The sequence below is a fragment of the Delphinus delphis genome, chromosome 20 (genome assembly GCF_949987515.2).
Source record: "Delphinus delphis chromosome 20, mDelDel1.2, whole genome shotgun sequence".
Classification (NCBI taxonomy): Eukaryota; Metazoa; Chordata; class Mammalia; order Artiodactyla; family Delphinidae; genus Delphinus; species Delphinus delphis.
Window position 1 is genome coordinate 6493145 of NC_082702.1, and position 137742 is coordinate 6630886.

General features: G+C 52.7%; 5 protein-coding genes across 10 annotated transcripts; 2 read left to right on the forward strand and 3 right to left on the reverse strand.

The window, feature by feature from the left end:
* Positions 1–7919: 7919 nt before the first annotated feature.
* On the reverse strand, positions 7920–12476 carry GPR32 (G protein-coupled receptor 32). The gene is given in 5 exon segments (XM_060000626.1): positions 7920–7955; positions 7958–8355; positions 8358–8491; positions 8493–8842; positions 12444–12476. Coding segments are annotated over 5 exon segments (951 nt in total).
* Positions 12477–27591: 15115 nt separating this feature from the next.
* On the reverse strand, positions 27592–29900 carry CLEC11A (C-type lectin domain containing 11A). Its single transcript, XM_059999779.1, has 4 exons — positions 29580–29900; positions 29081–29270; positions 28570–28761; positions 27592–28188 (listed from the first exon to the last, which is right to left on the reverse strand). The coding sequence occupies exons 1-4, from the start codon at positions 29724–29726 to the stop codon at positions 27743–27745; spliced, it is 975 nt and encodes a 324-aa protein (XP_059855762.1). The 5' UTR covers positions 29727–29900; the 3' UTR covers positions 27592–27742.
* Positions 29901–33487: 3587 nt separating this feature from the next.
* On the forward strand, positions 33488–80860 carry SHANK1 (SH3 and multiple ankyrin repeat domains 1). Of its 5 annotated transcripts, XR_009517574.1 has the most exons (26): positions 33488–33833; positions 36405–36702; positions 36906–37109; positions 37599–37670; positions 38959–39067; positions 39163–39314; positions 40996–41163; positions 41615–41731; positions 46657–46734; positions 46977–47043; positions 47294–47624; positions 48504–48697; positions 52453–52566; positions 52745–52820; positions 53287–53313; positions 60824–60906; positions 61117–61241; positions 61824–61959; positions 62258–62338; positions 62879–62902; positions 63109–63177; positions 63614–63732; positions 71846–71942; positions 73613–76715; positions 78166–78373; positions 78682–78821. XR_009517574.1 is itself a non-coding variant. In XM_059999701.1 (25 exons), exons 2-25 carry the CDS (start codon positions 36445–36447, stop codon positions 79397–79399), a joined length of 6522 nt encoding a protein of 2173 aa, XP_059855684.1. In that variant the 5' UTR covers positions 33488–33833; positions 36405–36444; the 3' UTR covers positions 79400–80860. The 5 variants fall into 5 exon arrangements, 4 of the variants coding, with proteins under 4 accessions (XP_059855684.1, XP_059855685.1, XP_059855686.1 ...); XM_059999701.1 differs by lacking the exon at positions 78166–78373 and having other exon boundaries at positions 78682–80860; XM_059999702.1 differs by lacking the exons at positions 62879–62902; positions 78166–78373 and having other exon boundaries at positions 78682–80860.
* Positions 80861–81464: 604 nt separating this feature from the next.
* On the reverse strand, positions 81465–106726 carry C20H19orf81 (chromosome 20 C19orf81 homolog). Its single transcript, XM_059999815.1, has 6 exons — positions 106593–106726; positions 103710–103827; positions 84738–84810; positions 84514–84634; positions 83167–83306; positions 81465–82298 (listed from the first exon to the last, which is right to left on the reverse strand). The coding sequence occupies exons 2-6, from the start codon at positions 103774–103776 to the stop codon at positions 82103–82105; spliced, it is 597 nt and encodes a 198-aa protein (XP_059855798.1). The 5' UTR covers positions 103777–103827; positions 106593–106726; the 3' UTR covers positions 81465–82102.
* Positions 98609–113557, forward strand: SYT3 (synaptotagmin 3). Of its 2 annotated transcripts, none has more exons than XM_059999741.1 (10): positions 98609–98807; positions 100246–100416; positions 103731–104256; positions 106495–106882; positions 107304–107522; positions 109921–110041; positions 110303–110474; positions 110572–110704; positions 112830–112898; positions 113063–113557. In XM_059999741.1, the coding sequence occupies exons 2-9, from the start codon at positions 100266–100268 to the stop codon at positions 112893–112895; spliced, it is 1776 nt and encodes a 591-aa protein (XP_059855724.1). In that variant the 5' UTR covers positions 98609–98807; positions 100246–100265; the 3' UTR covers positions 112896–112898; positions 113063–113557. The 2 variants fall into 2 exon arrangements, with proteins under 2 accessions (XP_059855724.1, XP_059855725.1); XM_059999742.1 differs by having other exon boundaries at positions 100251–100416.
* Positions 113558–137742: the final 24185 nt, after the last annotated feature.

Here is a 137742-nt window from a genome sequence, read left to right on the forward strand (position 1 = left end):
ATCTTAGCTCCCCGACCAGGGATTGAACCTGCACCCCCTGCATTGGAAGGTGAAATCTTAACCACTGGACTGCCAAGGAAGTCCCAACAAAGACGTATTGAATGAATAAATGCATGAATCATCCTTGAACAACCAACCCACACAATGCTTCAGGACATGTTTGTAAAGTGAATGAATGTATTCCCATCTTTACCTGGCAAACTTTACTCATACATTAATTCCCAATGCAAATGCCCCCTCCTCCAGGAAGCCCTCCCTGACTTTTCCAGGCTTAGTCCTTCTACAGTCCCTCTTCCTCCCTCGGATCCCCTCCAGACTGGAACTGTCTGTGCCCTATTTATCTCCTATACCAGCCTGGGAGCCCCTGGAGGGCTGATTCATATCTGTGTCCCCAACATCTCCCAGCTCAGGACCAGGTCACATGAGACCTCAGGACGTATTTGCATGCACAGCTCATGGTCTGGTGACAGATCAGGAGGAAGAAGAGGCTAAAACCCAGTGATGAGGAAGACATGCAAAACCTCAGGGTGGTCCTCCAGAAAAGACATGGCTGGAGCTTCAGGACCTAGAGCAGACTGAGTGAGCACTATATCAGGAGTCCAGAGACAACCCACCTCCTCGTATGACCAGATCCCTCATGTCTGAGCTCCAGTTTTCTCAGCCGAGAACAAGGGTCCATGGACAAATTGGGTAGTGAATAATGAGCACATCGCAGACTGCCATATTGGATCCTCCCAAGGGCTCCCCATCACCCTCCCCACCCCCCATTCCTCCCACCTCTAGGCCTTTGCACCCGCTGTGCCCCTTGCCTGGAGCGCCCTTCCCCACACCTCTTCCTCACATCACTCAGGTCTCTGCTAACGGTTGCCTCTTTCAAGTGTCTAAACCCCTCAACACTCCCTCTCCCCTTAATCCTCCTGCTTTCCTCTCCATAGCACTGATGGTCATGCATTGGTTTTTAAAATTGTAATGGTTTAATTGTCTGTCTGCACCCCTCCCCGCACCCCACCCCAATGCTGTAACAAAGGAATTCCATAAGAGTAGGGATTTTCATCCTAAAACAGTGCCTGGCACATAGTAGGTGCTCAATAAATATTGTTGAATAAATGAATGAATAAATGTGAGTAGGGAACCCCACGCTCACTGTAGTAGGCAGATGAATGGCCCCAAAGATGTCCACGTCCTCCTTCCGGAACCCGTAGGTATGTTACCTTACATGGCAAAGGGGAATGAATGTCTCAGATGGAGTTAAGGCTTCTAGTCAGAGGACTCTAAAATAGGGAGAGGAGCCTGGATTCTCCAGGTGGGCCCAATATAGTCACAATATAGGGATTCTGATATGTGGAAAAGGGAGGCAGAGAGAGATTTGAAGATGCTACCTGCAGGGCAATTCCCTGGCAGTCCAGTGGTTAGGACTCCTTGCTTTCACTGCCATGGCCCGGGTTCAATCTCTGGTCAGGGAAGTAAGATCCCGCGAGCCACGTGGCGTGGCCAGAACGTAAGAATAAATATATAAATGAAGATGCTACCTTTGGCATTTGAAGATGGAGGCAAAAGCCATGAGCCGTGAAGCGGGGACAGCCTCTAGGAGCTGGGAAAGGAAAGGAAAAGGATTCTCCTCTAGAGCCTAGTGACACCCATCTAGGACCTCTGACCTCCAGAATCATGAGATAGATGTATGTTGTTTGAAGCCACTACGTTTGTGGGAATTTGTTCCGCCAACCATAGGAAAATAATACACCCATTTTATAGACCAGCCATTTGGAGGCTCTCTGAGGGCCAGGCACCCAATTGCTGAGTTTGCCCCCTCAGTAAGAGGCGGTAGGAAGTTGGGGACAGGCCTCAGAGAGAGGAGCATCTGGACCCAGAACGGCCAAAGGAGAGGCATGGAGGGAGGGGTCAGGCTGTGGTGGGAGGGATGGGGCTGGCTGTGGGGAAAGAGGGGATGCGAGTGCTCGGCTCTGCCAGGCTTTATCTTGCGGTTCCTGTGGGCTTCAAAGTACCCACGACTGGGAGGCGGAAGGAGTAGCAGGGGATCCCACATTAGAGCCCACTACCAGCCTCTCCCTCCCTCCACTCCCTCCAGCCCTGTCTGTCCCACTCTCTCTTCTCCATACCCACCGCCTGGTCCCTACTCAGGCCTCCTCCTCTTTCCCTGGACCCCTCCCCCCTCCCAGCCTTCTTCTGGTCTCTGTCCACCCCCACGGGGGCCCCAGAGGATTCTTTCTACACCCAGGGTTAACCCTATCCCTCCCCTGCTCACACACCTCCCATGGCTCCCCAGTGCCCCTGGACAAGGACCCAGCCCCGCAGCCTGGCGTTCCACGGTCACCCATCAGAGCCCTCTCTCTATTTCACCTCCCACGGCTTCACCCTAAAGCTCTGGGTGCCACACACCTGGTACCTGCTCTGTCACAGCCATGACCACCTTGGTTCTCACTGTCTGTGTCCGTCTCTGCCACCAGTCTGCAGCGTCTTTGAGATCAGGGTTCTGGTCTTACTCCTCCGGGGTCCCCGGCATCACCCACCACAGGGGAGGCACGTGGTGGGGGGTCCCCAGGCATGGAGGACCCAGAAACAACGACACAGACAAGGGTGTAAGGCTGTCACGTTGCCTTCCCTTCATTTTATTCCACACAAACAAGGATGGGGACCGGGAAATCCAAGCACAGCTCACCGTGACATCCAAGGTGCTGAGTTTGAATCCGGATCCCGACACCTTGACCCCGGCTGGGACCCTGGGTAAGTAAGTCTCTACCCCAGTAAGGCTGCGTGAGAATTTGAAAGCCTGCGGGTGCTCAGTCAACAGGAGTAGAACCTATGACTTTGCAGTCGCAGGGGGAGGGTTTCAGGTGTCAGGGGGTGAGGCGTCTCATGACAGCTATTTTCCGACATTTGATGACAGTCTGTCTGTCCCCCGCGGCTGGGAGCATCTCAAACCAGGCCAGGTTCGGGGCGCCGCCTTTCCTCTCTCCTTGCTGAGACAAACAGAGGTAGTGATTAAGAGCGCGTAATTGCCTCCCTCCTGCCTGGGAGGTAAATACCTTTCTGTAGGGTCCTACCGTTCAGGACTGTCTTTCCTAGGCTGTGAGCTGCGTGAGGGCAGAGGCTGTGTTCTTGTCAGGAACGCTTGAATCCCTACTATGTGCTCTGTCAGTACTATGTAGGGACAGAGTACGACGTGGAGGTGGAGGCTGTGGACCCTGAAGGCTAGAGAACGTCAGCCCCTCCCCCCGTAATGTTGGCCCCGTCCTCTGGAATGTCGGCCCCGCCCAAGGAATTTCTGTGCCTCCAAGGTGGGGGGGTCTTTGTCTCCTTCACCTTTTATCTTTAGTGACTAGAACCACGCCCTTCACCTGACAGGCACTCAATAAACGTAAATGGATGGATTAGTGCGGTCAGACCGCTCAAGTCTTGACTACCACTCACTCGCTGTGTGACCTTTGGTAAGTGACTTTACCTCTCTGAGCTTCAAGTTTCCTCATCAGTGGGCATAATCGTACTACCGCCCTCACAGGGTCGAGATGTGGAGTTCACACGTTTATAAAGCTCTGGACAGGACCTGGTGCCCAGGACACGATCAATACTTGTGAGCTGTCCTTATGGGATGAATGAAGGGGTGAATCGCCTTCTTAGATTCTCATAGAAGTCTTATTAGAGAAGGATTTTCAGTCCCTAGTTGGTAGAGTAAGAATCCGAGGTTTAGGGCATCGTCCACCTCCCGCCCCCCACCCCCTTCACAGAGGCTGATCAAGGAAATGCTGATTCCCGCGCTGGGCCACGCGGAGAGGCTGCTGTCCCTCTGGGTCTCAAAACCCACCTCACCAACCATGCGAGGCTCTCCCCAATCAAAGACTACGATCTCCCCAGGAGACTCCTGAAGCGGCTGTGAAAACCACAGAGTCTCCTTGAAAGACTGCTTAACCAAATTCATTAGAAAATCAATGCAAATTAAAAACCTCACCGGGATCCCACTAGTCACCTCTGAGAAGGCGGAGATCAAAGAGTCTGACATCGCGGTTGCGTTGCGTTGGCGAAGCTCTGGGAAACCGCCTTTCGGAGCTCCCTGTGGAGGAGTCTAGCAACATCTAACACGCCCTCTGACCCTGCCAGTCCCCGAGGAAAGAGCTATTCTAACTGATGACAAGACTGATAATAGCAAATACGTCACACCTCCGAGGTGCCAGGTACGAACTAAACGCTTTATCCACATCAATACACGTAATCATCCCAGTGACTCTTTGAGGGAGGTGCTGTTATATCTCATTTCACTTAGGTGGAAACTGAGGCATAGAGAGTGAAAGCAACTTGACAGGTGTCACCCAGCTATAAGCAGCTGTCATGCCATTCTGCCTTCTTGGAGTGTTCACCAAAGTACACAGGTACAAATGTAAAAGGATACTATTGTTGGAGAGGCAGAGAGAACAGCTTCTTTATACTATCCACTTTTTTTGTTGTTGTTAAATTCCTCATTAAAATCTGTCCATGTGGACTTCCCTGGTGGTGCAGTGGTTTAGAATCTGCCTGCCAATGCAGGGGACAGGGGTTCGATCCCTGGTCCGGGAAGATCCCACATGCCGTGGAGTAACTAAGCCTGTGCGCCACAACTACTGAGCCTGCATCCACAACTATGGAAGCCCATGTGCCTAGAGCTTGTGCTCCACAACAAGAGAAGCCATTGCATGAGAAGCCCGTGCATCGCAAGGCAAAGAGTACCTCCCGCTCGCCGCAGCTAAAGAAAATCTATGCGCAGCAACGAATACCCAATGCAGCCAAAAATAAATAAATTTTTAAAAAGTAAAAGTATTTTCCTTTAAAAAAATCTATCCATGCTTTCTTTCAAATTTTAGTGCGCTTACATTATTGTTCTTTTTCTAGCCTCTTGAATTGTTTTGCTCATCTCCTTTCATGTGAGCATTTTTCTGAATTAGCATCTGAAGCTACAGCTCTTCCTCAGAGTACAGCTTTGGCCCCACCTCACAACTTTTGTTGTGTAGTGTGCTCATTTCTAAATGAATGGCACTCCAGTTTTATTCTTCCATTTAACCCAAGAGTTACTTAGAGAGTTTTGAAATGTGCAAAACAAGCTGAGTGTCTGTGGTTATTCTTCGTTATTAATTTCTAATTTTGAATGTGGCCTGCATTATTTCTGCTTTTGGCAATCAACCTGTGCTGTGTTTCTGACCCATAGTCTATTCTTGGGAAGTGGGGAGAATATCATTGCAGGACTCTGATTTTTTTTTAATGCTATAAAGTTCATTATTGGCACAACTAGGAAATTTTGAATTTGGATTGTTTATTAGATAATATCAATGTTAAAGTTCTTGAGGGTGGTAATGATATTATGGTTGTGGCACAGAAATGGCCTTGTTCTCAGGAGACACAGATTAAAGAATTTACAGATGAAGTAGCATGAGGTCTGCACCTATTTTCAAAAGGTTCAAAAATTTCTAGAGGTGCTTCTGACCACTGGGTCCATCAAGGGACAGCGACTGTGCTGAGGGCTCCTTCCTTCAGCCTCCCAGAACTCACATCTCCCTATGGGTCTGTTCATCATGGTGGATGTACCATGGTATGTATGTTTGTGTATGGAGAGAATAGATAGATAGATAGGTGTATATTTAAACAGAAAAAGAGAGATACACAGATAAGTAGAGAAAGAGAGAGAGAGAGAGAATATATGGGGATGGGCAAATATTAACATTTGATAAATTTAGTTGAAAGGTGTATTTTATTATTCTGGTAACTGTAGGTTTGAGATGTTTCCGATGAAAAATTTTAGAGGAAAAAGGCAAGGCAAGGCAAAAAAAAAAAAAAAGATTTACAAGAAAAGTTAGGATAGAGGTTATCTCTGAAGGAGATGGAGGAGTCATTGGGAGGGGGAGGGAGAGGAGTGCTAGGGTGGCTGACAGTGCTCTATTCCATGACCTGCAAACTTGCATGGATATTCGCTTCATGATAAATCAATTCCTCCACTTCTGTTTTTGTATTGTTCAAAATGTGGGTTATATGGGATATCTTTAAGTTTCAAAAATAGCACTGAAGCATATTCAAAGAAATCTAAATGCTCATCAGTAGAGGGTTGATGAAATAACTTTGGGCACAGTACATCCAGACCAGGAAATACTTGACCACCAGCACTGAAAAATAATGTCATACCTCATGTATTTATATGCAACCATCTCCAAGACATAATTTTAATAAAACACATGCACACACACAATGTTAGATAATGTATACACATGTTCTGTTTGAAAATGCTTATGCATGCATACCTAGGATATCTGGAAGGATACACAAGAAACTGACAACAGTCTCTAGTGAAAAGAAGTTGGAACGGAGGAGCTGGAAGGAAGGGGAGAATCATCTTCTTTTTTACTCTGTGCCCACATTATCTTAAAGTTTTATTTTTTGATAAACTAATTTCCTAACTTATTTTTTAAGATGCTTCTATCCTTCCTGATGCTCAGTCATTGTATCATTTTGTCCTCTCCTTATCCATGAAAGATGAAGGCATTTGGTCTTATTTTACAGAGTCGGGAGAACTGAGGCTCCAGGTGGGAAGTTCTCAGGGCTAATCAGAGTAGGACCAGAGCGCCTTCTTCTGATTATGTACAAGTTGGATGAGAGCTTTTGATTAGGATGAAACAAATGTTTTCCTCTACCCAGAACCAAGGGAATGTTCCACTGTGACCAAGGACCACCAGGATTTCTGTTCCCAGAAAGGAGTATTTATTATCTGTATCAGTAGGGCTGCTGTTGGTTTCAAGTAACAGAAAACCTGACTCCAAATGGCTTCAACAATAAGGATATTTATTATGTTGCTCACACAAGTTCCGGAGGTTGGCAGCATAATAGTTAAGGTATTAATTCAGCTGCCATAACAGAGACACAAATAAACAACAGTTGCTTCAATGAGCTAGAAATTGAAATCTCTCTCTTCACAGCGTGGATGTAAGTATTCCAGCCCTAGTATGGGGACACAGTCACTTTCCACATAGTTCACCACCACAAATGCTGTGGCAGGTTGCAAAAATGGCCCCAGTTCTGCACACTTTCCTGTATCTATGCTCCTTTGCAATGTCACTTTGCAGATTTTCCCTTTGAGAGGTGGAATCTATTTCCCCACCCCTTGAAAATAGTCACGTTGTGCAAAGTGTCAAGTGTAGGTCTTACGCTTCCCCTGTTGCTCTTGGAACCCTCCCCAGCCACCATGTGAAAAAGCCCCAGTCAGCCTGCAGGACGATGAGAACTACATGGCTTGATCAATCCCATCATCCTAGCTGAATGTTAGCTGAGGTCAACAACCTAGTTGAGGTCAACAACCCCTCCCAGAAACAGAGTCACTTAGCTGACCCATAACTGACCACAAATGCCTGAGGAAGCCCAGCCAAAACAGAAAACTGCTCAGCTGAGCCCAGCCCAAGTTGATGACCCAAAGAAATCATGAAAGGTTATTATTTTAAGCCTCTAAGTTTGGAGATGTTTGTTACACTGCAAAGCTAACTGATACATCTGCATTCTAGACAATGGAAAGGGGGAAATGAAGGAATGGAGAGCAGGCATCTTCCATTAAGGGCACTTCAAGGAAATTACACTGATTACTTTCACTCACATACTACTGGCCAGAAAGTAGTCACATGGCCATATCTAGTTGCAAGGGACACTGGGAAATGTAGTCTTTTTTCCTTGGCTAACCACGTAAATAGTTTAAAACAAGTAGGAGTCTTACTATAAAGGAAGGATAGGATGGATACTGGGGGAAAACTAGATGTTTATAATTAAAAGATTTAGATAAGAGATTGCCGGGAAGACTTCCTGAAAGAAGAGGCAGGATTTGGCAGAGTCTTGGAAGTCAGCCTAGGGAAGGGGCTGCAAACTAAGCAGAAGGATTTCCAGCTTGTACGTGAAGGTTTCCATCATACCCTGGGGGCTTCACCTTGGGGACAGGCTGACTGAAAAACCCCTCCTCACCAAATGCTCTGGCCAAGGCAAAAGGCAAAGACTGGAAAAACTTTTCTTGGCAATCTCTGCCAATGAAGAGGAAAGGGTTGAGGCAGTTGTTGAAACAGCCCAGGGAGAAGGTAGCCCAGAGGATGAGCAGCGTCTTAGAGTCAGGTTCGTTCTGCGGTTGCTACAATTGGACCAAGAGCTCCATGTTAAACAGGAACCAGGAAATGAAAAAGGCGCTCACCAACACCAACAGCAACTTCTTTGGCTGGCTGGCATGGACCCAGCCCTCCTGCTGGAACTTGGCGCAGATGAGGTGGGCACAGGTACTGATGATCACCAAGGGCACCAAGAAACCCAGCAGGAAGTGAATGATGGTCACAGTCATTTTCCTCTTCAAAACCACTCACTTCCTATCCTGGGAGCTAGATTCTCCTTCCCCTTATTCTCTATGTCAATATTGAAGCAGCAGTAGACACATCCTTTCTGTTCTTCAGTGGTCTGGAAAATCAAGTATGGAGAGCAAGTGACAGCAGCCAGCCAGCCAGTTTGCTTGCTGCGCAGTGCAGTGGTTTCAGGACCATCCGGGGTAGAGGAAAGAGATGCAACGGTCCAGAGAGATGAGAACCAAGAGGCAGATGCTGGTAAAGAAGCTGAGGACCAAGAAGACCATGTAAAGTTTGCAGGCCACATCGTTGAGGAGCCACTGGCCAGTTGCTACACTCTATATGGTGATAAGCAGGGACAGTAAGACAGTGAAGTCAGCAAGGGCCAGGTTGAAGAACCAGATGGTAGTAAAAGTTCGCGGCATTCGGAGAACAGTCATCCAGAGCGCCAGCCCATTCGCCACTACACCAACCACAAAGGACACAGACATGATAACTGTGGTCAGCTGGTGGAGGGAGGCACTCCATCTCCTGAGGATGGCATTTGGGAGCAGAGGTAGAATTCATCTTTCTAGAAGAGGAAGGACCACATATCAGAGCTACAAGTTACCTTTCACTGCTATTCAGAGCCCATGGCCCCCTCTGAGACCCCTTCATTCATTTTTCCATTCAATATATTTTTATTGAATGCTTATTATGTCACTCTGATACTGCTCTAGGTACTGGAACTGAGTCATGTAACAAAACAGGCCCTCATAGGACTTGCACCCTAATGGGGGATGTCAGATGGGAAACACAGTGCATATAATAAATAAATCCATGATGTACAACTTTAGAAGATTACAAGTGCTGTGGGAGAAAAGTAATACAAAATAAAAAAGAGTGGCCTTTGACTTTTGATTATGTCAGAGTAGCTTTGTGAGACAGTCTGGCAGATTAAAAAAGTTATAAAATCTATACGAAACTTTAAAAATCAATCCACTGTTTGAAGACGTTGGAGAGTGATCAAAATCAAGCATAAACTGGAAGAGAGTCTACCCTTGATAGGGTAACTGCATGAGGTCACCGTTGTGAGTTTGCATCTTTTGGGTGTGAGCATTTTGCAATTGCTGCATCCTCATTGGCTTCAGGTGTGAGAGGAGAGAGTTATTGAGCTGGTACATCAGCCAGAAAAATAGTGAGAAGGGAGGGAATTGTGGAAGGAAGGGAGCCGCAGGGAGAGGGCTCCAAAATCTGCATATGAAATCTGTCCACATCCGTGACCGACTAAATTATTTATATTCAGGGGAGATCCCAGGATGCCTGGTGAAAAAGCAACAGCTGGAATTTGAAAGAACTAAGCAAAGATTTCAGTTGTTGCCCACCACAGAGATTAGAGTTTGGAGTTTGAGTCCAGCCAACTTAATTGCCTGCTGGGACAAGAATCACTCTTCAGAGGAACAAAACACAATGCAAAGTCTCTACGATATATCATGCATAATGCCAGTATCCAATTAAACACCACTACAGGGACCACCTGGTGGTCCAATGGTTAAAAATCCACCTTCCAATGCAGGGGATGCAGATTCGATCCCTGGTCGGGGGACTAAGATCACACATCCTGCAGGACAACTAAGCCTGCGTCCTGCAACTACTGAGCCCACGCACTCTGGAGCCTGTGCACCACAACTAGAGAGAAGCCACAATGAAGACCCAAAGCAGCCAAATAAATAAATAAATAAATATTAAAAACCACTACATGTGTGAAGTAACAGGAAAGCATGAGCCATATTCAATAAAGAAAGGAGTCAATAGAAAACAAATCTGACAGAGTTCCTTGGTGGCCTAGTGGTTAGAGTTCCAGGCTTTCACTGCCATAACCTGGGTTCAATCTCTGGTCAGGGAACTGAGATCCCACAAGCCATGCAGCATGGCAAAAAAGAAAGAAAGGAGGGAAGGAAGGAAGGAAGGAAGGAAGGAAGAAAGAAAGAAAGAAAAGAAAGAAAAAGAAGGAAAGAAAGAAAACAAATCTGAGATAACATGGATATTGCAATATGCAAAGACATTAAAGCACCTAATACAAATATTCAAAGACTTAAAGGAAAAGATATGCATAATTAATAACCAGTTGGGGAAACGTAGGAAAGAGAAACTGGGAAAAAAAAAGAGAGTCAAATGGAAATTCTAGAACTGAAAACTATAACAATTGAAATGAAAATTTTACTGACTGGACTTCACAAAAGATTGGAAATGACAGGACTTGCCTGGTGGTCCAGTGGTTAAGACTCTGCGCTCTCAATGCAAGGGGTTCAATCCTGGTCTGGGAACTAAGATCCAGCATGCCACATGGTGTGGCCAAAAAAAGAAAAAAAATTGGAAATGACATCAGTGAACTAGAAGATAGATTGATAGAAATTATCCAACCTGAAGGACAGAGAGAAAAAATATTAAAGAAAAGTAAATAGAACCTCAGACACCTGTAAAATAGTATCAGTCAGTCTGCCCTACAAATAAGTGGAGTTTCAGAAGGAGAACAAAAGAGAATGGGACGGAAACATATTTGCAGAAATGATGGCTGACAATTTACTAAATTTGCTGGAAGACATTAACTTACAGATCCAAGAATTTCAATAAACTCCAAGCAAAATAAATAAAAGAAAATCACTCCCAGGCACACCATAATCAAACTGTTGAAATCCAAAAACAGACAACCTTGAAAGCAGCCAGAGAAATATGACACATTACATGCAGAAGAACAATGCTGTGACATTTGAGCAAAGATTTGAAGGAGGTGAAGGAGAAAGTCATATGAATATCTGGAGGAAGAGTATTGCAGATAGCAGTAATAGCTGTGCAAAGACCCTAAGGTAGGCCCATGCCTACTATGTCCAAGGAACAGTGAGAAGGTCAGTGAGCAATGGGGAGAGGGGTTGGAGGTGAGATGAGACAGGGGGTGGGGTCCATTCATGCAGCATCTTGTGGGCCACAGTGAGGACTCCCCCAGATTTTACTCTGAATGAGGTAAGAGCCACAAGAGACTCTTGACAAGAGGAGGGACAGGTTCTCACTTAGATTTTAACAATCACAGCAGCTTCTGGGTTGAAACTAGGCTGAAGGGGGCTGGGATGGAAGCAGGAGGCCAGTTGAGGAGGCTTCTGCAAAAATCCAGGTGAACAATGATGGTGACTGGGATCATGGTAATAGATATCGGAGGAGGTAGTAAGAAACAGATCCTGGATGCATCTTGAAGGCAGAGCTGACCAGATTTGCTAACGGGCTGGATGTGCAGAGTGAGAGGAATAGCAGAGTAAGGGGTGACCACAGATGGTTGAACAGCTGGAAGTTGGAGCTCCATCAACTGATGGGGAAGACAGTGGCGGGGAGGACAGGTTTGGGGTAAGACCAGGAGTTGAGTGTTGGACACGTTGAGTTTGAGTTTGCCTGTTAGACATCTAAATAGGCAGTTAGATATTGGCAGTGAGATTACTGGAGAGATTTTCCAGCTAGAGACATGTGGGCATCGTTAGAATTTAAATGTTATTTACAGCCTTGAGCCTGAGTGTGAGCACCAAGGGTTAGTGTAAAGAGAGAAGAGACATCTAGTGTTGGAGAAAGCATGTGAGCTTAGACATGGGACAGTCACAGGTTGAAATTCTAGTTGAGATGCTGGCTGTGTGATCTTGGGCAAAGAAATTTCCTTCTCTGAGCCTCAGTTTGCTCACCTGAGATAGGGGTGTAGAATCCTTGAACACCTCTCTCTCTTCCCCCACCTCCAATTCATCACAAAGCCTAGTTGATTTTGCCTCCAAAAATCCTCTTGTGTTTGTGCACTTCTTCCTGTCTCCTCAGCCCCTCCGTCCAAGCGCCCAGCATCTCCCACCTACTACTCATCTTCCTGCTCCTATACTTTCACTCCCACAAGACATTTGTCACACTGAAGCCAGAATGATCCTTCAAAAGTCCAACTGAAAAACTGTTGTGGGTCCTCATCGCTCTTGGGATAAAGACCAGTGTCTTTGACACAGATTCTGAGGCATGTATGGTGGGGCCCCCGCCACCCGCTCCAGAATTCTCTCTCACTCACTACATTGCAGCTTCCCTGCTCTTGTTTCCCTTACTGAAACTCACCGTGTTCCTTTCCACCTCCGAGCCCTTGTACATACTGTTCCTTCTGTCTGGAACATCCTTCCTTTCCCTCTACTTTTTAAAAGTTTACTCTTTCTTTAGCTCTCAGCAAAAATTTCCCTCCCTCCCCCAAAGCCTTCCCTGACCACCTTGACTGAAGCAGACTCTCTTGCAGAAGCTTCTCATCTATTAAGAGAGAGCGATCAGTAGCAATTAGACCCGAGTTTGTTGGATTATCTGATTCTCATCTGTCTCCTCCACTAGACTCTGAGCTCCATAGAGGTGAATCAAGCCCCTAGCACATAGCAAGCACTCAATAAATAACTGACAAATGATTGGCTAATATGCATTAAGCCCATAGTGTATGTCACACACTCTAAGCACTGGGGGTGCAGCAGTGATGAAAATAGTCAACTAGCTCTTCCTTGGTGGAGCAGACGTGAGAGGCATGAGAAAGTTCTTCACCCGGAGGAAGTGTTCCAGAACCTTAACCTCTTTTGCCACATCCTCCTCTTCATACACCCCTGCTGCATGTCAACTGTCCTTGCTCTCAAACCCCCATCCTCTGCGCTCCCTGAGGCCCTTCCCTCCAAATCCCAGTCCCGTGTCACCGTTTGCTGTGTCCGAGGGCAGGGGTCAGGCTGAGAGAGCTCTGTCTGTCTCCTCTGTCTGTCCTGGGAAGTCACCAGCCTTGAGCCCATGTTAGAGTCAGGGGGCATATGGCCAGAATATGGCCAATGAGTTTGGAGCAGATAAGGTCCAGGAAGGAGTCTTGAGCAAGAGCCTTGGTGGCCCCAGAGATCAATATCAGAGCCCATGAAGGGTTATTAGATGTGGGTTCTGATAGACCCTGGGGGCTGGGAGCTTGGGGGGGGGGCTAAGGAAGAGAGGGGCTCCAGAGATATCATTTTGCTGTACTGTTCCAATTCCCCTCATCTGTCCTTTCTAGTATCCTAGCCCCCTGCCCCACCTCAGGAAGAGAACTCAGCCTACTCCTCCCTACGTTAGGGAGCTCCAACTGTCCTTTTCTTAGGAACTGATGGTGGATGTAATAGTGAGTAAGGTTTTTCCTTTTTATAAGCCAACATAAAAAATATGTGTCCTCGCCGCTAATTCTCCCAATGCATGTATGTATGTGTGTGGGGTTGGTGGCCCATAGAAACCCAAGCTCTAAGGTGTGAGTAGTTCCCCAGATGCCCAGGGTCAGTAGGGATTGTAGCAAAGCCCAGCCCAACCTTCAGAACTGCGCATAGAATCATGACAGAAGACATGGTTGTTGTGTTAAGCCTCTAAGTTTTGGGGTGGTTTGTTTGGCGGCAATGGCTGACTGATACACAGGGGAAACAGCCTCTTTGGTTCAACCTTCACCGACTATGTGTCAAACACCTGCTGTGTGCCAGACACTGGGCTGCATGTTCGGGAGAACAGGGTAAACACACATAAACTTGGTCCCTGCCTTCAGGAAACACTGAGTACTGAGAGAGACAGACATGAAACAAATACACTGACAACAAATGTGTTTATTTACAAACGGGGCTAAGTGTTCTGAAAAACACTTGCTGAGTATTGCAACAAAGGAAATGGTGTCATGGCTGGAGGTTTGCTGAGGAAGCGACACTCAGGATGAGATCTGAAGGCTGACAGGTGTTTTCAATAGGCAAAGAGGGAGGGAGCAATGTTCCAGAGGGTGGAAATGGCATCTGCAAAGGCCCTGGTGATCATACCCACTTTTCTATCGCTGTCAGAGATGACACAGCTTTTTCTCCTTCTTACCTTGCTGAGATTTCTTTTACCAGCAGTTTGGGACAGCTGAAATTTCCTAAACCAAGCATCAAAATTGCCTCATTTGAAAGTAAGAGAAAACAGCAGACCTATAAGGCTCAAAACACCAATATGGGAAAGAAATATATGAAAGGGATTCCCAGCAAATAGAATACGAAGCATGAGATGTTTTCATCTATGCAGAAGTCAAGAAGCCAGCTTTGGGAGGGTCCAATAGTCTAAAAAATCAATTGCGTTGAGGTTAAATTTACATATAATAAAATTTCCCATTCTCAGCATACATCCATTTGGTTTCTTCTAAATGTATACATCCATGGACCAGCACTATAATTAAGGTCCAGAGCAATTTTATTCCCCAAAGTTCTCTCTGGCCCCAAGTGGCCACTAATCTGTTTTCTGATATCATAGATTAGTTTCCCTTTTTCTAGGTTTCATGTAAATGAAATCAGACAATATGTACTCCTTTTAGGGTTTCCAGATTTAGCAAATGAAAATACAGGATGTCTAGTTACATTTGAATTTCAGGTAAACAAAAATAATTTATTTAACGATTTCATGGGGGACTTCCCTGGTGGTCCAGTGGTTAAGACTCTGTGCTCCCAATGCAGGGAGCCCAGGTTCAATCCCTGGTCAGGGATCTAGATCCCTTATGCTGCAACTAAGACCTGGCACAGCCAAATAAATAAATATTTTTAAAAAAAGACTTCATGGGACATACTTATGCTTAAAAAATGTTGTTTATTTGAAATTCAAATTTAGCTGGACATCTTGTATTTTATCTGGCAATGCTTATATCTTTAGTTTTATTGATCTTTTCTATTGTTTTCTTTGTTTCTATTTCATTTATTTCTGCTCTGATCTTTATGGTTTCTTTCCTTCTGCTAACTTTGGGTTTTGTTTATTCTTCTTTCTCTAGTTCCTTTAGGTATAAGTTTAGATTGTTTATTTGAGATTTTTCTTGTTTCTTGAGGTAGGCTTGTATAGCTATAAACTTCCCTCTTAGAACTGCTTTTGCTGCATCCCATAGGTTTTGGATCGTCGTGTTTTCATTGTCATTTGTCTCTGGGTATTTTTTGATTTCCTCTTTGATTTCTTCAGTGATCTCTTGGTTATTTAGTAATGTATTGTTTAGCCTCCATGTGTTTGTGTTTTTTACGTTTTTTCCCCTGTAATTCATTTCTAATCTCATAGTGTTATGGTCAGAAAAGATGCTTGATATGATTTAAATTTACTGAGGCTTGATTTGTGACCCAAGATGTCATCTATCCTGGAGAATGTTCCGTGCGCACTTGAGAAGAAAGTGTAACATGCTGGTTTTGGATGGAATGTCCTATAAATATTAGTTAAATCTATCTGGTCTATTGTGTCATTTAAAGCTTCTGTTTCCTTGTTTATTTTCATTTTGGATGATCTGTCCATTGGTGTAAGTGAGGTGTTAAAGTCCCCCACTATTATTGTGTTACTGTCCATTTCCTCTTTTAGAGCTGTTAGCAGTTGCCTTATGTATTGAGGTGCTCCTATGTTGGGTGCATATATATTTATAATTGTTATATCTTCTTCTTGGATTGATCCCTTGATCATTATGTAGTGTCCTTCCTTGTCTCTTGTAACAGTCTTTATTTTAAAGTCTATTTTATCTGATATGAGTATTGCTACTCCAGCTTTCTTTTGATTTCCATTTGCATGGAGTATCTTTTTCCATCCCCTCACTTTCAGTCTGTATGTGTCCCTAGGTCTGAAGTGGGTCTCTTGTAGACAGCATATATATGGGTCTTCTTTTTGTATCCATTCAGCAAGCCTGTGTCTTTTAGTTGGAGCATTTAATCCATTCACGTTTAAGGTAATTATCGATATGCATGTTCCTATGACCATTTTCTTAATTGTTTTGGGTTTGTTTTTGTAGGTCCTTTTCTTCTCTTGTGTTTCCCACTTAGAGAAGTTCCTTTAGCGTTTGTTGTAGAGCTGGTTTGGTGGTGCTGAATTCTCTTAGCTTTTGCTTGTCTGTAAAGGTTTTGATTTCTCCATCGAATCTGAATGAGATCCTTGCCGGGTAGAGTAACCTTGGTTGTAGGTTCTTCCCTTTCATCACTTTAAGTATATCATGCCACTCCCTTCTGGCTTGTAGAGTTTCTGCTGAGAAATCAGCTGTTAACCTTATGGCAGTTCCCTTGTATGTTATTTGTCGTTTTTCCCTTGCTGCTTTCAATAATTTTTCTTTGTCTTTAATTTTTGCCAGTTTGATTACTATGTGTCTCAGCATGTTTCTCCTTGTGTTTATCCTGTATGGGACTCACTGTGCTTCCTGGACTTGGGTGGCTATTTCCTTTCCCATGTTAGGGAAGTTTTCAACTATAATCTCTTCACATATTTTCTCTGGTCCTTTCTCTCTCTCTTGTCCTTCTGGGACCCCTATAATGCGAACGTTGTTGCGTTTAATATTGTCCCAGAGGTCTCTTAGGCTGTCTTCATTTCTTTTCATTCTTTATTCGATTCCACAGAAGTGAATTCCACCATTCTGTCTTCCGGGTCACTTATCTGTTCTTCTGCCTCAGTTATTCTGCTATTGATTCCTTCTAGTGTATTTTTCATTTCAGTTATTATATTGTTCATCTCTGTTTGTTCTTTAATTCTTCTAGGTCTTTGTTAAACATTTCTTGCATCTTCTCGACCTTTGCCTCCATTCTTTTTCCAAGGTCCTGGATCATCTTCACTATCATTATTCTGAATTCTTTTTCTGGAAAGTTGCCTATCTCCACTTCATTTAGTTGTTTTTCTGGGGTTTTATCTTGTTCCTTCATCTGGTACAAAGCCCTCTTCCTTTTCATCTTGTCTATATTTCTGTGAATGTGGTTTTGTTCCACAGACTGCAGGACTGTAGTTCTTGCTTCTGCTGTCTGCCCTCTCAATGCTTATATCTTTATGGCTGGTTTCTTTCACTCAGTACAATCACTCAGTACAATGTTTTTGAGATTCATCCATGTTGTGTGTATCAGGAGGTGCTTCATTTTTCAATTCTGAGTAGTACTTCACTGTATGGACGTACCACAGTATAGTTACCCATCCTCCTGTTAGTGGATGTTTGAATTCTTTTCAGTTTGGGGCTTTCAATGGACTGAATGTTTGTGTCCCCAAAAAATTCTTATGTTGAAATCCTAACCTCCAATATGATGGTATTAGGAAGTGAGAAGGTCATGAAGATGGCGCCCTCATGAATGGGATTAGTGCCATTATAATAGAGAATCCAGAGAGCCCCCTGGGCCCTTTCACCATGTGAGGACACAGGGAGAAGATGGCAGTCCATGAACCAAGAGGAGGTTCTCACCAGACACTGAATCTGCCGGTTCCTTGATCTTAGACTCCCCAGACTCAGGAATTGTGAAAAGTAAAATTCTATGGTTTATAAGCCCCCAGTCCATGGTATTGTGTTATAGCAAACCAAACAGACTAAGCTCTGAATTCAGCTCTGAATATCCAAGCTCAATATTTAACATCTTTCTTTCCCCAAAGACGATGCTGGTGCCCTTGGACTTGCGGTCACAACAGACACATGTCATGGAGGACCTGAGGAATTGCAAAGACAGTTTGTGGGAGGTGCACATATGACTGTGCTCCTAATCAGCCTGTCACTCACTTCTGGCAGGCAGAGCCCTCAGTCCTGTGTCCCCTCTCCCCTCTCTCTGTGCTTCCCAGGGCTGTCATGACAATGAAATTAATTAATACATGCAAAGTGCTAGAACAGTGTCTGGCACACAGTAGGTGCTCAAAACTTGTCAGCTGTCATGATTAACAGGAGTGTTTATTCCGCAGAATGTTTCACCTTCTGCATTTCACAGACTCTAAGACATACCATTTTTATAAGTGCCCCAAAGAAAGAAAAGACGCAGCCTACAAAATACAAACACAATGCTCCTTACCATTCAGAATATTATTTTATTTTATTTTATTTTATTTTTATTCTATTTATTTATTTATTTTGGCTGCATTGGGTCTTTGTTGCTGCACGCAAGCGGGGGCTACTCTTCATTGCGGTGCACAGGTTTCTCACTGGGGTGGCTTCTTTTTGTTGTGGAGCATGGGCTCTAGGCGCCCGAGCTTCAGTAGTTGTGGTGCTCAGGCTCAGTAGTTGTGGCTCATGGGCTCTAGAGCACAGGCTCAGTAGTTGTGGTGCATGGGCTTAGTTGCACTGCAGCATGTGGGATCTTCCCAGACCAGGGATCCACCCTGTGTTCCCTGAGTTGGCAGGCAGATTCTTAACCACTGCACCACCAGGGAAGTCCTGGAATGTTACTTTATATTTGTTGAAAGATCTCTTCTAGATGAATTTTGTTCGTGCATGTAAAGGAAAATGTAAGAGAAATGAAGTGTCTGTAAAATTTCTTCCTGATTGACTGCTTTTTTTATTGTTTAAAAAGTTTCAGACACATATAAAAGTAGTCAAAATAGTGTAATGACCCTCGCACGTGCCCGTCACTCAACCTCAGCCGTCTTGTTCCATCTGTATTCCTGTCCATTCTCCTTAAACCAGGTTATTTGGAAGCAAATTCCAGATACATCATCTTATTGCAAAAATTTCAACTTATGTCTCTCAAAGAAAGAGCTCCTTTAAAAATGTATAATAACATTGTCACGCCTAAAAAATAAGAATAACTCCTTAACACATACAAAATAAGTTGTCAGTGTTCACATTTCCAATTGTCTCCTAAATATTATGACATTTTTTGAGAGGACTCAACTCTTCTGGATCACTCAGAATCATTAATATCCATATATTATATAAAACACCATCCAGGCTTCCCTGGTGGCGCAGTGGTTGAGAGTTCGCCTGCCGATGCAGGGGACACGGGTTCGTGCCCCGGTCCGGGAGGATCCCACATGCCGCGGAGCGGCTGGGCCCGTGAGCCATGGCCGCTGAGCCTGCGCTTCCGGAGCCTGTGCTCCGCAACGGGAGAGGCCACAACAGTGAGAGGCCCGCGTACCGAAAAAAAAAAAATAAAACACCATCCTCTGTGCCACCTAGATCAGCGGTGGGCAAACTTTTTCGTGTAAAGTGGCAGAGAGTAAATATTTTTGGCTTTGTGGGCCACTTGAATTTTGTCAAAAGTACTCAACCCTGCCTTGTGGGAAGCATTTCCACAGATAACAGGTGAATGGCTGGGCGTGGCTGTGTGCTGGTAAAACTTTATTAGTGGACACTGAATTTTCAGTTTCATATGATTTTCATGTGTCATGAACATTATTCCTTTGATTTTGTGCGATCATATGAACATGTAAAAACCATGCTTAGCACATGAGCTGTACAAAAACAGGCAGTGGGCCACGGTTTGCCAACCTCAACCCCGGTCTAGATTTGGTGAGGCAGTGTTTCTTTAAAGGTGACAGGCGAAAACTAAAAACCACTGCTACTGGGTTCTTGAGGCAGCTTTGCAATTACACACAGTGGCCTGCTACTGATTTCTATTTCCAGGGCATTTCCAAGCACGACTTATTCACCCCTGCTCCCCCCCACCCCATGCACACCCAGTTGGTTCCCAGGGGCTCAGAGTGCCCTGCAGTGATCTGCAGGATTTTCTTCGAGGCTTCAGACACTCCTGCAGGAGTCCGTGCCTTGCCAGAAGCAATCAAACAGTGCCAGTCATTGGAAGATGCCTCCCTGTTTCGGATCAAGATGTGAGACAGTGTGATTCTTAGAATAGATCAAATGCGATATACCTTTTTGATGTTCTCCTTTATCAAAGCCAGTGCCTTTTTCCAAAGAGAACGCCAACACCGCGGGCAGCTGGTAAGATGATAATTGTTCTCACCAGGCTACTCGCTGCCTGAATTTGGGGACTGCTTCTTGTAACGGTGAAATCCTAAATAATATATTCAAGTAGGTGGCTTTGTTTTGCATAACTGATTTCTAGAAGCAAGTATTTCTCCCGCTGCTGTAGATGCTTCAACCTTTTAAAAATCATAGTATCCCATGCAGTGATTGTGACATTCTCACCCAATTCCATCTCAGCACAAATTTAAGTTATTCTCTCCATCCCCACCCCGACACCACGACCACCACCGTGTGTTCTTTGTTTTTGTTTTTGTTTTCCTTGGCCGTGCTGCAGGGCTTATAGGATCTTAGTTCCCCGGCCAGGGGTCGAACCCAGGCCCTCAGCAGTGAAAGCACGGAGTCCTAACCACTGGACCGCCAGGGAATTCCTGAACAAACATTTTTTTCCCACCACGTGTTTTGCTGTTATAAATAGTGCTGCAAATAACATCTTTGGGGATAAATCTTTTTTCCATGTTTAGGATTATTTCTTTGGATTCCCAGAAGTGGCCCCCAAAGAAGAAAAGATCTTGGCTTTTTTTTTCCAGAAGGATGTGAGGATGTACAACAGGGCAGGCCTCACCCACCACCTCTGGGTCTTCTAGTTTAAACATTTCCCCTGGTTATTGACTTACTGGAATTTTTTGATTTCTTGTGTGACGCGCTATCTTCTTGAAATGGTTGGTTACTCACTATATTTCCTGTTTTGGGAACTGTCTTTTCATGCGTTTTGCCCACTTGCCTTCAGGAATCCAACTGTTGTGTTCCCTCTTCTGTCACTTTATATGATAAGATTATTAACATTATTTCTGTCACATAAGGTACAATTTTTTTCAAGTCTATTTCTTCTCTTTTAATTTTAGTGTGAGTTGTTTTTTATACACAGAGGTTTTAAATTTAAGGTTGTCAAATCTGTATCTTTCATACGAGACAAAAAGGAAAAAAAATCTACTTTAAGTATTTTTAAAATGAAGGCATTGTTTGCATACAGTGCAATCCACACTTTTAGATGCAGTTCTAGGGTTTTCACAAACGCATACATTGTGTAACCACCACCCCAACCGAGACAGAGAATGGTTCCATCGCCCCCAAAATCCCTTGCACCCTTTTTATACTTTAAGTATTTTAAAATCCAAGAAAGCTGAAAGGATTGACATGATGAATAGGCAATTCTTTTCTCCTAACCATTCTATGCTGTTAAATATTGAACCCAAATATTGAAGGTCTCTAGCAGATGGTGTAACAACTATTGCTCTTATTGACACCATCACACAGGCCAACATAAGCATAATGGGAATACCAGAGGAGAAGAGAGACAGAGGAATAGAAAAATGTTTTCCGAATAAATAATGGCTGAAAACCTCCCAAATTTATTACACCAACCTACATATCTAGGAGACTCAATGAATTCAAATAGGATCAATGTGAAGAGACCCACAATCAGATACATACTAGTAAAAACGCTGAAACTTAAAGAAAAGGAGAAAATCTTAAAAGCAGAAAGAGAAAACTGACTTTACACATACAAAGAAACCCAATAAAATTAATAGCTGATTTTTCATCAGAAATGTTGGAGGCCAGAGTCAGTGGTGTAACATATTCAAAGTGCTCAAAGAATAAAACTATCAACCAGGAATCCTATACCCAGCAAAGCTATCTCTCAAAAGTGAAGGCAAGGGCTTCCCTGGTGGCGCAGTGGTTGGGAGTCCGCCTGCCGATGCAGGGGACACGGGTTCGTGCCGCGGTCCGGGAGGATCCCACATGCCGCGGAGCGGCTGGGCCCGTGAGCCATGGCCGCTGAGCCTGCGCGTCCGGAGCCTGTGCTCCGCAACGGGAGAGGCCACAACAGTGAGAGGCCCGCGTACCGCAAAAAAAAAAAAAAAAGAAGAATGAAGAACAGAGGGCTAGCACAGGAAAAACCTGAGGAAGCCAGGAAGGAGTCACGTTCATGGAGAACCACTGACAACAGAAAAGTAACTTAAAACAAAATAAGCCGGGGCTTCCCTGGTGGCGCAGTGGTTGAGAGTCCGCCTGCCGATGCAGGGGACACGGGTTCGTGCCCCGGTCCGGGAAGATCCTGGGCCCGTGAGCCATGGCTGCTGAGCCTGCGCGTCAGGAGCCTGTGCTCCGCAACGGGAGAGGCCCGCGTACCGCAAAAAAAATAAATAAATAAATAAACCATCCCATGCTTTGCACACTTCTCTCAACTGACCCTAAAATGGAAGGATACATTGACCTCATATATTCCGGTAGAGAACGAGTAACCTGAATCTAATCATCATAAGGAAACATCAGGCAAACTCAAGTGAAGCACTTCTATTTTTTTTAAAGGGAGAGAGTTGTTCTTCCAAATTGTCAATCTCATAAATACAGAAATGTTCCAGATTCAAGGAGACGCGACAACTAAAGGCTGGATCCTGGGGATGGGGAAAGTGTTAGGAAGGACAGCATTTGGGTCAATGGACAAAATTGGCAAATCACCAGTAGATTAGACAAGTATTATGTAAATGTTATATTTACTGAGGTTGATTACAGGTGGTTAGGTAAGAGAACATCTCTATTCTTAAGAAATACACGCTGAAGTATTTAAAGGTAAAGGGCGATGATGTGTAGAACTAACCCTTACATGCTTTAGAAAATATATGTATCTTGAGAAATGAAAACCAGCTGGAATTAAAACTCTGCCCCACCATCCATCTATGGACACAGATAAAGCCAACCGTAAAGTTAACAGGAAACATCCCCGCCCCCGGGGATATGCTGCAGCTGTAGTGTTCTAATAACTCCCTTTATGGGTGACTAGGGCTATTTTACTCACTGAGAAGCTTAGTTCTCAAAAATCACAGGCTTTTGGAAACTTTCTTATTTGAAATTATATCCATAAGAATTCAACAGGGAATTCCCTGGCGGTCCAGGGGTTAGGACTGGGCGCTTTCACTGCCATGGCCTGGGTTCAATCCCTGGTTGGGGAACTAAGATCCTGCAAGCCAGTGCCACGCGGCAAAAAAATAAATAAATAAACATCCTACTCTTGCCTGTAAGATGTAAGTCACTTTGACACAGACAAGAAGCCTCCATTTCCAGCCCTGATACAGAGATTTAGATAGAGTTTCTAGATACAACATGCCACATTTGTCTTAACTTTGTAGTTTCCAAGGAAACAGGACCCTGAGACCACTTTGCAGTCCAGACCTGATGTTGACTCATTTATACAAATCCCTGCTTTGCTCTCAAGCTATTAAAACACAGCTTCACTTAAATTTCATTCGAATTCCTCTCCTCCCCCAAATTCTATAGCTCGATCCAGCTCCTTTTTGGGGACGTGGTCTCTTTCATTGCAATGAGTCAATAAACCTGACTTTGGTTTGTCCCTGGTGATTGCGTTAGGATGGAGTGGTGGGTGATGAGTGGATGGATGGATGGTTGAATGGGTAGATAGATAGATAGAGTGAAAATAGAGGAAAACTTCATTTAAAATGAATTCAGAAAGCCCAGAAGAGAGAGCTGTCATGCATATACCACACACTGCAGCCTGCATAACCAGAAGGAAGAAGGGAGATAAAAATTATTTTAACAAGGTCTGCTCATATAGAATTCTTTGTACAAAATTCTCTTGGTCTTAACTTCTTATGCATGATGATAAGAATGTTACTTTTTTCCTTCTGGGACAGGAGAGTACATTTTTTCACATGAGAATTTCACTTCCTGGTTTTAAGAAAAGGGAGGAGGATTCCTCCTTGCCCCAGCAAGATCCACTAACCACTGCTTGCAGTCAACAAGAAACCACCACGGGGGCTTCCCTGGAAGTCCAGTGGTTAAGACTCTGTGCTTTCAATGGAGGGGACGTGGGTTCGATCCTGACTGGGAGACCAAGATCCCACATGCCCTGCGGCAGAGCCAAAAAAAGAAAAGAAAGAAACCACCACAATCTCAAAGTCTTGTTCTTCTCCAATAAACTTTTATTCAAAACAACCCTCCCCAATTCCCTCCTGAAACCTAATAAAAGCTGACCTGCTGTCCACCTCTTCGGACTTGCCTGTGGTTCACCGCAGCTTTCTCTGCTCGAACTGTAATTCTTCTGCTATTCCTGAATAAACTCATTTTGCTGGTAAAATAACTTGCCACTTTATTTTTTCAGGTTGACAATAGATTGAGGATGATAAAGCTAAAGCAATGGGGTGAACTGTTAACAGTAAATAAATCTGGGTAAAGGGCATATACAAAATATTATTTTTATTTGTGCAAGTTATTTGTAAGTTTGAAATTATTTCCAAATAAAAAGTTTTGGTTCTTTTAAAAGGGGCTGAATTGGTTTGGACTAGTTTTTAGCAAATCTTTTGCAGGCCAAGGAAGAATTTTTTTTAAAGTAATTTATTTATTTTATTTTTGGCTGCGTTGGGTCTTTGTTGCTGCACGCGGGCTTTCTCTAGTTGCGGCGAGCGAGGTCTGCTCTTCGTTGAGGTGCATGGGCTTCTCATTGCAATGGCTTCTCTTGTTGCAGAGCACGGGCTCTAGGCGCACAGGCGTCCTGGCGTGCGGGCTTTCAGTAGTTGTGGCTTGCGGGCTCTAGAGCGCAGGCTCAGTAGTTGTGGCACACGGGCTTAATTGTCTGCGGCATGTGGGATCTTCCTGGACCAGGGCTCAAACCTGTGTCCCCTGAGTTGGCAGGCGGACTCTTAACCACTGCGCCACCAGGGAATCCCCCAAAGGGAGAATTTTTATGTTGTGTTTTATATTGTAATTCAGTACATACTCAAGAACTCAAATTATGAGAACTATTTCTTTCCACTTTCTCTTCATTCTGATATTTTCTATGATTTCACTTTTTTAAAAATGGTTATGATACACCCGTGGATTTCACCCATATTTTGAAACACTCTCGTAGTAAGATCTGAGCACCCATTACACTCTAAGCCTAATGGAATGTTAGACTCCGCCGATTCATGTTTTCTCTCCGTTGACTCGGGACCGGACTACATTTCCCAAAGTACCTCGGGGTGAGACCAGGCGGGTGGGGAGCCAGGGTCTGAGCTCTGATTGGAGACTGGGTGTGGTCCTCCAACTTGCAGGGAAATGTGGGCGATCCTCACGTGGAGGAGAGGGCGGGGCTTGAGAGAGGATCTGCATGAAGCCCACGATGGCTGCTGGGAAATGTTGTTCTGGGCAGGAGGTAGAGGGCCTGCCGCTCAGCCTCCTGGGATTCGTAGTCCTGGCAGGCCGGTGGAGCCCTAGTTCTTTATCTTCCCGCTGGGTCATTTCAGGCTTTGCGCCCTTCCTCCATCACTTCCCTGGGATCCCTTAACTCACCGAACCCGACCAACTGCCGAGGCCTTCTCCGGTCCGCGGCTCGGAGCTCTCAAACGGCAGGTGCTCCACAGAGAGCCAAAGGAGGTGGCATTGGCAAACGCCCTTGAGAGGCCTGGGAGGGCTTCTTGGAGAAGGCAGCAGGGTTCCCATATGCAGACCGGAATCAGCCCAGAAAGCAGCGTACAGGCGAGCTGATCTGATGCGTTAACACTCCTTGCAAATGCCCTCTACTCCCCACCCCGGACGTCTCTGTGTCCACAACTCTTTCTCCCTGGGCTAGTATGACAGATACTGACCAAACAGTGGCACCTAGAGTGATGGAAGTCTTGATGAGGAAAGCCCCCGACCCAGTGGGAGCCCAGGTGAGTCACCCGACTGAGGCCTGGGGGACGCCAGGGAGGAAGAGAAGCAGTTAGAAATCCAGTTCATCTCAGGGTTCCCAACATGGCCCCACACAGGCATCTTCCTTCATTCAAAGAACTCCCACATGCCAGGGATGCTGGGGACGCAGAGCTGGTCATACCCAGCCCTGCCCCACAAGGGTGCCCAGTCTGGCTGATCAGGGTTAGCTAGGTCATGAGAGGAGTCGGGGTTCGGGAGCACCAAAGGCAGCAACTTACCCTGCTGTGGGAGCTAGGGGGTAGGCAGGTTGTTCAGGGTGACACATTAGCCAATTCTTGGACTTTTGCATATGCAAAGACAGTGTCTGGAGAGAGCAAGCAGAGGTGAAGGTGAGGTTAAAATAGCCGAGTAAGCATCAGAGCTGACGTTACAAAGGCCCCTCTGTGTCTGGCACTATTCTAGGAGGCAGATGATATCACCCCCATTATACAGATAGGGACACTGAGGAACAGCAAAGTCATGTCTCCCTCAGGTTGCACAGGTTAAGTGGCTGAGGTAGGATTAGAACCTGGGCCATCTGGCTCCAGAATCTAGGCAGGTAACCATTGAACTGCCCCCAACCACTCACTTCCCAGAATTTCAGGTCTGTGAGGGTGGACCTCTCCCAAGCAATAGCAGACATTCATCAATGTCTGCCTAATCTGCCCTTTGATTTTCTGTAAGACATCCTGCTACCCCACTGCAACCCCGGAAACAAGCTTAGAGGGGGGATGAATTTTGAGCAAAGTCTTCAGTCCCCTGATCGAAGCCTTCCTGACCAGAGGCCACCCCCCTTCTTCTGTACCTCCTATGGGGCCTGTGGGGCTGAGAAATGACTCCTAAAGGGAGTGGGTGGCTTGTGCTCCCCCCTTCTGGAGATGACGGAGTGGCTCATTCCTCCCACTGGAAGATCCAATGGTGACACTTTAGGTGGGTGGTACCATGGCTGACGAAGGGGAAGGGACAGAGATGTAAGGACAGACAGGGTCACACTCCGATTCCTGGGCTCTGTGAGGCTATCAGGGTCCCGACCCTGATGCCAGTATGTGGGGAGACACTGGGTGTTTCCAAAAGAGCTCTTCCTCCAAAGAGTGCTGTCCACAGTGCTGAGCCCAAGATGGGTCTGGGTGTCCTCACTGCCTCATGGGATTAATGGTGAGGAAGAAAATGTCGTGTGTGGCTTATGCTCCACCATTTCCCAAATGCTCACTTTCCTGGGCTCATGTGAACATCCCAAGAGCCATACAGGTAGGGATAATGTGCCCATGTTCAGAAGAGGAAACTGAGCCTCAGAGGGAGGGAGGGACTGGCTCATGGCCTCACAGGCAGGGAGTGGAGGACGGATCAGTTGGGAGGGAGCCTAAGCTTCCAGGCTAGGTAGGTCCTCATGCTTGTGTCTAAACACATGCTCTGGAGTTGGGGGAAGGGGAAGGGAGTAGTCAGGACCATAATGTCATGACTTTACATGACATGAGGGTACCATCTGGTGAAACAAGTTTGAGACACACTAAAAAAAATTAAATGAGGGTCTTTCCTGCAGGACTTGTCAGAGCCTTTAGCTCCTTTGTGCCTCCCAGATCTCTTTGATCAGGACCAAGGCCAAGGCCTGGGACGATGACTGACAGGCCCTGGGTCCCAAAGGCCTTGAGTGGGGCACGACGGGGGTGGAGGCGTCAGCAGCGTGTGCACTCGTGTAGTCCAAACATGTGTGTGCAGTAGCGGATGCCCGTGTGTACATATGTACGTGTTGTCCATCACTCTGATCTGGGGATCAAACAATACCTGTAAAAGGGGGATGGGACCTTGCCCTTCCTGCCTTGCCCCGCAGAGAGATAAAGGCCAAAAGTGCCTCCACTGCCTGCTCAAGTCAGATTCCACAAGGCTTTATTGGCGCCGGACCTAGCCTGGTGCCCACCGCTTCCAGGAAAGACAGGCAAGGAAGGGGTCCCGGCCCCGCAGGAGACCCCCAGGGATCGGCCACAAAGGGCGGATGGTGGGATGGAGTGGAGAGGCGGGGGACCGGGCCCGCTTAAAAGGGGAACTCGCAAACATAGTAGAGGCGCCGCTCGCAGTCATGGTCCCACCAGGAGCCGTCGTCCGAGGCCTGCGCCACGCAGTTCTCGAGCGCGCCGCCGTTAGGCTGGTTGGGGCTGAGCGGGTGCGGCGTGGCGCTGGGCCGGGCGCCGGGCTCGGGGCTGGGGGAGCGGTGCCAGGCGAAGAAGGACACGCGCTGGCCGTTCTCGAAGAGGTAGAGGCCCTCGGCGCGCCGGTCGTGCACACCCAGCCACACGGGCCAGTTGTAGGGGGCAAGCGCCGTGCGCAGATAGCGAGTAAGCACTTCCATCTGCTGACGATCCGCCGGCTGCGCCAGGCTTCCGCCCCGCGCCACGCACCGCGCCTGCGCCGCTGCCTGAGCCTCGAAGTCGCGCGAGAGCAGGAAGCACTTGTGGCCTAGACGCACCCCCTTCAGGCAGCCTGCGGGCGGGGCGGAGCGGAGGTGGGATTAGTGTCTCAAGGGCGGAGCGGAGGCGGGCTCAGAACCGCCAGGGGCTGGGCGATGGCGTCAGGGCCGCCAGGGGCGGGGCCAGACTGTTGGGGCGGGACTGTAGGGGGCGTGGTGCGGCCAGAGTAGTTTCGGCTCCACAGCACTGTGGGGAGCGTTCCTCCCCGCAAGCCCGTCTGCTCCCCGCATTCACCCTCCCCATCAACCAACACACCCCAAATCTGCAAGAACCCCCTCGCCCCTGACACCCAGGGTCCTCACGTCTCCTCAGACTTTTCCGGACCCCTTTTGCCACCAGTCCCCCATCTGACCCGGATCGTCCCTCTTTCCCCGCCCCGCACGGTGCGACTCACCCTCCAAGCGGCCATGCTCGCGTTCGGAGCGGCTCTGCGCCTCCTTCAGGGCTTGCAAGGCGTCGCGGGTGTCACCCGCCACCTCCCGCAGCTGCCGCAGCCCCCGGCTCAGCTCGGCCACGCGGGTGTCCAACGCGTGCAGACGGACGTGCACCTGGTGCAGGCCTGCGTCCAGGCCGGCCAGGCGACCCACTGCGTATGGACAGGGCGCACGCTGGACCGTGACCCTGGGGGCGGAGCCAGGGGACCAGAGGACCTGGGGGGACCGGGACCTAGGGCTTCTGGGGCGGAGTTGGGGTGGGGGTGGGGGTACTCAGGACTCCTGGAAGGTAGGGGCCGGTGGCTCCGGGCTCTTGGGAGGCAAGGCCGGGGATCCGGAGCTCCTGGGGGTATAGGGGCTCCGAGCTGGGCAGTGGGCAACTGAAAGACCCCGGGGCAGTGATAGGACGGTTCGTTTTTGTGAAAATGACCACGGAGGCCTGGGGGCAGGGCGGAGCTAATGATTACTCACGGACATAAGTGAAGGTGTCTTCAGAGGTGGGAGAGGGGCTGGGGCTGAAGTAGGGAGTTGTGGTTGGTTCCTCCTCGCCTTCCTCCCCCTGACCGTCCTTCTCAGTCGCCCAGGCCCTTTTGCCTCCAGGGTTTCCCTCAGGATTTTCGTCCCCCCTCCTAGCAGGCAGTCCCAGGGCTTCCCGTAAATGCTGAGGCAGGGGAGGGATGGTCAGGGCCAGCCTGGCAGCTGCATTCTGACCCCCCAGACACTCCAGCCACCCCTTTCCAGCTGTAAGCTGGCTCTCTGCCCCGAGCCCCTACTCTGAACCCGTCACCCTCATCCTCTGAGCCTAACCCATCCCTCCCGTTGCCCATTTCCCTGACCCTCAAATACGCCCCTCCCAAGCCCACAGTCACCCAGCCGGGTCCCCTTCCCTGACCCTCAAATACGCCCCTCCCAAGCCCACAGTCACCCAGCCGGGTCCCCCCACTAGAGTCCCAGCACTCCCCTAACTCACCTTCAGCATCAGGGCCTCCCTCTCCCGCTCCTCCTCCTGGGGGCTAGCGCATCCCCCCTCCCGCTCCCTCTGGGCTCCCCAAACTCCATGACTGAAGCCCAGGAGCTGGGGTACCACCAGAGCCCCGAGGAGCCAGGCTGCCTGCATCAGGCTGGGCTCGGAGCACCAAAGGCTGCAGAAGGATGTCTCTGAGGAGAGGGATGTTTCTGGGGACTGGAGTGTGTGCAGACCACCAGCCCCCTGGTCCGTTTCTCTCTGGTCCCTCTCCTCCCAACTCCCAGCTCCTGTCTCGTCCGTGGTCCGTTGGTCTCCGCTCCTCTGTGTGTGTCTCTCCCCGCCTCTCCTGGCTCCCCCGAGGCCCTGCCTCTGTGGCCGGAAACCTCCAACGTTCCAAAGCTTGGATCCCGCCTGCCTTGGGTCTCCGCACACACCCTCCTCTTCCCACTTTCCAGAGCTTGCTTCCGTCCTGTCCTGCTCTTTCCTTCTGCCACAGCCAAAGTTCCAGAAGGTCAGGAAGAGGATGGAGCCGGCTCCCCAAGGGATCCTGGGGCACAGCCTCTGCCCAGGAACCTCCTCAGGGAGTTGTCGGGGCTGGGCCCTGCTCCCCTCTCTTCCCCCTGGCCAGCGCTCAGGGCAGGGGAGACCTCAAGGTCTTGCTGAGGTTGTTATTATCCTGTGGCCACCGTGGCCCACACACCCTGCGGGAGGAGGCTTTCCCACCATTCGCAAGCTCTAGACCGCCTCCTGTCCCCAGATCTCCCGCCCTGCCCTCCAAGCCCTTGCCCCAGATGCAAATGAGTGTCTGTGCCTGTCTGTGGGGACACATGCGAAGAGCACGCGTGTGGCTGTGTGTGCAGCCCTAGAAGGTGGGGCTGTTGGATCCATCTGCCTTGCTTTCCTGGAAACCTCCTGCAGGCCGGGTCCTGGGTGGGGCGACGCTGGGGATTCCAGCTGTTCACAGCCCAGCAGACAGACCCACAGGGTGATGGGCTGGGGCAGAGGGGCGGGGAGAGGCTGGGTGGGTGGGGTCAGGAAAGCTTTTTCCGGGAGGTGGAGTAGACAGATGCCAGCTGGGTGCACAGAGAGCTCTGAGCATTCAGCAAGGTACCTCATCTCCCGCCTGGACCACTGCAGTCGCCTCTTCCTGCCTCTCCCCCTCCTTCCTCCCAAGCCCCTCCAATCCACACAGCTTGCCGCAGCCAGAGCAATGCTTCCAAACCACCATAAATCAGATCACATCACTCCCCACTCCCCTGCTCCCCCCAGCTTCCCATCATATGTGGGAGGGAAGCCAAGCCCTGTCCTCTGCACAGGCCTGGCCTGCCCAGCAGTGGGGGCTGGGAAGGATGGGTCCCTTGCACCTCCGCAAGCTCATCACCCCCATTCCCCTCGCGCCCTAACTCCCCCCATCCCACCCCCACCCTCCACAAGCTCCAGCCACACTGGCCTCTTCGCTACTTCCTGAATGCTAAGCTCCTTCCCACTTCAGAGCTTTTGCGCTAGCCTTTTCCTCCTTCTAGAAGACTCTTCCCCCAGCTCCTTCTCATCATTGAGGTCTCAGCTCAGGGAGGCCTTCCCCACGTTAGTTTATTCAAACACCTCATTTCATCTTTTCGGTTGAATCAAGACTGGCGTTGCCTTGTTTGTTTGTTTACTTGTTCAGTGTCTGTCTCCCGCCAATGCAGGCAGGCGGCTGTGTGCATTGCTGTATCCCCAGAGGTAGAACAGGGCCAGCTCCGCACGTAGTAGGTACTCAATCATTTGAGAGAGGACGGAAGTAGTCTTTCCTGCGGGGTAACAGCTCAGCCAGAAGACCGAACACTGGATGGTTGTGTTTAGGTGGCAACTCGAGTTCCCCGTGGCACTGGGGGTAGGGGTGGCAGCCGGGGTAGAGGTGGGGAAGGCAGTGGAAGAGAGGCTGCAGAGGTAAAGGAAGCAGGAGGGCAGGCCGTGCCCACTCTATGCCAGGCCCGTGCGTCATGTAGGGTTTTCCCAGCCTCAGCCCGGCTGGTTGTGCAAGAGAACATGGGAGCTCACGGGCCAGGATCGCAGGGCCCACCCTTCAAGGGAGAAAACCGAGGCTCGGAGAGGGGCCGGCTCAGCCTGCTGGAGGTGCCCAGCGTGGCGGCAGCTAGCCAAAGCTTCTGGCTCTAAGCAAAAGCAGGGCATCTGCCCTCAGCTGCCGGGAGCCCTAGGAGGGGCCTTGGAAGTCAATGCATCCAGCCTTCCATTTTCCGAGAAAGCAGAGGGCAGTGTGACCTTGGGCAGGCTGCCCACCACCTCAGAGCCTGAGCCTGTCTCAGGCGCCCATGAAGGGCCTGGGGACCCCTCACTGAGAGAGAATACACAGGCCGGAAAGGCCTTGTAGGCCGTGGAAGGGTACACAGCCCCTCTCACAGGTGGTGCCAAGACGGGCAGCTGTTCTCTCCCCAGGCTCAGCTGCTCACCACCTGGGCCGGTGGATGTGCGTCCGGAACCGGGCCTCCTGGGGCTGGGCCAGCACCTGCTCCAGCTCATACCCTGGTACCCGCGAGCCTGCAGCTGGAGGCGCACCCACAGGCTGCTTAGAACTGCCCTCTGCAGGTGCCTGTGCTCGGCTGGTGGCCCTGGTCGAGCCGGGAGAAGGGTAGGAGCCCGGGCTGCGGCGATGCTCTCACCGCTGCCCTACGGGATCTGCCCCATCTCTGCGGGTGTGTCCCATGCACCAAGGAGCTGAGCTGCTGAGATGCCTGGGGGTATCCGTGTGAGGAAGGAGGACAGGCAGCTATGGAGTGCCCAGTCCTGGACCACAGCAGTCTCAAGACTCTGAGTCAGGCTCCCTGTCTCTGACCCACCACCTCTTTCTGACTGGGTGACCTTGGGCAAGTTACTTAACCTCTCTGGGCCTTGGTTTCCCCCTCTGGTAAATGGGGATGGCACAAGTCTGCAGCCCAGAGGACTGGTGTGAGGAGCTGAAGAGTAAATCCAGAACGGAGCCTGGCGCACAGGGAGTGTTCGGGAAATGTCAGCAATAATCCTCACGGAGGGGAGCGAAGGCGCAGGGTCGCGCCTCTACACGGGCGTGTGCACACCTGCGTGACGGAGGCCAGGTGGGTGAGTATGATGGAGATGCAAGCACACATCTCCCTCCAGTTCTGTGTCTGTTTCAGGGTTCCGTGTGAGCTGGAGTTCTGAGCAAGCACAGCCGGCTGCGTGCCCGCGTGTGGGGGGTGGGTAGATGCGTGTGCTCTGCCGTGTGCATGCTCCGGCACTCGGGTGTGATATGTACATGATGTAGCTGGGTGTGTTCATGGTAATGTACACCCAGAGCCCTGCATGCCCTGGAGAGAATGTACATGTGGAGATATCTGCAGGGGCAGGGCCAGCTAGCGACTCTCTGCACCTGTGCCTCGGAGGAAGGTGTGTGTGTGTGTGTGTGTGTGTGTGTGTGTGTGTTTGGGGGGATATGACAGGAATCTGTAGCTCTCACCATCCAATTTGGGCGGGGTAGAGTCTAGCAACAAATATTTAATTGCACCCTACTGTGTGTAGAGGTGGTGGGGGCGATCTGGGAAGGGGCGGTCCTGGGGGTGCGAGGAGAGGTACCCTTGGGGGGCGGGTCCCCATCGTCGGGGTACAGGGGCAAGCAGGGGTGGAGTCAGGGTTGGGGATCCAGGCGGCTGAGAGGAGCGGTGGGGGAGGGGGCGGAGCCGGCGGTGGCGGGGGGATGGGCGAGGTTTGGGGGCGCGGGGAGGGGCGATGTCTCCTCCGCCGGCTCGCGGAGGGAGGGGAGAGGGCGGAGGGAGGGGAAGGAGGGAGAGAGGGAGGGAGAGAGGGAGAGACAGGGTGAGGGAGAGACAGCGAGAGCGAGAGAGCGAGAAGCGAGGCAGAGGAGGCGCGGAGCTGGCGGCGGCGGCGGCGGCGGCGGCGGCGGCGGCGGCGGCCGGAGGAAGAGGAGGAGGAAGAGCAGGCGGAGACGCGGCGCCCGGAGCCGGCCGGACCGAGCCGGGGGCGGGCTAGCTAAGAGGGGCGCGGCGGCCGCGGCGGAAGGGGGGGCGCTCTGCGGATGGCCAGGCCCGGCCCGCGGGGGGGGTGAGGTCCTCGGACCCCCGCCCGCCCCCCCGACCCCCGCCCGCCGCCTCCCCGGGCCCGCTCGCCCTCCGGGGCGGTGGGGCATGGCCTGAGGGTCCCCCGTCTCCGGGGGGGTGGGGGGTGGGGGGAGGGGGGAGGGGCCGCGGGCGCCGCCGACCGGGACTCAGCAGCCCCGCCAGGCAGGTAAGGGGGCCGAAAACCGGGGGTCTGGGGGAACGGCGGGCCCGGGGCCGCGGGAGGGGGCGGGGGCGCCCCGGACGTCCTTGGCTGAAAGCCGGGCTCCCGGCCCGGGTGTGCGGTGGGGCGGGCGGGGGGTGAGGAGGGGAGCGTGGCCCCGGGCGACGTCAAATTAGGTTACGCCCCGGTCCCCCGTGCCCCGTCCCAGATCGCAGACTTGGTGGGAGGATGCAGCCCCCATCCGCCGCCGGCAGAGCCCCCTGCCCGAACCCGCCTCCCCGCGCTCCTGGGCCAAAGGCTCGGTCGCTGTACCCGCCTCTTGGCCCTGCCCGGCCACTCCCCCACCTCGCCCATCCCGGCCCACCTCGGCCCCTCGACCGCTCCTGCGGCCCCACCCCTCGAGGCCCCTTGCCCGGGTCATCCCGGGGCCCGTCTCCGCCGGCGGGGCTCTGGGCCTTGGCCTCCTCCGCCCCCTTCGACCCCCTGTAGCTCTTGCTTCGCCTTCCAGACTCCTCCAGTCCCCTCCCACCCCTTCACAAGCTCCCCCCCATCCCACCCTGTCCCCTCTTCCTTCTCCACCGGCCGGCGCGCCCCCTCGGCTCCTGCCCCCGAGTCCCGCTCCCGGGTGCCCCCGCCCCCTCGCCCCGGACCGGGGCTCTCCCCCACCAGCTTCTCGGCCCGCCCCAGCCCCGGCTCCCTCTCCCCGCCTCTCCCCGCCTCTCTCCGCCTCCATTCATTCTCCCGGGCCGGCTCTCGGCCAAGCCAGCCGCCCCCCGTCCCCCCGCCGCCTCCCAGGGCACCCCCCTCTCCTTCTCCCCCCCCCCCCCGCCGATTCCTCAGCCCCGTCTCAGTACCAGCTGCGTGCCAGCTATTCTTAGCCGCGGAGCGTTTGATTCATGCCGCCCCGGCGGAGTGTGCCCGCTCCCTCCCTCTGGGCCTGAGGGGGAGGGGCCGGGGAGTCGGGGGCCGCCGCACGCGCGGGGGGACCCGGCTAGTTTTGCTTTCAGGCCACTGGCCACCCCATTAGTGCCCGGTTGAGGCTGAGGGTCAGCCAGGGTCAGCGGAGGGGGAGTGGCTGCCAGCCCCAGGTCCGGAGGTGGGATGTGGAGTGGAAGGGTAGGAGGAGGCCGGGGTTTCCGCAAGGGTAAGGCAGGGGCAGCTCTGCGGGGTACCTAGAGGGGGAGGGGGCTTCGAAGCCTTGGCCACGCTTGGGGGAGGGGTCGGCCTGCCCACGGCTAGATACTAGCTCGCCCACAGCTCTTGGAACTCTCCTCCCCGCCACACGTTTGTCTTCCCTCCCCCAACCCCCTAGCCCATCCCCACTCCCCCAAAGTCAGCAGTACCCACCACTGCTTCCCGTCTCCATGGCAACGTGCAGGAGCCGGGCCTGGTGTGGGGGGGGAGGGACAAGACCAGACATTCTGGTTTCCGGTGCTAGGGTGGGGGGGTGGAGAAAATGAGAGAAAAGGACCCCATCTGGGACTCACCCTGATAAGACTCCCTCAGGGGCAAAGAATAGTGGGGCTCTGGAGAGGATCTCTCACCCCAGTCCCCCAGAGTCTCACCCCCCTTCTTAGCCTCCCTCCCAGCCCCCCAGTCTCCCTCAGAGTGGGGCCACCAGTAGTACCAGGCAATGCCAATCCACCCACCCAGCAGCGCCAGGCCGCAAACACACAGGTCATCTGCAGCCACCGTGCGCCGACAGGGTGGCTGTCACCTGGACAGCCCTCCCAGGGCCAGCCTCCCCACCCCCACACACACCCTCTCAAGAAGCCCCCAGAAACTGGCACAGGCAACTTCTTGTGGTTCCCTCGGCACACCCCTTGCATGGTGCTCTGCCCCGTGACACCCCCATCTCAGTGCCCCTGCCCCCTGGGACACCGGGTCCCCAGCAGCCCTCTGCACACATTGTCAGCCACACTTCAGCGAAGTCACCAGCTCCACCCTAGGCTCAAGGCACCTCCCTCTCCCCCTTACTACATCTCAGCCTCACCCCAGTTATCCTCTCCCCCTTACTACATCTCAGCCTCACCCCAGTTATCCTCTCCCCATTACTACATCTCAGCCTCACCCCAGTTATCCAGGAGGAAGATGGGAGGATCTCAGGTGAGGGCCCTGGCTGGGGCCAGGAGGGCAGGATGCCGGTGGGTCGCCCACCTGTCTGTCCTCAGCTAATTTTAGCTGCCTTATCCGTGGCCTGGCAAAGTGGGCCAGTAGCTCCCGCGGTGATTTTGCGGTTTCTGGGACACCACCACGCTGGGTCAGCGGCAAAGTGGGGCGCAGGAGGGGCGGGGGGCTGCGAGCAAGGCCAAGGGCAGGGAAGGAGACGTGCAGGAAGCATGGCAGGGTTGGGGTGTGTGTGTGTGTGCACGAGAGAGGGGGGGAGAGAGAGAGAGAGAGAGCGCTAGAGCTAGAGCTTGGAGGCTGTAGGAGTGTCTGGGGGGTGTGTCCAGCCTCCTTCCTGCCTCCCTCGGGCAGGGTGGGGCGGCTACCCTTGACCATTTGTCCACTGAGTGCGCCTGTGGCCTCCAGGGGGTCTGGGTTCCTAGTCTGACAGCCGCCCTTGGCCCCCCGCAGCCGCCTGTGATGCTGCCGTCCCCCGTCGCCCCGTGGCCCCATGATGACCCACAGCCCCGCGTCAAGCGAGGACGAGGAACGCCACAGTGCCAGCGAGTGTCCCGAGGGGGGCTCAGAGTCCGACAGCTCCCCAGACGGGCCCGGGAGAGGCCCCCGGGGGACCCGGGGCCGGGGCAGCGGGGGACCTGGTAGCCTGGCCTCGGTTCGAGGCCTCCAGGGCCGCTCCATGTCTGTCCCAGACGACGCCCACTTCAGCATGATGGTCTTTAGGATTGGCATCCCTGACCTGCACCAGACAGTGAGCCCGCTGGCCGGAGGAGGGGCGGGGCGGGAGAGGGACCCGAGCCTGCACGGGGAGGCCTCTGGTGCTGGGTGTCCTTACACGTGGCCCCCAATTTCCAGACCCCCACGTATTGCCCCCAACACCCACTCTGTCCCTGGAATCACCCACAGCCCCTTCCCACACCACCTCAGGCCCCTTCCTGTTGCCTCCCCCACCAGAAATGCCTGCGCTTCAACCCAGATGCCACCATCTGGACGGCCAAGCAGCAGGTGCTCTGTGCCCTGAGCGAGAGCCTGCAGGATGTCCTCAACTACGGCCTGTTCCAGCCGGCCACGTCGGGCCGCGACGCCAACTTCCTGGAGGAGGAACGGCTGCTGCGGGAGTACCCCCAGTCCTTCGAGAAGGGGGTGCCCTACCTGGAGGTGAGGCCCACAGCCTTCCTGGCCCCTTCACAGATGACAGAAGACACGTCCTGAGACACATCTGCCCCCTCCCCGTTTTTTCTCCCAGCCAAGACCTTGGCAAGGGAAAACCCAGTGGGCTCTTCTGGATTCGGGGGGCACCTAAGAATCAGAGCCAGAGAGGCCTGAGTCCAAATTACCGTGCCTTCTGCCTCTGACCGGTGGAGTGACCTTGGGCAAGTCATTTTCCAGCCCCAAGCTTCCCGTTATCAATCAAAGTGGGAAAGGATGCCCAATTACAGTAGGTATTCTAGAACCTTCCCCATGGGGTCCAGACTCCCTAGGGGTTGCAGTCCACATGCCCCTGGTGGCCTAGCACCGCTCTGCCCACCCAGCCAAGGCTCTGGGGCTATTTCCACCCTGACCCAGAGTTGACTCCTGGCTCAGAAGGGGGTCCAGACCCCTGATTTTGAGTCTCTGTCTCTCCCTTTACCCCACCCCTGGCCTCAGTTCCGATACAAGACCCGAGTTTACAAACAGACCAACCTGGATGAGAAGCAGCTGGCCAAGTTGCACACGAAGGTGAGAGAACCCTGCTGGCACTTGCCCTCCCACCTGGAGCTCCCTGCCCAACCATTTTCTCTCCTATCTCTTCCCAACAGCCCTCCAAGCCTTCTCTGCCTCTGCCAGGGTCCCCCACGTAACTTGGGATGCTGTGTCACATTTGGAACAACCCCAAGTGCCCCTGCTAACCCTATCATAGCCTTTTTTATCTCCTCTCTTTCCTCCTTGTGCCTCTGCCCAGGCTCACACCATTTCCACCTCGGTCCCGCCTTCTTCATCTTTGGATTCTCCCCTCTCATCTCCTAGGTCCCCTATATCCACTCGGCCCTCCTTCCTTGGCCTGTGACTCTGACATCTAGCATCCCGCTGCCTAGGGACTGTTTCATAGACACCCTGCGGTTCCCACAATCCCAGAGCCTAAATCTCTACCAAGTCCAAGGATGCTCTCCTCCCCAGCCACGTTTATCCTCCTGCTTCCTTGCCCTCCAGTCCTCAGACTATATGTCCCCTGCGTCTCCTCTGGTCCCCCAAAAGCCGGGAAGAAGCCAGGGGGCTGCTTTGGTCAGAAGTGAAGTGAAGGATCCTTGACACTTGGGAAGAAAGCTCCCGGGCATCTTCTCATCCCCATCCCCACTCCACCGTGCCTTTGTCTCTGTCCTCCCCAAAATATGCCATCCGTCCAGACCTGTACCATCCACTGCAGGTGCTTCCAGACACATACGGCCCCCTGGGTACCTGCAGTGTGGCAGGTCCGAACGGAGCCTCGCTGTGAGTGTGAAATGCACGCTGGATTTGGGAGACTCGGGACCCCCAAAAGTAAAATAGCTCATTAATAAATTTCATGTGGATTATCTGCTGACACGGTAATATTGTAGATACAGTAGATTAAAAAGATAGGTCAGGGGCTTCCCTGGTGGCGCAGCGGCTGAGAGTCCGCCTGCCGATGCAGGGGACACGGGTTCGTGCCCTGGTCCGGGAAGATCCCACATGCCGCGGAGCGGCTGGGCCCGTGAGCCATGGCCGCTGAGCCTGCGCGTCCGGAGCCTGTGCTCCGCAACGGGAGAGGCCACAGCGGTGAGAGGCCCACGTACCGCAGGAAAAAAAAAAAAAAAGAGGTCATTAAAGTGAATTTGAATGTAATTGAAAGTTCCCCTTCCTTTTTTTTTTTAAAAAAAATGGCGGCTACTAGGGACTTTTCAACGACGTGTGTGGCTTCCTGTGTGCTTCCACTGGACAGCACTGCTCCAGAGCCCAGCTTTGCTCCCTTCCTTCCTGACCGGCCTGTCTTCTCTTGTCTATGCCTCAGACGGGGTTGAAGAAGTTCCTGGAGTACGTGCAGCTCGGGACATCCGATAAGGTGGCACGGCTGCTGGACAAGGGGCTGGACCCCAATTATCATGACTCGGATTCTGGAGGTAGGGTGGGGGCCGGGCACTTTGGGAGGGCTGGAGAGTTAAGAACAAGGCCTAGGGGTTGCATGTGACCGGCCTTTCCCGTCCGCCCCCACCAGAGACCCCCCTGACGCTGGCTGCCCAGACAGAAGGCTCTGTAGAGGTGATTCGAACCCTGTGCCTGGGCGGGGCCCACATCGACTTCCGGGCCCGGGATGGCATGACAGCGCTACACAAGGCCGCGTGTGCCCGTCACTGCCTCGCTCTCACGGTGAGGTGCTAGATCCTCCCGGGACCCCCCCAGAGCTCAGAGGCGCCCCCAAATTACCATGCTTCTCGCCCAGACTGCACTGGGCCAATTGACCCAGACCCCTCCCCCACCTCTCCTCCATTGCTGCTACTCTGACTGAGTCCGACACCCTCCTGGGACCTCCAGGAGCGCCCCCCCGCCCCAGCTCAGGGCTCATGACCAGCTGTAGTTGATGGTCGCGTGGACCCTCGCCCTACACGCAGGTAGATCATGTTAATTTCCTGACACCCAGAACTTCTCCATTCCCTCCGACCCAGCTCTACACCAACACCTACCTCCGTCTCCCTGACCTGTGGACTCTCCTGGTGGCCTTTAAAATGCAGAGTGAGCTCCCTGCTGTGCCCCCAGATACAGACCCTCCACCATGCACACCCTGCAGACACAGCCCCTTCATCTGCTTCCTCCGGACCCTGGCCCTCAGCCCCTCCACCTACCCTTCCCAACCTAGCAGCTCACCCCCCAAACACACCCCCTTCTCTCGCAGCCCCCTCCTCCAGTGCAGCGTCTAGAATGTGCCTTCCCAGATTGACAAACCTTGTAGGCCCTCAAAATACATACACGGAGTCCGCTCGCCCGGTCTAATTTAAAAACGGGCTTCTTTTCCCCCCACCCGAGGGCACTTGATCCCTCTTCATACACAGGGCAGGCTAGACCGCCCCCAAGCTCTCGATAAACACCAGGATTCATAGACGCTCCAGCTTAACGGAGCCTCTCCTGCTTCCTCCACCCCTTTCTTGAAGATCCCCGAACACCAGCCCCAGAGGTCTGCCTTGCAGCCCTGGAACCGACAGACCCTCTTTATGTACACCCCTCCCCCAGACCCCGCCCCTGCCCGCACCCACCCCTCCCCCCAGGCCTGCGCTGTCCAGTCCAGCAGCCACCAGCCACGTGGGGCTGTGTAGATGTCAACGGATTCAAATGCACTAAAATCAAAACTTGCGCTTCTCAGGCTTACTAGCCACGTGCAAGCACCCGGTAGCCCACACGCGGCTGCCATATTGGATCGTGCGCCTGTAGACTGTTGCCGTCACCACAGGCGTTGCGAATGTTCTATGGGACAGTGCCACCGCAGACTCTCCCCACACAGGGCGTTCCTAACGTGCTCGATGCTGCCAGCCTTCCAGGCCCGGAGCTGTTACTTGAGTGGGCCCGCTCCCTGCCCCCGAGCCCCCAGCCCCTGCGAGGCTGGCCAAGTGGCTTTAACCCAGGCTTGCCCCCTCCCAGACTTCCTTCTGTGCCCCGTCCTCAGGATCCTGGTCCTGATAACACCTCCCGCCCAGCCAGGGACCATCCTGCACCCAGACTCCGTTCTCTCATTTGTCCCCCGAACCAGCCTGTTGAGTAGGTGGGCACTGAGGCGTTAGGCTCCTTCAGTGGCTCCCCGAACGTAGTCGCCCATGGGGGAAGGTTGGGCAGGATTTCAGAGCGGGAGGGTCCTCTGGAGGCATCTTCCCAATCCCTTCATAGTTCACAGGGACGAGAGGCTCTGAGAGGGGAAGGGCCAGTATCAAGGTCGCTCAAGGGCATCGCGGCAGAACCGGCTCTGGCATTGGCCAGTGTGGGTTACCCAGGACTCCCCTCCCCACTGGCCCTTCAGCATGAGCCAGTACGTGTCTGACTGTCTTCTTTTTTCCCTTCCTAGGCGCTCCTGGATCTTGGGGGTTCCCCCAACTACAAGGACCGCCGGGGGCTGACTCCTCTGTTCCATACGGCTATGGTGGGGGGCGACCCCCGCTGCTGTGAGCTGCTCCTGTACAACAGGGCCCAGCTGGGCATAGCTGATGAGAACGGCTGGCAGGAGATCCACCAGGTGCTCCTGACTCGGCCAGGAGGGGCTGGGTGCTGCATGGGTGGTTTGCTGGACCCTGAGGGGGCCAGAGATCAGGGACCCCGGTCCAAGGAGCTAGGGCTCCAGATGCTGGGGTCCTCACAGAGGGGAGGGGTGGGAGTAGCACGGTCCCCAAAGAGGAAAAGATGAGGGCGTCCACACCGGGAACCTAACGGGGATGGCGTGGGACCTGGAAACCTCGATCCCTGAGATGAGTGGGGATGGCCGCTCGACCCTCCCGAGGAGCCAGCCCAGTGCCCTGGGCCTTGGAAGGACTTGCAAAGCTGGCGGCGTGAGTTCCTAAGCAGGAATGGGGGTTGAAAGGAGAAGGGGAGGTGGATGTACAGCTTCCTGACCTCGAGGTGAAGGAGACAGACAGATGCCATGGCCAGGTGGGTCTGTTCCAGCCTCCTCCACTCCCAATCCTCTCCAGGCCTGCCAGAGGGGCCATTCTCAGCACCTGGAACACCTGCTCTTCTATGGGGCTGAGCCTGGAGCCCAGAACGCCTCGGGGAACACGGCCCTGCACATCTGCGCCCTCTACAATAAGGTCTGCCCTGCAGCACCCGCCCCGGGCCCTCCTCCTGACTCCAGCCTCCCAGCCTCCCCGTGCCCTCTGTTCTTTCACTATTTCATTCATTCATTCAGCAGATATTTCCTGAACACCTTCCCTGTGTCAGGCTCAGGCCTGGGTGCTAAGGACACAGTAGTGATTAAGGCAGGCAGCCCCTCCATCAGGGACACACCCTACCGTTATGATCCCGAGTGTTCGGAGGGCGGTCACCGGGAACCCAGGTCCCTGTGGGCGCCCACGGCTGGGCTTGGCCTTGGGGCTGGGATGAAGGTGGCTCTCTGGAGGGCGTGCCATCAGTGCTGAGACGATGAGTTGGCCAAGCAGAAGAGGGCAGAAAGGGTGTTCCAGGCAGAGGGCGTAGCCTGTGCCGGAAAGCCAGAGGGGAGAGAGTCGGGATTGCTCCTGGAAGTGCAAGGAACTCCAAGGGTCCTATTGCTTTAATTTTTAATTTCTATTTTATATCGGAGTAGAGCAGACATTCAATGTTGTGTTAGTTTCAGGTGTACAGCAAAGTGATTCCGTTATCCGTAGACATGCATCCCTTCTTTTCCAAGTTCTTCGCCCATATAGGTTATTACAGAATACGGAGTAGAGCTCCCGTGCCATGCCGTAGGTCCTTGTTGATGAGCTGTTTTACATATAGTAGCGTGTGTGTGTTAATCCCCGAGGGTCCTATTTCTAATGGGTCTCCAGCTGCCAGGGGAGCATCACCCACTGCAGGGGACAGGGGAAAGGCCAAACCACAACCCCTGAAGGGGACAAGAGTGTGTCGCAAGTTGTAGCAATTCAGGGCTGGGTGGACAGTCCGCAGTTCAGGAGTTGTGAGTGGAGGTGAACAGTAAAGAACTGGCGGGGGGTGGGGGGGGTCTCGCGTACCCACTCCAGCTGTGATGTAGTGGCCAGCTGGGTTGGCAAGAGCCGAGGCTCTTAGCCTGCTCACCCCGGTCACTTTGCCACCTGTGCACCAGGCGATCCTGGGCAGGTCAGCCTCCCGTCTGGTGTCTCAGTCTCCCCACCTGCTTCCCAAGGCTCCTGCCCTTAGACGGTTGCTGCAGGGACTTCGGAGGCCAGGGCCTGGCATGCGTGGCTGATCCATCAGCCTCTTCCCCCTCCTCCAGGAAGTCTTCCAGAACAGCCCCAGTCCCTTCTGCCTCATCAGAACTTGCAGTGCCAGGACGTGGCAGGTAGCCACGTGCTGCCTTGTGGCAGCAAGCCGTCTGCTCTGCGCCCCGCAGAGGGAGAACTCAGAGTTTGTCAGATTGCCGTCACTTCCCCGCCCCCACCCCCCGCCAGTGCATCTGTCTCTCCTACTCCCTGACACGGGCCTCGTGTCCGGATTTTCTGACTCAATAGCCTGTGTGCAGGCCAGGATGCCCGAAACAAGTCCCGCCCCCTCTCTGAGGTTCCGTCCCGCTCTCAGAAATGGGAATAACGTCAGCTGATTGAAGGGGATGAAAGGTCATGTGTATTAAGTGCTCACCCCTAGAAGGCAGCTATAAAAATAATAATTATTATTATCATGATCATTGCTGTTATCAGTCAGGATCAGGTCAGGAGACAGAAACCATACCAGTAATCGGAACAGGGAAAATGTAGCAGGTATGTAGTTATGCAGAGGAAACAGTTACTCTAAGCGGGTCGGATGAGCCAGCCATTTCCCCGCCTTGTGCTTCTCCTTTCTCATCTGTGAAATGGGTCCGTAACACCTACCTTGCAAAGGATCAAGGGTGTGAATGTTTTGCTTGCTCTCGGCTTGGTGCTTAGCAAATAGATGCTTGACAAACGCAAGTTCTTTTCCGACTTTCTCTCCCCTTGTCTTCCCTCCCAGACTTTAAGCTTCCCAAGGCCCAGAGCTGGGTCTGAAAGATTTCCTCACTCTCTGCCCCTCTGGCCTCCTGGCATGCCCGTCTAGCCTCTGGTGGTGAAGATCAGGCCCATGTCCAGGCTGTGAGCTCTTCAGGGGGTAGGGCCTAAGTCTGATCGATCGCTGTCCCAAGGCCCCAGCATATAGTAGGCTTAGATGTCTCTTTGTTGAATGAATGAGTGAGTGAATGAATGATTGAATGAATGAGGGATCAGATGCCTTGATTTCCCCCAAGACCACGCACAGCACCCAACTCAGAACATTCAACAGGTATTTGCTTCGAGATAGATTGAATGACTCCATGAATGAATGAATGACTTGAACGAATTGAATTTTGAATGACTCAACGCCACATCCTCCATCCTCATCCTTCCCGTGCACATTGCTTGAGCGCCTACTGTGTGCCCGCTTGTGAGATGCATCAGACACCGCACGGCGCCCGTCCTCGGGAGGGTGGGGGGAGTTCGCTGTCTGGTGAAGAGGCAGATGTGTAAACAAGTAGTTGCAATACAGTGAGATAAGTGCTAGCGCACCAGTAAATGTGAGGTTCTCTAGGAGTGTAGTGAACTGCTGGTTAAGCTGAAAGAGATGCTCTGGGCCTGTGCTAGGCAAGGTGGCAGTGGGGGCTGGCAGATATGCAAAAACACACATGGCACTAATTTACAGTCTAGCTGGGGAGACAGCATGTACACACATGGACACGCACACTCGCACTCACAAACACATCCAGAAAACGAACCAGGCTAACTTTGCTGTCCAATCGGAGGGCCGCTGGACTTGGGCAATCGGAGTTGTGCTTTCACAGGAGATAGATGAGCACTAAGATTAGAAGGCTGGGTTTGAGTCCTAGCTGCCCCACTGACTGGCTGTGTGACCTTGGCCATGGATTTGCCCTCTCTGAGCCTGTCCTGTAGGATGGACCCGTCCAAGCATCCTTGATGGGTTTGTCACGTGAAAAGGGTGAGACCAAGCAGGTGTTTTGTGAATTCTGGTTAAATCAGCATCTTGGGGATCTGGAGTGGAGCTGAGCTGGGGGCCAGGTTGCATCTGGCCAGGCCAAGATGAAGGGAGAGGACATCCCCTCACCCAGCAAGTGTTTATCGAACGGCTCTTACGGGCCAAGCACTGTGCCAGGTGGTGGCGGACATTGTAGTGGGGGAGAGATGCTAGAGACGAATAACATAGAAATATAGTTTCAGGGAGGCAGTGTTATGAGGAAGATGAGTTAATTCTGGCTTAGAAGAATGCCCGGCACATAGCAGGTATCATGTAAATTAAAATAAAGCCGGGAACCGGACAAGGGGTTATTTTCAACAGGATAGTCAGAGGGACCTTTTCTGAAGAAGTGGCATCTGAGCAAAAACATGAATCAAGTGGGAAAGGGAGAAAGTGAGCTGCACAGAGATCTAGGGGCAGAGAATTCCAAGCAGAGGAAGCAACAGGTGCAAAGGCCCTGGGGCAGGAGCGTGCTTGTCAGAGGAAGGAGGCCAGTGTGGCTGGAGCATGGGGAGCAGGGAAAAGTGGTAGAAGATGAAGTTGGTGAGGCTGGGGGGCGTGGAGGGGCAGGGCAGGCAGATCAGCAGGGGCCTCCTAGGCCAGGGCAAAGACATTGGGTCTGACCCACAGCGTGAGAGAGTGACATGTTGTGATTGACATCCCTTCCCCCACTGCCCGACCCTGGCCCCACTGCCCCCTTCCTTCTGCGTCTAGCAGAGTGTGATTAGAGCCAAGGCTTGGGACTCAGAAAAAGCTGGGTTCAAATCCGAGTGCTGGTCGTCACCAGCCACATGACCTTGAGCTCCTTTTGAAGCCTTAGTTTCCTCATCTGTAAAATGGGGACAATAATTTCCATCTCTTGGAATTGCTGGGCCCTTCGGTGGCTACCTCCTCGAAAGTGCTGAGCACCAGACAGGCAACATAGTCAGCCCTCCAAGAGGTTTGAATTGGTGGCTCTCAAACGGGATGCTTCTGCCTCCCAGGGGACATCTGGCAGTGTCCGCAGACATCCTTGGTTGTCACGACTGGGGAGGGGAGTGCTACTGGCATCTAGTGGTAGAGCCCAGGGATGCTGCTCAAAGCCCTACGATGCGCAGGATGACACACACCACCACCACCCCCGCTACAAAGACTTGTCTGGGCCCTAAATACCACTAGTGCTGAAGATGAGAACCCCTGATTGGGAGGCTGGGGTTAGCAGATGCAAACTGCTATATATAAAATGGATAAACGACAAGGTCTTACTGTATAGCATAGAGAGCTATAGTCAATCTCCTATGATAAACTATAATGGAAAAGAATAATTTTAAAAAAGGATGTGTGTGTGTGTGTGTGTGTGTGTAACTGAACTGAATCACTTTTCTGTACAGCAGTAATTAACACAACATAGTAAATCAACTATACTTCAATAAAATAATAATAATAATAAAACCCCTGGACAGCGTTTCGGTTAGCGCTGTCCGATAGGCTATAACCGGAGTCGCACGTGTAATTTTAAATGTCTCAGGAGCCACTTTTAAAAAAAGGAAGAAAACAGGTAACATTAATTTTAGTAGCATATTCTATTTAACCCAGTGTATCCAAACTATTATCCTTTCGATGTGTAATCAGCATAAAATTTTTAGAGGGACGTCCCTGGCGGTCCAGTGGTTGAGACTTCACCTTCCAATGCAGGGGGTGTGGGTTCGATCCCTGGTCCGGGAGCTAAGATCCCACATGCCTTGTGACCAAGGAACCAAAACATAAAACAGAAGCAATATTGTAACAAATTCAATAAGGACTTTTGAAAAAATGGAGAAAACATATTAGAGATGTTTCAGTTACGTTTTTCATGCCAAGTCCTTGAGGTCCAGTGTGTATTTCGTATGCACGGGCACCTCTCAGTTTGGACCGGCCGCATTTAAAGGGCAAGCGGCTGCTGTCCAGGGCGGGACGGGTTTCCATCAGATGGTTCTGGAAGTTCTTAGCACAGTGTCTGTGTCCACTCATGGTGACCTTAACTGTGTTTTTTTCCCTTTCACCCTGTGCCCCTGACCATCAGGAGACGTGTGCTAGGATACTTCTCTACCGAGGAGCCGACAAGGATGTGAAGAATAACAGCGGCCAGACCCCCTTCCAGGTCTGGGGCTGTCAGGGCTGGTTGGGAGGGGGCATGAAGAACACAGAGGGGGTAGGGAAGGTGGGAGACTTTGGGGTGCTGGGAGGGAGGCACTTGGTCAGCGAGAGGAGGAAGGACGAAGTTACCGGGGTGAAGGTTTGGGGGGACAGCTGGCCATAGACCTCACAGTGTTTCCTGTTTTCTCTCTCTCTCTCTGTCTCTTTCTCTCTCCTCCCTGGGCTCCCTGTACCCCCTCCCGCCAGGTGGCAGTGATTGCTGGGAATTTTGAACTTGGGGAGCTGATCCGAAACCATCGAGAACAGGACGTGGGTGAGTGAGCTAAGGGGAGAAGCTGTGGGCCTGGGGGTGCATGGTGGGATTGGGGAGTCAGTGAACCTGATGTGGGGGCCGGGATGGGATCAAATACACCTGAGCAGCGGCAGGGGTGGGGTTCCAGGCACCGCACTCTTTCTTATCTCTGTCTTTCTCCCCTCACGCTCCCCCGCCACCGTCTCTCACCCGCATGCCCTCCCCACCTGCCTCTGCCTCCCTCTGCCCTCCTGCCTCCATGCCCCCTCAGTGCCCTTCCAGGAGTCCCCCAAGTACGCAGCCCGGCGACGGGGACCCCCCGGCGTGGGGCTGACGGTGCCCCCCGCGCTGCTGCGGGCCAACAGCGATACCAGCATGGCCCTGCCTGACTGGATGGTGTTCGCCGCCCCGGGGACCTCGTCCGCCGGGGCCCCCGGCCCTACCTCAGGGCCCCAGGGCCAGCCGCAGCCCTCGGCCCCCAGCACCAAGCTCAGCAGTGGGACCCTCCGCAGTGCCAGCAGCCCCCGGGGCGCCCGGGCCCGCTCCCCATCCCGAGGGAGGCACCCCGAGGAGGCCAAGAGGCAGCCGCGTGGACGGCCCAGGTAGGGAAGGGCTCAGCCCTGCTCCCACAGACCCCATCCCAGCCAGATCCCCTCGTCAGAGCCACAGCTCCGCGCCCCACCCCGGGCCATCCCAGCTGCCTCCCTCCTGTCCCACACATGGCTGGTCCCCCACCCACCCACCTCACTGGTCCCAGCCCCAGACTACCAGACCCCTCTCCTAACCCTTGAGGCAGTGAGGGCACCGTGAGCCACAGTCTTGCACCCAAGTCCAAGCGCACCAGCGTTTAGCTGAGCACCTGCTCCATGGGCCTGGGCGGGAGGTGCCCAAAAGACATGTTGGACAGACAGACAGACGGGGCAAGGTGAGAGGAAGCCAAACAGAGAGGGGGTGGGCGAGGGGGTCAGGGAGGGGTTTCCAAGCTTGGAGATGAGACCAGAGGTGGGGAGGGTGGGCAGGGGGCATCCTGGGGTAAAGAGGCCAGGCTGGCTAGAGGAGGACGGGAAGGGGGTGCTGTGGCTGGCCAGCCTGTCCTGAGGACGTGGGCGGGAGGGAGATCATGGCGGGTCAGGGATGGCAGGCAGAGGAGTTGGACTCAACCCAGGAGGAAGCCGGGAGTCGCTGAAGGCTCGTGAGCCAGGGATGACACAGTCGGAGCTCAGCTTCAGGAAGCTGCACCAGGCAGGGCATGCAGGACCGTGGGAGGGGACAGAGCCGGAAGCCAGGAGGCAGGAAGGAGGGCTGGAGCCGGGCTGGACCCCCCAGGTGCCCTCTCTCCCTGGGGCCGCCAGAGCTGGAAGAGGCACTCAGACCCCCTCCCGCTCTGATGCTCCACCTGCCCCGACCCAAGGACCCCTGTTCTCCCAGAGGTGCCCCCTCCCTCCGCTCTCCCCTGCCTCTCACACCCTCTGTGTACGCAGCTCCAGTGGGACACCCCGGGAAGGGCCAGCTGGGGGCACCGGGGGCTCCGGGGGCCCCGGGGGCTCCCTGGGCAGCCGCGGGAGACGCCGGAAGCTCTACTCAGCGGTCCCCGGACGTTCCTTCATGGCTGTGAAGTCCTACCAGGCCCAAGCCGAGGGGGAGATCTCCCTAAGCAAGGGCGAGAAGATCAAAGGTAAAGGGCAGCGCCCGGCGGGGCTGTGGACACGGGGCAGGCGGGCGAACTAAGCCTTCAGGAAGGGCCACTGGCACACAGGCCCCCAGCACCTAGAATGTCCAGTGAACGCCGGACACTCAGAGGCACCTAGATGCCCCTTCCGCCTCGGAGGAGCTTAGAGCGTAGCTGGGATGAGGCCATCAGGAGGCGGTGTCCAGGCAAGAAAGGGGCGATGAGCATTCGTGGGAAGCTGACGCCGGCGGGCAGGGCCGGAGCGCTTCCCCTGCGAGGTCCCATCTCGCTCACGATCGCCCTTCCAGGCAGCTGTCAGGAGCCCATCGTACAGTTGAAGGAGCAGAGCCTCGCGTGGGTGACATGATTTGCCTGAGGTCCCGAGCTGAGCCCAGGGTCTTTCCCGCTATCGTGTTTGGAGAGAGAGGTCACACCGCCTTGACTCTGCCTCCTGCCTCTGCCAGGAGTTCTCACCTGAGACACGGGGTGCCCGTGCTCTGATGAGACGGCCAGTGTGCGAAGCCCGGTCCGTGCTGAGGGCTCCCTAAATAGCGGCTGCTGTCATGGGGGTTTGCCTTTCTTCGGTTTTCCTGTCTTCATCTGTAAAACCATGCCGGTATCCCCCACGTGCAGACTTCGCCCCTCGCAGGGCCGTGGACGCATGTTCTTGGACAGAGTGGTGCTTTGGAGACAGGAAGTGCCCTGCAGTAGTTAATTCGAGATGGGGAAGCCATTCTTTGCCCGATTCTAGGCTTGCAGAGGAGACAAGTAGCGTAGTGGTTGAGAGCCATGCTGATCGGGTTCAAATCCCAGCTCCACCACTTCTTAGCGGGGCGACCTCAGGTGAGTGACTTCTCTGGGCCTCAGTTTCCTTGTCTGTACAATGGGAGGATTAGAGTCAGTTCTTGTAAAGCCCTTAGAACAATGATTCTCACATAACGAGCGCCAGCTGTCATTACCATAAGCGACCCCCACTACGGGCACTTAGAAGAGAGAGACCCTGGGCACCGAGGAAGCTGGGGGAGGGGGGTGTCCTCCCAAAGGAGACAGAGTTTTAAGTGGGCCCTGAAGCATGTGCGGGGATCAGAGTATCAGGCAGGTTGTGTAATTGCATCTCTTGCGTAGTCTGTCTCCCTATCGCCTGAGTTCCCGAAGACAAGGTCACATGTCACCAGGGGTTGGGTCACCAGGGCCCAGTTCTGTGACCCAGCACACAGGAAGCCTCAGTGCACACCTGCTGAGTGAAGGGATGAATGGATGAATGACCAAATGCCCGAGTTAACTGTGGGGGGGCAGGGGCAGTGCCTCTGGAGGCACCGAGCCTGGGGAGCGAGTGTATGGGTGTGTGTGTTTGTGTGTGGGTGGGTGGGTCTGGGGGTGGGGTCAGGTCTGTGCTTTGAAGGATGCAAAAGAAGAAAGGGAAGCTGAGGCCAAGTGTGAGGGACCTTTGCACAGGCAGAGGGCCATGGGCTGTATCTTCCATGTGTCTTTCTGAATGTCAAGCCCAGCAATTCTACGCACTTCCCTGTTTTCATATCCTTTCCATTGATTAAAAGATGCTTAATTGCCTCAAAGCACAGCCACATCCACAATGTCACTGAGCTTTGCCGCAGCCCGACAAGGTAGCAGGTTCCCTCTGCTCTCAGGACCAAAGCCTAGCGCCTTAGCCTGGCCTGCGAACCCCTCCTCTGCCCGCCCACCAACCTCACCTCTTCCTACTCTTTCTTTCACCCACAGGGTTCCAGGGACCACATCCTCCTCTCCATTCCTCAGATGCCCCAAGTCCTTTTTTTTTTTTTTCAGTTTATTTATTTTATTTATTATTTATTTTTGGCTGTGTTGGGTCTTTGTTGCTGCACACAGGCTTTCTCTAGTTGCAGCGAGCAGGGGACACTCTTCGCTGAGGTGCGCGGGCTTCTCACTGCGGTGGCCTCTCTTGTTGCGGAGCACGAGCTCTAGGTGCGCGGGCTTCAGTAGTTGTGGCGTGCAGGCTCAGTAGTTGTGGCTCGCGGGTTCTAGAGTGCAGGCTCAGTAGTTGTGGTGCACGGGCTTAGCTGCTCCGAGGCATGTGGGATCTTCCCAGACCAGGGCTCGAAACCGTGTCCTCTGCATTGGCAGGCGGACTCTCAACCACTGCGCCACCAGGGAAGTCCCCCAAGTCCTTTTCCACAACGAACCCTTTGCACATGCTGTTACTTCTGCCTGGAAAACCTTTCCTTCCTCTCATTGCCTCCTCCACTCCTAGCATCCTTCAGGTCTCAGCCTCTATCTCACATCCTCTGAGACACCTTCGTGGTCCCCCTTTGCCGTCGGATTTATATACTCCCATCTGGCCTTTCTCCAAATACCCTTTCCTTTGTCCCTCAAGCGTTGACCTCAATTTCCAATCATGGGGTCACTTGGAGAGTTATACCTCTAATGACTGCCCGTCTGGAAGCTCCGTGAGGGCAGGAACCACATTTAGTGTGTCCAACAGCCCCACCCAGTTCCTAGCTGACTGGCACTAAATACGTATTTGTTCAGTGAACAAATGCTTGATTCCAAGACCACCCAGCCAGACGTGGCAGAGCTAGGCCAGAACCCAGACGCCTTGACGCACATCTCCTGGTCCCTTCCATGACCTTGAGCATCTCCTCCATGTGGTTTCCCCAGACCCTCTCAGAGGAGGTGTTTTGTGCAGGGAAAAGCGTCAGATGGCCCCAACCCCAATCCTAGCGTGGCTTGAGCCATCCCTGGGCAAGAGGTCGTTACGCTCTAGCTTCAAGTTCATCTTTGAAGTGGGAAATCAGTTGTTACCTAGCAGGTAGGTGTAAGGATGAAGTGAGCAAAGGATGTGAAGGGCCGAGTGGGAACAGAGCTGTGAAAGATGCTGGAGAGACGGATGACTTCGGGCTTGTTGCTGTCGCCCTCATCATCATAGAAACAGCAGCAGCGAAGTGCTGGAACAGAGAGGTAGCAAAACATGAATGACTAAAAATATCCGCTCTGGAAACAGCGCCGTGTTCAAATCCAGGCTCTGTCGACTGCACGCTGCAGAACCTTGAGCAGTTGACCTCAGCTCTCTGAGCCTCAGTTTCTCCACCAGTAAAATGGGGTGAATGAAAGTGTTCCCCCCCACACTTAGGCTCCTGGCCCCGAGTGAGAGCTGGATAAACATTAGCTGCCCCTGCTGCCCATCTTTGCTGTCGGTCAACGTGTGCTTGATGGTTAAGGGGTGAGGGTGGCAGGAAGTGGCCTCCAGTAACGAGCGGTGGACAGAAGGAAAGAGGTGACTCTACTGTCCCTTCTAGAGCCAGGGGAAGCAAAGAGAAATGGAAGGAGGGGTCTGGGAACAGATGACAGAAGATTAAGTGGCAAGGAGGCTGCAGGAGGCGGCAGGGGCAGTGATGGGGGTGTAGAACTTGACCTAGGAGCCGAGGAGGGTTTAGGGAAATTTTGGAATAACTGAGTTGTGACTGGTCACCAGGGGAGATGAGAACCAGTTGTGGACGTGTCCCTAGCCTCCAAGGATGACGTCATGGGACACAGCCCTTTCCCCAGTGCCATTTTGATGTCCCCACTGGGTCCAGGAAGCTAGTATGCAGAAGCGACATGATTTGCATCTCCCCCTTCCTTGGACATTTATTAAGGATGCCCTTGGGCCAGGTTCTGTGCTAGGTGCTGAGAGTTCTGGAAATGCTGTGCATCAAGTGTTGGGAGCGGGTGGGGGTGTGGGCAGCACAGAAATGAGAAATGTTTCTATGTCCCTGCTCCGCATCTAGTGCTTAGCATCGGGGAAGGAGGCTTCTGGGAAGGCCAGGTCAAAGGTCGCATCGGCTGGTTCCCCTCTGACTGCCTGGAAGAGGTGGCCAACCGCTCCCAGGAGGCAAAGCAAGGTAACGAGGAACCCCCAATTGTCCCCAATTTACTCTAGGTTCTCATGTCCCTTCCCTTCCCCCTCCTGATGGGGGTGGGGTGCTGGGAGGTAGATGGGAAGGCTTGGGCCAGGACCCCAGGGGGTGGGCCCATGGTTTCCAGAGTGCAGGTCCAAGGTCATCCTTTGTCCCCCTGCAGAAAGCCGAAGTGACAAGGCAAAGAGACTATTCCGGCATTATACCGTGGGCTCCTACGACAGCTTTGATGCCCCAAGGTAAATGTCCTTACACCCTCGGGCGCCCCCCCAACCCCCACTCCCTTACACTCCACCTTTTAAATAGTTCCACCGCCTCGAAGCCCCCTTTCTCATCTGTTCCCTCTGAAGTTTGATCCAGGGGTGGGGGAAGGCAGACTTAGCTTCAGACTACATAGCCCAATCCCAAACCGTCCCTGGCAGCCACCGAGACTGCCCAGCTCTGGTGTAGCCAGAGACCAATGAAATGGATCGGGGCGAGGTGGGGACGCCTGGGGGGCTAGGGAGCTCGTGTGTATGGCTGGCTGGAGGCTCTGGTCTCCTTTATGTGCCACATCTCTGTGCAGTCCTGTGCAGCAGAAGTGTCTGCATCCTGTGCTGGCGTAGGGAGGGGGGCGGGCAGAGCTGGGCCAGGCGGGGTGGGGGCGGGGAGAAGGCACACTGACACCTTTCCCCTCCCTGGCTGCTGGCTGACTTGCTTCTGAAGCTTAATGGATGGGATTGGCCCAGGGAGGTGAGAGGGGAGGGGAAGGGGGGGTGGGGTTAGGAACGGGAAGGAAGGGGTGCCTGGGGGTTGTGTGGATGTGTGTGTGCACCACCGGAGCTGAAGTTTCCCTGTGAGTGAACGTCTTACACAGACGAGCATCCTTGTACGGATTCCCCAAGTGTGTTCTTGCCCGTGTGTCTCTGTAGGTGTGCATGAGACGTGTCTGTGTGCATGTGTGGCTGGAGGCCCCTAGAGGTCTAGCCTTGCACATATGCCCGTGACAGCGAGAGGGTCTGTCCTGCTCTGTATAGATGGGCGCGTTTGTGGCTGTCATTTACGGGGGCACGATTGTGGCTAATCGTGCGGCTGGCTCTGCACATCTCCCTGAATCTGTGTGTCTGAGAATGAGGGCCAGTGTTTCCAGCAATGTCCTGCTTACCACATGTGGACAGGGGGCTCTCTGCGCATGCCTGTCCCTCTTCATGCATGTCACTGTGTGTGCGCATTAACAGATAAAGTCGTGTGCATGCATTTGCACCTGTCTGATCTGGAATTCAGGACCTGGGGTGTTGGGGGAGGGGAGGGCAGAAGAGGGGAGGACTCCAGGGCTTGAGCTTCCAGAAGGGCAAGGCTGTGGGGGAGGGATGGTCGTAACTGGGCATCTGAAAGATGAATCCTCCCCTCCCCCACCCCTCCCCCTAATCCAGGGAAGGGTCTCCTTGTTCATAGCATCCTTCCATTAAATGTGTCCAAACCTATGTGTCTGTGTTCTGGCCAGTGGGGATGGATGTTGGGGGGGAGGGAGAAATGACAATATGAGAAGAGAGGGCGGGACTGGGGTCCCACCCTGCGCCCCAAGTGTCCGAGGCGCTTGACCATTGTGCGTGTTCGCCTGGCACGTCTCCGGCTCTGGGCACTGGGTGAGTATCGAGGTCCCCACCCCACCCGGAGTCTCCCATCAGCCTCTGCTTCTTGTCTCTGTCAGTGTCTCTCTGGGTCTCCTCTTGGCTTCGGTTTGGGGGTCGCTTGCTCTACAGCTGGATGGGGGCGGTCCCTCTTGCCCTCAGCTACTTCCTTCTCCTCTCTCTAGCTCTGTCTCGTCAAGTGCATTTTCTTCTCTCTCCTCCACTCTCGTGCCCGCTGGCATGTGCTGCTGTGTTTGCGGCGTGTCTGAGCTTCTCCTCCTGCCTCCCCCCCTGCTCTCCGGCCCCCTGTCTGGGGTGCCCTGGCCTGTGTTGTGACCCCGCGTCCCAGCTGGAGCTGTACAGTCCTCCTAGCCTGCGCTGCCCTCTCTCCTCTCCCTGGGGGTCTGCGGCTCTCGTGTGAGCCGTGGACTGTGGATGTCCCTCCGCCTGGACTTCTTTGGGGGGAGGGGTGTCTCTCACTGCTCTGGCGCCCAGTCTGAACGTCCTGGCCTTCCCTTTCCGGCCCTTCCAGACTGTGTTGGGGTGCACTGTGTGTCTGTCTGCGGTGGGGGGCTGTGTGTCCCCTCCTGGAGTCCCCCTCACCGTGTTGTCCCTGCTTGGGAAGTGGGGCTTGGTCCGCGCGTCCCTGCACGCGGTTGCGAGGCATCTTGTGTGATGTTGTGCGTCCCTCTCCCCCCTCTCCCTCTCTCTGCACCTGCGCGGGAGGGCTCTGGAGGGGGGAGGGTTAAGGGGGAGGGCCAGACCGGAAGTGCCTCCCCCTTCTCCTCCCCCCCGCGCCTCGCCCCTCCCCCTTCTCCCGCCAAGGGGGCCCCCACGTTCCCCTCCCCCCTGCCCGGCCCCCTCCACCGCCCGGCGCAGGACGGCAAGGGGTTAAGCCTCGCGCCCGCCGCCCGCCTCCGGAGCTGTCCGCGGTGCTGAAGCCGGCGCCGTCCGCGGTCCTCTCGCTCCCGCCGCGGCCCGACCCCGCGCCCCGCGCCCCCGCGCCCCCCGGCATGTGAGCCCCCGGCCCTGCCCTCCCTCCCGCGGGAGGGTGCGCGCCCCCTCCCCCTCCCCCCTCTCGGCGCGGGTCAGCATGAGGCGGGGCCTGGGGGCCCGGACACGGGGGTTCGGCCGAGCGGGGACGGGGACGCGGCGGCGGCGGCGGCGGCGGGGGCGGCCGGCACCGGGACCGGGCCCGGGGCCGGGGCCGCGGCGGCGATGGCTTTGTCTGCGGGCGGCGGCGCCGGGGGTCTCGGGGGCCGCCCCGGTGGGGGCTCCCTGCCGCAGCCGCCCCCCGCGCTCTCCTCCAGCTGGCCGGCCCTGGGGCCCCGGCGGCGCAGCGTCTGGTATATCTACAGGTAACGGAGCGCGCCGCCCCTTTTCTCCGCGGCCCGACCAGGAGGCCCCAGCCCGCTGTGACGACCCTCCCCCAGCCGCTAAATCCCCCATCCCTGGGACTCCTCCCCCGCCCCCAAGCCGCCCCCTCCGCCCTTCTCCCCTAACCTTCTCTCAGCACTAAAGCCTTTCCGGCCCCCTTGTCTCTACCCTTCTTTTTCTCATCCCCCTCCCTGGGCCTCTCTCCCCGAGCACCCCGCAACACACACACACACACACACACACACACACACTCTCCAGGCCCCTCGCAGGCCCTTCCAGGCCCCCTTCAGCTCTTCCTCCAAGACCTTCCTCCAAGGGAGGCCCTCCAAACGGACTCCACTCCGGGTTTCGGGCCCCACTTGTCCTTCCTGCCACCCTTAGCGCCCCCATTCTGGAGCCCTCCGCTCAGGCACCTACACCCCAGGCCCGCGTTTCTCTGATTCCTGTATCCCCACACCCCTTCAAGGAGTTGGCAAGTCCCCCCATTCATACCCCTCTCTCCCATTCACAGTCATTCCCCCCCCATCACACACGCATCCCGCCCCCGGCCTCCCCTCCCCTCCCCTCCTCTTTTTCCGCTGCGTGTCACTGTGAGACTGTGCGTGTGTCCCTGTGGCTGTGTTGGTGTGCGTGCGTGTGTACCTGCCTGCAGCCCTGTGTGTGTGTGTGTGTGTGTGTGTGTGTGTGTGTGAGAGAGAGAGAGAGAGAGAGAGAGAGAGAGAGAGAGAGGAATGGAGAGATGGTGGGCTCCCAGCCCACCCCCCAACTGTGTCTATCTGGGTGTCCGTGTTTGACGACGTCTGTCACTGTGTGTGACTTGGAGCGATAGCAAGGCTGTCTAGGGACTCGTGTGTGTTTGTGTGTGTTTGGGGGGGGGTCTGTCCCAGGGACTGCGGCTATGTTTCCCAACACCCACCCTCCTTTGCCAGGCCTGTCCTCTCCCCGACAGCTCCCCCCCTTCACCAGTGACTCCGTGTGTCTCCATCCCCATGCGCCCCTCTCCCTGCCCCCTGAGGGTCTATGCCTGTGTGGGGCACGTGTGCTGAGACACGGCTGAGCTTCTGCACCGGGAGCTGCATCTGCCTGTGTGTGCCGCTTCTCAGCATGGGAGGGGGCTGGCTTCCCCGCGTGGGGGCCCGTGTGCAGGCCCTGGAGAGGCCGGTGGAGATGGTACGCGGGGAGGGGCTGAGTACCAGAGGGGGGCGCTATGTACAGCAGCAGGCTCTGGGCTGTGGGATGCTGGGTGTGTGAGAGGGACCTTCAGGGTGGGGGTGGAGGGAGTCGATGCTGCTGCAGTCTCTGTGTGTGGGATCTGGTGAACAAGAGCTGGCCGCTGAGCTCCAGAGGCCGCTCAGGGTCGCCGAGGGATGGCTTGGGGGAGAGCATTGTGCGCGCTCCTGCGGGGCAGGTAGTCAGCAGTACGGCGCATGAATGGGGTGCTGCGTGGGTAGCGAACACTAGGGCAGGGGTGGGGTTAGAGGGTCTGGGTAGGAGGGTGACAGGATGAGAATGGAACGGCGGCGGGGGGACACTGAAGTGGGGGGAAATGGGGAACACCAAAGCATAGAGCGGGTGTAGAGTGTGCGGGGAAATGGGGTAAGGAGGCAATGCAGGAAATGTGAAGAGAATTTGGGGGTGGGGATTTAGGCAGTTTAGGGAGAGCACAGACAGAGGATGCAGGGAATGTAAATGAAATGCAGCTGCAAGTAAAAGGAGGCGGAAGGAAGGGTGTGTGATGAAGTGAATTGAGGATGTAAAAGTAGGAGGAGGCTTCCACGGATGAGAATGGAAGGGGGGGGACTGGGGAGTATGGAGGAAACCTAGGATGCTGTAGGGGACACGGTGGAGGTTCTGCACAGAGGCTCGAGAGGATGTGGGAGGGAGGAGGGCAAAGGAGGGGGAGAGGTGGCCTGAGAGGAGGTGGCCTGGCCCAGGAGGTCACAGAAATCAATGGAAGACACTTTGGGAAAGAGGATGTGGGGTGTGTGAGGGCAATTTGGGAGGTGGAGGGAGGGCCCCGTGGGGTGTGATGAGGGCTTGTGGAATGAGGGCTGATGGGGGGTGGGTTAGGGTCCTGTGGAGCTTCCAGCTGGTTTGGAGGAGGGGGGATCGGGGTGCAGAGCGAGGTGGGGGCATACACAGGAGTGGGGGAGAAGGAGTACAGAGTTGCAGGAATCTGTGAGGACAAGGGGGCCATTAGGCAGCTCAAGAAGAATGTGGTGGATGAGAGAGGCACCACACAGAGCTGGGATTTGTGAGAGAAATTCGTGGGAAGGAGAGAGGCATATGCCCAGGGTGGGGAGACTTGAGAGGGTAGGACAGAGGGGGTGCTTCGATGGTCAGGGGGTGTTTGGATATTATCGGGGTATATGGGTTGCCTGCGGGGAATTAAAATCTCGGCTTTGACATTTTTCTGGTGGTGCGAACTTGAGCAAGTTATTTCTCCGTGCCTCAGTTTCCTCATCTATAAAACGCGAATGATAACAGTCAACCCCTCCCAGGGGTGTTGTAAGGACCGAGTGAATAAATAAATGCAAAGTGCTTGGAACGCCATCTGGCATTCAGCAGTGGTTCAATAGATGTTACTCCTTGTTGTGTTACAGGCATAGCCTGGGATAAATTTCAGGCACTGGAGGGGCACGTGCATGGTGAACTGGGGACAGATGTCTCTGTGCTGGGGTATCTGGGTGCCGTGGAGTGGAGCGTATTACTACTGAGTGACCCAGGCATTTTCTGGGGAATTGTTGAAGACTTTTGTTGGCTGTGTGAGCTCAGGCAAGTTGCTTAACCTTTCTGTGCTTCCGTTTCCTCACTTGTAAAGTGGAAATGGTACACACAGCTACCTAGAGGCTGACTGTGGGAGACAATTAAGTCATTTACCCATGAGGGGTTTCAAATACTGCCTCACACATAGCAAGTGCTTCTTCTTGGCATCTAAAGGATATGGGAGTTTTGTTGAATTGTATCGGGGGATGGGCTGTTTGGGGAAGGCTTATGTATGAAGTGTGAGGAGAATGTGTGGGTGAGAGATTCCAGGGGCAGGGGAAAATTGGGGGGAAAGCAGGGGTTTGTGGCATGCATGAAGGCAAGCGAAACTGCTGTAAGTGAGGACTAAAGGGGATCTGAAGAGCATTACTGGCCACTGGGGGGGCCCTGGAGATCTGGAAGGGCTATGGGGGTAGCAAGGATACGAGGGCTCGAAGGAGCATGTCAGGTTACGCCGTGGGCACCGAGGTGGGGACAAGGATGCCACAGCGTTCATGGTCAGGAGTAGGTAGCTCTGACTTCTCAACCAATTCCTGTCAGCCCTGTCCACTCGCTCCTGGAGGCTTCTTTGCCTCTTTCCTCCCCTCCCCTCCCCCGTCCCTTTCAACCCCTTCCCTCCTTCTCTTCCAACGTCCCCTCTACCCAGCTACAAAGGTGGCTGGTCCCTGGGTTGAATATAAGGTCAGAAAGACATAGCGGGTATGGTGTAGACGGGTTTACTGGACCATCGTGAACCTTGAGCAAGGGCAGTTGTGGGCTGTGCCTACATGTGCATGCCTGCTGTTGGACCCACCAGGTTATAACGAGGAGGGTGGGAGCAGGGATGTGCAGAACACCGTCCCTACGGTACCGCCGTATGGATTTGACAGTGGATGTCAGGGGGGGTCGTGGGAGTATCCGGCGTGCTTGTGTGTGTGGAGGGAGGGTGGCACGGAAGTACAGTAGGAGCACCTTACGTTTTGTTGGCGTGTGCTGGTTTATGTTCAGGGGGCGTGTTATGGGAACACACCGAGATCAAAGTGAAGGGGAGTTATTAGTGGAGCATACTGGGGTGTGGCGGGGTGTTACTGAAATATACTGGAGTATCCGTGGAGGGCTGTTCTGCGAGGTCTCTGGGGGTAGGTAATCGGAGTGCGCGGGGAGCGCGCTTGGCTGTGATTGGAGTGTGTTAGGGCCCGCGGATATTACCGGGGGACGATGAGGGGGTCTGTGTGTGTGCTGGGCCGGGTTTCTGACCTGACTGCAAGACGCAGCGAGGCACGTGTTCGGGTGGCTCTGGGGTGGGGGTGATTGTGGGTATTCTGAGGCGCCTGGAGCCAGGGCGTCTGGGTATTCCTGCTGTGTACTGGGGTGCCTGGAATGGAATGGATGTGTAATCCTGATGTACGCAGTGGTGACGTCTAGGGTTTGGGGCTGGTATCTGAGTGAGCCCCGGGCGGCTGTGGAGATACACGGAATAGTTTTGCGTTTAACTGAACTTTGCTGCGTATGTGAGCCTTGCCTAAATGTGCTGGTGGGCTCTGGTGGCCTTCCTGGGGACCATCCACATATTCACACGCAGTTTGCATTTTGCTAGAATCTACCGACTGCATGAAAGAGGTACATTTGAGATATACCGGGAAGTAGATGTCAGCGCTGTCCGCTAGAATTTTCTGCGGCGATGGAGATGTTCTGTATCTGTGCTGTCCAGCGTGGTAGCCACTAGCCGCATGTGGCTGCCAGGCACTTGGAAACGTGGCTAGTGAGACTGAGGAACTGAATTCTTCAATTTAATTTTTAATTAATTTGCATATAAATAGACACAGGCAGCTAGTGGGCACCACATTGGACGCTGCTGAATAAGCAGTTTTACAATACGTGTGGGGACCTGGGGAGTTGGTACTGTAGCATATATATGGTCAAGGAGCTGGGAGAGGTATTATCCAAGTACACGTGTCCTCTAGACCAAAAGACTTGACCGAACGAAGACAGCGCATGAATTCTATTGCGCATGTGCTACGGTACCCAGCCCTGTGCCGAATACTATGTGTACTATATATAGGGAACTTCCACAGCGACCCCATCAGGTGGAGCCTGTTATTGCCCCGCATTATAGATGAGGAAACTGAGGCCACAAAGGTTGAAGGCGTGGGCTCAAGGTCACAGACGGAAAGTGGCCAGCAGGGCCTCCAGCCAGGCTGTCCGTTGATCCGGCAGCTTAGCTCCCCGTTCCTCACACTGTGCTTTGCTGAATGGATGGGTGGATGGAAACACGGATGGATGAATGAGGAAAGACTGAGTGGGAGAGCGAGCGCTCTGGGCTCTGAGGGGGAGGCTCGTCAGGGCTGCTGCGAGCATACACACGTGGAGTGGGTGAGGCAGCTCCTCGGAGCGGGGATGACTGGTTCTGGAGCTTGGGCTCAGGTCACCAGGTGGCTGGTGGGGCACGTGGGTCTCATGATTCCTTTTCCACCCGCCCCACCCCGCCCCTCCCCCACCCTCCCCGCCAGTGATTACATCATCAAGGAGAAGACAGTTCTGCTGCAGAAGAAGGACAGTGAGGGGTTTGGGTTCGTGCTCCGGGGGGCCAAGGGTGAGTGGCGGCCGGGGAGGGGACGGGGGAAGGGCTCTCTGACCCAGGGGGGAAGACAGGGAAAGGGACCCCAGCCTGCCCACCACCCCACCCCAGGGTGCTGGTCCCACAGCTACGGTGAGGCCTCCGTGACTTGGGTCTGAGCCCCATCCCCTGCTCGGCCTCTCCACCCCCTCCCCTCCGACCCCGCCGGCTCCTCCCCATCTGCAGCGCAGACCCCCATCGAGGAGTTCACCCCCACCCCGGCCTTCCCGGCGCTGCAGTATCTGGAGTCGGTGGACGAGGGTGGCGTGGCATGGCGAGCTGGACTGCGAATGGGAGACTTCCTCATTGAGGTGAGTCCCGGCCCCCAACCCCAAAGGCCTCTCCAAAGACCCTACCCCTGGCCCACCTTCCACAGACACCGCGCTCTCCTCTGGGCCCCTAGCAACAAATCCTCAGACCCCCTCGTGATCTATGCCAGGATGCGGCTGCCCAAGTCCAGATTCTCCTTTGGCACCAAAGCTTCCCAAACCCCGCCCCCCCCCCCCCCCCCCCCGCAGCCAGCCTCTGCTTCTTCAGTGACTCCATCTGAAAGCCTTTCTGAAGTATCTCAGATGACAGAGCTGTTCCCCGCCCCCCCCCAGGGCACAGGCTTGCACACATACACACACACACACACAATGGTGGAGGGCAAGGAGGGAGAGAGAGGCAAATAGGGTGGGCCCAGCCCCTTCCCCAACCCTGAGGCCAGGAGAGTTACAGGAACAGAGTGTTGGGGGCTTGCAAGGCAGAGGAGGGTCAAGGGGAGAGAAGGGTGACCGACAGTGCCACATACAGGGCAAGGCAGGAGGAGGCCGCTTCGGTGGGGACCCTGAAGTGGAAAGCATCCCTCCCCTCACCTATTGGGTGTGCTCTGGGGGGTGTCTGTGCCACAGGTGAACGGGCAGAATGTGGTGAAGGTCGGCCACCGGCAGGTGGTGAACATGATCCGCCAGGGGGGCAACACGCTGATGGTCAAGGTGGTGATGGTCACCAGGCACCCGGACATGGATGAGGCTGTGCATAGGAAAGGTGCTCCTCCCCCACTCGTGTGGCCAGGCCCGGGCCCCCCACTGCTACTAGACTTCAATCCTCAGGGAGCCCTAATGGCCCAAGGGTCCCCACCACCACCAGCAGCGTTCCCTCCCCCAGGGCTGCTGGTTCAGGACCTCTGGAGAGGAACTGAGTGAGGGCTCAACATGCATATGCGGAGGGCATCTCTTCTCCGAGCTCTGGGAGCGCCAGAGCTCCGCGGTGGTGCACGGGCAGGGGGGAAGGTCACGGGCTTTCCTTCCAGGGTGCTGATGCCTGATCCCGCTCGTTTTTCCAGCACCGCCGCAGGCTAAGCGGCTCCCGCCTCCAACCATCTCCCTGCGGTCCAAGTCTATGACCTCAGAGCTGGAGGAGCTGGGTGAGCTTGCGGGGCTGCTGGGGCCCAGGTGCTGCGGACGGAAAGGGGCAGAGGGAGGCTGGACCGTCCCTTGAGTTTGTTAGTGTTGTTAGTGACCAGGGGTCCTCGTCCTGGTCCTGTCCCCCCGTCCATGGGTCAGACTGTCTCTGGCCTGCGTGTGCGTCGCTGGGAAAGGGCGTCTGAGAGCCGACTGTCCTTCGTCCTCTTACATCTGTTTCTGTGTCGGGGTCTCTCTGCGTCCGTACGTTCCTCTCTGCGGGTCCCTGTTTCCTTTCTAGCCCCTCTCGCTCTGTTCCACCTGAACCCCACCGCCATTCTCCATCTCTCCCTCCACCAGCTCCCCTCACTCCCACTAACAGAAAGGAAGGCGAGCCCCTCCCTCCAGACGGGGCTGTTTCCCCTGCCGGGGGCGGATCAGGCAGCTAGCCGACCGCCCTCACCCCAGGGCCCTGAGGGAGGCGGGCGTTCCAGAAAGGGGGCCCCTCGCCTCCCCCTGAAGTCCTAACTCTTCGCTCCTCTACTGCCTCTCCCCCGGGCTAGTCTCGCCCTGGAAGAAGAAGAGTGGTGAGTGGGCACAGGACTGGCGGGAGGGCCCCCGACCCTATATCCCGCCGGCGGGCTCGCCCCTCCCCCATCCCGGCCCCTCACTGCCCCACTCGCGCTTGCGCACGCCCGCTGGCCACGCCCGCTGGCCACGCCCGCTGGCCGAGCCCGCTCCGCCCCGCCCTCCGGGGGCGCCCCTGGGCTTCATCCGCGTCCTTTGCCCACAGAGTACGAGCAGCAAGTTGCGCCGGTGCCCAGCGTGGAGAAAAAGCGGACCGTGTATCAGATGGCTCTCAGTAAGATGGCCCCGCTCCCTGGGCTGCCCAGGGCCCGACCCCGCACCGCCTGGGGTGCCGCAGCCGCTCCACCCCTCTCCAGGCCCGCGCCCCTTCAGCCACCCCCGCACTGATCACCTTCACGCCTCAGCTTGGCCCCAGCCATCATGAGGCTGAGTTCCCACCCCTGCTTTGAGCCTCTCCGCACTACCTTCTGCCTCCCTTCCATCCTCCCTCTCACGATGGCCGCCCTCACCCCTTCCCATCGCTGGGTCCTGCCTGCGGGGCTGGAGACTGTGTCTCCGAGCAGGGCCGTCGGGCCACCGGGAGGGAGACACGGGTGCCCTTTTCTGGTTCACACAAGACACTGAATGGGCTCCCGGCAGCTCTGTCTCTGCGCCAGGCCAAAGCAAACTTCGTTTCTCTGGCTCTCCGTCCCTCTTCCGCCTCCCCCTAGACAAACTGGATGAAATTTTGGCGGCCGCTCAGCAGACCATCAGTGCAAGTGAGAGTCCTGGGCCTGGTGGCCTCGCGTCCCTGGGCAAACACCGACCGAAGGGCTTCTTTGCCACTGAGGTAGGCAGCCTCGTCTGGGGAACCGGGCCCCTGGGGGGAAGGAAGCTTGAGGGTTGCACAGGGCAACTTGGAGCCTTTACCTCTCTCCTTGCAAATCCTTCCTGACTCCCCCGTGTTAAATGCCCGTCCTACGGGGCACCGCGCTTCCTGGGGTTCCCTCCTTTCTCCCCACTCTGGGCGTCCCCTTTCCTCTCGGCCCATCCTCTTCCTCCTTGTTGTTCCCCCAGATCCCATCTCTCTCACCTCCCTCCACTCTCCATCCTCTCCTGCCCAGCTCTTTCTGTTCATCTCCATCCCACCTCAGGGGTCTCAGGGAAGGTAAAACGGTGTCATGGATGGCGCTCCCTGGCCCAGGCACAGCGCATAATAATAGGTGCTCAACAAGTGGTAGTTATTAAAATATTAATTATCATCTCTGTCTGCGCTCTGCCTGCTAACCTATAGTGGGTGTTGATCACATTTCTGACACTACGATTTTACGTGGCTCATCTCATTCATTCCTTGGAATCATCCTGGGAGGTACACTCGGTTGTGATACAGAAGGGAAACTGAGGCTCAGAGAGGGAGCCGGGATTTCAACCCCAGGCAGTCAGGCAACTGGATCCGTGATCCAGCCACGGCCCTGGCTCTTCGGGTGGGGACCTGCTGGTCCCTTCCTGGCTGCCCTCCTCACTGAACTGGGCCCCTTCGTGGGGACACATCCCCCACCAGCCCTGCCAGAGCTTTCCCCCCTCCCCCCTCCAGAGGCCACACGGGGCCCTACCTCTGTCTCCGCACTTCCTTCTTCTCTGCCCAGGCCCTGCCCTCTGACCCCACCCTCTGACTCCCTCTTTTTACAGGCCACACCCACCACTGGTGACCAAGGGACCACTGACTCTAAAACTGGGTGCTTTGACTCTTGCGGGACCATGGACCCCTGTGGCAGGCTGGCATAGTCCTCATAATAATGCTTATAAATGCATAAAATAAAACATAATTCGTAAGGGTCAAGAACAGCACCTAACCCCGGGGAGTGACAGTGGAAGGGTGTGCCCGCCCGAGCGCCGTGCAAGCCCGAGCCCGGAGTTCAGCTCTCGTGAGTGGATGAAGTTAGGTTACAAGCCCCTTGACCCAAAAATAAAATTTTAAAAAATACGTAAGATAACAGAAGAAGCCAGTTACGCCGAAATACAGTTAGCAAAATATTTTTTGAAAGCAAAATTTGCGATCTAGTAATGTCGGTGCCTTTTCTTCACCGTGGTAGCCAGAAGGATCTGGTGCTGGATGTTGACTACTCTAATTTCGAAGTCCTAAGAAGCACAAACACTATTTAGAGAAATCTGCAGCCTCTGCAATGAAGAATACAGAAATACCTGTGATTTCTGTCGGGGATACAGTCACAGGTTTTGCTTAGACTGACGTGGGCTGTTGCCCACATCCTTAATTGAGAAAATGTTGTGTTTTAGCTGGAGAATAATGAAAATAAAGACGTAGGGTTTTCTCCCCACCCAAGTAAGCGCGCAGGGCCCCCCGAAATCCATCCATAGATGGATGGACCACCTATTCTAGAAGGCCTAGTACTTATTTATTTATTTATTTATTTATTGGCTGCCTATTCTAGAAGGCCTAGTACTTATTTATTTATTTATTTATTTATTGGCTGCCTGGGGTCTTCGTTGCTGCACGCAGGCTTTCTTTGGTTCCGTCGAGCGGGGGCTACTCTTCGTTGCGGTGCGCGGGCTTCTCATTGCGGTGGCTTCTCTTGTTGCGGAGCACGGGCTCTAGGCGCGCGGGCTTCAGTAGTTGTGGCTCGCGGGCTCAGTAGCCGTGGCTTGCGGGCTCTAGAGCACAGGCTCGGTAGTTGTGGCGCACGGGCTTAGTTGCTCCGCGGCGTGTGAGATCTTCCCGGACCAGGGCTCAAGCCCGCGTCCCCTGCATTGGCAGGGGGATTCTTAACCACTGCGCCACCAGGGAAGCCCCCTAGTACTTTTACAAGAGCCAGAAATGCAGGTGGCAAATTTTGTATCAAGACTACTAGAATTTCTCCCAGATTTAGAGGCAGAGGGTGCTTGGCCACTTCTCAGGGCTCGGCAGAGGGCCCTGCATGCAGGAGCCATCACTTCACACCCATCCTTGGCTTTGCGAGGAATTTGACATCTCTGGGCCTATTAGGTGGGCCTAATAGGTGGGCCTATCTTCCGTGCCCACCTCCCCCCAGGGTCGGTGTAAGGATTAAATGTCCATCGGTAAGGGGGAGGGATAAATTCAGAGTTTGGGATTAACAGATACACACTACTGTATATAAAATAGATAAACAACAAGGACCTACTGTATAGCACAGGGAACTATATTCAATATCTTGTAATGACCTATGATATAAAAGAACCAGAAAAACTGAATAACTGAATCACTTTGCTGTACACCTTAATCTAACGCAACATTGTAAATCAACTATACTCCGATATATGTATATAAAAAAAAGTCCTGTCCCCCAAAAAAAAAAAGTACATGGGCAGTAGAGCTAGGCAAACCTGCCTCCAAAGCCTGACCGCCTCTAACTTACTATGTCGCTCGGCCCACGCCTTTAATTTTTCTGTGCCTCAGTTTCCTGTTCTGTAACATAGGGGTAAAGCCAATCTTTCTGGTTCTTAGGAGGACTGAATGAGATCAGCTTCTAGTACAGAGGCTCTCAAGGAATGGTGAGCCTCCCCATGCCATAAAATAACAAACGGGAGACCCTACTGTGACCCCCGCCTGCGCCCCAGAGACCCCACAACAACATTCCAGGCTCGGTACGGAGTCTCTAGTAACAGATTAAGGCCAGTCCTGTTTTCATTTATTCAGCAAATGCATGGAGTACCCACCAAGTGCCAGGTTGCCAGGGTGCCAGCCCCTCCCTGCATGAACCTCCATTACAGGACAGACAAGATCCTGGCTCCAAAGATACCCCCAGGTGGGCCCAGACACTGGCCAATAGTATAACCAGCTGCCAGCCTGCCCCCATCTCCTAGAAATGAAACACCTGAGGTCTTCATGGGGCCTCCCTTTCCTCTGGATCCTGGAGGCCAGTGGTCATCTCCCCTTTTCTTCTCCCTCCTGGGGTCTGTCCCTGGGCCTCCCCCAAGCCCTCCCTCTCATGTTGAGGGCTCTCTCTTCCCCCATCTCTGCCCTCACCTCCCACCAGCCACCCTGATCTCTCTCAACCCCTGAGTCAACACAGGGACCCCTCTGTGACCTTCCTGCATCTCCGTGCCTCTCTCAGTGGGTGGTCTTGTTCTCATCTGGGTCTCCATCTCCCATCTGTTTCGGCTTCTCTCCCCTCTTCACTCTCCCACTTGGACTCCGCTGCACCTAAACCAGGGGGGCAAGCGGGCAGTGTGGAAGCCCAATGTGGCCCCCCAGGCTCCTTTTAACGGACCTGCACCACAGTGGACAGGGCAAAAGATTGTGCAAGACGCCACTGTTTAAAAACTTAAGGATGGAGAGATTTCAACCCTCCCTGAAAAACACACCTCTGCGTAAAACCTAAGGGGGGCTGGGAGGACCCTCTGCACCAACAGTGAGGGTGCAGACCCCGGGCAGATCCGTTGTAGGTCAAGGCCCCTCTTGGGCTCTGTCTCCTCCTAGGGCTCTGCAGTTCACCTGTCTGTCCTCCCCTCTGCGTGGCTTTGCTTTTCTTGGCTACTGTCCGTTACCTGGTGACTGACCGCCCGGGGGGGGGGGTCCCCTGATCCCCACCTCCCACATCTTGGTCTGGGTGGTCTGGGCTCTGGTTTCAGCCATTCTCTGGACTCAGTTTCTCCCTCTGGTTATTTTTACCATATCATCTTGGTCGCATCCTCTGCCTCTTCCCCTCCCGGGGCATGTCTGGACCTCCTAGGGTAGCTCTGGCCCTCTCCATGGCAGAATCTCTCAGGACTGCCTTTTTCTCCCTGCCTTGCTGGGTCCCTCTTTCTCCCCATGGCTGTCTCATGTCCCCTCCTGTCTCTCCCCTACACCTCTGGAGCCCCATCTCTGCCTCTGTCTCCCCACCTCTGTCTTTGTCTTGCTCTGTCTCTCCATGTGCCTCCCCCTCCGATATCTTCCCCCTCACCCCGTCCGGGCGCTGCCTCCCGAACGCGAATTTCCCAGCCCATCTTCAGCCTCTAGCCTGTGCACGGCACCAGGGCGCACTCTGCCATGGAGGCACCAGACCCACAGCGACCCACGAGGTGGCACAGGAAGAGGGCGGGACCTCTGGTCAACTCGCTGGGGAGGAGTCTGCCCGGCAGTTGGTGACGTCACACGCACCTGGCAGACTCTGATTGGCTGCCCCCTCTGCGCAGGAGAGACCGCTCCCCGTTTGTTGAGGGAGGTCAGCCTGTCTCACCTTGAGTCCGTCCACCCCTCAGGCAGTCACTCCTAGCCTCCTCAGACGCCATTATGGCTCCTCTGTCAGTCAGACATCTCCTCTGCCACTATGATCCCTCTTGTGCCAAGCTAACCCATTATTTGATCCCTCTTTTCCACTTAGAAGGTCTTCTGCCAGTGTGCCAATATGACGCCTCTCCCTTGAGTCTGGACCCTCTTCAGCTAGGGGAACCCTTCCTCTATCACTCTAACCCTTCCCCCGTTATTCTGTCCCCTCCCCATCACTCTGACCCCTCCCCTGTCACTGTGATCCTTCCCCATCACTCTCTCAAAGGAACAGGACTAGGGTTACGTCATCAGGGTGCTCCCCCCATTTTGTCAAGGTGTCCTTCATTCTACAAATATTTATTGAGCAACTACTATGTGCTGGACCTGCTGCTCGGCCCTGGGAGTATAGGAGGGAACCAGCCAAACAAAGTTACCTCCCTTAGAGAATTGACACTGGCGGGGGAGTGGGGGTATTTTGCGGAACTGGGTTCTGCTGTATATAAGAGAAACCCCCAGATAACAGTGGCTTGAACGAACAAATGCTTATATCTCTGTCGTCTTGAACAAGTCTGGAGTAGGGAGTCTGAGGCGGGTGTGGCAGCCTCCATGGTCTTGAAGACCTAGAATTCTTCTCACCCTAGCCACAAAGTCACCTCGTAGTCCAAGAGGCTGCTGGAGCTCCAACTGTTGCACCAGCATTCCAGGTAGCAGGAACAAGGAAGAGTGAAAAGGCAGAAGTAGAAAGGAGGGCACATTGTTGCTTCTTGGGTTACCTCTGATGAGACTTCCCAGAAGTAACACACAACACTTCCACTTATGCATCTGGGCCGGCTTTAGTCCTATGACCACACCTAGCCACAAGGGAGGCTGGGAAATGTAGTCTCTCAATAGGTGCCAAATAAGATGGGGGTTTTCTTACCAAAGAAGAAGAGTAGGATGGGTATTGGGTAGGCTACATGCCCAGGGAGACAGACAATAAACAAGTAAGCAAGTAATTATAATAACTCTAACCTAGGGTAGGTGGAGGAAATTACGATGCAGAGTAATAGGAGGAAGGCTTTCCAGGGAGGAGACATCTGAAACTACCAGATCCCACCCAGTGTCACCCTGCTGTCTGATGTCATCTCCCACCCCTCAGCCCTTGGCTCACCCACTCCAGACACACTGGCTTCCTAACTATTCCTTGAACACAGCAGGCTCACTCCCACCTCAGGACCTTTGCACTTGCTGCTCCTTCTGCCTGCAATACTCTTCCCCGGGATACATCCCTGGCTGCTTCCCTCAGGAGTTTGCTCAGGTTGTACCCTCTCAGCGGGGTCTTCTTGACTGCCTGATTTTAAATTACAGTCTCCCTCCCTTCTGTCGCTTACCTCCATCTGACCCACGTCGTATTTTACTAATTTATTTTGTTTATGGTCTGCCTGTCCTTCACGTGGGCAGGGACTTTTGTCTGTTCTGTTTACGGCTGCATCTGCGGCATCTAGAACAGCCCCTGGCATGAATCAGGTGCTCCATAAATATCTGTGGAATGAATGAATGATGCAAACACAGAAATAGTCCCAGTCCAAGGTGCGGGCAGTGAGAGGGGTAGCACAGGTGCATTCTATGAAGGTCTAGAGCATCACTGTCCGCTAGAGCGCTCTGTGAGGATGGAGATGTTCTCCCTCTGCACTGTCCAATATGGCAGCCACCAGCCATGAGTGACAACTGAACACTTGAAATGTGGCCAGTGTGATGGAGGAAGGGAGTTTTCAACTTCAGCTTATTTAAATTTATTCAAATTAATTGAAATGTACATCTGAATGGCTAGTGGCCACTGGATTAGGAAGTGCAGGGCTAGAGGAAGGGGGTGGCCAGGCCAGGGTGGGGGCCAGGATGAGAAGCAGTTTTCCCTTAGCAGAGAGTGGGGAAGGGATTTTCCAGGCAGAGGGAACAGCAGATGCTGAGGCTCTGACCTGAGAAACAGCACAGGGAATTCAGAGAACTGGGAGTGGTTAGAGCAGGGGGACAGGAGGGGGCGTGGTGGGGAGGTGAGGGCACTTAGGGTCACACCCCAAAAGTGGGGACCCCATCCAAAGAGGCCTTCCTTTCTATGAACTTCTGGTCTCAAAGACGGAGAAGGAAGACACGTGGGGCCACCTGGCAGAAGCAGGGGAGTCAGGGCCCGAGAGTGCCTGACATTGGCTTGTTCATTTGACACAAGCTTATAGAACATCAGGCCTGTTTGGGGACTGGGGACCTAGCAGTGAACCAGACTGATAAAGTCACTGCCCTCAGGAAGGTTGCATTATGACTTCTGTGGGCCTTTGGCACTTCTTGCCCCTCCTTCCTAAAAAAAAAAAAAAAAGTTAAAAGTCAAAGTTTTATGACTGAATTATAATTATTTTTCCCTCCTATTTGAAAAGAAATTAAAACATTTCCCCTAAAAGTATCGTGGGCCCTTGACCCTGTACCCACGGTGCCTGGGATAATGTCTGGTGTCTTCAGGGAGCTGATGTTCTCGCTAGGAAGACAGACAGACAGTAAGCAAGAAGTGAGAGAAGTGTTATGAAGAAAACAGGACAGGGAAATGCAGTAGGCAGTGACTGGGAGGGGTATTTGAGCAGAGGACATAAAGATGGAAAGGAATCGGTGATGACCGGGAGGAAACCATTGCAGAGAGAAGATCCAGGACTTGTAAGTGTCCTAAAGCAGGGATGAACCTTGCGGCACTGCAGGAGCAAGAAAAGGTGGGTGTGGTGGGACCAGAGTGGGAGATATAGGCAAGGGCTAGATCATACACGGTGTCTTAAATCACCGTGATTCTTAATCTAAAATCAGAGCCTGAGATAAGGATGCTTGAGACAATGATTTCCTAAGGGGGAACCTGTAAGGGCATGGGGGAGACAGGATGGGCTGCAGAGAAAGTCAGCAACCCTGGTCCCCACTGGAGTTTGCCTTCAGCCTGGTCCCTTGGGGAGCTCGGGAGTGTGAACTGCAGGATGGAGATGATCCCTCCTTAGACCTTCCTGTCAGTTGGCTGCAGGCTGCTCCCAGAAGTGGGGGCATGTAACAGCTTGGGCACGTCAACGCCTTTGGAGGGGGAATGATTCTTCAGAGCAAGGGGCAGCCAAGTGTTGCAGGCAGGTGACACAGTGGCTGGGGATGGGCACAGCATCCTGGCTGAGGAGATCTGGGTGGGCACAGGCAGTGTCTACCCCAGGGGGCTTTGAAGACCAGACTTGGGAACTCGGATCCCTTCCTAACTGATGTGAGATGCTAGTGTAGGATTTTAAGCAGGGCAGTAACATGATCAGAATTTCTTTTAGAAAGATCCCTCTGACTCTTGCGTGGAAAGCAGACCAGGAATGGGTGGCAGGACAAGGGGGGCAGCCAGGAGACAAGGAAGAGGCTACTGCCGTCATCTAGGCAGGCAGTGGTGGTAACATGGACCTGGGCAGTGACAGCAGGGGTGGAGAAAAGTGCCCAGATTAGTGATCGGCTTGGGAAGCAGAGCAGACAGGCTCAGTTGATAATCTGACGTTTTCCCCCTCTTTCTCCCTGCTGCCGCTGTCAGGACTCAGAAACCTTTCCCTACCCCAGAATTCCCTTCCCTCTCCTTCACACCCCTCTCCCTTCCTGCAGAGGCTGGGGAAGGAATGGAGGATGGCTGTGTGGGGAATCCATGGATTTTCATGCCCTGACTGATGTTTCTCTGCTCTCTTTTCTCTCTCCTCCTCTGACTGCCAACCCAAAGTCGAGCTTTGATCCCCACCACCGCTCCCAGCCAAGTTATGAACGTCCTTCTTACCTGCCTCCAGGACCTGGGCTTATGCTCCGGCAAAAGTCTATTGGTATGTCACCTGCAAGGGTGGGTGTAAGGGATGCCAATGGGGAAAGGGGAGGCTGGGAGGGTGACAGTTTACGGGGAAAACAAGGGAGCCTGGGAATGTTCTTTTCTCCTTCCATATGTGACCATCAAGTTGGGCGAAGAGCTCAGGCTTTGTTGCTGGGCAAACCTGGGTTTGAATCCTGGCTCTTGTCCATCCTGGCTGTGTGACCCAGGGCAGGCAGCTTCACTTCTCTGGGCCTAGGGCTCTGCATCTAGAAAATGGGGACATCATTGCCCCTGCCTGGATGCAGTTAAGTCAAAACCACCACAGACCCTGGTTCATTCTCTCTTATGCCAGAGTCCATTCATTCATTCATTCATTCTACAAATGTTTAGTGAGCACTACCATATGCCAGGCTAAACTGCTGGGGATTTGTCAGGGAACAAAACAGACTAAAGGGTCCTGCCCGCATGGAGCTTACCTTCTAGCTGGGGAAGACAGACAACAGCTTATAAGGATAAGAAATAAGAAAATGATATAGTATGTTAGCTGTGTTAAGTGCTATGGAAAAAAATAGAAAAACAGGAGAATGAGTTGAGATGTCAGGAGTGCTGGGGGGCAGGTGTGAGCTGAAACTTGGAGATGAAGTGGGGAGCCATGGGACTATCTGGAAGTAAGGCATTCCACACAGCAGGAACAGCCAGTGCAAAGGTCCTGAGGTAGGTAGGACCGAGCTGCCATTTGCTAAGAGAGCAGCTTGGGAAGATCGTGGGGAGGAGATCGGGAGCTCAATTTGGGGCCTGCTTAGTTTGAGATGCCAGTGAGACATCCAAGTGGATGCAGCATTTGGATATAGAAGCCCGGAGCTCAGGGGCAAGGATTGGGTCCGAGACAAGCATGGGAGTCTTCAGCAGGGAAGCAGTGAACGAAGCCATGACACTGGTTGAGATAGTCAACGGAGAGCAAGTAGTCAGAGGGAAAAGGGAATCAAGGACTGAGCCCTGGCCGTCGATAAGGGGGCAAAAGATTCCACTCCTCCAGTTCCCTCCAAGTTGTTTTGCTGTTTGGATCTAGCTTTTCCCCAGCTTCAGTGTCCACAGTCCACCAGTGTGTGTCATTTGCCTAGTATCAGTTACCTATACATCTGCCTGACGTTGCTTACCTATGAACTGGCTCCCTCTTTTAAATATTAGCCTCACCCTAAGCAGTGCTATCTGTGAAATCACAGATCTGATGTGCTAATTACATTTCTTTTCTGCACGTACATGAAAAGAAATCTGTAAGTATGCCCAGAAACACGGTATCTCTTCCTGGTTCAAGCCATTTTTGCTCATCCCAAGCGACCGCCCGCATATACCTTGCCTTTGGGCGAATTAGAAAAGGCGCCCCCTCCTGGCCCTGGAAGGAAGTTAAGCTGAATTCCGCCCGCCCCCCCCCGCCCCGGCACACACCACACCTCTCTTGCTCCCTCTGCCGTTTGCTGTTGTGCAGTGCACAACCTGTATTACTGTATCAAACGGATTTGCATTTATCACATCTGGGTAAGCTCTAGACCAACCCATGTTCTTCTTAACATCTACTGGGTGTCATTATTATTATCATTGTAATATTGAAGTTCTGTGGGACAGGGGAACAGAGAGGCCACCCCTTCCCATCCCCACCCTGCTTCTGGATCCTCCGTGTCTTCCCAGGGGCTGCAGAAGATGAGAGACCCTACCTAGCACCCCCAGCCATGAAGTTCAGCCGCAGCCTGTCTGTGCCTGGTTCGGAGGACATCCCGCCGCCGCCCACCACGTCCCCACCAGAGCCCCCCTACAGCACACCTCCAGCCCCCTCTTCCTCCGGCCGCCTCACTCCCTCTCCCCGGGGAGCGCCCTTCAACCCCGGCTCAGGTGTCCCCCACCCCGCCTCGTCACCGTCGTCCTTCGATGGGCCCTGCCCTCCTGAGAGCCGTGTAGGGAGCCGTGAGAAGAGCTTGTACCACGGCGGGGCCCTGCCCCCTGTGCACCACCCGCCCCCCCCACACCAGCCGCACGCTCCGCTCCCCCAGCCACACCACCACCACGCCCACCCGCCGCATCCCCCGGAGATGGAGACAGGCGGCTCCCCCGATGACCCCCCACCGCGACTGGCTCTGGGGCCCCAGCCCAGCCTGCGAGGCTGGCGGGGCGGCGGGCCCAGCGCGACCCCGGGGGCCCTGTCCCCGTCGCACCACGGCAGCGGGGGCGGGGTTAGCGGCTCCTCCCAGGCCCCGGCCCTGCGCTACTTCCAGCTGCCTCCCCGGGCGGCCAGCGCGGCCATGTACGTGCCGGCCCGTTCGGGCCGCGGGCGCAAGGGCCCGCTCGTCAAGCAGACCAAAGTCGAAGGCGAGCCCCAGAAGGGCGGCGGCCTCCCGCCCACGCCCTCGCCCACGTCGCCGGCGTCCCCGCAGCCGCCGCCGGCCGCGGCCGCCCCGTCGGAAAAGAACTCCATCCCCATCCCCACCATCATCATCAAGGCTCCATCCACCAGTAGCAGCGGCCGCAGCAGCCAGGGCAGCAGCACCGAGGCGGAGCCCCCGACCCAGCCCGAGACCGCGGGCGGCGGCGGAGGGGGCGGCGGCGGCGGCGGCGGCGGCTCCTCCGCGCCGAGCCCCGCCCCGGCCATGTCGCCAGTGCCGCCGCCCCCCTCGCCCGTGCCCGCCCCCGCCTCGCCCAGCGGCCCGGCCACCCTCGACTTCACCAGCCAGTTCGGAGCAGCCCTGGTCGGGGCGGCTCGGAGAGAAGGGGGCTGGCAGAACGAAGCCCGCCGGCGGTCTACGCTCTTCCTCTCCACCGACACGGGGGACGAAGAGGGCGGCGAGAGCTCGCTGGGCCCGGGGGCGCCCCCGGGCCCCCGGCTGCGCCACTCCAAATCCATCGATGAAGGCATGTTTTCGGCCGAGCCCTACCTCCGGCTGGAGTCCGCAGGCGCCGGAAGCGGCGGCGGCTACGGGGGCTACGGAGCCGGCAGCCGAGCCTACGGGAGCAGCGGAGGCAGCAGCGCCTTCACCAGCTTCCTGCCGCCGCGCCCCCTGGTCCACCCGCTGACCGGCAAGGCCCTGGACCCAGCCTCCCCGCTCGGGCTGGCCCTGGCCGCCCGAGAGCGGGCGCTGAAGGAGTCCGCGGAGGGCGGTGGGGCCCCCCAGCCCCCTCCGAGGCCCCCGTCGCCCCGCTACGAGGCTCCGCCGCCCACGCCGCACCACCACTCGCCCCACGCCCACCACGAGCCGGTGCTGCGTCTCTGGGGAGCCCCCCCGCCGGACCCGGCGCGCCGGGAGCTGGGCTACCGGGCCGGGCTGGGCAGCCAGGAGAAATCCCTTCCGGCCAGCCCGCCAGCTGCCCGACGCTCCCTGCTGCACCGTTTGCCGCCCACCGCCCCCGGGGTCGGGCCCCTCCTGCTGCAGCTGGGGTCCGAGCCCCCCGCCCCGCACCCCGGGGTGAGCAAACCCTGGAGGTCCGCAGCCCCGGAGGAGCCCGAGCGGCTGCCCCTCCACGTGCGGTTCCTCGAGAACTGCCAGCCCCGGGCCGGTGGGGCGGGGGGCAGGGGGCCCCCCTCGGAGGACGGGCCGGGGATCCCGCCGCCCAGCCCTCGCCGGTCCGTGCCCCCCTCGCCGACCTCCCCGCGGGGCAGTGACGAGAACGGGCTCCCCCTGCTGGTCCTGCCGCCCCCCGCCCCCTCGGTGGACGTGGAAGACGGCGAATTTCTCTTTGTGGAACCGCTGCCCCCGCCCCTGGAGTTCTCCAACAGCTTTGAGAAGCCCGACTCGCCCCTCACGCCGGGGCCGCCCCACCCGCTGCCGGACCCACCCACCGCGGCCAGCCCAGCGCCCCCTGCGCCGCCCCCTGCCGTGGCCGCCGCCCCTCCCACGCTGGACTCCACCGCATCCAGCCTGACTTCCTATGACAGCGAGGTGGCCACGCTGACCCAGGCGGGCCCCGCAGCTGCTGGGGACGCGCCTCCGCCGGGCCCAGCAGCCCCAGCCGCCCCGCCTCCCCCTGCCCCACAGCCTGGCCCAGATCCTCCAGCTGGCACAGATTCTGGTATCGAGGAGGTGGACAGTCGGAGCAGCAGTGACCACCCGCTGGAGACCATCAGCAGCGCGTCCACGCTGAGCAGCCTGTCTGCCGAAGGCGGGGCTGGCGGCGGGGTGGCCAGTGTGGCCAGTGGGCCGGAGCTTCTGGACACGTATGTGGCCTACCTGGACGGCCAGGCCTTTGGGGGCAGCGGTCCTCCTGGCCCACCATACCCGCCGCAGCTCATGACTCCCTCTAAGCTCCGGGGCCGGGCGCTTGGGGCCAGTGGAGGCCTGCGGCCTGGCCCCGGTGGGGGACTCCGAGACCCTGTCACTCCCACCAGCCCCACCGTCTCGGTGACGGGGGCTGGAACCGATGGGCTGCTGGCCCTGAGTGGTTGCTCAGGACCTTCGACGGCAGGTGTGGCCGGCGGTCCAGGGGCTGTAGAGCCAGAAGGCCCACCGGTGCCCTTGCCATCCGCCTCCTCCCTGCCTCGGAAGCTGCTGCCCTGGGAGGAGGGCCCGGGTCCACCACCACCACCCCTGCCTGGGCCCTTAGCCCAGCCTCAGGCCTCAGCCTTGGCCACAGTAAAAGCCAGCATCATCAGTGAACTCAGCTCCAAGCTTCAGCAGTTTGGGGGCTCCTCGGCAGCTGGTGGCGCTCTGCCCTGGGCCCGGGGAGGCGGCGGGGGAAGCGGGGACGGCCACCACGGGGGAGCCAGCTACGTCCCAGAGAGGACTTCCTCCCTGCAGCGGCAGAGGTGAGCCGGGGGCTGGAGGTTGGCAGTGGAGGCCAGAGGGGCTGGCTGTGGGTAGCAGAGACCGTCTTCCACATAGCTGTGTCCCTTTAGGGTCCCAGGTGGTAGAAAGAAAACAGAAGCCGGGCTGGCTTGGAGAAGTTTGCCCTCAAAGAAGCATGCTTTCCCAGCCACTTTAAATTTCCCTTTATCTCAGTAGCTTCTGTGGTCTCCTCCTGTCACCATGACAACCCACATTCCATGATGAACAAAAAGAGTGATCAACAAAGGAGGAGACTGGAGCACGACTTGCCCGATGTCTGTTTCCTTGGTGGGCTGTCAGTTCTGACAATCCCTGAAATCTTCAGGTCCCTCGAGCCCCGTGTTGGTCAAGACAAGATGCTTTAGGGCACGGTCCGTGGTTACAAGTGTGGTTCTGGAGCCAGGCTTTTTTGGATCCTGGTTGCAGCCCCGCACTTTCTAACTGGGTGACCTTAGGCAAAGGGATCCACCTCTCTGTAGAAGAGGGACAGCACAGAACCTTTCTAAAAGGGTTTTTGAGGGCATGAGATGGGGGAGGGGAGGGGTCTCTTACAAAAGCCCAGCAAGTATAGATGGAGAAGTCCAGGAAGATGCAGAAGTTTTCTAAAGCAGCTAGCGAGTTGGAACGGCCACAGAGTTCAAGCCCATTCAAGACCTTCTAATCTTAGGGAAAGCATAGAGTCACATTCCTGATTCAGACACACAGAGCGAGTGGGGAGAGGGGTTTTTTTAATCCTCTTGTTCTGCAGAGCTCACCCTAATTCTCCTCGAGGGTTTGATATCCACATGGTGATATTCTGAGGTGGTTTTTGAGGTCTTTGAGATCTTAAGGCATCTCACTGATGATTCTTAAGTCTTCTGGGGAGAGGAAAGGACGCTTAATTTAGTTAACAGATCCACCAATAATTGATTTGTCATCTGTTCTGTACCGGGTGCCCTTCAGGGTGAGAGGGACCCCACAATGGACGAAACAAGCAGAGCATTTCCCTCATAGACCTCACAGCCTAATGAGGCAGAGGCGGGGGCCAGGCGATAAACAAAATCATTGTCATCATCCTAGGGGAAAAAAATGCAGTAACGCGATGGTTAGAGAAAGTCTCTCAAATAACGGGCGAGCTGAGCAGAGACTGGAGGAGGGAAGGAGGCAAATCGTTTGGCTCCCTGGGGGAAGAGAGAGCTAGGCAGAGGGAACTGTTCAAAGGCCCTGAGGCAGGGACTGTTCTGGAGGGAGCTAAAGGGATGAGGGGAACCTTTTCCTCCCCTTGTTTCTTCTCTCTTTCATCTCCCTCTCCTCACCTCTCTCTCTCTCTCTCTCTCTCTCTCTGTCCCCCGTCCCCTTCCATCTCTCTCCCTTGAATGCTCATCCTCTTTTTGTTCCTCTCTCACTGTCTCCCTGTCTTCCACTCTGCTGTGACTGGCCATACCCGGAAAGGCAGTATAGGGTAGTGGTTAAGAGCTCAGACTTTGGTGCCATATAACCGGGCTCTGCCACTTCCTGGCTGTGTGTCCTTAGGCAAGTTACTTAACCTCTCTGTGCTGCTGATAATAATAGTAACCTGCATCAGGGCTGTCACGGGGATTCCATTGAGATGGCGATATGTAAAAGCACTTAGAACAATGCCTGGCACACGTGAGCATCAGTAAGTGGTGGTGATTATTATTATTATCACTTAATGTCTCTTTTTCTTTCATCTCTCTTGACTGTCACCCTCTCCCTGTCCTCTCATTTCTCTCCCTTCATTTTCTGTCCTGACATCCATCTTACCCCCTCGCTTGCCCCTTCGATCTCTCCCCTTCTCTCTCCTCCAACTCTCTACCCCTGCCCCATGTCTCTCTTCCTCTCCCTGTATCTTGACCTCTTCCTCTTTCTCACCCGCCTTTGCCCCCCCCGCCCCCCCCCCCGCCCGCAACCCTTCTCCTCCACCCCTGCCCCGTTGTCACATTCCAGACTCTCGGAAGACTCCCAGCCCTCGCTTCTCTCCAAACCTGTCAGCAGCCTGTTTCAGAACTGGTCCAAAGCGCCTCTGCCGCCCCTCCCCACAGGAGGCGGGGGCTCCGCTTCGGCCGCTGCGGCCCCGGGGGCCACCTCGCCGTCGGCCACCTCCTCCTCCACGTCCGCCCGCCACCTCCAGGGCGTAGAGTTCGAGATGCGGCCACCTTTGCTCCGCCGGGCCCCGAGCCCGTCCCTGCTGCCCGCCTCGGAGCACAAGGTCAGCCCCGCGCCCCGGCCCTCCTCCCTACCCATCCTGCCTGCTGGACCGCTCTACCCGGGCCTCTTTGACATCCGCGGCTCCCCCACCGGAGGGGCAGGAGGCTCGGCTGACCCCTTCGCCCCTGTCTTTGTGCCACCGCACCCCGGGATGTCCGGGGGTCTCGGCGGGGCCTTGTCAGGGGCCTCGCGCTCCCTCTCACCGACCCGCCTGCTCTCCCTGCCCCCGGACAAGCCGTTCAGCGCTAAACCTCTGGGGTTCTGGACCAAGTTCGACGTGGCCGATTGGCTCGAGTGGCTGGGCTTGTCTGAGCACCGAGCCCGGTTCCTGGACCACGAGATCGATGGCTCCCACCTGCCCGCCTTGACCAAGGAGGACTACGTCGATCTGGGGGTGACCAGGGTGGGCCACCGCATGAACATCGACCGGGCTCTCAAATTTTTCCTGGAGAGGTGATGGCTGGCCCGGACGGACCAGCCCGTCCACGGAACCCTTGAGCCTGCTGGCCTCTTGACCTCTGAACCCTGACCTTCATTCTCTCCCCGGGCCAGGGACTCTGCTAAAACTGCACCCTGACTCGTCTCCCAAGGCCGGAGGTCACCAGGTGGCCTGATCTGGCCAGACATTGGCACCTCACAGGAGGGGGCAGCTGACACAAGACTGTGTGTGTGTGTGTGAAGCGGGGAGTGGAGTTGGGGGGGGGGGAAGGAAGAAATCACAGAGGGGGATGAAGAAGGAGGGAAGGGTCGATTCTGGGGAGGAGGGGACAGACAGAGCCATAGAGGGTCAGCCCTGAGCCTGACCGGATGGGGGTCGTCCCCCAGGCCGCAGGGGAAGGCGATGCCCTCAGATTCCACCACCTGCCACCCTCTAACAACCCTTCCCCCCTCTCCAGGCCCCTCGGCTCTCCCCACCCTCCCCTCTCCCCAGCACACACAGCAGCCCCCCGGCCTCTTGCATGCTCCTTTGCACGCCTGCTCACCTCTCTCCCCTCCCTGGGCTACAATTTTGCACAACTTTGCCCTCTCGCTGTCCTGCACACTGCGCCTTCGCTTCCAGCTTGCGAGGCCCTCAGCTCTCCAGCTCACGCTCAGTTTCCCTGGCACACCGTGCGTCTCTCTCCCCACGCTCCACGCCCCCTGGTCTCTCACACTCTTGTTTGCACACGCTTCCTCCGGGGCGCCCTCCCTTCCACCCCTCACTCCCGAAAAATCTCTGGGCCCTTGCTGCAGACACACTTGGGACACCCTTCCCCTCACCTTCTCACAGACTGTGCGCCTCTCCCGACACTCTCACCTCCATTCTCTCGTAGCACTTTCCCCTCTTATTCTTGCACCCCCGCATTCTCACGCTACACGCCCCTCCCCCCTCCCACTGTTGCTTGCACCCGTGCCTCCCAGGAACCGAATCTCTCGCAAGTGCTCATGCCTCCCCGCTTTGCCGGGCTCCCGACTCCCTTGCACCTTTCTTCCCCAAATCCTTGTCCGTCTCCATCGTCAACTCTTGGGTGAACCTTCTGGCATGCTCGCTCTCGCGCACTCATCCTCCCCAGTGCTTCCACTGCTCCCTTGAAGCTTTCTTCTCTTCCTTAATGTTCTCGCCTTCCGTGGCCCTGCTTGCACACTCATTCTTGAATTTCTACTTGTTCATGTCAGCTCCTGGGTGACTTTTTCCATCTCCCCTGGGGAACTCTACTACCTCTTTCTTTTTGCACACTCATCTCATTGCACACGCGCTCTTCGGCTGTATTGTTGTTTCTTTTCCTGGCACTTTTTTTTTTTTTTGGTCCCGAAAGACCAGCTCTTCCGGTCGTTCACACTCTGCCTATTCTCTTAGCTCTTTACACTCTTTTTCTCCTTCTGGCAAGAGAAGACCCTACGCACACTCACTTCTTGCCCAGTTTGCTTCCATACTTCCTCCTCTCCCTTCCCCGGGCTTGGCCCTCTCACCTCCCCTCCTCTCACTCTCCCCAGCCTTCCGGTCCATCCATTTTGCCCGAAGACACCGCTCCCTCATCTCCTAACCTTCTTGTCTCTTCAAGAAACTCCTCCCTCCAGCATGGCTGTTCCTTCCTGCACGCCTCCCCCTCCCTTTATTCCTGGGGCTTGGGAATTTTAAGCCACCCCTTCCCCTGGAACACCTCCTCCCCTACAGTGGGCAAAGGGGGGGAGGGCATCGCCCTCAGGTCCCCCCCCCATGTTCAGCTGCCAAAGAAGAGAGCTCCCCCTCCTTCCCCCAATTCCATTCCCACTCTGCTGCCCTCTACCCCCGAGGCGGGGGCGCTCCGTCCATGGGGGGAGAGTGCTTGCAGCCCTCTCCCCTCACCACGTCAGGGATCTGCGGGGAACCTTGTGGGAGGGTCGTGGGAGGGGGGAGGGGTGGCGAGGAAGGGAGCGGAGGTCGCGCTGGGCCCCTACCCGCCCCCTCCCCCTTGTCCGCAGGATGCCCCCCGTCCGCAGGGGGCCTGCGCGGCGCCCGTCTATCAAGGGCTTGTTCATTCTGGATGGGTGCCGCGGGGTTGGGGAGGGTATGGGGGGTGGGGAGGGGGGAGGGGAGGTTGGGGTGGGGAGGGGGAAGGGACTGGATGGGGGGCAGCGCGGGGCGAAGAGACAAAGCAAAAAGAGGAACGATAACAAAGGAAAATACAAAAAAAAAAAAAACCTAGAACACACACAAAAAAATCCAGAAAAAAACCTGAAATAAAAGCCCGAGAATTGTCTTCCAAGGCGGGTGGGAGGAGGAAGAGGAGGGGGGCGGATGCGGACGTCTGGTTCTCGCTGGGACAAGGATCGCACGCGTTCAAAGCCCCGGCGCCCGGGTCTTCCCTCTCTCGGGCCTCAGAGTTCATCCCTCAAGGGATTGGGACCCAGGTGTCCATTTCCAGGGACTGGAGGAAGATTTGGGAGGCGGGATTATATCGTGGGGGTTCGTCCCTACCCCCCATCACCTCCCACCCCCTGACTCCCCACCAAGATTTTGCAGAGAGAAATGGCTTTTGTACCAGGTCATTCTTTATAATTAAACTCACAGTATCCACCCCCTCGAGCCGACCCCGCCTCCTTCCTGGGAAGGCAACGCCCCTTTCCTTCGGGATTCCGGGTGGGTCGCCCGAGCCCGCTGGGCGGTGCGCAGGCGCAGCCGGGGCCCGCCCCCAAAACGTCAGACTTCCTCGGTCGGCTCCGCCCCCAGAGCCTCGAGCATGCGCCGTCGGACCAGGGAGCGGCGCAGGTGCAGGCGGTAATCGCCCAGCAGCAGTTCGTCGTTGCGCACGAGAAGGTGGTGGAGCCCGCGGAGGCGGAGCCCCGAGCGCAGTAGGCGCGAGCGAGTCTGGAAGTCCGTGACCGTGATGAGCCACCTGCAAGGGGGCAGGGCCAAGAGGAGAGGGGCGGGGCGGAGACGGAAGGGGAATCGCTGGCCTTGATTGTCCCAGAGTCCCTGCCTGGTCCCTGTTCGTTTACCAACTCCAGTCCCTCAACCCGTCACTACATCCCTAAACTCTCCAACCCTGCACTCTCGCCGAGGTCAATCTGTACTTCTACCCTCACCTGGGTCAGTCTAGGTCCCGTCTTCTCTCTCAGCCTGGCTCTGTCGAGGCTCCATCTTTTTAAACCGCCGCTCCAGGGCCTTATCCTCATCCAGCAGCTCCAGGTCCCGCCCCCTCAGTGTGGCTTTCAGGCCCGGCCCCGCGCCCAACTAGACCTCCAGGCCCACCGATCACTCTGGCCCCGCGCCTGCAAAGTGCTCAGTCCCGGCTACGCTCCCGCTCAGAGCTGTTTCCCATGCTCCGACCACACACCTCGGTCTTGCGCATCCCCGTCACCACCTGGGTCACTGAAAGTCCGGTTCCTCACTCAAATCCCACCTTCTTTTCCGATCTCACCTGCCCCTGCCCCTTCACTGCGCCCACTCTCGCCTTAGCCCCTTCTCGGCTCTCACTCTCTGCGGGGTCTGGATCCTTATACCAACCACGCCATTCTCCGGGCGCTCCTGGCCCCGCCCCCTCACTGCCCTCACTTCTCCGCCCCGCCCCTCACGGAGCTTACTGTTGGCCCACATCTCCTATTAGCTCCCGGCCACTCAGAGCCTCCGCCCCGCCCCGCCCCGCCCCACCTCTCACTGCCTTCACTCCCCTCCCGGCTCCCCCATCGCGTTCACCGCGGTCCTGCCAGTTGCGGTCCTGCCCCTCCCGGTCGCTCCAGGCCCTGCCCCCGCCAAGGACTCACCGGTCCCGGCGCCCAGCAGTCCCACAGATGACGTTCACGTTCTCAAAGCGGATGCTCCTCACACGCCCGCTCTCCATGGCCCCGGGTAACTCGGCCTCCAGCGCCTCCAGCACCTCCAGGTGGGTAAGGTCCTCTTCGGGCTGGGGATGTCGGAGAGAGAACCTCCGTCAGTGACACTCGGAGTTCAGTCCGGGTGCAGAAGTCCCCACCCGAGACCCCACCTGCAGAACCTGCCAGAGCGGGGAGGATAGGAATCTTTCAGGTAGCAAGGCATCTACTGCCATTCAAGGTCATTCTCCAAAAAAAAAGCCAGTTCTCACCAAACCGATTTGCCAAAAGTCAATGAAGAGCTGACTGAACGATTCACCGATTTGGCCAACTTTGCCAATCTACTGAAAACCTTTCCAGCAACCTGCGTTGGATGGCGAGACTCGGGCAGCCCTTGAAGATTTCCGCAAGGATCTAAGCCGTAATTTTTTCATTTTTTAGTCATATTAGCATTTTAAGAACTATTCAGTTCTCAAAAAATAAGGCTCGTAGGAGGATATGACGTCTTGTCAATCTATTTTGCATTCAGAAACATATATTGATCATCAACCACGTCTTCAGTCTGAGATTACCGTGTCGAAGGCGATACCCTATGTCATGACATATAAAATTGCTGCGAAACCACAGTGAAATCATGAAATTGGTCACCTCCAGGAAGGCAAGCCTTGGATGTGTATGTTGGGTGTGTATGTTGGGTGTGTGTGTGTGTGTGTGTGTGTGTGTGCGTGTGTGTGTCTCATGTTCAAAAACACAAAGAAGCGGAGCAATAGGGTGGGGATTGGCCCCATAAACAAGAACAGCAATCCCTGTGTTGAGGCCCAGTCACACAGATGAGCTGAGGGAGCACTTCCGAGGCTTCTGCCTGGCGAGCCTTGTTTAATTCTCAAATGGGTGAGAACTTAATAGATACCTCCTCTGAGGCAGGAATGCCCAAAGGATCCGTACACTGAATAACCAAGTCACTGAATCTGTCAAACAACGGGCTTTGTGAAATGGATTTTTGCGATATCTGTAAATTTTACAGAATTTCATAATAGGTGGATTAGCAGGACTCCCTCTGTCCTCAGTGTCCCCTCTCTCTGCCTCTCGGGCTCCCCTCTGGGATCAGCAGTGATAAATTTGATGATGAACCCTTTGACAAATTCACTATCAATTTTCAGCCACTTATCCTGGTGCCAAGCCCACAGCTGATGAGCTGCAGAGCCTGGATTCAACCCCTGTCCACCTCACTTCTGAGCCTGTGTCCTTCCCACCATGCCACCAGGGACCTGGGATCATGGGGGTGGGGGGGACACTCACTGAGGTCTCCATGCACAGACAGAGGGGCTGGGCAGCAGGTGGCATGGGGAACTTGCGGATGCACGGGAGCTCTCGGTCCAGCGCCTCGTATTCTGCAATGACCTGGCGCAGATACTGCTTCCTGGGAAGACAGCCAGCGGACAGGGACCTCACAAAGTTAGGGGTCCAAGCCACCGCACTCAGAGGATCTCAGATCAGAAATCATGGGGCCAGGGACCACTCACGAGGATTTGACAGGTCTGCCCAGGCTCCGAGCCTGCGTCTCCTCTAGGGTCTCTAGGTCCACAAGAAGTGCTCCTGCGGATGGAAAACCCAGTATCAGCTGCCTTGAGCACTCCTCGCACGTCATTCCACTTGAATAGCATCACCAAATGACTGTCCGTGCCACCCCCAGGATAGCTCTTATGCCAGTTGTTAAGCTGTTGTCTCTCAGCCCCAAAGGACTCTACCAACCCCATTTCCACTCGGACAGTTGGGGTCCTGTTAGGCTCTGCCTAAAGGGGGTGCTAGCGGGAGACCGCAAGCCAGGAGGAAAGGGAAGGGATGTGCTCCTTTTTGCTTCCTATTTCCAATCATCCCATCTTAGCTTCTTCACTGCAGCAGCATTTGAATCTAGTTATATGGTTTTTCCAACACTCTCAGAACTGGCCTCTTGATTGGAACTTGATTCATAACAGCTTTCAAATCTGGACTCTTCTACACAACCCCTCCATCGACATCGGTCTCTTCTATGGCCAACTGCTAGTTGTCCCACATAATCCATTTCCCCTTCCTCTACAATCCTAGAGTTTTATCCAGCTGGAAACAACAGTTCCCAGCCTCCCTTGCAGCTAGGTGTGGCCACATGACCAAATTCTCGCCAACACTGTTAGCAGAAGTGAGGGGTGCAACTTTGGAGTCATTTGCTTAAGAGAAATTTTCTTGGCTTGGACTCAGTGCCCCTTCCCTTGGACCGGAATGTGGATGTAGCAATAAGCCAACTTTATTCTTGCTAGAGATGATGGAGCGCCATGGGTCCCTGTATTCTCGAGGGGCTGAGACATCCCACCCATCCAGACCACCTTCCTCCTCTTACACGAGAGAGAAACCAACTGTTTTCTTAACGCCATTGAGTTTGAGGGTCTCTTTGTTACAGCAGCTGAAAAAATGCAGAAAGCAACCCCTGACAGCCAGGAGCTGGCCTGGCACTCCCAGAGGGACCCTGGTGACCTCCCTTTGGACATAAGGAATTTCACAGAATTCCAACAGCAGCCAAGGTCACTCTGTGACCATGATGGGCCAAGATAAAAAGAAGACCCCTCTGGAGTCATGTCTCAACACAGCACAACCTCGACGCTGCCGAAACCACAAAACAGACCAAATATTCCCCTCTGGGCTCAGAGCTGATGCTGCTTTTTTCCCAACCAGTGTTAGTGCCATTCTGATGGCTCTCATGTCATGGACTTGCCTCTGCTTCCTGCCAGCATGTGATCCAGAGCAAAGCCTGCTTTCCAGATTCCTCCCCAAGTCACCTAACTCAGCCCAGGTCTCTAAAAACCTCTTACTCGGACATTGATGTGTTACTATCTCCCTCATTCAGTAAACTCAGCGGCGTGCTGGTAAATGTCCTCTCTCCCTCCCTCCCTCCCTCTCTCTCTCTCTCTCTCTCTCTCTCTCAGCATCTGCCTGTTTTCATGGTCTCAGTACTCTCACCCTGACCAATTTTATGCTACCCATGGTTTTCACAACCAGCTTGCAAAATTCACCACTCGGCTCTTGTGAGCTGGGACAGGCTGTCTCCAGCACAGGGCTGTGTCCCAGCTATGCTCCCATAGCGGTCTTTGGCTTCAGCACATCAACACAGCTCAGCTTGTACCATAGTAAGCCCCCCTCTCTGGTCCCTGTTCTTCCACCTCCCATCTGTTTTGGCAGGGCAGCTAGGGTGATCTTTTCGTCTCAGCACCACCAGAGGCTTCCAAACCACCGGAGGCTTCCTCTTGCCTTCAGCATAAAGTCCTCCCTGTGATGGGGACTCATTCCTCAATGTGTGGTCTGGGGAGCATTTCAGGGTCCACCCCAGACCTATTGGGTGAGAGTCTGCATTTTAGCAAGATCCCCTTTGAGAAGCACCTGCCCTGCGTGTGGTCACTCTGATGACCTCTCTGATCATTTTTCTCCAGCCATACTGGCCTCCCTTTCATCCCCCCAACATAGTAATCTCCTTCTCAAATCTGTCCACTTAACAATAATAATAACTACGTGTTTACAGCCCCCTTTAAAAAGCCAGGCACCTTTTAAAGTGTTTTTCCACTGAATCTTCAAAACAGCCTTCTGAGTGAGTGTAGTTTAACAAATGATGAAACGGAAGCACAGAGAACTTAAGTGACTTGCCCAAGGTCACACAGGCCAAGTGACAGAATCAGGATAAAAATCTAGGCACTGGATCCAGAATCTGTGTTCTCAATCCCCCAGTCTGCTGCTTCTCGCCCCACTATTGTCTAGACAACAGCTTCCTAACTTCTCAATATATATCTCTCTCTCCCTCTTCATTCACCCCATCAGAAGCATTTAGAAATGTAGATCTGACCACATGGCCGTTTCCATTTCCTCAAAACCCTCCCAGGACTTCTCATTGTCACTGGGATAAATTAAGACCAAGATCACACATGACCAGACCCTGCTGATGTCTCAAGCCTGATCAGACACTATCGTCCTCCTCACTTGCTGCATTCCAGAAACATTGCCCTTCTGTGACTTGAACTCTCCATGCTCCCTCCTGCCACAGGACCTTGACACATGCTGTGACTCCGTGTGGAACTCTCTTCCCCCTCACTTAGCTCATCAAGTCTCCCTAAGTGTGTCAACAGTTCCTGTCATGAACTCATGACACCATGTATTTGCTCTCATCACAGTTGCAATTTTACATTTACTTCTATGAGTCTCTAATTATAATGTGAGCAACATGAGGTCGGGGACTTGTCTTTCGCTCTTGGCGTCTAGCAAAGCACCAGGCACCTAGCTGTAAGTATTTATTGAATAAAGACTGAAGGAATATAACCATCAAATGCAATATGTCAACTCTGGGTCTTAATTAAAACAAACCAACTGTGAAAAATAAAATTTTTAAATAATTAGGGAAATTTAAATATGCACTAGGTATGAGATGATAGTCAAGAAAAATTGTGAATTTGTTAGGTGGAATTAATGATATGGTAGGTCTGTTTTCTAAAAATCCTTAGCAGTTAGAAACACATGCTTAAGTATTTATGGGTGGAAAGGAATTATGTCTGGGATTTTCTTTAAAACAAATTTGTCCTATAGAATGTCCCCCCAGAAAGTGTGTATGTGTGGGTTGCTTAGATGAAACAAGATCAGCAAAATGTACATTGTCTCTATTTTTGAAATATGTTTGAAATTTTCCATAATAGAAATAATCTTTTAAATGTCTATCATAAGTAACTTAGAAATAAAATTATACGCCCTGGAAATGTGTGTGAAATGACTAAAAAAACTGACTGTAGCAGCATCAAAGGTGTATGTTTAAAATGTAAATAAAACTGTTTCTCATGAAATGTGGCATTAGAAATAAAGATTTCTAAATTACAACCGTGATTTTAATATATTTGTTTCAATGTATATGTGTAACTTAGTAAAGGTATAAATTTAAAAATAAATACTTATTGAATAATTGAGGAAACACGACACTTTCAAACTTCAACAGGCATCTCCAAGGCCTCCTGTGTGCCTTGGAGAATGCTGCAGACCAAGAGATTAATGAGACCCCAGCCTGCCCTCCAAGAGCTTCCAGTCTGGTGGGGTAAGTGTTCACTGTAAAGGGCAATACTTGCTACAATGGACGTGTCACGAGGCGGAGAGGAAGCCCAGTCTGGGGGCAATCAGGGAAGGCTCCTTAGAGGAGGTGATGTCTACAGCAAGACTTAAGGGATAGGAGTGGGATAGGGAGGATGGGAGGGAGGCTCAAGAGGGAGGGGATATGGGGACATATGTATGCATATGGTTGATCCACTTTGATGTACAACAGAAACTAACACAGTACTGTGAAGCAATTATACTCCAATAAAGATATATTTTTAAAAATAGTGAAAAAAAAAGACTTAAGGGATAAAGGAGTTGTTTGCTAAATAAAGAAATGGCAGAGAAGGAGATGTTTTATGCAGAGGGACCACGGGGTGGGGGCGGGGGGTGGGTGCTAAGGTCTTTAAGCAAAAGAGAATATTCCCAGAATTCTCTTCAGGTCCAAGGCTAAGGAGTGCTTATTGCAATTGTAGGTTATTAATTATTTGTGAGATAGTGTGTTTCATGTCTGTCCTCCTTGCATGAGAACCAGCTGGGTCATTTCATTCATTACTACAGGCAAAACACTTGGGACCCACAGGCTTTCTAATGGCCTGAGCCAAAGTTTGCAACCTGACAAGCTAAAAATGTTATTGGTTCCAAAACACCACAAAGGAAACAGCAAAACTGGAATGAACAAATATCGATCTGCAAAACGAGCCAACTGGTCAACTCAATGTCACTCATCTTTTCTGGAGCTACACATAAAGTATACTTATCAGATGGGTACCTCCGTCTAGGTTAGAGATGATGTGGGGTGGGGCGTCTCCAAATGAAAGAGGTCTTCAAAGACACTAAAAGAGACCCGAGGACAGAGAAACTGTCTGTTTTGCCACTAGAGCATTTGCTATGCCTAGCTTAGCCCCTGGCACAGAAGAGGTGCTTATAGCCGACACCTTCTTCCTCCATTTGAGGAGTGTCCATTCCCCACCCACGCAACCAGGTAAGGCTCACCAAGCCCCGGTATCCGCAGGGATATCCCATCCAGTGCAAAGCAATGTCTTCTGACCCTTACTGCTCATCGTAATTACCTGGCAAGCATTCAAAAACTATAGTTGCTGACAAAGGATTAATCTCCAAAATTTATAAGCAGCTCATGCAGCTCAATAACAAAAAAACAAACAACCCAATCCAAAAATGGGCAGAAGACCTAAACAGACATTTCTCCAAAGAAGATATACAGATTGCCAACAAACACATGAAAGGATGCTCAACATCACTAATCATTAGAGAAATGCAAATCAAAACTACAATGAGATATCATCTCACACCAGTCAGAATGGCCCTCATCAAAAAATCTACAAACAATAAATGCCGGAGAGGGTGTGGAGAAAAGGGAACACTCTTGCACTGCTGGTGGGAATGTGAATTGGTACAGCCATTATGGAGAACAGTATGGAGGTTCCTTAAAAAACTACAAATAGAACTACCATAGGACCCAGCAATCCCACCACTGGGCATATACCCTGAGAAAACCATAATTCGAAAAGAGTCATGTACCAAGATGTTCATTGCAGCTCTATTTACAATAACCAGGAGATGGAAACAACCTGGGTGTCCATCATCAGATGAATGGATAAAGAAGGTGTGGCACATATATACAATGGAGTATTACTCAGCCATAAAAAGAAACGAAATTGAGCTATTTGTAATGAGGTGGATAGACCTAGAGTCTGTCATACAGAGTGAAGTAAGTCAGAAAGAGAAAGACAAATACCGTATGCTAACACATATATATGGAATTTAAGAAAAAAAATGTCATGAAGAACCTAGGGGTAAGACAGGAATAAAGACACAGACCTACTAGAGAATGGACTTGAGGATATGGGGAGCGGGAAGGGTAAGCTGTGACAAAGCGAGAGAGAGGCATGGACATATATACACTACCAAACGTAAGGTAGATAGCTAGTGGGAAGCAACCGCATAGCACAGGGAGATCAGCTCGGTGCTTTGTGACCGCCTGGAGGGGTGGGAGAGGGAGGGTGGGAGGGAGGGAGACACAAGAGGGAAGAGATATGGGAACACATGTATATGTATAACTGATTCACTTTGTTATAAAGCAGAAACTAACACACCATTGTAAAGCAATTATACTCCAACAAAGATGTAAAAATAAATTAATTAAAACACAAAACAAAACTATAGTTGCTAGGTCCCCCAGAACTAGAGATTCTGGTTAATTGGGACCTGAAGTAGGATTAGGTATAGGTTTTTTTAAAAAGTTTCTCCCACCTGATGCGTAGCCCCACTGACTAAAATAATCATGATAATCTCGTTCCTTTTGCCAGGGATTGAGACAGGAGTGAGTGGATGACTTAGTGCTGGCCAATGAGATGTGAGGAGAGTTTATTTGGGGTTCTTAAAGTGAAGACCTCTGGAAGTGATGCCTGAAACTGTGGCAGCCATTTTGTAACCATGAGGTATGCAAGCTGGTGTGCAAAGGGGTTATATCCCAGACCAAAAAGCAGGGACATAGAAACTGGCTTCTCAGTGACATTCACTGAGCTGCTGACCCAACCAAACACAAACCCTGATCCACCTCTGGGCTTCTCTTTGAGTGAGACAATGACTTTCCTATTTTTATACTGCATTAAGTCCAATTTTCTATCACCTGCTAGCCAAATAAATCCTCACCAAGATATTACTTGAGAAATGTCGTATGAGTGAATGAATGAATGAGCTGTGCTAAAGTGGAGTGGAAGGAGGGAACCCTGGAAGATGAGCCTGTCAGCTAGTGTCAGGCCACACAGGGCCTCAAACAAAAGCTTGAGGGGCTAAGACTCTCTCCTGGGAGTGATGGGCAACGTGGAAGAGCTGTGAGCAAGGGAGAGACAGGGTTAGTGCTGGGTGTCAGAAAGGCTCCTCTGGAGCTATGTGGGGGATGGGCTGGAGGGGAGAAACTGGAGACCAGGGAGTTACGTGGACAAAGGGTCCAATGGAAGAGGACAAGGCCTGAGCTGGGGCTGTGGGAAAAGAGAAGTAGGGACAGGGCAGAGAGAGTAAGCAGGAACATGGGGCTGGGACTGATGGCTGTGGAGGTAGTGGGAGTGGGGGAACAATGCCGGGCGTCTAGACTGGGTTGGCAGTGGCACCATTCAAACATGGGAAGCAGGGAGGAGGAGTGGCTTTGGGAGAAGATGTTGAGGTCAGTGCGGGAGACAACGAGAATGTGAGGGACCAGGGTAGGGAGTCTATGGGGGATAATGGCCTCAGAAGAGTTGTTACGGCCCCAGAGATTCATGGGAAATGTAGTTCTGGGTCCAGAACATTGGTCAGGGAATTGAAAGACCTCATGGGAAATGTAGTTTGAGGTCTAAAGGGTACGCTCAGGAATCTGGTAGACATAAGAATTTGGGGTAGCTCTTTCTTTGGAAGGCCAGTGACTCACTTAAGGTCACACTGAAAGCCAGGGCTGTGACACAGTGCTCATAGGAAGGACCCCACCCGCCCAACCCCACACTTGGATACAAACACACAAGCAGACACGATTCGGTACCTGCCTCCCTGTGCATGCTGGGGTTGCCCATGGTGGAGGAGCAGAGGGGCTCCACCTCGTGTTGCATCCTGAGAAGGTGGTAGGGGTTGTCTCAGGAGGATGGGAAGAAGAGCTCTGACCGGGTCACCCACCCCAGCTCCTTCTCCCTGCTGCTGCTTCCTCCTTCTTGTCTTTGAAGCCCCGGGGGAAAAAAAAAATGGAAGGCTGAGACCACATGGAAATCCAGTTTCCCTTAACCTCTGGGAGTCCCTGTGTGCCCCAATTATTTCTTTCCCACTTTCCTGCCTCCTCCTCCATGTCTCCCAGTCTCCTCGAGTTTCTTCCCCCACCCCTCTCTCTGCCCCACTCCCTCCCTCCCTCTCTCCCCGTCTCTCCTCCAGTCTTTCCCTTGATTTCTCTGTCCTTTCTCCCCACATCTCTCCCCTTCCCTTGTTCCATCTCCCCAGTCTCCCCCATCAGTTTCCCCAACATCTCCCCAGCCCCCCGTCCCTCTCTCTCTTCATAGTTTTCTGCCTCTCTCTAACCCTATCACCCCCTCTCTGTCTCCCTACCTCTCTCCCCATCTCTCTTCTCTCACGGCTGCCTCTGCTGGGCTCCTTGGCTTCCCTCCCTCTGTCATCCCTTTTCTGTTCCCACTTGCCCTCCACTCATCCGTGTTTCACACAGGAACTGGTTAGGTACAGGTGAGATTCAAACAGAAACTGGGTTCTATATGGGGGAGGGAAAGGTGAGCAGGGGGCCTGGTTGCCATGGTACCTCCAGTGGATGGGGGAGGGGCTGGGGGCTCCTGACCCCAAGGGCAGGAGTGAAGGAGTTTAGCCACAGAGGTGCCCACTGGGCATCCCTTCTTTGTGTCTGCAGAGCTCTCAGCAGGAACCATGGGAGAGGAGCGCAGACTTTTTCAGTTACTTTTCTGTCTTCCCAGTCTGTCTCTGTTACCCGTATCTCTAATCTTCTCTCGATTGCATCTGGTCTCTGCCTTAGCTGTCAATTATTCCTGCTTGATAAACATTGACTCCCTGCTTGTTAGGCAGTAGCACCTTGATTTTCTGAGTCATTTGTTCAGGGATGAGCTTAAAAATCAACGTAGGATACAGATTCAACCCCTGGACTTTTGCCGGACCTGTTACCAAAGAGGGTCTTTCTTTTTCCAATGAGGTTGCCAGGCCGGTCGGAGCCTAGGTTGGAGCTGCTGGGGACCATCACATCGCCACATGGGGAGAGAGCCTGCCTGAAAGCAGACAACACGAGGAAAGCAGAAACCAAAGATGCAGACAGATTCCTGAAGACGATTGAGGACACCTAGATCTAGCTGTCCCTCAAGCCCTCATCCACCCAGTTAATTCCCTCTCATGCTCAGGTTATTTGCGTTTCTGTCATCGGCAATTACAACAGTCCAGACTTAAATGGACTAATTTCCAGACCCAGTTCCTCTGTGGCCCTGACTCCCTGTTGGCATATCCTTATGTCTTTTTCTCTCCCATCAGGCTGTCCTTCACTTCCAGTTGCCAAGTCCATCCCCATAGGACAGGAGACATCTTTCATCCTTATGACCACAGGCACACCTAGCCCCTACAGCCCATCAGTCTTCAAACTCTACCCCTTCTGCCTCCTGGCTCTGCTCTTTCTTCTCGTCATTCCCACAGCCCGACACCCACTCAGGTTTCAAGGTCTTCTCCTTCCTGGACCCTCGCCCCAGCCTCCTTCTTGTCCTCACATCCTCCAGTCTCTCCCCCCTCATTCCCCTCCCACAAGGTTTCAGAGGGGTCTTTCTGCACTTGGAGATGACCCTGCCCCTCCCCTGCTCTCAGCCCTCCCATGGCTCCGAACTGCATGATCTGGTCCCAGCTTCCTCTCTCACCTCATACCTTCAAACATTCTTCAGTCACCTTTTATTAATTACTTTATTTAATTAATCCCTCCCACCCCTCACTCCTGTCTCCACTCTCCACATGCTGCCTTCTGCCCTTTTCCTGGTGCGCAAACACCCTCATCCTTTCATAAGAAGCTCAAGTGCCCCCTCCTCCAGGAAGCCTTCTCTGACTCCTCCTCCTACCAGTTGTGTTTTCTGTCTCCATCCTCTGCATGTTCTTTATCTGCTCTTTTTTTTTTTCAGACCTCTGAACACGGTGCACTCCGCCTGTCTTGCTCAGGAATTTGGGTCTGTGTCTGCCTCCCACTCCAGACCAAGGGCCCCTGACTCATCTCTGGCTCTCCAGCATCAGGAAAGTGCGGAACATGTATGTTGAATGAATAAACAAGTGACGATTTCCCTCTATTACTGTGACTCACACTCAGTACCCCCTAAGCCCACTGCCCTGTGTCTCTTGGTCTGCATGAGGTAACATAGGATGAAGAAGAGGATATGGACTCTGGAGTCAAACAGGCTAGCATCAAACGCCATGGCCGGGCTGTGCAAACTTGGGCAAATGTCTTTCCCTCTCTGAGCCTTGGTTTCCTCATCTCTTACCAATAATGCTGCCTTGAAGGGCTAATGGTGCTTAAATAAAGCAAGATACAGCAAAGTCCCCGCATGTGAGCGAGGCACACAGGAGGCACTCAGTTGCAGTTTGCTCCCTTTCCAGAGTTCTTTATCTCTGTGACCAGCATTAGCTGCCTCTTCTGGACCTCTCTTCTTCCTTCCTTGGGTGTCTTTGTCTCTCTCTCTCTCTCTCTCTCTCTCTCTCTCTCTCTCTCTCTGCATCTGTGTGTGTGTGTGTGTGTATGTGTGTGTGTGCATGTGGCTCGCTCTCTCTTTTTCCCTCTGGTGTCTTGGTCCTTTAAGTTCCCATCTCTCTGTGTCTCCATTATTTTTCTCCCTCTCTCTACCTGTCTCTGGAACCCTTCCTCATCTCTCTGTGTGTCTGAATTTGAATTTCTATATCACGTGCCTCTGACTTTGTCTCTCATTCTCTGTGTCTCTATGCCTTTCTGCATGTCTCTATCTCTGTCTCTGTCTGTGTGTGTGTGTGTCTCTGTGTCCATCACTTTATTTTGCCATCTGTTTCTCTCTCTCTCTCTACCTCCTTCCCGGTCTTTCTGCCTTCGCCCCACCTGCCTCCCTCTGCCACTCACCCCAACTCTCTTGGGTCATCCCTGTCCCACCCCCTGGCCTGGCATGCAGCCCGGGACACAAATCCCTGAATCAGCATTTTCCCTCTATTCCAGAAATTATGTCAGCGCCGCAGTGGGGGGCAGGGGGGGGGTGCTGCTTGTAGCTCAGGTTAGAGGGTTTGCCTCCCTGCATCCTCAACCACACGGGCCGTGGCCAGCTTGGTCCACCTCTGTTCTTGGTGTTTGTTCTCCCAGGGGAGCACCAGGAGAACAGGTGAATCTGTGTTTACACACAATGTGCGTGTCTCTGGGTGTGTGTCTGCGTTTGTTTGCAGCACATTTGTGTGTGAATCTGTAGGTACTTTGCAAACTCATCTGTTCGCTCCTGCACGGATGCATGCATGCATCCCACCAACGATCCACTCATCCACTCATTCAGCTATCATCCGCTCATCCATCCATCCACCCATCCAACTCATGCATACATACATACACTTCTCTATCTATCCGTCCACTCGTTCATTCATTCAACCAACCAATACTTATTGAGTGCCTACTGTGTGCCAGGCACCATGTCAGGCAGCGGGGACACAGCAGGAAACAAAAGTGCTACCCCCGTGGAGCTTATGTGCTCATCAGTCCTCCTCCATGTGCCAAACTCGCTCCTACCCCAGGCTTTGCGTGGACTGTTCCCTCTCCCTGGAGCAGTCCTCTCCCCTCCCCCATCTTCACCTGGATTACGCCAACTCAAATGTCACTTGCTCAGAGAAGCCTTCCATTGACCTCCTTCCCAGACACACAGCACCTGGACTTTCCTTCCTAACATTGATACCCATATGGAGTTATTTAATGACCACCTGTCTCCACCACTAGACCGTGAGTCCTCCCAAGGCTGGGATTTTTGTCTGCTTTGTTCCCAGCCAAATCCTTGGTGCCTAGAACAGTGCCTGGCAGTCAGTAGATGCTCAGTAAGTATCTATCAAATTGGGTGCATGGATTGAATTGAACGAATGTCTCTGTCTCCTGGTTCCCTGTCCAGTGCTCCGGGCTCTTCTACACCCCTGGTGGTGATGACAGGCAAGGTCCTCAAACTTCCTATATGCAAACGACGTAGTGGCTGAACTCAAGGAGTCTAGGGTCAGACCACATGGCTTTGAATCTCAACTCTGACACCTCCCTGCTGTGTGACCTTGGGCAGAGCACTTCCCCTCTCTGAGCCTCAATTTCCTCACTTGTAAAATGCAGTGAAGGAGTCCATGAGCAAATGCGTGTAATTACTAATTATGACCACAGTAAACATTAACCATTTTCTCTAAGCACCTCTGGTGAATTGAATTCAATCCTCGAAATAACTTAATGAGGTGGGTTTCAAAAAAAGATTACCCTCCCAATAAAAAGAAATTAGAAAAAAAAAGATTACCCTCATTTACAGATGGGGAAACTGAGGCACCAAGAATGTAAGTTATTCACCCAAGGCCACAAATGATGAAAGAGCTGGGATTTGAACTCAGGTACCCCACTTCCAAAGTCACACACACAACCAGTGCACTACAGCTATTCCTCGACACCCAAGTGCCTCTTTGGGAACATGTCGTGGGAGTCTGGCAAGCCCGTCTGTGTGCACATCTCTGAAAGTGTGCATCGCTGCACACTCCTTCTGTGTGCCTCTCCCTGTGGAACACAGCTGCCTGTGGACCCTGGGCGGAGGTCTGGCTGTGAGAGTGGTATTTGGGGTGCCTGCTCTTGTGTGCACATATCTGTGGGTGCACCACCACCCCCATGCAAGCTTCCCTGGGTGCAAACGTAGGTCCATCCGGGAGAATACAAGAAGCACTGAGGATAGGATTCAGAGTGAACCCGGAGGCATTTCTGGGGCATTCAAAAGTATGATGGTGACTGCAACGTGTATACATAGGCAGCAGTTGGGCGGATTATCTAATTAAAGGGGGGGGCCTAGGGGACTCCTCTTCAAGTGTTTGCAGAAGAAGCAGCAATTTTTTACTTAGAGATTATATTTATATGGGTGTCACGGGGAGGCAGGGGGCAGCACTGAGGAAGACTGGGGGTGGTGAGGGGGCTCCAAGTCACCCCTACCGGCTGCCACTGAGACCAGGTAGCTCTGGATCCTCTTCAAGGGATTTAACCTCTGTGGGCCTCAGTTGTATCTTCTGTGAAATGGGAATAACATAACTCCCCCCATCTCAGAGGGCCAAAGTGAAGATTAACTCAGAGAATGCTTTCAAAGCACTTAGCCCAGTGCCCAGATCACAGTGGCAATTGTCATTCACTGCTATTACTATACCGGTAAAGGTATACTTGCTGTTGTTAAAAAGTATTCATTAAGCACCTACTTGGTGTCAATGCTCTCCCTCTTTATTGACTGGTTTTTCAAACCTCTGGGTCCCTTAGGAAACAGGTTTATTGTCTATATTTTGTTGATGAGGAAACGAACTCAGAGCAGAGTGCAAGGTCACAAAAGCAGTGCCTGGCGCTCAGTAGACGCTCAGCAAGTATCTGAGAATCTACTCAGGAGCCGGCCCGGGAAGGACCGAAATCCAGGTCCTTGCTTCAACCCCCACATCGGGCTGGGACTCAGGACCACTGATTCTGAGGCTCCGCCTCCCCCGCCCACCACCATCCCTCAGCGTTCCTCGGCTGGGAGGACTGCAAGTCCTGGGTCCTGCGGAGAAGGGGGCTGGGGAGTTGCGACTCCTGGGTCCCCAAGGGAGGAGGGAACAGAAGGGGTGGATTCCTGGATCTGAGAATGGAGGGAGTTGGAAGCTCAGTACCCTGGGTCCTGGGGGAAGAGATGACTGGGGTCCCTGACTTCTCTGAGAGAGGAGGGGGTGAGGTCCAGGACCCCTGGATCCTGGGGGAGCAGAGGGTCATGATCTCAGATCTCTGCATCCTCGTCTGTGGAAGTACGCTGCGTCTCAGACGCCTCGGTCTCGGGAAATCTCCCTTCTTCCTCGCTGCGGCCGCGCTATTTGGGCTTTGAAGCCGCAGGTTCCGAGGGGAAGGAGGGGGTGCAGGGGGAGGAGCCGCGGACCTGCGACAGGGGCGGGGGGAGGAGCCGAGCTGGCACCTCGGCCGGCGCGCGGGGCTGCGGCGGCGGCGGCGGCGGCGGCGGCGGCGGCAGCTTCGGGTGAGTCTGCTCCTCCCCTCCCCCTGCCACAGCCCCCGCCCCAGACCCATCCCGGGGGGCGGCCACAGCGCGTGGGGGCGGGGGTAGGTGCAGAGGTGAGCGGATCTCCCGCCCGGGAGTGGGAGTGCTGCAGCGTTTGCTGGTCGCCCCGGGGGAGGGGCACGTGGCCCTGGAAGGGGGGGTCCTGAAACACCTGGGTGTACCCCAACCTCGCCCACCGATCCCCCGAGCGTGGGGATGGTTTACCCACTCCATGGTCCCTAAGGACTTAGGACTCCGCGGCTTCTCGAGGTCCCAGACATTATTCCTCTCCCCTGCAGCGCCTTGGGACCCCGGCATCTCTTAACCCCCCCACCTCCAAAAAAATTCCCATCTCCGCAGCCGGGAGAGGTATTAAGGACTTCAATTCCCATCAGTCCCTGCAGAGCCTGGTCTATGAAGCCGCAGCAACGCGAGCGCAAGGCCTGCCGGGAATTGTAGTCTTTAAGCCGCCCCCGCCCCCCCGGAGCTGGGGACCCGGAGGTGGGAAGGGGTGGCTGGACTTCTCGGGGGTCGCCTGGGGTCGAGCAGCTGGCCCGAGTAGGACAAGATGTGCGGCTCGGACTGAGCTTTTTCTCACGGCCACGACCCCCAGATCCAGCACCCCCTCCCACCACCTGGCTCGTAGGGACAGGCCCGCAGACCCGTGTCCACCCTACAACCCCCATGGGCTACCGCCAGCCGCCGCCTCGGCTGCCATCCAGGACACGGCAGGGATAAGCGCAGGTGAGTCTGCTATGCCTGTCTCGGAGTCCTGGCCTTCTGCAGCACCCCACGACACCTGTCCATCTGTGAGCCCTGATCTGTCTGTCCCTAATTTCCCCAGCACCCTCCTTCCAGTCCATCTCTGATGTCTAGTTGCAAACCATGTGTCGCTAATTCCCCTTCTCCCCACAGCCACCTATTTCTCCTGGTCCCCTCTCTTTTATGCGCCCCCCTACCAGTCCAACCTTCCTTCTGCACCCACGTCTGTCTGCCCAGTCCTTCTCTGTATCCTTGTGTCCATCTGTGATCTCTGGCCGTTATGTTTCTGTCCTTTATTTCTGCACCCCATCCATCCTCTTGTCCATTGTTTGTCTCTCAAAGATATTTCTGTCCATGCTCCTTCCTGGCACTTATCACTGCCCCTACGTCCACCCATCTCTCACACTCCCATGAATTACACACCAGCTTATTCTTTAAGGTTTGTCCATCCCACGTCTCGATCCTTAACTTTCCGTCTGTCTGTTCACCTGTCCCTCTCTTCTGGGCCCCAGTTTGCCCTTCCCATTATCTCTGTCTCCCCTCCCCTTACCTCTCCCTCTCTCAACTTGGCCCTTGTCTCTGCATCTTTCATCTCCATCCCTCCCCAGCCAGCACCACACGTAATCATCTCTTATCTTTCTACCCCCATCCATCTCTCTCTCTCTCTCTCCCGCTCTCTCCCTGTCTACACCTTCCTGTTCCCTGGACCTACCAAGCCCTGTCCCACCCTGGGCCATTGCTCACGCTATTCCTGCTGCTTTGAATGCTTTTCCTCACTCCAGCCCCACTGCCCACTGCCCATGGCTGGCTCCATCCCACCCTTCAGATTTCAGAGAGCTCCCCCGACTGCCCACCTCCAGGTCCCCTTGTGACACATCCTCCAACTATTTCTTTTAGAGCACTTCTCACAGTCTGAGGGCTGTGTGTTTCTGTGTGCGTGTTTGTTGATGTGTTTACTCTGTCTCCCCTCATTGCATTGTGACACCAAGAAGCTGGAGACCGCGTGGGGTTTGTTCCCTGCTGGGTCTGCAGCAGCTGGCACAGTGCCTCTCACGTAGTTGGTGCTCAGTGAATATTTGTTGAATGCACGAATGAGAAGTGGTTGTTCCGTTGTCTCTCCCTCCCGAAATTCTGTCCCTGCATCTGTGCAACCCTAATCTTTGTCTCCTTGTCTGTCCACCCCTTTATTTATGCATCCTTAATCTCTGCCCCTTGGCTGGCCTTCCCAGTCTCTTCCTCCTTGTCCATTTGCCCCTAATTTCTTTTCCCTTGTCCAATCCTCCCCTAATCTCCATCCCCTTGTCCATCCACTCCCAATCGCTGTCCCCTCGCCTATCCTTTTTCTGTCTCTTTCCGCCCTTTATCCACCCCTCTCCCCCATTCCATTCCCTATCTGCACTCTTGCCCGGCCCCCCCCAAGAACAGGACCCGCTGGCCACCATGTCAGGAGACTACGAGGATGACCTCTGCCGTCGGGCACTCATCCTGGTCTCGGACCTCTGTGCGCGGGTCCGAGATGCCGACACCAGTGACAGGTGCCAAGAGTTCAACGACCTGCGAATCAGAGGCTATCCCCGGGGCCCCGATGCAGGTCAGCACCCCCAGCCGTCTTGGCCAGCCCCCTGCTTCCACCATAGCCAGGAGTTCTAGAGGTTCAGAACAGCCCTGCTCAGCTTCCTGTTCCTTATGGGGCCGGTCCCTCTTATAGTCTTGCCTCCATCCTGCCTGTTGCTGGTCCCCCAAACCTCTGATCTAAGGATAAGGAGCTCTGTGATCCGTGTGACCTGTGACCTTTGGATTTTGCCCTGTGGGCCTCCTGTCCACCCTCCCTCACCACCACTCCACTGCTGCCACACACCCCCTTCAGGTATCTTTGTGCATTTCACATAGTGCTTAGAAGCTCAGGCTCTTAAGTCAGTCTGTCTGACTTGTCTGGGTTCAAATCCCACCTCCCCCACTTACGAAATGAATGGCTTCTTCTGTGCCTCGATTTCCTCATCTGGAAAATGGGGATCATAAAAGTGACTACTTCATGGGGCATCTGAGAGACTCAAATGATATAACACATGTGGAGTGCTAAGAACAAGCTGGGCGCACAGTGGTCATTCAATATATGTTGGAACATACTTACTGAGCACCAACTGTGTACCAGACAGTATACAAGATCCACTACCCTTTGTGGTACATATAATCCCTATTTTCTCTTTTTTTTAATTTTATTTTTTAATTGAAGTATAGTTGGTTTACAGTGATTCAGCAAAGTGATTCATATATATTTTTTTCAGATTCTTTCCCATTATAGGTTATTACAAAATACTAAATATAGTTATAATCCCTATTTTCAATGGGGGAAACTGAGGTCCAGAAGGTGGAGTGATCGGCTCCAGGTAACCCAGCTAGGAATCAGCATGGTTCTGAGAGCTAGGGAATATCATGATTGCCCTCGTCCAGATGAAGAACCTTCAGGAAGCATGAGGTGGGAGGTTACAATGACAGTCACGCTTGCTGAGTGCCAGGGCGGGGCTCAGCATCTCGAGTGCAGGATGTCTATGGGACAGTGACGAGGAACGAGGCCCAGAGACCTGAAGCAGCTCGCTCAGAATCTCATAGCCTGTACGCAGGAGAGCCAGATTTTGACCCCAGGAAGCCTGGTACACTACTGCAATTGTGAGTGATGGGGAATCCCAAGACCACCCTCAGGTTCAATGATTTCTAGGACTCACAAAACTCAGAAAAGCTGTTATACGCATGGCTACATTTCATGACAGCAAAAGGATGGAGATTAAACTCAGCAAAGGGAGAAGAGGCATAAGGTAAGGTGCAGGAGAGACCAGGCATGAGCCTCCAGTTGTCCTGTCCTGATGGAGTCACGCAGACAGCCCTTAACTCTCCCAGCAACAATGTGTGACAACACGCACAGAGTAGGGCCCGCTCGGGAAGCTCACCAGAGCCTCTGTGTCCAGGGTTTTTACTGCTTAGTCTTAACCCCTCCAAGGGTCACGCTCATAACACGTGGCCCAAAGACCCCAGCATCAATCACATTGTTACACAGACTATCTGATGTGGCCCGAGTGTCTCAGGTAAATAAAAACACTCGGCAGGACATTCCAAGGGCTTAGAGGTTCACCCCGGGAGCTGATCAAGGGCCAAATGTCTCTTTGGGCAAAAAGGTTAGTATTTTACTGCACCGCTACACTGCCTTGCACACCCAAATGGCTCCCCAGTGCAGGCAGACAGGAGTGAGAAGTCTGCCAGGGTTTGGAGGATGGATGTTTTGACTTGGAGAGGGTCTGGGCCAGGCTGACAGTGGGGGAAAGCATCTGTTCAATTCTTCTCCCCCTTCTCTTCCAAAATGGCCCCCTTTTTCCATTCTTTCCATGTTCAGGAGGCCAGAAAGTCCTTGCTCCGGTTTCTAACAGGCCCCCAGAACTCTAAGTAGATGTCGGTCACTTCGAAAGGAGCACCCTAAGGGGTTGGAGGCGGGGTGGGAAGCTCAGAGTTCTGCCACTGCCCGCCGTGTGGGCCTGCAGGGTCACGTTCTCTCTCTCAGACACTCAGTTTCCTTATTTGTAAACTAGGATCAATCATCCTTAGTTACACAGTATCCTGAGGATTAACACCATGGGCCACTGACTTAGATTCCCTGGGCAACTCAGGACTAGAGGGCATCCCCCTTGCCACCAAGAGCTCCCTGAAGTGACACAGCCCCTCCACCCAGCTGAGCTTCTTGCCAATAGTTTAGTTATCTGCTACTCCCCCTGCCCCCCATAACCCATGGTCTGTACAGAGCAGGAATTTCCCCTGTGTTCCACCTCACTGAAGTCAACCCCAAATAAATTCACATTTCCTTGAAAAACCCCACTCCTGGTACCGATTACTAAATGAACCCAAAACCTTCAGTTCAAGATCTGGGCTGTCCTTGGGTTTCTCTGAAAGGCATATCAGCATATAGTAGGCATTCAGAGTGTGTTATAGCTGCAGCAGCGGTGATGTTGGATACACGTGGCAGCAGCAATAAGGTTTATTATTCTAACAAAAATTCATGTTCGAACTACCACTTATTGGGAAATATTGAGGTGTGGCGGCATAATGGTGAGGACGGTAAAGCCAGGCGCCCAGACTCGAATCCTGACTCCCCTGCTCCGGCTCTAGGACTCTGTGTCTTTGGTAACTTCGTGTCTCTTGGCCTCAGTTTCCTTTTGTGGAAAATAACAACGGGCATAATAATGTTGCCAACCTCCTAGCGTGCCTGTCAGGCACAGGAAGCAAAAGCGTATAAAGCACTTATGTGTCCGGAACGCAGTCACCTCTCAGGAGATGTTTGCCGTTATCTCCCCCAGCTTGCTCGGCACACCATTAACTCCCTGCATTCCTTAAAAGCACTATGAGAGGCAGCACTGATTTTTCCCATTTGTCAGATGGGGACTGTCAGGCTCAGAGAGGTTAAGATATGTTCCCAAAGCCACACAGCAAGCTGGGATTTGAACCCTGACCTGCCTAACTGTGCCATGCAGTCTCCTTTCTCCTTGATCAACTCTTAGCATTTTAGGGAACCTTCGTCCTACCTCGGATGGTGTATTCCCTTACAGAGAGTCACTGTGGGCTAGCAATCCAGAGAATAAAAAGATGAAAATCCGAAGACAGACTGCCGGCTCCAATCCCAGATCTGTCATTGACTACCTGTGCAGCCTTACACAAGTCACTCAACCTCTGGGGTTCTTCATCTTAAAAATGGTTAGATAGAAACACCGACCTTGAGTAGTCGTGGAGTTTATACTAAGTATTACATGTAGGGTGCTTAGGACGGTGTGTGGCAAATAGTAAAGGTTAGCTCTTGGGGACAGCAATGGGAGGATAAACTCTGACCCCGCCCTGACCCCTGACCTTTGTCCTCACTCTCTCCAGACATCTCCGTGAGCCTGCTGTCGGTCATCGTGACGTTCTGTGGCATTGTCCTTCTGGGTGTCTCCCTCTTCGTGTCCTGGAAGCTGTGCTGGGTGCCCTGGAGGGACAAGGGAGGCTCAGCAGTGGGCGGTGGCCCCCTGCGCAAAGACCTAGGCCCTGGGGTCGGGCTGGCAGGCCTGGTAGGCGGCGGTGGGCACCACCTAGGGGCTGGCCTGGGTGGCCATCCCCTGCTGGGGGGCCCACACCACCATGCCCACACTGCCCACCATCCGCCCTTCGCTGAGCTGCTGGAGCCGGGCAGCCTAGGGGGGTCAGACCCCCCAGAGCCCTCCTACTTGGACATGGACTCGTATCCAGAGGCTGCAGCTGCTGCAGTAGCCGCTGGGGTCAAACCGAGCCAGACATCTCCTGAGCTGCCCTCTGAGGGCGGCGCAGGCTCTGGGCTTCTCCTGCTTCCCCCCAGTGGTGGGGGCCTGCCCAGTGCCCAGTCGCATCAGCAGGTCACAAGCCTGGCACCCACCACCAGGTGAGACAGGCTACTGGGCTGGGGGTCCACTCTGAACTTCTGTTCTTCTTATGTGTCTCTTTCCCATCTATGGCTCTCTTGAGTCCTGGGGAAGGAGGGAGCTTGGGGTGTGGGTTCCTGAATCCTGGGGAAAGAGGAGGCTAGGGATCCAGACTCCTGAGTTGGAGGGAGGAGGGGGCTAGAGGTCTAGGTTCTTGGATCCAGAGGAAGGAGGAGGCCGAGGACAGGACTCTGGGACCAGGAAGGTGGAAGAGAATGGAGGTTAGACCCCTGAGTCCCTGAGGCACAAAGCAATTCATCTCTTTCTCCCTAAGCCTGGACCGGTGGTGGGACCTGCAGTTCATCCATCCATTGTTCATCATTCTGTACATGTACACCGAGCACCTAATATGAGCGAGAGCTGAGCTGGGTGTTGGAAAAGAATAGAGGCGAGCACGGCAGACACACCCTGCCCTCACGCCACTCACAATCCAGGGGAAGTGGGTCCCCAGGTCAGCTGTCCCTATCCAGCCAGGCCAGGGCTGCAGTAAAGCAGCCTAGGGGACGTGGGCAGGACCAGATCACACAGGGTCTTGAATGCTGGACTGAGGGGGTGGGACCTTGTCCTAGGGCACTGGGGAGCCACAAAGGGCTGTGAGCAGAGGAGGTCAGCTCTGGGCAGAAAGACCTCTCTGGGGCCACATAGGGGACAGACTGGAGAGACAGATTGGATACCAAGAGTCCAGGCAGGAGACAACAAGGCTGAACTGGGGATGGTGGAGGAGGAGATGAGGTAGAGAGAGTCAGGGCGCCGAGAGTCAGGGATGGAACTGGGGTTGACAGCTGTGGGTAGAAGGGGGTGGGAGGAGGTAAGGACAGCACCCAGGGGTCTGGCCTGGCGGTTGATTGGGTGAATGGTGGGGCCGTCAGAGGATCTAGGAAGAGCAGTGGGTTTGAGGGAGACCCTGAGCTTATCTGGGTCTTGTTGAATGGGAGGGGCCCGGGGGAGCGTCCGGGGAAAACTGCCTCCGGGAAGGATTGTCTTGGGCTCCAGAGGTTCATAGGTGGTTCTTGTCCAGTGGGCTGGCCAAGGGCTCATGGAAGATATAGTTTGAGGTCTCTGGGGAGGCCTTCCAGAGGTTGATGGATACACCAGTCTGAGTTCCTCCTTCCCCCATTATACAGATGGAGAAACTGAGGCCCAGAGGGTGTTAATGACCTCCTCAAAGTCACTCTGGGAGCAGGGACTGGCCCTTCAGTAGCTGAAGGCATCTCACCCGGCATCCCTTTCCACGGCTTGGTGCCCTCCCACTTCCCCCAGCCTCATGCCTGCCTCTCAGCGCATCTGGGGCTACCATGTCCAGTCATGACTGCCCATCACTAGGGGCCCAGGTGTGATGGTCCATGCGGGAGAGGATGGACGAGCAGGGACCACAGGGATGGGGACATTCAGGAGATGGGAGGGAAAGGATTACAGGGGAGAGAGGAGATGACGATGGCCCCAGCTGTCTGACCTGCAAATCTAGGTGGATTCTGGGGAACTGGGAGAGCGAGTGGGCTTGGGAGGAGGCACTGAGCCCAACAGGGAACACGACGGGTATGTGGTGTCTGATGGGCAGCTGAGGCTGTGGGCTGAACCAGGCTGGAGCTCAGAAGACAGATTTAGCAGACGTCAGGCTGCTGATGGCCGTGGAAACCTGGGGCACAGCTGAGCTTGTCCAGGGAAAGCGTGTGAGTGAGAAGGGGAGAAGATGGCAAAGATGGTTAAGGACAGAGCTTTGGGCTTCCAGAGTGTTCTACAAACACAGACAGCCAGAAAAGGAAGTTGAGACAGAAAGAAAGGGGGAGCGATGGTCAGGTGGGAGAGCATGAGGCTGGGACTTAGGACGGGTTAGGGAGACTTGGAGAAGGGCAGGTGCAGGACCAGGGGGTCTGGGCTGTGTGAGGCCCCAGGGGTCCATAGAGAAGCTACTCTGGGTCACCCCTTGAGGTCAGAAGGAGGCTTCTAGAGGCTGGTGCAAGCCCAGGCCTGGGGTGGAGCTAGCTTAGAAAGGGGGATAGGTCACCCTCCTCACACAGATGGGGAAACTGTGGCTCCGAGAATTCAAGTGCCTCGCTCAAGGTCACAGTGGGCAAAGGTGGGGACCTGTGTGCGCCTGGCAATGGGGTTTGGGGAAGAGGCAGGGAGGAGCCTCCCAGGTCTTCAGATGCAGCGAAGATCGGAGCCACTGACCCCACCTTGTCTTCCCCACCCCGCAGGTACCCGGCCCTGCCGCGGCCCCTCACCCAACAGACCCTGAGCTCCCAGCCGGATGCGGGCAGTGAGGAGCGGCCGCCCGCCCTGCCCTTACCCTTACCAGGCGGCGAGGAGAAAGCCAAGCTCATCGGACAGATCAAGCCGGAGTTGTACCAGGGCACTGGACCCGGCGGCCGGCGCGGCGGCGGGGCCCCAGGTTCCGGAGAGGCCGGCGCGGGGGCGCCCTGCGGCCGCATCAGCTTTGCCCTGAGGTACCTCTACGGCTCCGACCAGCTGGTGGTGCGTATCCTGCAGGCCTTGGACCTCCCGGCCAAGGACTCCAATGGCTTCTCAGACCCCTACGTCAAGATCTACCTGCTGCCTGACCGCAAGAAAAAGTTTCAGACCAAGGTCCGGAGTGGTGGGCTGGACATCCGGGTCCCAGGGAGGAGGGGCTGGGGGCCGGGACTCCTGGGTCTGAGGGAGGAGGGGTTGAGGGCCTGGAGCCCTGGGTCTGAGGGAGGAGGGATTAGGGGCGGGGACTCCTGGGTCTGAGGGGGAGGGGCTGGGGGCCGGGACTCCTGGGTCTGAGGGAGGAGGGGTTGAGGGCCTGGAGCCCTGGGTCTGAGGGAGGAGGGATTAGGGGCGGAGACTCCTGGGTCTGAGGGAGGAGGGGCCGGGGGCCTGGATCCTGGGTGTGAGGGGGGAGGGGCTGGGGTTCCAGATTCCTGGGTCTGAGGAAGGAGGGGGTAGGGGTCCAGACATCTGGGTCCCGGGCAGGAGGGGCTGGTGGGCATAGTGTCTGTCTCCCTTCGTCGCCCACCCCCTCTAGGTACACAGGAAGACCCTGAACCCCGTGTTCAATGAGACATTTCAGTTCTCCGTGCCCCTGGCTGAGCTGGCCCAGCGCAAACTGCACTTCAGCGTCTATGACTTTGACCGCTTCTCCCGGCACGACCTCATCGGCCAGGTGGTTCTGGACAACCTCCTCGAGCTGGCTGAGCGGCCCCCCGGCCGCCCGCTGTGGAGGGACGTCGTGGAGGGCGGCTCGGTCAGTGGCTGCTGCATCCCCCATCCCGGGGACCTGGGACCCCTCAGTTTGCCATCTCCTTGCCCCCCACTTCATAACCTTGTAACTCCTTGATCCTGGAGTTTTCTGTTTAGCTTTATTTTGTTGTAAGATATTGCAAACGTACAAGCAAGAATAGAGACCGATATAATGGACCCCCATTCCCCATCCGCACTTTGTCAACTATTAATATCATAACTGGGCCCCAGGTTTCCCAACTTCTGACACCAGCACCTCACCCCCCGACCCCGTTGACATCTGATGGTAACCAATGAGAAAACTATAATAGACGCCCATATACCCACCGGCCAGCTTTGTCAAACTTCCATGCCATCACCCCCTGACTTCTGCCCGCTGGCCCTAGATTCCTGACCCTCCAACTTCCCAAGCCCAAAGTTCCTTTTGTTTTCCCAACTTCCTTCGCCTCACAACCTCCCAATTTTCCAATTCCCAGAGTTCCTGAACTCTCCCAACCCCTCTGAACTCTGAACATTTTGTTTCAAACCCCTGACTTTCAGATTCTCGAATATAATCTAATCCTCTGTCTCTTCATGGTCTCCACTAGAATCCTGATAGCCTGATGCCCCAAGCCTCGGACGTACTGGGATCCCCAATATCCTGACATCTCCCCAATTCCCCCAACAACCCCCATGGGCCCCTTCCTCATTTCTTACAACCTCATTCTCCTGTATATCCAATCCTTCCCCAAACCCAGCCCCTAGGTCTTCGTTGGGTGTCCTGACCCCTTCCACGCCCCAAACTTCACACCCTCCCAACTCCTCAGCCCTCTCAGCTCCAATCTGTGGGTTTCCCAACATTCCAGCTCTCTGCCAATCTGGGGTAGCTGTGTGTGTCAGGGCTGGGTGAGCCCTGTCTTCATATCACGAGGGCTGGTTTTGCCCACCTGATGGCCCTACTCAAGGTCCTTCCCTTCTCTGAGCCTCAGTTTCCCCATATGTACAATGACACGGTTGAACCAGGTGCCCATGGCTCTTCCTAAAGTACCCTTCGCTGGACCCTCCAGAGCCTGCTTGCTCAGTCCCCCAAGCCCAGCCTGTGAGAACCACGTGCCTAGTTGTAGGGTCCTGACCCCAGGACCCACCTAGCCCCGCTCCCTGTCATTCCCTGAGGCAGCCCCACCCCAAGGCACTCTCCTGCATCCATCTTTGTCTCCTTTTGTCACCTCTCCTTTTCCCTCCGCCTCCTGATAGCTCCAGGTATCGCTCATTCTTTCATTTATTCATGCATTCCTTCAACACCTGTTTTTTTCAGGATCAAGACCTCGGGAGCTGTGGGTCTAAGTTGTCACACAGTTTGCTGTCAGGGGGCCAGCATTACGGGGACACACAGTGCGAGCATCTGCTCAGGGCTGCAGGGAATCTGGGAGCTTGTGGGAAGAGGTGACAGCTAAGCTACGGCTTGGTGGCCGAGAGGAGATGGGGAGGAAGGGTATTTAAGCCAAGGGGACAGCCTGGGCAAAGCCTCAGGGGACTGAGTGGGGAGTCTAGGGACCTGGGCTCCTAACTGTGGTTGGGAGGCGAGGGGCCGAGATGGCTGAAGGATGGGACAGGCGGGTCATAGGTCCCCGAGCTCTGGCCACTGTTCCAGGTCCATCTGTGTGTGTCACAGCGAAGGGTCTGCCTTCCTTGTAACCTCTGTAAGGCTGTCTCCTGTCTTGAGACTGACCTTTCTGTGTCTTTTCTCTGCCCCACTCTCTCTGGATCTCTGTCCCTTTCTCGATTTAGGTCTCTGCCTCTGTTTCTCTCTCTCTCTCCGGGTCTTTTCCCCTCCCCTCTCATTCTGGGTCTCTGTCACTCTCTCTGGGTGTCCATACCCCCCACCAAGTCTCTGTCCCCCTCTCTGGATCCCTAGTCCTGCCCCTTGGGGACTCTGTCGCCTCCCAGGCCTCGGTGCTCCCTCTAAGTCTATGCCCCTCTTCCTCCTACCCACCCCCTCTGTGCTCCCCTGTCTGGGTCTCTATCACCCCTCTCTCCTCTGGGTCTTTCTGACTTTAGAACTCTGTGGGTCTGCCTTTCTGACTGTATCTCTCAGCGTTTGCATCTCTGTCTCAGTCTATTTCTCACCGTGTTCTTCTCTCTCTCTCTCCCTCTTTCTGTCCCTCTCCTGCTCTCTCCCGCTCTCTCCCCCCACCCATGCCTCTTCCAGTCTTCCCTGCAGAGCAAATAGGCTTTGACGGTGGCAGGCAGCTGTGGCCGAGGAGTTACCTGATTTGGCCCGAAGTCAGATTGTTAAGTGGATCAGAAACCTGAGCCCTGGAGACGTGAGAGGACAGCTGGAGTCTGGGGATGGGAGAGAAAGTCAGGGAGAGACAGTGGGAGGCTGAGGCAAGGCGTCGCTGACCCTCTTTCCCCAACTGCAGGAAAAGGCAGATCTTGGGGAGCTCAATTTCTCACTCTGCTACCTCCCCACCGCCGGGCGCCTCACCGTGACCATCATCAAAGCCTCTAACCTCAAAGCAATGGACCTCACCGGCTTCTCAGGTGGGTTCCGGGAAGGCGCTGGCATCTGAAGGGGGGGAGGGGCTGGGACTCCTGGGTCTGAGGGGGGAAGGGCTGGGGGGGCCTGGATCCTGGGTCTGAGGGAGGAGGGGCTGGGGGCCTGGGCCCCTGGGTCTGAGGGAGGAAGGGCCGGGGGGAAAAAGGCTGCGGATCCAGAACCTTGGGTCTGGGAGAAGAGGGGTCTGGGGTCCACAGTCGGGTCTGAGGAAGTCGAGGTTCAGTGCTCTCCACAACCGCCCCCAGACCCCTACGTGAAGGCCTCGCTGATCAGCGAGGGGCGGCGTTTGAAGAAGCGGAAAACCTCGATCAAGAAGAACACGCTGAACCCCACGTACAACGAGGCGCTGGTCTTCGACGTGGCCCCCGAGAGCGTGGAGAACGTGGGGCTCAGTATCGCGGTGGTGGACTATGATTGGTGAGGGCGCGGGGCGGGGGGGTGAGGGCGGGGGGCGGGACCGGGCCTGCCTCCCTCCCTCTCAGGTGCTCACCGACCCCCCACCCCTGACCCCCAGCATCGGACACAACGAGGTGATCGGCGTGTGCCGCGTGGGTCCCGACGCCGCCGACCCCCACGGCCGCGAGCACTGGGCCGAGATGCTGGCCAACCCGCGCAAGCCCGTGGAGCACTGGCACCAGCTGGTGGAGGTGCGTGGCGCCACCCGACGTCCCTCCCACCGCGTTTGCCCCTTCACTCACGCAACGCGTCACGTTTCTGTGGGCTGTGGAGTCAGCGTAGGTTCGAACCCCCGCTCTACCATCTCTAGCTGTGTGATTTAGAGCAAGTTACTTGAACTCTCTGTGTCTCAATTTCCTCTGTTGGGAAATGGGACCGTTAATAACACCTATTGTTAGGGTAGATGTGAAGATTCAGTGAGTTAATGCAGGACTAAGTGTCTGCCTCTTAGTAAGGGCTCAGTAAATAGTCAGCTACTATTATTATTATTACCCATGGTGCTAAGTCCCAAACAAAAGGAAAACACTAGGTGATAAAATAGAGCGGAGTTTTCTTTATTTGTTATTTAAAGCAGGCTGTGAAAATTGAAATGAATAAGAAAATAAAGTTGAAATAGAACAGAACAGACATTTTCACAGGGCAGCAAACCAAGGATCATAGCGTTAATTTATTTTTCTCCCTGTCAGTTGTGGTCCAAAACGTTTTGGAATCTGGGAGGTAGAGGGAATCTGGATGGGGGATGGAGGATGCCCTTTAGATTAGGGGGTCATAGAGGGCTTCTTGGAGGAGGTGACATTTGAGCAGAGACCTGGAGGTTGAAAAGGAATGGGCTCAGGTGAAGAAGATTGTAGGGAGAGGGCAAGGCTGCCCGTTCCTGTTCCTCGGAATCATCGAGGAGGCTGATGTCAGCGGTGAGCCTGGAGCAGACAAAGAAGGGGTACGAGCAGATCCCAAGAGGCCTTGTGGGTCACACAAGAACCAGCCTGACAATTTTTAAATTAAAAACTTAAGATCATTACTTGGTCAAGAGAAATTTTCAAACGTGGTTCTCTCATTTGAAACCAAGAAAAGCAAAGAAGTAGCTTTTGAAGCTATTGATGAATTTGCTGTCACTAAAGCCAAGGAAGTAAAATTATACTAGATTCTTTGTAGGGTGTAAATTAAACATTTAAACTTAAGAAAATGTGAATTTCAATACACTTACTCTTCTTTTTTTTTTTAGTATTTTCTCAATTATTCTAATATGCCACGAAAAAAAAATTTTAAATACAGAAAAATCAGGTGTATAGTTCTCCTTTCATCTCCAGTTCTTGAGCCCAGGAACTGGCCCTTATTTACAATTTAAATAAATTTTAATTTTAAATAAATTTTAAATAAAACAAGTTTCATTTAAAATTTATTTAAAATGACACAGGACTGGCTTTTATTTAAAATTTGTATTTTGCTCATCATGGATTTCTTTTGCATTCATTTTGATTTTTTTTAAATTGCATTACAATAGCATTTATCTTGACTGCTGAGTTTGGATGCAACTTAAATTTGACACTAGGAGTCAGTTCCTCACTTGGAATTGACTAGTCTGGCCCTGCTTTGGACTTTTTTCCTGGTTAGGGGTGCGGGGGACTTAAAGGGCTGAGCACAGAACTCAGATGTGAGTTTTGAAAAGACCGTGATTGTAGTTGGATAAACAGATGGCAGCTTCTCCGTCCTTCCATCACTCACTCTTCTAATTCACTCACTCATTTATTCACAAACTTCTCTGGAAGCAGAGAGGAGCTGAACCCCAGCAGGGTCTGGCCCTGACCTTGACTTTCAGCCAGTAGTGTTATGTGGCCCCAGAGCATCTTTCTACTCCCAGAGCTGACCCTGCCCCTTCTCTGCTCAGCCCTCCCGTGGCTCCACGGCACCCCCAGGACTGGGTCTCAGCTCCTCAGAGGCCCTGCAGGGTCTTCCCCATCACCCCAGTATCCTCATCTCTCCTCACATTTCCACTGACTGCTTCTTTGTGTCTCAGTTTCTGCATCTGTAGAATGGGACTGTTGTGCCACTTGTCCCATCACTTCAGAGCCAAGCAAAAAAGAGAACTGTAAGTGATGAAAACAGGGAATTCCCTGGCAGTCCAGTGGTTAGGACTTGCGCTTTCACTACCGAGGGCGAGGGTTCAATCCATGGTTGGGGAAGTAAGATCCCACAAGCCGCAAGTCACAACCAAAAAAAAAAAAGAAAGAAAACAGGTTTGATGTCTTATTAGATTGATTATTAGCAACTGTTTTGTCTCTGTCCCTCACTCCTGAGCTTCTGGATTTCCCCTTTCAGGAAAAGACTTTGACCAGCTTCACAAAAGGCAGCAAAGGATTGTCAGAGAAAGAGAACTCAGAGTGAGGGGTAAGGAACCCAGACCGGGGGTGGGAGGGGCTGGACTCCTGGGTCTGAGGATGGAGAGACATAGGACCGGGATTCCTGGGTCCCTGGGGTGGTGACGGAACTACAGCAGGTCATGGGCCTGCTCTCTGCCATCACTGATGTTTCCTCCCTGCCCGGTCCTGCAGGTCTGGCCTAAGCTGAGGATCGGACCAGGCCCCCTCAGGACCCCATCCCTTCCTGCCCGGACTGTGAATTCATCTCCTCGAAGCCATAACGTCCGAGCCACGTGGTGCGGGGCAGTGCTGGGCCTGCCCATCCTTCTACCCCTGGAGGTGTGGGGATGGAAGGCAGGCGGGCCCAGCTCCCTGTTTCAGGGTGGGGGGCATCCAGTCTCCACTGTGTCTGTCCTCCCTTCCCCGGGGCTCCCCATCCAGGCGAGGGGCCGTGCATGTCTGGGGGACCCCTCCCCCTCCCCAAACCTCTGTCTGTCTCTGTGTCTCTTTGCTGTTTGTACAAGACTTGGCGTCCTAACCCTTGTTCTCACCGTGAATGTCAACAGACCAATCCTTCGTGTTCCCCTAGACACACGCACAGCTGTGTCTACCCTTTCTGTTCACCACATCCCCCGTCTGGCCAATCCCCCCACTGCTGCTGCTATGAATGCCGGAATAAACACATACCGTGGGTCTCACTCCGTCTAGGGCTCCTGTCCTTTCTGGGACCGGGAAGCTGGGTTGGAACATCCTGGCTCTGCATTCAGACAAATGTTTCATTCGCTGCCTGGGTGACCTTTGGCAACTTAATTGATTTATCTGAGCCTTTCTAAATTTCACATTGGCCAGGACCACTGTGATTATAGGACACAAAATGCAACCCAGGGGCTTCCCTGGTGGCGCAGTGGTTAAGAATCCACCTGCCAACGCAGGCGACACGGGTTAGGGCTCTGATCCGGGAAGATCCCACATGCCGCAGAGCAGCTAAGCCGATGTGCCACAACTACTGAGCCCGCGCGCCTAGAGCCCGTGCTCTGCAACAGGAGAAGCCACTGCAATGAGAAGCCCGCACACCGCAACAGAGAGTAGCCCCCGCTTGCCGCAGCTAGAGAAAGCCCACGCACAGCAACGAAGACCCAACGCAGCCAAAAATTAATTAATTAATATTTTAAAAGGCAACCCAAACTACTGTAAGCCACAAGCAGCATGGAAAGACATCCAGGGAAGTCTGAGGGCACAGAAGGACTTCAGGCATGGCTGGATCCAGGTGTTCGAGTGATTCTGCTTTGTCCTTTATTGACTTCATTCTCAGGCAGGTCTTTGTGGTGGTAATAAACGGCCATTTGGAACTGCGGCTTCTGCGTCTGCCATCATGCCTTCAGCTGCAGAAAACAGAGAGAGCTGAAATGGTAGAGATTTCTTTTGCTCATCTAACAAACGTTTTAAAGATACAAAGTCCCAGGGTTAGTTCAGCTGCTCAGTGTCAGGCACTGGGTTGGCATCTGTGAGAATTGTTTTGCTTTCCCCTCGTGGGTACAAACTGTCTGCAACGGTACCACATGTTGTGTTCTCAGACGGTGACATCTAAAACAGAAAATGTGGACAGGGGCCTCCCCTTATGTGTTCCCTTTTTTTTCTCCCCGGAAGAGTTCTCCTTCTCATTTGCCAGAGTGGGTTCTGTGGCCAGCCTGGGTTGCAAAGCAGTCTGGAAAGTGAGCATCTGTCATTTCTAGTCTATATTGTGGGATGTGGCCCTTGCCAGCAAGGAAGCACAGAAAGGGGAATGATTGTTGGGTAGGAAATTAACAGGACCTGCTGCAGCTGCAAAAAAATTGGAAACAAAATTAGGACAGTCTCCCTCTCTCTCTCTCTCTCTCTCTCTCTCTCTCTCTTTCTCTTTCTCTCCCTGCTTCCATATCATTCAGGAAAAGGATTCTGATTGGTCCTGCTCAGGCCTTGGATCATCACCTCAAGCTAAGCATGTGTCCAGTTGGCAAGCTTGCTCTTGAGCCTTGCCCCCGCCGTGGCTGATTCTTCCTCCACTGCCCATCTCACCTAGATTGACTCAGACCCCCTCAGGAACTCATCCCTTCTTCCCTAGCTGTGAATTCATCTCCTGAAGTCATAACGGTTTGTTAGTAGAGAACATGGGGGGTCCCCTGATTGACAGCCCCAACAAAACCACATGGCAGTGCGTGCCACAACTACTGAGCTCACACACGCTGGAGCCCGCGCGCCACAACTACGGAGAAGCCCGCACATCGCAATGAAGAGCCGGCACACCACAGCGAAAGATCCCTCATGCCGCAACTAAGACCCAACGCAGCCAAATAAATGAATAAATAATTTTTAAAAAAGAATCACATGGCAGTAGTCAGGGGACCGTCCTTCAAAGTAGTGAATGTCCACTACATGACTAGTTGACATGAATTCACACCCACTTGACCATATACAGCATTTCAAAAAATTCTACCATGAAGAAATGGTACAGCCACTGTATTCATGTGCTAGGGCTGCTGTAACAAATTACCACAAAGTGGCTGGCTGCAAACGACAGAAATGTATTCTCTAATAGTTCTAGAGACCAGAAGTCTGAAGTCAAGGTGTCAGCAGGGTTGGTTCCTGCTGAGGCTCTAGGAGAGAATTCGTACCATGCCTCTCACCCAGCTCCTGGTAGCTACCTGGACTCCTTGGCGTTCCTTGTCTGGTAGATGCATTGCTCCAATCTCTGCTTCTGTCTTCACATCGCCTTGTCCCCTGTGTCTCTGTATCTCAAATCTCCCTCTCCCTTTCCCTCTATTTAAAAGCACATCGAACACTGATTTTTTTTTTATTTATTGCACTGTAACTAGGAGTACATGTACTCTCTTTTCTTGAGGAATGAGCACTTTTCAAAACTCTAATAAATGTCAAGGTTAGAAAGGTACAATACGATATGTAAAGTTCAGCTTAAAGGCAAACAAGGCAGCCTATTAGCATCCACAAGGATTGCAAGTTGATTTTAACCTAATAAATATCTTGAAAATACCCTTAGGAAGACAGTCTGTCATGCCAAACTTACCCTCTAAATTAATGTCATACTCTATTGGGCATGCTGCTTGTTTATTCTTTTTGCCAACTTTGATGATGCCACTACATTCAGCAAGTTTATCTGGTACACAAGTGAGCTTTGTTTTTTGTTGTCGTTTTTGTTTTTTTGTTTTTTTCTGGCCACACCACGCGGCTTGCAAGGTCTTAGTTCTTCCACCAGGGATCGAACCTGTGCCCCCTGCAGTGGAAACATGGAGTCCTAACCACTGGACCGCCAGGGAAGTCCCTAAAGTGAGCTTTGAATTAGAGCTTAGGCTCAAATTCTCCTCCCCATGTATTAGCTCTGTGACTTCGGGCAAAGTATATAACCTCTCTATGCCTCGATTTCTTTAACTGTAGGGTAGAGAAATGATAATGCCTACTTCACAAGAATGTTATGCAGATTAAGTGAAATAATACACGTGAGACACTTAGCGTGGTATTTGGTATATAGTAACTGACTCAAATGTTAGCTAATAATATGGATAATGATGGTGACTATAACTACTACTAATTATTATATATTATTAGAACATATTTGTGCATTAGGAATCTTCATAATCACTTTAATATTGACTGACCTAAAATAAAAGTATCAGCTATTCCAGAAAAGAGAAAGATGTTTCCGGGTAAGGAAGTGTAAGCAGGACAATTTTTTTAAAATTTTTTAAATTTTAAATAATTTGCTTTGAATAGGCATAAGTTGGTTACAATCACCCCTACATGGGGTTTGTGGGGAGGTTTTGTTTTTTGTTTTGCTGCCTTTCTCTTATAAATGTACCTGTCATTGGATTTAGGGACCACTCTAAATCCAGGTTGATCTCATCTGGAAATCCAGGATGATCCCATCTGGAAACCCTTAACTCAATTACATCTGCAAAGAGCCCTTTTCCAAATACGATCCCGTTTGCAGGTTCTGGGGAGTTAGAACAATGACATCTCTTTTGAGAGTCACCATTAAACCTCTTGCAATCACCTCGGAAAACAGTTTATCGGTTTCTCATAAAGTTAAACATGTGACTCAGCAATCCCACTCCGAAGGAATATTTACCCATGAGAAGTGAAAGCATATGTCCACACAAATATTCACAGCCACCTTATTCACAATAACCCCAATGTGGAAAACTGGAAACAAAGGAAATTGTCATCACCAGGAATGGGTAAACAAATTGTATGTCCATAGGATGGAATCAAAAGAACTACCGACTGATATGTGTGACATCAGAAACAGTGTGTCTTGTGAAAGAAGCCAGACAGAAAAGAGTACAAGCTGTATGATTCCATTTCTATGAAATTGTGAGAAGGGAATACTGATCTCTAAGGACAGAAGTCAGATTAGGGTTGCCTGGAGCCAAGCAGTGGGGATGGGGGATTGATTACATACAGGTAAGGAGGAACCTTTTGGAATGATGGAACTGTTCTATATCTTGATTGTGGAGGTGACCATACACTGTATATACTTGTCAGAACTCCTAGAAGAGTACACTTAAAATCGGTGCATTGTTTTAAATTATGGCAAAATACGCATAACAGGGGCTTCCCTGGTGGCACAGTGGCTAAGAATCCGCCTGCCAATGCAGGGGACATGGGTTTGAGCCCTGGTCCGGGAAGATCCCACATGCCGCGGAGCAACTAAGCCCGTGCGCCACAACTACTGAGCCTGCGCTCTAGAGCCCGTGAGCCACAACTGCTGAGCCCCCGAGCCACAACTACTGAAGCCTGCGGGCTTAGAGCCCGTGCTCCGCAACAAGAGAAGCCACCGCAGTGAGAAGCCCGCACCCCGGAACAAAGAGCAGCCCCCGCTCGAAGGAACTAGAGGAAGCCTGTGTACAGCAACGAAGACCCAAGACAGCCAAAAATAAATCAAAAATTTAAAAAATACACACAGCATAAAATTTACTATCTTAACCCTTTTGAAGGTTCAGTGCATTCGTGTTAAGTACATTCACATTGTTGTGCAACCAATATCCAGAACTCTTTTCATCTTGAAAAAACGGAAACTTTATACTCAGTAAACAATTCCTCACCGCCCCCCCACCTCAGCCCCTGGCAACCGCCATTCTAGGTACCGCACGTAATTGGAATCATACAGTGTTTTCCTACAATTGTGACAAATGTACCACACTAACGCAGGATGTTAATAATAAAGGGAATTAGGAGAGGGCATAGTAGGGTGTAGAGAATTAGGGTACAGAGTTCCCCTTAGGGTATACGGGAACTTTCTGTACTTTTCGCTCAATTTTTTTCTGTAAACCTAAAACTGCTTTTTTTAAAAGCTTATCAAAGGCTTCCCTGGTGGCGCAGTGGTTGAGAGTCCGCCTGCTGATGCAGGGGACATGGGTTCGTGCCCCGGTCCGGGAAGATCCCACGTGTCGCGGAGCGGCTGGGCCTGCGCGTCCAGAGCCTGTGCTTCGCAACGGGAGAGGCCACAACACTAAGAGGCCCGCGTGCCGCAAAAAGAAAAAAAAGAACCTATTAATTTCTTTTTAAACGATAACATGCCAATCAGGCAAAAACCACAGGTGTCCGTTATATGGGTCCATAGTTGCAGTAGGTGTCCACTCTAACGATAGTATGCACGTCTGGGGATGATTATGGAGATTGGAAAGGATAATAAAGGCGAATGCCCTTTGCATATTGAAGTATTTGAGACCAAGGTCACTCCTTATTCCTGGGCACACAGTTTCTTTCTTCCTGCGTCCTCTAGACCTCTCTTATGACGGCTAGGGCAGAAAAGATGTAGCCAATCAAGAGCGGCTCGCCAGTGACGTCACCAGTCACCAAGGCTTGCAAGGGCTCAGCGCACCGTGGCGCCCTCTGGCGGGGAAAAGGGAGGCTGTATCTGAGAGACAGCCAATCTGGTCAGCTGACTTTGGCCAAGTTCCAGTGCCCGGTGCAACACCCCTCACGCTCCCTGGCAACTCAAGTCACTTTCCCTGTCCAGAAACCCTACCAGGAGAGAGAAATGCTGAGAGGAAGGAAAGATCAAGAGTCCCTGGCATCCAATCAGATACGGGAATTAACTCAACAGACATCCAATCAGATTAGCAATCCAACCAAATAGCGCAGGTATCAATTAGAGTAGAGTTGCCATGACAACACGAGTCTCTAAAGAGTTTGCAGAGTCCCTAAGCTCAAACGCTTGAGCGCCATCTGGCGCTCGGCAACTCTTGGCCACTTACTCCAGCAAGCGCCTGCTAGTTGAAGGCAGCCAATAAGGCGGGGCAAAGCCTCTGTGACGTCACTAGTTGCGGAGCCGGTGCCTGGAGAGCGTGAGCTCAAAGGCGAGTTCGTGTGAGCTTCTGCGAGCCCGCTGGCGGGTCGCTCACACTTTCTCCAGCACAGCGCTTGGTGCGCATGCGCTCGTGTTTCTTTTTCCTTTTTCCTTTTTTTTTTTTTTTTTAAGCGTAAGGGAGCAATAAAAGGCGGGAAAGGGCATGAGGCGAGGCGTGAGGCGAGAGGCACAAGGCGGACGGCTAGGCTGACTGACAGATGGACCGAGGGGGGCCCCCTTGGTCCCAGAAAAGGCCTGAGAGACGGTGTGGACCCATAAAATCTTGTTGAGGGACAGAGCCTCAGAGTTGCCAGAGACTGACTAGAAGAAAGAACTCCAAAGGGACAGAGACCTCCCCCCATATGCACACCTACAGGAACAGAACACGATTCAGACACGATAGAAAATCGCAGTGATGGAGAAGCGAGAAGCGACAGAGGAAGATAAATGACGCGACAAGGGGAAGGGCCCAGAGGAGAGAGAGAGTGACGGTGATTGGGAACGATAGCGGGCGGTTGTTATACAGATGGAGGGGACGGAAAGACATGGGGGACCGAGGCGAAGGGAGTCAGGACAGGGACAGAGAGAGAAGTGGGATCGGCCATGAGGAAGGAGATCATCGGAGGCAAAGGAGGAGTAGCAGAGAGAGAGAAGAGAGTGAGTCGGGTGAGGTAAAAGTTGCAGAAGTGATGGACACGGAGAAGAGGTCAACAGAGACTGAGGGGACTGAGACACGAAGACCCCAAGAGTCCTGGACAGAAACCAAGGGGTCTAAGCAAGAAGGGAGAGAGAGCAAGGGGACCGTAATACAGACAGAGAGAACAGTGTCATGGGGAGGAAGAGGACGGTGACAGAAGGGACAGAGACCAAAGGGACAGTGAAAAAAGGGGGAAGAGATAAATGGGGCAGTGGCAGATATAGAGAAGGTGACGATCACAAAGAGAGAGAAGAGAGACTCAGAGGTGATCAAGATATAGAGGACAGGGCTTCCCTGGTGGCGCAGTGGTTGCGAGTCCACCTGCTGATGCAGGGGACACGGGTTCGTGCCCCGGTCCGGGAAGATCCCACATGCCGTGGAGCGGCTGGGCCCATGAGCCATGGCCGCTGAGCCTGCGCGTCCGGAGCCTGTGCTCTGCAACGGGAGAGGCCACAATAGAGAGAGGCCCGCGTACCTCAAAAAAAAAAAAAAAAAAAAGATATAGAGGACAGTGACAGAGAAAGAGAGAGAAGACAGAGATAAGAGATGGAAATAATGTGCGGGAAAGTGACAAAAATGGAGGGAAACGTGTCAGAGTTGAAGGCAAGAAGGACAGAGACAAAGAGAACAACTTCAGGCAGAGGCGGCGGAGCTAAAGGAAGGTAACAGTGTTAGAGAAAACAATATATATTAGATAAGGAGTGGGCCAATCTACAGAAGGGTCAGAGAATGGAAAGTGGCAGAGAGAGAGATGGAACAGAATTAGAGGGCGCAGAGACAGAGCTATAGGAGGGTCAAAGGCAGAGAGGGGACCATGACAGAAATAGAGGAGCAGAGGACACAGAAGCAGAGTGGGGGACCCAGATGGAGGATTCAGAGTGGGACGGAGACCCAGACACAGACAGATTGAGAGGGAACGGAAACAGAATGCACAGACTCAGAGTAGAGAGCAGAGTGGTGACGGCACCGGAGTGGAGCAACAGCACATTCAATGACACAGTGACAAGGGAAGAAATCGAGGCAGAGAGGATGGTGACAGAAGGGAGTGAGGAAGATGATGAAGACAGATTGCAGAAACATAACAGGCACAGAGACCAGAAAGGGAAGTGGGGCAGAGATAGAGGGATTGATTGATGACCAACATAGAGGTTGGCTTGGCAGACATCCTGGAGATAAAGCCGGGGAGCAGGATTGTGGGCAGTCAGAAATGGTGGAATTGTATCTTACGGAGGAGGATAGAGACAGAAGGAGAACATGACCAAGGCACAACAAAAAAAGATAGGGACGCAAAGACAGAGACCAAGTCATAGAGATGAACAGCGAGAGGAGCAAAGAAAAGAAATGAGAGGGTCAGAGTCACCTGAGGCTCGGTGAAAGGTAAGGTTGACAGACGAAACAAAGATGGGTGGGGAAGTGAACAAAGTTCCCGACAGAGTAAAAGGGACAGACCCCCACCCATGGATACCAACTGAGACCCACTACCCAGGCTAATACCTGATCCTGGGAAGTCCTGCAAACCAGGGAAGCTCAACCTCTCTTCTTTATGCCACTTTGGTAAGTTGTGACCTTGATTTGGGACTGTGTTTTGAAAGGTCTCCACACAGATTCTAGATCTGTGACCGTGTTTCTAAATCCCCCAGTCATCTTGCTTTGGCCCACTTTAGCCACAGGACAAAAGAGGTTGCAAAATCGCTTTTTTTCATTCATTCAACAAATATTGAGTACTCACTATGTGCCAGACACTATTCTGGGTGCTGAGGAAACAGCAGTGGACAAAACGAAGGACACGCACCCATAGAGATTTCAGCGCAGCCGGTGGGCAAAGAAATACATAGCGTCACGTGGTGTTAAGTGCTAAGAAGAAAAATTAAGCAAAGCTAAGAGGGCAGCGTAATTGAAGTTGTTAATAATAGCAGGCTAGGTTATTCAGATCAATCCTCCCACTGGAACATTAAAATTGCTGGAAGGAAAAAAAAAATTTTAAGTCTTAAAAGCATTGTAGATCTCACAAGATTCATCAGGCCATAACTGAAGAGAAATCAGGAACTCAGAGAAATAATCAGAGTACTTCTGCCCTGAGGGAATTTGAACGTTTACTTAGATGAAGGGAATAAAAAAGCTCAGGTCCCACCCAAGGTAGGGAATCCACATGAAACTGGGAAAGCAATGGCTATACCTTCAGGGTAAAGGAAGCTGGAAGTACATGGACCCTCGGTGGTGAATTTGCAGTCCATTACCTGGATGGTTCAAAAGATCTCAGGTTGTGAATTTAGTTTGGTTTCAGACTGGGAGTGTTTCTAGGCTCTTGACAATAGCACACACAAAAAGTTTTCTCCGGTGAAAAGAACCTTCATTAAAGGCCCAAATCATTCCTGTAAACATATTTTCAAAGAAAGGGAGTGGCACACAGTCAGATATAACCAAGTGGACAAAGTGCCAGGAGAAAGAACCAGCAGAAACAAGAGACACTAGAAACGGACCCATCCAAATACTTGTGATATTGGAATTATCAGACAAACATAAAAACAATATGCCTTGTTTAGATAAAATACAAGATTGCCATTTTTTTCATGAACCAAGAAACCATAAACTTTATCTAGATGTTTTAAAAATAACAAAACTAGTAGAAACTTCAAACTAAGGGAACAGATTTAAAATTAAAATCGACAGTTGAATAGAGAAATAGTGAATTGGAACATAGGTCAAAGAAATCATTCACAATGAACCTCGAAGAGACAGGGTAGAAAACATACAAAAGAAGTCAAGAGACATGGGGAATAGAGTGAGAGGGTCTTATCTATATTTATTCTGAGTCCCCAAAAGAGAGGAGAATGAGAATGTGGCAAAAGGAATACTTAGAGAAATAATGGTAGATTTTTCAAGTTTTCCAAAATTAAAAATGAGAAATTGTAACCCAAAGATTCAAGAAGCCCAAGGAATCACAAGCAAGATAAATATAAAGAAATCCACACCTAGAAACCTTATTGTATATTTGAAGAATACCAAAAGGCAAAGAGATCTCAGTAGCAGCTAGAGAAAACAGATGTCCTTCAAAAGATCAATAGTTAGATAACAACTGACTTCTCAACAATAACAATGGAAGGCAGAATGAGATCAATGTGCTGGTAGAAAATAACCGCCAATTTTATACTCAGTGAAAAAGAAATCTCAAGAATGAGATCAGGGAATTTCCCGGTGGTGGTCCAGTGGTTAGGACTCCACGCTTCTACTGCAAGGGGCCCGGGTTCAATCCCTGGTCAGGGAATTAAGATCCTGCAAGTTGGGCTGCTAGGCCCCAAAAAAAAAAAAAAATCAGATATTAAAACAATTTTATACTAATACATTTGAAAATATAGATGAAATGGACAAATCCCTAGAAAACTATAACCTGCCAAAAGTGACATGAGAAGAAATATAGCATTTGATTAATCTTAATACCATTTAAAAAAATCAAAACAGCAACTTGAAAAAGATAAACCACAAAGAAAATTCTGAGTCCAGACGTTGTCACTGGCAAGTTCTGCTCAACATTTAAGGAAGAAATGATTCCAGTGTCATGCAAACTCTTCCAGAGACTGGGAGAGTCATCGCTCTCCAGATCATCTTATGAGACAAGCCTAACTTTGATACCAAAACCTGACAAGGAGAGTATGAGAAAAGAAAATTATAGGCCAATATTCGCTTTTAAAATGCTAAATAATAAAATGAATGTATGGGAATCCACGTTCTGGATTTTCCCATAATGGCTCCTTTGCAGCATTAAATGTTTTCCAAACTAATTTTGGAGAGCCCATACTTTGCTGGCCCTTGAACGTGGACTTGGTCTGCCTCTTGAGTTATACAGTATTGGTTCCAGGCAGAAGGGAGAGCAGGGAAAAGGAGCATGTTTGACATGTTTGAGGGACAGAAAGAAAGTCAGAGTAGCCAGAGGGAGCATAGTGAATGAGAGGTGGGGGGGCTCAAAATAGAGGCAGAGAGGCAGGGGCCAAATCATATAGGGCCTGGTGGCCATAGGGAGATGTTTCCTTTTTATTCTAAGAGGAAAGGAAAGCCATGAACTAACTAGGCCAGAATTCAAAACCTTCTGTATACATTTGCTGTGTATCTCGGGCAATTCACTGTACCTCTCTGATTCTTTAGTTGTCCCAAGTGTGGGAAGAGAGAAGAAAGAGAGAAATAATCCAGGAAGGAGATTCAAGAGACGTTGCATTTTCTCCCACCCTCCCTCTGGTGGATCCCAAAAGAGGGGCTGAGAGATTTCCTTCAAAGAAGAGTGAAGTTATCCCAAAGAGCTTTTTGTACCTTCTACAGAGAACTCCCACCTCTAATTCCTTGAACCAGTCATTTGTCTGTGACCCAAAGCTCCTCTACAGGAATGGAGGGAGGGGTCCAAGACCCCATGAAGACATTCTCTCTTCTCCCCTTCCCTTTGGTGCCTCCCTGATGATCTGTTTGGAACTGAGCGGGACTTCATAACCTGGGGCCAGACTTTAGGGGCTCACAAGTTTCCCTGAAATTGTATGCGAAGGTTTGTCTGTGTGTGTTTGTATCCAGGCAAAGTGTTTTTAGCTCATCAGATTCTCAAAAGATTATTTCACTTGCAAAGGACAAAACTCCAATTTCAAACTGGCTGAAAAAAAAAAAAAGGAAGAGGAATTGTTATTGCCTCATATAAATGAAAAGTCGTGGCAACCCCAAAATTTCAAACACAGATCCAGACACTCACATGATGTCATCTGGATGCCTCTGATGAGCCCTGATTTCTTCTGTTTGGCTTCATCTTCACACGGGCTCTCCCTTCCTCATGGAAATGACCTTGTGATTACATTAGACCCACCTGGATAATCCCAGCTACTCTCCCTATCTTAAAGTCAGCTGATTAGCAATCTTAATTCCTTCAGCTGCCTTCCTCCCCCTTTATCATCTAACCTGACGTGCTGACAGTTTCTGGGGATTAGGGCATCTTTGGGGAGCCAGCATTCTACCTACTGCAGGAGGGATAAATGCTGAGGAGGGACCACAAAACAGTCACTACTGTCTGACTGCTGGGTTAGAAGCAAGGTTAGGGTGAGGAGGGGCTGGGAAATGCAAGGAAAGGGAGTTAACATTTAACCGAACACACACTACCCGTCAGATGCTGTTCTTGGAACTTTATATACATTATTATTGACTTCTTATGACAACCCTATTAAGTTCTTAACCCTATTAAGAGATGAATATCCTCATTTTACAAATGAGAAAACAGAAGTTCAGAGTGATTGGGTGACTTGTATCACACAGTTAGCTGCTGGTGGCAGAAGTGGGATTAGAAGTCAGGCCTGTCTGCCTCGAAAGGACATTTAAAATAGAACCTTAGGTTTGTATTCATAGTATGCATGTATATATGTTCATATATATTTCTTCCCTTTTAGAAAGTTATTTTTCAAATGTACAAGTAATGTAAGGATAGAGTGTCCTTGCTTTTTAAAAACAGTATAACAGATCAAGCTAAAGTTCCCTTTGATCGCCTCTCTGCAATCTTGGTTTCTTTCCTGGAAGTAATCCTTGTTATCCGCTTATAGTGGGTCCTTCTAGATCTTTGTCTATAAGTGTGTGCATATAACTAGTAATATAGTGTACGCATAGTATTGTATAGTAAATGAGTAGTATTGTTTTTAGCAAGCATGTGAGTGTATTTTAACATAAATGGGATCATGCTGTACATATTGTTCTGCAGCTTGCTTTTTTAATGCAACAATATGTCTTGGAAATCTATCCAGATTTATTTAAATAGCTCTGTACCATTTCTTTTAAGAGCTGCAGTGGTGTTCCAAAAAAACTCATGTTTCTTTATCCATTCTCCTGTTGCTGGACATTTGGGTTATTTTGGGTTTCTTTGATCTTACAATGTTGCTGTGAACATCTTTATATAGGTTTCCTCAGGTACATGTATGTTGCTTCAGGGTCAGTAAGAAGAGGCAGAATCATCAGGTCACGTGGGTATATTCATTTTCATTTTAATCAACACTTCCTGTAACTTTCAACTATTGCTACGTAATGAGTACCAAAACTCAGCAACTCCAAATAATAATCCTGTGCTGGGGGACTTCCCTGGTGGTCCATTGGGTAAGTCTCCATGCTCCCAATGCAAGGGGCCCGGATTTGATCCCTGATCAGGGAACTAGATCCCACGTGAATGCCGCAACTAAGAAGCCCACATGCCACAACTAAAAGATCCCACAACTAAGACCTGGCACAGCCAAAATAAATAAATAAATATTAAAAAAATGCTAACAGTAATCCCATGCCAGACGATCTAGTCTGGCTTATCTAGGGCTGCTCTGCAGTGGGCTGCAGGTCCAGCTGTCTCAGGTCTGCTCTGGGTGTCTCATTCTGGGGTCCAGGCAAAGGAGGGTCAGCTACGACAGCAAGTGTCTCGTGGCCGGAGCAGAGACACAGAGGACTAATGGCAACACGCTAGGCCACTTAAGTCCTAGACTCAGAACTGACACACCACTGTTTCCGCCCACACGCCATTGGCCAAAGCAATCACGTGACCACACACAGCCTTAAAGGGCAAGGATGAGGCCACGGCAAGCGTGTGGAGGTAGTGTGGGTACACCAGTTTTCACTTCTGCAAACCATGGGACAGAGGGCTTTCCCACATCCTCATCAACACTTATACACCAGTCAGCTTAGTTTTTGCCAGTCTGGTGGGAGAAATGTGGGTTGATTTTTTTTTTTTTTTTTTTTGCCAAAATGGTTTTATGGCTACTACCAGCCAAGAGGCAGCAGAAGGCCGAGGAAAAAGCGCCAGGTGGAAATCAGAGGAGCCTGCCGCTAATTAACCCTCTCGCCGTTCCCTGAGATTTTAAAGTTGCTTTCTTTGTACAGATCTCAGCTTCCCCACCTGTCAACGGAACACGGGACTTGGAGTCATAGAGCCCAAGGTCTGAATCCCAGTAGCTCTGTGTGCTTGTTTTATGTGACTTTGAACAGATCACTTAATCGCCCCCGGCTGCCATGAGCTCAGCTCTAGAATGGGGTCGATAATCTCTGCCTTCTCTACTTCCTGTAACAAGATTCCTCTAGAATCAAATATATACAACCGGCATTGAAATATGAAGGGCCGCTGATTCAACTCTTTCGTTTTATTTATTTATTTTTTGGCCGCGCCATGCGGCATGCAGGAATCCTAGTTACCCCACCAGGGATCAAACCCGTGCCCGCTGCAGTGGAAGCGCGGAGTCTTAAGCACTGGATGGCCAGGGAAGTCCCAACCCTTTCATTTTAGAGTTAGGTAAACTGACAACCCATAGAGGGGAAATGAGAGTGTGCTGAGCTGTATGAGAAGAGATAGCAGACAGTGCCTCCCAATATAGTCAGTGCTGTCACACTTGCAAGTAACAGAACCCCAGTGAAAACCAGTTTAAGCGAAAAAAAGAAAAAAAAAAAAAACGGGGTCAGGGAGAGCATGCATACCTCTTGGTTCATGTAACTAAAAAGTTCAGGACTAGGGCCAGCATCAGGAATGGCTGGATCAGGCACTCAGCTATCACAGTCAGGAGCCTGTCTCCCCATTTCTCCCATCTGCTTTCCTCTGTGTTCACCTGCCTTCATTGTCAGGCAGTTTCTTTTCCACTAGGGCAGGGTCACCAGGTGTCCTATGGAAAAATTACAAAGCAACAACAACAAAAAGAGGCCCCTGGGATGGACAAATTACAAAAAGCCACCAACTCCGGGTAGATACATTTCAAAACGTCATCCCTTCCATCCGGCTGGCACAGTCGTGCATCCAGGACGTAGGTTTGCCAAGAGGAGAACAGGCTGAATGTGTGCAGAGCACAGACTGCCGGAGCATGTGCAGCGGCCCTGAGGGTAGCGGGGTGGTCACTGGCAGTTCCAGGTTTCATTTCTACAGCTAACCAACCCCAGGATAAAGGGCAGCTAACCCCAGAAAAGGTCCTGAGGTTGGGAGACACCAGGCCTAGGTCGCGTACCTTCTCCTAATAACTAGGTTGGGTTAGCACCACTGAAATCCCATAGAATGAACGTAGGACAGGGAGAGTTCCCAGTGGAAATTATAGTGCTCTTACCGGAAAGAGAAGGAACTACCTGGCATGCTGACAAGACAGCAGAGACCCACTACACTCCCTCAAGGAGACTGCAGTCTAGCCAGGGGAATAATAAACAAACAGATTAACTAGAGACTTGGAAGTTGGATTAGTAAGAGCACAGATGGTATCTATTCCGACTCCTCTATTTGAAAGATATAGGACTTCCCTGGTGGTCCAGCGGTGAGGACTCTGCTCTCACTGCTAAGGGCACAGGTTCAATCCCTGGTTGGGGAACTAAGATCCCACAAGCCTCATGGTGCGGCCAATAAAAGAAAGAAAGAAAGACGGGAAAAGTGAGGTGAAGGGATCCTTCAGGGAAGTAGGTGCATCTACTAGACAACAATGTGAGCTTCTTGGTTCCCCACTGTTTCATTCATCACTATATCCCCGGCTGGCAGCAGAGAGCTTAGTCCGTATAAGAGATGAATGAATGAATGATTAATAAATAGATAGGGCAAGAGTGATTCAAAATGAAAACAACAGGATACAGGTACAGCGACATCCTCAGGATCACATATCCTCTTTTTTTTTTTTGGTACGCGGGCCTCTCACTGCTGTGGCCTCTCCCGTTGCGGAGCACAGGCTCCGGACGCGCAGGCTCAGCGGCCATGGATCACGGGCCCAGCCGCTCCGTGGATCACGGGCCCAGCCGCTCCGCGGCATGTGGGATCTTCCCAGACCGGGGCACGAACCCGTGTCCCCTGCATCGGCAGGCAGACTCTCAACCACTGCGCCACCAGGGAAGTCCCACATATCCTCTATTAATTTTTAACATTTACGTTTTTGAATATGGCTTCTACAAATGATGCAATGATATACATCTTTGCGTGAATGTTTTTGTCTACGTCTCTGATTATTTCTTTAATATAAGTCCCTAGGAGTTGAATTACTAGGTGATTAACAAAACTTTGCAGCAAAAGCCAAAGTGACTTTTCACATTAACTGTTTTGTTTCATTCCTTTTGATAAAACCCAAGGGCATAGCCTTAAAACAACGTAGTGATTCTTTTCTTGCCGTCAAACGAGCAACAAATGTTTTAAGGTTCTGCTGAATGCTGGTGAGAGAGCAGCGAAACAGACATTCATGCCCATACACGGTATCAGAATGTAAGTTGCCACCACCCTTTTTGGAAAGCAATTTGGCAGTAGATGTCGGTGCAGGAAAAAATGTTCACGCTCTTACAGCCTGGGAATCCACCTGCAAGTCAAACAGAGACTCACATACAAAGAGGTTCATCATGATGTTATTTATAATGGTATTTTTTTAATGAAATTACCAGGGTACCCAGCTAGACGGGAACGGTTAACTCTGCTACATCCACTCGATAGAATATTACACAGCCATTTAAAATGACATTTTGAAGAATACATATTAGCATGGAAATGTAGGTGAGGTAATGTTCAGTGAACAAAAGCAGAATGTTCACATTTTATATGCAGTATGACTATAACTATGCTTTTAAAGACTAAGTGGAGGGGCTTCCCTGGTGGCGCAGTGGTTAAGAAGCCGCCTGCCAAGGCAGGGGACACGGGATGGATCCCTAGTCTGGGAAGATCCCACATGCCATGGAGCAGCTAAGCCCGAGAGCCACAACTACTGAGCCTGCGCTCTAGAGCCCGCGAGCCACAACTACTGAAGCCCGTGCGCCTAGAGCCCATGCTCCGCAATAAGAGAAGCCACCGCAATGAGAAGCCCGCGCACCGCAACGAACAGCAGCCCCCACTCACCACAACTAGAGGAAGCCCGCGCAGCAACAAAGACCCAGTGCAGCCAAAAATAAATAAATAAAATTTTTAAAAAATTTAAAAAAAGACTAAGTGGAAATGCACCAAACTGTTAAGGAGTGACTGGATTTAGGAGGTGAGAGTATGGACTTTTTTTCCTACTTCTCTGTTTTCCACCTGTGTTCTCATGCTCGTTGTGGCAGACAGAATAAAGATGCCCACGTCCTGATCCCTGGATTCATGTGCAAAATGGACTTTGCAGATATGATGAAGGATCTTGAAAAGGAGAGGATATCCTGGATTATCAGTGGAGCCCAATGTGATCACAAGGGTCCCCATAAGAGGAAGCCGCAGGGTCAGAGAAGACGACGCGACAGCAGAAGCAGAGCTTGGGGCGTGGCCACAAGCCAAGGAATGCAGGTGCCTCTAGAACCTGGCAAGGGCTATGAAACAGACTCTCCCTTGGAGCCTCCAGAAGGGGCACACCTTGGCTCCAGCCCAGTGAGACTGATTTGGAACTTCTGGTCTCCAGAACTGTAAGAATAAATCTGTATCTTTTTTTTTTTTTTTTTTTTTTTTTTTGCGGTACGCGGGCCAATCACTGCTGCGGCCTCTCCCATTGCGGAGCACAGGCTCCGGACGCGCAGGCTCAGCGGCCATGGCTCACGGGCCCAGCCGCTCCGTGGCACGTGGGATCTTCCCGGACCGGGGCACGAACCCGTGTCCCCTGCATCGGCAGGCGGACTCTCAACCACTGCGCCACCAGGGAAGCCCAAACCAGTATCTTTTAAGCCAGTAAGTTTGTGGTAGTTAGAGCAGCAACAGAAAATTAACAGAATCATGAATTACTTTACTTTAAAAAGTAAACCTTTAAAAATATGTGTAATATTTTTAAAGTGAGAGTGAGAGAAAAACACTCAAATGATACGTGTCCAGCTCAGTAAATTTCTGTAAGGTGCACTCGTCTGTGTACTCACAGCCAGATCAAGAAAGAGCACATCCCAGGCCCCCAGAAGTCCTCTCATGAGCCCATCCAGGCACCGCCCTCCCTCAAAGGGCACTCGCTCTCCTAACCTCAAACCCCATAGATTATTTTTGCCTCCTTGGTGGTTGGCTTCTTTTTTCGTTCGGTGTAACGTTTGTGAGACCCACGCATGCTGTTGCGTGTGGTCGTGGGTCATTTATTCTCCTCGCTGTGCGGGATGCCCTTCTGTGAATAGACCACCGTTTACTCAGCCATTCTATCGTCAACGTGCATCTAGATGGTTTTCAGGTTTTCGGCTGGTCTAAGCAGTGTCTCTGTGAAAGTCCTTATCCGTGTCTTTGGGTGAACACATGCATGTGTTTCTGGTGGATACAGACTAGGAGGCAGAGGGTGTGCAGACGTTCAGCTCTGGAGGATTCTGCCAACCTGTTTTCCAGAGTGGTTACACCAATCTGTGCTCCCTCCACTGGTGTGAAAGAGTTTGCCGCGGGCTTCCCTCGTGGCGTAGTGATTAAGAATCCACCTGCCAATGCAGGGGACACGGGTTCAAGCCCTGGTCCGGGAAGATCCCACATGCCGTGGAGCAACTAAGCCCGTGCGCTACAATTACTGAGCCTGCACTCTAGAGCCCCCAGGCTACAACTACTGAGCCCACATGCCACAACTACTGAAGCCTGCGTGCCTAGAGCCTGTGCTCCGCAACAAGAGAAGCCACCACAGTGAGAAGCCCGTGCACCGCAATGAAGAGTAGCCCCCGCTCACCGCTACTAGAGAAAGCCCACACGCAGCAACGAAGATCCAAAGCAGCCAATAAATAAAAAAAAAAGTTTGCCGCTTTTTCTGTTGGTTTCTCTGACCTTTTCTTATTGATTAGAAGGAAATTTTTTTTAGCATATTCTGCATAAGAATCTCTCCCCGTCTGTGGCTTGCCTTCTCATCTTCTTAATGGTGTCTTCTGATGAATAGAAGTTCTCCCCTATGCTTTCTTTTAAAAACTGTATTGTTTTACCTCTTAGATTTAGATATGTAACCCATGTAGAATTTATTTCTGTAAATTATAGGAGGTGAAGGCCAATGAATTATTTCTATATATTTTTTCTAATTGAAGTATAGTTGATTTACAATGCTGTGTTAGTTTCAGGTGTACAGCACAGTGATTCCGTTATATCTATCTATCTATCTATATTCTTTTTCAGATTCTTTTCCCTTATAGGTCAATACAAAATATTGAGTATAGTTCCCTGTGCTATACAGTAGGTCCTTGTTGGTTATCTATTTTATATCAATGAATTATTTTGAGGAACAATTTACACACAGTGAAAGGCACAGATATTAAGGTTACAATTCAGTGAGTTTTGACAAATCTATACACACGTAACCAACACCTCATTCAAGACAACAGAACATTTCCATCAATCCAGAAAGGTCCCTCGTTCCCCCTTCCAACTAATCCCCAACCCCAGAGGCAACTACTATTTTGATTTCTATTACTCAAGGTTAATTTTGCCTTTTCTTGAACTTTGTAAGAATAGAATCATATACTATGTACTCTTTTGTGTCTCTTTTTGGCTCCACCTAACGTCTATGATATTCATCCACGTTGTTGAATCTATCAATAGTTTGTTCCCTTTATTCCTAAAGAGTATTCTACCTTATGAATACACTGCAATCGGTTTATCTGTTCCATTGGCGATAAAAGTTGGGCTTACTTCCGGTTTTATGTCTTTATTAACAAAGACGCCCCAAACAGTCGGACCTAAGCCTTTGTGTGGACCGTACGGACCCGTGTTTTCATTTCTTTGCGGTAAATGAAATTTACCACAAAATTTACCTAAGAGTGAAATTACCGTGTAATAGCAGAGGTTATAGGACCATAGTTCTCTTCCTATCTGTTTAATGCCTGAAAATAGTGGCCTCATATATTGTGTCCAGTTTTCTAGTGGTTTATCACGGGAGGGCAGTTCTGGTACGGGTTACCCCATCATGGCCGTAAGCAGGAGTTCCCAATGTATTACATTTATAATGAAAAGAAATTGTGATTCAGTTAAGTCCCAGACAATACGGCAGAGCAAGAAGAATGTGCGCTTTGGAGTCAAACAGAGCAGGTTCAGAATCCAAATCTAACACTTCTTTACTGTGTGGTCTTGTATCAATAACACCTCTTTGAACTTGACTCTTCTCTGTAAAATGGGGAGGGGCTAATAGCATCTTCCTTGGGGGATTTTGGGAAGGATTTTGGAAGGGATAACTTGAGTGCCCGCCTAGTGCATAGTAGACTCAACAGAAACAGTTCATGTTTTGTTATGTTGAGGAGTGATATTGTTTCAAGAAGAGCATTTGAAGTACCCAGAAGACTGGATGAATTATGTATTATATTCAATAAATTTAATGAAAATAGACACTTTTCCTGACATGTTCTAGACACCTGGGATATAATAGTCACTGAGAATAGATTGGGTCTCTCTCCTCAAGGGGTCTGCCTTCTAGGGAGGGAAGAAAGTGAGTGAGTAGTAGGTAAAAAAATAAGAAAAGTTCAGTTATCAATAAACGCTATGAAGAAAATAGACAGGGGGGTGTTATAGAGAGTAACCAGGAAGGGGTAGGAGGGTGCCTTTAAATAAGTTGGACAGGGCTTCCCTGGTGGCGCAGTGGTTGAGAGTCCGCCTGCCGATGCAGGGGACACGGGTTCGTGCCCCGGTCTGGGAAGATCCCACATGCCGCGGAGCGGTTGGGCCCGTGAGCCATGGCCGCTGAGCCTGCGCGTCCGGAGCCTGTGCTCCGCAATGGGAGAGGCCACAACAGTGAGAGGCCCGCGTACCGCAAAAAAAATAAATAAATAAAATAACTTGGACAAGGAAGACCTCTTTGAGGAGATGATATGGAGGGAGCCAACCACGTGACTGTCTGGGAGGGGAGAAGAGTGTCCCAGGCAGAGCAGCCGGTAGGAAGGCCCTGAGATGGGAAGGTGCTCACTGCAGAGGAAGAAGCTGGAGTGCAGTGAGTGAAGGGGACCGCGGCAGGAGATGTCGCAGAGGCATCAGAGCCCAGACCACACAGGGCTCTGGAGGCCTCAGTAAGGAGTCCAGGTTTAACTCAAAGTAGGGTGGAAAGTCTTCAGAGTATCAAACTGAGGGATACTATGATCTAATTTACATTTTAACAAGATCACTCTGGCCGCTGTATGGAGAATGGATGGCAGTGAGGCAGGAGCGTCAGCAGGCCAGTGAAGAGGCCTCCAGCCCAACGCGGGAGGGAGGGTGGCGGCTTTCGCTGCCACGGTGGCAGAAGAGATGGAAAGAAGGGACTATTTGCATGCAGTCTCTTTAGCGGTAGAGCCACAGGACGACTCAGTGGAAGGTGGTGCAATTTGCTAAGATAACGGAGCCTGGAAGCAAAACAGGTGGGCGTGGGGCGGGCGTGGAGAGCCCTGTTCTGGACCTGCTGCATTTGAGAAATGGAGATGTCAGTGGTCCTTTGCGTGCACGCAGGGAGAGTCAGGGCTGGTGACCCACACGGGGAGTCGTCAGCTGCCTGTGGGTTTAAAGCCATCAACTGGGTGAGATCACTCAGAGAGAGAGCAAAGGGCACAAGGAGGGGCTGGCCTGCGCTGCTCTCCTCCCACATCCAGAGACCAGCAGAGGAGTCTGGTGGCGGAGGAGGAAATGCAGGGTTTGGAGTCACTAAAGCCAAGAGAAGAAGCGGTTTCAAAGAGGTACTGTGTCAAGTGCCGCTAAGCGAATGAGTAGGATGTGGGTCAAGAAGCAGCCCCTGGATCTGCAACATGGAGGTCGTTGGTGACCTTGACAAGGGCGGCTTAGTGTAGTGGGGGGCAGAAGCCCAGCCGTGTTGGAAGAGAGAATAGAACAGTAAGAAGTGGAGATAGTGGGTCTTTCCAGCTGTCTCAGAAGTTTTGCTGAAAAGAACAAACAATGAGGTGCAAGGAGATGTGTTCTCAAAGGAGGGAACTTTGGGGTGACTTTTTTTAAGATGAGTGTTACGAGGGCAATCTTTTTTTTGGAACTTCTGGCCGCACCTCCGGGCTTGCGGATCTTAATTCCCTGCACAGGGATCGAACCCACGGCCCCTGCAGGAGTCCTCACCACTGGACCTGCAGGGAAATCCTTTTTTTTTAGGGCAATCTTAAATGCTGATGCAGAGAGGCAGACATTCTTTATGCAGGAAGGGGAAGGGGTTCATTGCCAGTGACAACTTTCCCTATTGTTACTTCTGTCAGTGGAATGCCCCTCTCCCAATTTTTTAATGAAAAAGAAATGTCAAATATACAGAAAATTGGGCTGCCCTGGTGGCGCAGTGGTTGAGAATCTGCCTGCCAATGCAGGGGACATGGGCTCGAGCCCTGGTCTGGGAGGATCCCACATGCCGCGGAGCAACTGGGCCCGTGAGCCACAACTATTGAGCCTGCGCATCTGGAGCCTGTGCTCCGCAACAATAGAGGCCGCGACAGTGAGAGGCCCGCGCACCGCGATGAAGAGTGGCCCCTGCTTGCCGCAACTAGAGAAAGCCCTCGCACAGAAACAAAGACCCAACACAGCCAAAAATAAATATAAATAAATAAAAATTAAAAAAATAAGAACCTGCTTATTAAAAAAATAAATAAAATTCAAAATATATATATATACAGAAAATTGAAAAACATTTTTGAATTAGCATTCATATACCCACCATTTAGATTCCATAATTGTTAACACTTCAAATGCTGAACTATTTGAAAGTAAGTTGCAGGTGTAAGTACTTCAGCCTGAATCTCCTAAGAATAAGAACACTCTCCTACATAACCACAATATCACATCGTTATCATACCAGAGAAAATTAACATTCATTCCTTAAGGTTTTCAAGATCGATTCCAAATTCAGGTTTTCCCAGTTGCCCATAGACTGTCTTTCAAACCACGATCCATTGCAAGGTCTATGCAATTGCATTTGGTTGTTGTATCTCTTTAATCCCTTTTAATCTAGAGCAACTGCTCTACCCTTTTTTCCTCCCTCACGCTATTGACTTTTTAAAGACACCAGGCCAATAACCCTGTCTAATGCTCCACATTCTGGATTTGTCTGATCGTTTCTTCATGGTGTCTTTTGACGTGTTCCTCTATCCTATTTTCTGTAAGATGGAAATTAAGTTTAGTGCCTCAATAATTTTTTCATGGTGTTCCGAAGGCCCCAAAGGAATACCTAACTGTTCCATTTATTAAGTAGTTAGGTCCATGCAACTGAAGAAGTATTCATGTCCTAATGAGTCAGCACCAGTTGAAAAAGTAATGCACATAAATTGAAAGGGAAATATTTTATTTCATTCTAATTGCTCACTAATGGGATGGGTGCCCCTGTTGGGCACTGCACAACCTCTCAAACTTCAGAATCGGGGCTTCCCTGGTGGTGCAGTGGTTGGGAGTCCGCCTGCCGATGCCTGGGACGCGGGTTTGTGCCCCGGTCCGGGAAGATCCCACATGCCGCGGAGCGGCTGGGCCTGTGATCCATGGCCGCTGAGCCTGCGCGTCTGGAGCCTGTGCTCCGCAACGGGAGAGGCCACAGCAGTGAGAGGCCCGCGTACCACAAAAAAAAAAAAAAAAAAAAAACTTCAGAATCGGATTAGACACAACCACCTTCATTTCCAATTCCACAAAGATTTTCAGGGCAATGCTGGCTTTTAATCACAGAACTGCCAAAAACCCAGCTTCACAGAGATAAGTCATCTCAAAAAACGTAGCACAAATCTAATGTCGAAACTGTGAACTACTTCACACACACTCACACACACACACACACACACACACGTTACCAGCATGGCAGGCATTCTTTCTGGTGCTCCAGTTGTCCCAACTGCCGCCAATGGGAGCCCCTTCAAGCTGGCTACTGTGTCCTTTTGACCTGACCCCGTTAGTATTTTGAACACTTTCTTGCCTTTTTGGCACAAAAGATGTCCCATGCTTACTTTGTAATTGCCCTACCCCCAAACCTGGAAGCAGCCACTTTTCCAAGAAGTCTGGTTCGTCTTAGGGGGAACGATATCTAGAAACCAAGACCAGGGTGGTACCTGGTTTATTTCAGCCAAACTTTCAACCACTGATGGATATACATGGTTTGAGATTGTCCTGTCTGGTAAAGAACTAGAGTGTCATGCTCTGTGTCACTGACTGGTGCAGTTATCTGTTGCTGCACAGTAAATCACACCCAATACGTAGTGACTTAAAGCAGCAAAATCATTATATTATCTCTTCAGGTCTCTGTGAGTCAGGAATGTGGGGAAGAGTCAGCTGGCAGCTCTGGCTCTAGAGTGGATACAGTGAGACTGTGGCCAGAGCTATAACAGAAGGGGAGCTGACGCAGCCGTGGGCTGGCCAGGAATTCTTCCCTCTTCAGGTAGCGTCAGGGCTTCTCTGTGTGGCCTCTCCCTGTGGGACACTTTGAGCTTCCTCCCAGCATGGTGGCCTCAGGGCCGTCAGTGGGCCTTTTAAGCCACCAAAGGCTCAAGAGCCACTTTCCAGCAAGTAAAGCAGAAGCCGCATCTCTTTTATGACCCGGCCTTGGAAGTCAATGGCATCACTTCTGCCACACTCCATTGGTTGAAAAGGTCACAAAAGCCCTCCCAGTTTGTTTTTTTTTTTGCGGTACGCGGGCCTCTCACTGTTGTGGCCTCTCCCGTTGCGGAGCACAGGCTCCGGACGCGCAGGCTCAGCGGCCATGGCTCACGGGCCCAGCCCCTCCGCGGCATGTGGGATCTTCCCGGACCGGGGCACGAACCCGTGTCCCCTGCATCGGCAGGCGGACTCCCAACCACTGCGCCACCAGGGAAGCCCCATTTGGTTTTTTGAAATAGTAAACGTACCTTCTGAGTCTCCATTACTATGGGGGGGTAGGGTCCCCAGATCACTGCCATCCCTTCTTAGGTAATAAGGATTCTGGCCCATCATAGGCCAGCATAGGCCCCAATCAGTGTTGAAAATGTGGATGAAAAATGGGGATCAGAGCTTAGGATGCCCAGGACTGCTGCTTGAGTTAAGCTTTA

Excerpts from the sequence above, each read along its gene's own strand:
- CLEC11A (XM_059999779.1), bottom strand. The coding sequence starts at position 29,726 with ATGCAGGCAGCCTGGCTCCTCGGGGCTCTGGTGGTACCCCAGCTCCTG. Across the intron at positions 28,762-29,080 it reads AGACACCTTCACTTATGTCC|TGGGTCGCCTGGCCGGCCTG; the intron begins GTGAGTAATCAT and ends GTCCATACGCAG. Across the intron at positions 28,189-28,569 it reads CGAGCATGGCCGCTTGGAGG|GCTGCCTGAAGGGGGTGCGT; the intron begins GTGAGTCGCACC and ends CCCCGCCCGCAG.
- SHANK1 (XM_059999701.1), top strand. The coding sequence starts at position 36,445 with ATGATGACCCACAGCCCCGCGTCAAGCGAGGACGAGGAACGCCACAGT. Across the intron at positions 61,242-61,823 it reads TGGGAGACTTCCTCATTGAG|GTGAACGGGCAGAATGTGGT; the intron begins GTGAGTCCCGGC and ends TCTGTGCCACAG. Across the intron at positions 71,943-73,612 it reads GCTCCGGCAAAAGTCTATTG|GGGCTGCAGAAGATGAGAGA; the intron begins GTATGTCACCTG and ends GTGTCTTCCCAG.
- SYT3 (XM_059999741.1), top strand. The coding sequence starts at position 100,266 with ATGTCAGGAGACTACGAGGATGACCTCTGCCGTCGGGCACTCATCCTG. Across the intron at positions 107,523-109,920 it reads ACGTCGTGGAGGGCGGCTCG|GAAAAGGCAGATCTTGGGGA; the intron begins GTCAGTGGCTGC and ends CCCCAACTGCAG. Across the intron at positions 110,705-112,829 it reads ACTGGCACCAGCTGGTGGAG|GAAAAGACTTTGACCAGCTT; the intron begins GTGCGTGGCGCC and ends TTCCCCTTTCAG.
- C20H19orf81 (XM_059999815.1), bottom strand. The coding sequence starts at position 103,776 with ATGCCACAGAACGTCACGATGACCGACAGCAGGCTCACGGAGATGTCT. Across the intron at positions 84,635-84,737 it reads GGCAGACCTGTCAAATCCTC|GAAGCAGTATCTGCGCCAGG; the intron begins GTGAGTGGTCCC and ends CTGTCTTCCCAG. Across the intron at positions 83,307-84,513 it reads GTCTGTGCATGGAGACCTCA|CCCGAAGAGGACCTTACCCA; the intron begins GTGAGTGTCCCC and ends CGACATCCCCAG.